The 144,179-nt window shown below is 40.3% G+C and overlaps 7 protein-coding genes across 8 annotated transcripts in view; 4 read left to right on the plus strand and 3 right to left on the minus strand.

Moving 5' to 3' along the window:
• Positions 1-2,691: 2,691 nt before the first annotated feature.
• Positions 2,692-15,788, plus strand: LOC110983134 (DNA-binding protein RFX6-like). The gene is made up of 17 exons (XM_022242128.2): positions 2,692-2,801; positions 3,455-3,578; positions 4,229-4,290; positions 4,779-4,856; positions 5,525-5,552; positions 5,909-6,013; positions 6,170-6,247; positions 6,505-6,618; positions 7,215-7,365; positions 7,876-7,934; positions 8,691-8,820; positions 9,352-9,446; positions 10,044-10,155; positions 11,213-11,335; positions 11,471-11,578; positions 11,981-12,691; positions 13,131-15,788. Exons 1-17 carry the CDS (start codon positions 2,701-2,703, stop codon positions 13,373-13,375), a joined length of 2,424 nt encoding a protein of 807 aa, XP_022097820.2. The 5' UTR covers positions 2,692-2,700; the 3' UTR covers positions 13,376-15,788.
• Positions 15,789-16,110: 322 nt separating this feature from the next.
• Positions 16,111-82,735, plus strand: LOC110983144 (uncharacterized). The gene is made up of 42 exons (XM_022242141.2): positions 16,111-16,253; positions 29,391-29,537; positions 40,289-40,405; positions 42,354-42,476; positions 42,587-42,691; positions 45,723-46,001; positions 47,677-47,709; positions 48,555-48,808; positions 51,326-51,470; positions 52,142-52,461; positions 52,932-53,076; positions 53,953-54,287; positions 54,781-54,928; positions 55,646-56,056; positions 56,640-56,753; positions 57,005-57,171; positions 57,353-57,503; positions 58,165-58,321; positions 59,246-59,487; positions 59,830-60,213; positions 61,020-61,457; positions 62,082-62,291; positions 62,667-62,751; positions 65,783-65,931; positions 66,079-66,144; positions 66,360-66,617; positions 67,261-67,377; positions 67,693-67,809; positions 68,818-68,955; positions 69,219-69,335; positions 70,602-70,718; positions 71,164-71,272; positions 72,495-72,587; positions 72,779-72,850; positions 74,535-74,606; positions 74,988-75,059; positions 75,574-75,645; positions 76,615-76,686; positions 77,097-77,168; positions 77,290-78,281; positions 79,292-79,500; positions 81,382-82,735. The coding sequence occupies exons 1-42, from the start codon at positions 16,175-16,177 to the stop codon at positions 81,568-81,570; spliced, it is 7,692 nt and encodes a 2,563-aa protein (XP_022097833.2). The 5' UTR covers positions 16,111-16,174; the 3' UTR covers positions 81,571-82,735.
• A 4,914-nt stretch (positions 82,736-87,649) lies between these two features.
• LOC110983135 (uncharacterized) lies at positions 87,650-91,828 on the minus strand. 2 transcript variants are annotated; one of them, XM_022242129.2, is made up of 5 exons: positions 91,565-91,828; positions 91,086-91,192; positions 90,560-90,672; positions 89,891-90,163; positions 87,650-89,085 (listed from the first exon to the last, which is right to left on the minus strand). In XM_022242129.2, the coding sequence occupies exons 1-5, from the start codon at positions 91,705-91,707 to the stop codon at positions 88,819-88,821; spliced, it is 903 nt and encodes a 300-aa protein (XP_022097821.2). In that variant the 5' UTR covers positions 91,708-91,828; the 3' UTR covers positions 87,650-88,818. The 2 variants fall into 2 exon arrangements, with proteins under 2 accessions (XP_022097821.2, XP_086987168.1); XM_087131042.1 differs by lacking the exon at positions 91,565-91,828 and having other exon boundaries at positions 91,086-91,445.
• A 10,108-nt stretch (positions 91,829-101,936) lies between these two features.
• On the plus strand, positions 101,937-111,280 carry LOC110983150 (uncharacterized). The gene is made up of 5 exons (XM_022242151.2): positions 101,937-102,096; positions 107,744-107,864; positions 108,586-108,711; positions 109,352-109,444; positions 109,892-111,280. The coding sequence occupies exons 1-5, from the start codon at positions 102,028-102,030 to the stop codon at positions 110,062-110,064; spliced, it is 582 nt and encodes a 193-aa protein (XP_022097843.2). The 5' UTR covers positions 101,937-102,027; the 3' UTR covers positions 110,065-111,280.
• A 3,496-nt stretch (positions 111,281-114,776) lies between these two features.
• On the minus strand, positions 114,777-127,473 carry LOC110983151 (uncharacterized). The gene is made up of 5 exons (XM_022242152.2): positions 127,275-127,473; positions 125,616-125,701; positions 125,134-125,187; positions 123,957-124,214; positions 114,777-123,075 (listed from the first exon to the last, which is right to left on the minus strand). The coding sequence occupies exons 2-5, from the start codon at positions 125,692-125,694 to the stop codon at positions 118,154-118,156; spliced, it is 5,313 nt and encodes a 1,770-aa protein (XP_022097844.2). The 5' UTR covers positions 125,695-125,701; positions 127,275-127,473; the 3' UTR covers positions 114,777-118,153.
• A 6,578-nt stretch (positions 127,474-134,051) lies between these two features.
• LOC110983164 (uncharacterized) lies at positions 134,052-140,712 on the minus strand. The gene is made up of 3 exons (XM_022242168.2): positions 140,479-140,712; positions 137,652-137,715; positions 134,052-137,217 (listed from the first exon to the last, which is right to left on the minus strand). The coding sequence occupies exons 2-3, from the start codon at positions 137,655-137,657 to the stop codon at positions 136,390-136,392; spliced, it is 834 nt and encodes a 277-aa protein (XP_022097860.2). The 5' UTR covers positions 137,658-137,715; positions 140,479-140,712; the 3' UTR covers positions 134,052-136,389.
• A 2,501-nt stretch (positions 140,713-143,213) lies between these two features.
• Positions 143,214-144,179, plus strand: part of LOC110983162 (alpha-N-acetylgalactosaminide alpha-2,6-sialyltransferase 1-like) — a 17,474-nt gene continuing 16,508 nt past the window's right edge. Inside the window, exon 1 of the mRNA XM_022242166.2 lies at positions 143,214-143,267. The gene's annotated coding sequence lies outside the window, so the exon portion shown is untranslated. The remainder of the gene's footprint in view (positions 143,268-144,179) is intronic.

Genomic DNA, 144,179 nt, shown 5'->3' on the forward strand with positions numbered 1-144,179 from the left:
GAAAAGTAACCAAAATAATTATTTATTCAGTATTTTCGTGGTGAGAGTTTCGGCAACTGCGTCAGTTTACAGTAATTAAATTGCTCATTTTGCTTTGCTGTTGTTGATAACGTAGGCCGACCACCGGCTGGCAACATTACGCTTGTGACGTAGCAAAAAGAATGAGAATGGTCTTTACACTCACGCGTGGAGCAAGACGTACTTAGGCTTATTGTGGGACTCATTCCCGCGCTCCACGAATACCCTTTCACACTGTGGGGCCCTTTTAATTACGTCACTGTACTTTTGATTGTAGCAGGCAAACAAAGAGCGGCTGAGATTTCCATCAAAGGCACCGCCGCCATTTCGCTTTGGAATCTCCAAGTTTGTTTGGTCAACAAATCGCGGTTTTATTCCGGCTGCTAATCCCTGCTAGCGTTGAAGCTTTGTTCCCTCATTCCATGTCTGTTTGAAAATTTGTAAGAGTTGGTAACCTTTTTTTTTCTCCTAGATTAATATCCTTTTAAAGGCTGCTATCTAACATTACATTCGAATTTTGGGGACGGTGATTGCGTAAAGGTCAGACGATCCATCTAGGTACACGGTGAAATACGTAAATGAAAGCGATGAAATAGGCAATTTCACACTTTTAAGAATCAAATGTGGCAATGACTTATAACTCGAACGCTGTTCTGGGGAAGGGTTTGAGGTTATTGTCCTGAACTGTATTTCAAACGAATTAGCAAATTTTTCAACAATCTTTTTTCCTGATAGAGGACTTTCTCTTACCTTGTGAGTTTTTAAAACTCGGAGAGTCGACGATTTGGAAATGCTGGAGTTTACAGAGGCCATTGTAATGACATGTTGTCCCTCTAGCCCACTGTTTTTCACTCGCTTTTGTAATGAATGTTTAATCGTGGAGGTAGAATCACACCTCCATGGTTTAATAAATACGTTCTCCGTTTGGCATCCAGTCCCTACTACACTCTAATAAAGTCTAAAAACACCTGGGTCAGACTGATCCGGGTGTTTTTAGAGTGTGTCTTTTCCGGAAATGTTGTCCCCAGAAGGTTCTCCACCCAGATTTACCGTTTTCGTAAACCTTATTTTCCCAGACAAGGTCCGCAAGAAATTTTACCTTCACTTGCTGAACCGCTTAATGCACAGGGGCCAACGCGAGTGAGGCCGTGACCAAAACAAACATAACAACAAACCCCTGTGTCAAATTTATTCACAATGAAAATTTTTACGTATTATCTTGGCTTATTAAGCTGCAAAAAGGGTAAGGCATAAAACTAGCGAGACCTTAAAGAGAATTATTGTTTTGATCACGCACTGCATACAGCCATGTGATTCTTTAATTATATTAAATTCATCAAGCAAAAGTTATGATGCTAGTCGTCGCCATTGTTGGAATTTCAGGCCATAAAGTATATTTGCACGTAAGATAGTTAAAATGAATGACGCGAAGGTTTGCATGGGGATGAATAAAGGAACATTCAATGTTCTTCTAGCGTGTAGGACCTTCCCTATTGCGAAACACGCATTTTTGTGGGATAATGTTAACGGTACCCCCCAAAAATACCAGCCGCAGGGCCAACATTAACCAATGCGTGTGCCGACATCTGGGCCGTGTAATGCGTCTAATCGGGACGCCCCAGGTTTGGTTCGTCAATATTTGAGTGTTGACTCGCGCATTAGTGCGAGGCGACTATCCTACGGGCGCGTATTTGCAGAAATCCACGGGGCGTTTAATCAGATTAGTCAGAGAAGAAAGTGTTACACACAGCGTTTAATACATGTTTGACGCAAACAACCACACGAACGTAATTCGCTCCAGAAAATTAACCAATCAGTATCCGTTCTGGGTCCCAGACGTCATTTGCAGATGCTGTGGTGGGACAGTGGTGCATCGGCAATGTTTACTGTGTACATATAAGTTTGTGGTCTGACCGCGTACATTTTATAATCATTAATTGGTACAGCTCTGCTCAGCAGTATGCACCTGTGTTTTCCCATTGGAATTTTATAAACTAATGCTGTGGATCCCCGAATCTAGCACATTTGTGGTAAAGACCATTCTGTTGATGGGAAGGTAGGTAATTAAATTTAATGATTACTGATTGTGTTTCATTAAAATTATTTTCATTTTTCCCCTGACTATTCCACTCAAATTTGACACACGCTCATAGCGTATGCCCATTACTAGTCACTGAGTCCCTGTTGTTAATTGTATCAACGTCTTTAGTTTCATTTCTTCACGAAAAATCCAATTGCAGAGTTGAACACATTGGAGCAAAATTATCCAAACAGGTGAACTTTCATTCCAAGCAAATGTTGATGTAATGAACGACCTGTTTTCAATCGCCTTGCACTGAGAAGGCTTGTGTGGAAACCACAGATTTAACCGTCGTTTGCAGGTCTGGTTCTAAATTTCATGAGATGAGGATTTTGTCCACAGACGTACACCTTTATTTTATTAAAAACGGGTTTCAGGAGAGGGAAGATGGATAATTGCGCACCTATTGGTACGCATTTACCTATGAATAAGAACAGCCGTATGCGCACGGCGCATGCATCTCTTACGTGCTTTTGTGAGAACATGCACATAAGTATCGCATTACATATAGTACAGGATTCTAAAATGAAACTCGCTAATCGCCAACAAGAGCTATAACTCAAGCAGAAAGTCACTTATTTGTTTTTAAGGGAAAGTTCAGGATGCCGTCTCAGCAAGAACGCGAATGCCAGTCCCCGGAGCGGTCGGATGAGACGGACACCAGCCTCGTCGGTCAGACCCAGCTCCATGAGACTTTGCTATGGTAGGTGGGGGAGTTGTTTGACGTAACTGTACACACTGTGGCCAGTGAACTCCTTTTTGGACAGAATATGGCGCCAAGTAATAACACAGTGCATGACATCCATCATGACTGGGTCCATCATTGAAACGGTGACTTTTGGGCAAGTTTTAAGCGCGAACTGAAATGAGACCATCGGTAAATCTCTTCCATTTGCCGCGCGTTGCAGTTCCATTAAAAGAATGTTTTGAGAAATTTTATCTTTACTTACATTTTGACGTTAATTAGTTGCGTATCTCGCTACTTTTGTGTCTTTGCCTCCCGAACATTGCTTTTTACTTCAGTGGTTTCCTCTTTACTAATGACGAAAACGGATATTGATAACATTTAGACCTATTCAACTGTGCCCCAGGCTCGGTTTCAAATTGACTCGACTTGAATATCCCAAAGATTGCATGAAGTTGGTCGGACCATGGGTAACTTTGAAGCCCCATTTAACTCGCCCTTAATTCAACACGGAATCTTGTAAACAAGGCGTTTTGCGACTTGTCAGACCTGTTTCCTGTGCAGTACTAGGCAAATTGAGAGGGTTATTCAAAGTGCAAATCATCCCTGATCAATAAAGCACGTGCACATGTATATCAGGATCAAGACTTGTTAAATCTTCCCTCATGCAGGTTGAACGAGAACTATGAGAGAGCAGAGGGCGTGTGCTTGCCTCGATGTGTGTTGTACACGCATTATTTGGACCTCTGCAAGAAGAGAATTTTCACTCCGGCGGGGGCTGCCACCTTCGGCAAGGTTTGTACAGGCCGATCTTTTGTTCACAAACTTTGACCTCCATTTTATATCGACAGCGAAAGCTAACTTACCCACCCTTGCTTACAACAGTAATAACCTGTCTCTCTAAAAGCATTTGTCGTTGAAGGCGCAACATATTTCTGATTAGGTCTATACTTAAAATGATTGTGTAAGTGTAATGTTTAATACAAGTCCGCAGGCTTTGTTTTCGGTCTTTACATTCATTGACAACCAAAGCACATCACAAAGGGAAAGCCAGATTATTTTTTGCACGATGATCTCTATCATATTATCGGGCTATAATCATAAAGACCAGTGGTATATGCTATCAGCCTCGATCTGGACCAAGAGAGGGCGCAGTTTTCGTAGCAACGCAGACTCCTTCAGTCGGAACGGAATTTCGCTTGTTCAAGAACGACAATGAAATCCACGTGTTACGATCGAATCGCCACCTAGTAACGAACACCCCCAACCAATATGGTTCTTTTCAACCGATGAAGGGGTGTGTCAGATCCAGGCAGATAGGTACAGAGCTTTTCATTGAGCAGTCTGGGGACGTTACACTCGTCACGAAATCCCTTTGTTGTCTAATAGAACCAAATTTATCCTCAAAGTAAAAAAAAAAGCTGATCAGTGATCTCTTTCCTCAGATTATTCGGCAGATGTTTCCAAAGCTCACCACAAGAAGGCTCGGCACAAGAGGACAATCAAAGTAATTTTTTAAAAGAAATCCTTGTACTTTCAAAACTGTGGTTAAGTCTAAATTCTGTGGCGAATTCAGTGGGAGATGGCAGTGAAGGAACGTGTTGCTTTTTAGGAACGAAAGACGTCAAGACGTTAGAAACAGTAACCCTCCGGACAAGAGGTGACAAATCTTTTATGAATGAATGAAATAAATAAAAATTGCTCGGCTGTCATAAAAACTGGCCATATTTCCCCGGGACTCAAAACCTGTATATAGACCTAATCCGATTTGTTAACAGGATTTTAAGATACCTTTATCCAATCAATACACCTCACTGTAAGTGTTAGGCTTGACTTCAGCACTTAACATTTAGACAGAAAAAAACTGTTTAACGAGATTAACAGTTGTCTACAAATCGTTTCGCCAAAATGGCGATTGAAATTTTCTGGACATTGTTTAAATCTAGTCAGCACAACAGAAGTTTGCTTCTTTTGTAACACGTTCCCCGACTTCAGGTACCACTACTATGGTATTGGCATTAAGAAGTCATCCATCTACTACCACTCCGTTTACTCCGGCAAGGGACTGAGCCGGTAAGTTTGTCCACTGTATGGGTGGCGGGGATAGGCTGCTTCATAAGCCGGATTTTTCAATGCTAGTCTTCTAATTTGGTAAAACTTTTGTTCATTGTACGAGTCTCCAGCTCGACCAAGAGAGGGCGTTATTGCTAGAAACGGACGCTCCTTTGGTCGGAACTGAGCTTCCCTAGTTTACCATCTTAATGCACGTCTCGGTCGCATCGCTATACAAACAAACTGAACACTCACGACCAGCCCTGCTCTTTTCAACCGATGAGGGGGTGCTGCTGTTCAAGGCTGAAATCTGCTTCGGGTTTATCTAACAGTTGTGTGTGTATGATTTTTTTTTTTACCTGAAGTGGACAAAATGTAACATTCAAACCAATACAAGGCGACTAGTGCCCCAAGCCTTACAACTCCATAGAGACCTGCCTTGTGAAAGTTATCAGGAGCAAGTAAATTAATCTTAATCATAAAGCATCACAGCAGTAGCATCACCGAAAATCGATTTTCAGACTTTCTTCTGCCACAAGTATCGTCATTTCCATTCATTCTGTGACTTTTTCACAAAATTATAATAGACATGAACGTCTTTAGGTCATGTGACTGTACCTAGTCCTGGTTCTGTTTTGCCTACGTGCCTACTAACCCAAATTTTATTTGCAAAATCACTTTTTTAACAGATTTTCGGAATCTAAAGTAAAAACAGAGGTGAGAAGTTTTTCGTAAGGTTTGTTTTCTTTTTTGAAGGGCCACGAATCGATGAAATTCCTTTACATTTGCATTTCCTAGAAGCAAAACTGGTAACGATGTTCCTTGGAATTATTTTCCTATTACGAGACATGAACCAAAACACAATTTTTTAACCAGTCTGGTGATTGTACTCTGATAAAATAAAAAGTAGAATTATTGGAGGCTGACCAGATTGAAAACATTATTGTGACAGGGTGAAACCGTAATGTCTGTTTATGTTAAGAGTGTCCGACTATTGCCAGTATATTAGGAAGTATGAGTTTTTGTGATTATGGCAAAGGCATCAATTCACATTCATTTCCAATTTTCGACAGGGATCTGCGCGGAAATTTTCTCTGAGCTCAAAGTCTGGGACCCTTCTCCCAGATTTCCCAACAGCAGGCAACCTGGTCATTCCTGATGACATCAGTTCGGAAAAGGTACCAATCGACTATATACTTTACTCCAGATTTCTTTAGCTTGCACCTTTGTGTCTCTTTGTTTGAACTCGTTGTAGTCTAGATTTTGCCAAAGAGTTTGAAGGTTAACTTTGGATCAATTGTTACAAGTTTGACTGGTCTCCTGTATAAACACAGGTAGAGACATTCTTACTGATGTACCAGACTCACTGCCAGCGTATTTTGGACACCATTGTGTCTTCAAACTTTGAGGAGGTAAGAATCGAAAATAGGATCGTAACCACAACGGCTAGTCTAAGTTTAAGGGTAAATGGTTGGCATGAGTGCATTGGGTCCTGTGGCCAGGTATACATTTTCTGTTTTTGTTTGATTTGTTCTGTTATATTTTTGTTTCTTTGTTTTTTTGATTTGAAGGTAACGATAGCGACGACCTAATTAGAAAGATTGAGTTAGCCCTATGAATTTTAATCCTTGAGTAGCGGGATAATGTTGTTTGTGTGTTTATTTTGCAGGTACAGAACTTCTTGCTCCACTTCTGGCAAGGCATGCCAAAACACATGCAGTCGCTTCTCTCCTCTGACGTCATCATTGATGTCATTGCTCTGTGTGACTCGGTTTTGTACAAGGTAAACGAGCCAGAGGTCATTACCTTTTGCCAGACACAAATGATAGGCGCCCAGGCAGTCTGACACTGGCATACGTCCACGGTACAATGGCACTTTTATAACTTGTGGACTTTTGTTGAATAGCCCTCATACTATCCTTAAGCCTATCCCCCGAGCGAGACCAAGAGAGGGCGCAATTTCCTAGCTCCTTTTGTAGAGACCCCACTTCGCTGGTTCACAATCGACTATGGAATGTGCGTGTTACGGTCAGGCTGCTACCAACAAAAAGAACATCCTCACCGTACCAGCATGACACCTTTCCACTGATGAAGGGGTGCTTCTGCCCATTCAAGGCGGATACCCAACGTTAAACTAACCCTAAAACCCCCGAACCCTGCCAAAACGACATTAAAAGCGGTTCCAAGAGTACCCTACACACTCAAGGTTACACGCAACCCGAAATTACCAAGAGCAGCAAATTCCGATAGCAGGATATCACATTTCAGAAGAGTGTTAGGTACAGCAACATTAAGTTTGGAAAAAAATGTAATCACAACATAAATACTCCACTGTGATCTTGTACATTTCTCAGCATTATTTGTGTGAATAATTGACAGGTCCTGACAGATGTCTTGATACCGTGCACGATTCAAGACATACCGGAGGGATTGAGCTTTGACATCCGCACATTTGCCAAGAAGATACCGGTTTGGCTTGACAGTTCGCTGGACCAAATGTGTGAGAAATTGCGAGCGCGGAAAATGAAAGGTAACCACATCCTAGAATTGAGAATAGCAAACCTTTTCCAACTGATGATTTATAGAGTTCCACACTTCATTTGGAAAAGTAGGTTTACTGGAATAATAAGACAGAAATTCCGTATCTTTCTCTTGGACGACCTGCATTGTCAAGATTATGGGCTGAACCTTGCCTTTTTGGAAGTCAGTACGTTTACTGTTTAGATATCGTTAAAGGAATCAGCCTGACGTGCCCTTGTAGACATAAAAATAGAAACAGTACAGGAAGAAGTTATCACTAACGTCTCTGAGTGAGTACATTCAACACCAATTGCAAATTAGCGAATAGCTTATGACAAATAACTTTCACAATCCTGTGCGATATTAAATGGGTGCCAACTTGGCTGAAGTGCACCCAGCTGCATTCCAGGCCCGGGAAGGGCGACCAGTGGGCACCGGCAGAGGTACCGCCGGGCGGGCACGAATAATCTTATTCAACAGATTGAGATGGGACTGACTCATTCAACTGATTTGATTGCAGTGTTGTCTTCATTCGTGAGAAGTCTGCGGCGACAAATGTCGTTCGTGCAGTTAGCACAGGTAAAAGTCGTGTTTAATTTCTTTTTCGCAGAAAACATTTAATGTTAATTCCCATTAAATATTGTCACGAGCAATTGCTGTTACCTTTGGGAACCTTCTGCTGTGGTGTTTCAAATGTGCCGTACGCGTCTGGTCGGATTTTTCAGCCGGAGTCGCATTTTTCAGCCGGCGTTGCATTTTTTCAACCAGTATTCTGAAAAATCCTACCAGACGGCACATATGGAAAACCATACTTTTGCCTTGTTACACGTTTATTATTTGCCCATTTCCTGCAAAATGTCTACTCCACGTTGTACATCAAGAAACCCTGATGGAGTTGCTATGGCACATCCAGAATTTATCTCTAGAAATATCTCTTGGTGCTTAACCCAACCCCAAACTCAGTTGTGCCAGAGGGGACTAGGATGTACGACTATTTAGGTTTAGCTGTAGGTGTCCATTGTGTCTTTGTATTTCAAAAAATGAAACGAGAACTGGGGCAGGGGAAACCTCCATTCCTCCTTGAATTAAAAACCATGTCAAAAAGGTACTATGAAATGAGCAATGGGCAGCACTGTGTTGCCATGTCAACGGTGTTGGGGGGTGAGAAATTCACGCTGGGAAATATTTGACCCCGGAACAACAAACATGAAGTCTCCATTTTCATTGTTTTTGTGTTCTGCGTCCAACCAGGTTGTTGTTGATTTTGGGTGGCATGATCAAAGTTTAATCGGCAAAGGGTAACCTTCCTCTGCATGCTGTTAACCATGTTTACAGACGGCAAGAAGTGTGTTACTAAGCCAAGAAACAGTGAGCCAAATGACCCGAGATCTCGCGGAACTAAATATCAGCGGGAACATGACGCACGCAGATGTCAGCCAATCAGCATTTAGCGCTGCCAAAACAGGTAAGCCTGTGAAGTCTGGCGGTCTTCGAATTACCTGACTACAGCTCGAAAACAAAACAAAACAAAACAAAAAACACGCGTGTCTTAAAAAAATCTGTCAGTTGGCGCCTTCTTTAGGCAGGACTAAGTTATTTTGAGCCGTCAGTTCGGACGCAATTTGGACTGAGAGATTTTAAACTTCCTATTAAACGATGACAATTGTCAACCCCTAAGTCGACAAAGAACTGGGGTGATTTCAACTTGTTCAAGCCAGACCAGTTGCACTGCAGCAGATATTGGTGATATTGGCTCGGCAGTGTGAATATTCTGCTGGCCCACTGGATCCTTCAAGTGCAGCAAAAACAGTATAGGCTGGTCACCGTCAGACTTCTGACCGTACGAGACATCAAGACATGGTTATAAACCCGTATCAGATTTCACGCTTTATGCACTTTTGTTCTTTGCACATTTCTGGGGAATATTATTTACGGTTTTCATACTTAAAACGCGTTTTTTTATCGCCCTTTAAACCTTTGACCTTTGAATTCGTAGTGTTGCAGGAGTTCAAAGGTTTGCTGGCCAAGCAAGCCCCTCTGGAGGCGTATGTGGAATGGACCGATAGCCTCATCGACCGATTTGTTCTCCAGGTATAGTGTAATTCGACCACCAGAATTAGAAACCATCACTGCGGTGGTGCAAAGCTCGTGGACAGGTGGTACGCGCGCGTTACATGCCCCTTCGACCAATAGGATGTCGTGATTTGCCAAATGCACGCGCGCGTTAAGCTGAAGAATGTGCATGTGAGTGCTGTGCCACCACAGTTATGGCGTCTAATCTGATTAGTCTATAGGACGTCAGTTTCGACTCGTCCATTAAGGTTTGTGTAGTGCAAAATATCCAGCCAAAAGGAACAAGATCCCGCAGCAGTCTAAGGTGATTTGGAGCGCTTTCTATTAAACTACAAAAAGGGAAAAATCACTTGTCACCTTGAATATTCACAGTACCCCATGTTTACAACGTACATTTACATTTCTGATATTACGCAAACCCACTCATTGATATTTGTTTCAATTAATTAATTAATAAAAAATGGTCGGTCTCATATGAGAAAATAATCAGGTAAACGTAAATGCAATGGAATACGTGAACACTTTCATAAAGTGTAAACTGGTTAATCGGCGGAAAAGATATATTCAAATTTAAAACAAAATAATTCACCGTACCTGTCAATATCCCCAATACAGAAGATCTCAGGGAGCGATTGTGCGGACCTTTCTTCATCCTTCATGCTACAGTGGTCGTTTTTTACTTCCAAAATACTGAGAGACCTCACCCTGCAACGTGCATCTAGCTTTGGTAAGTATGCACCCTCCTTTTTTTTGCACACATTAACTGCCATTTTTATTGGGCAGGCTAAATAACAATAAATTATACGCATTTTGATGAAATTATTGAATTTTGATTTTTGTGTGTGAGGTTTTTGATAGACCATTGTACCGACAGCGCCACACTAGTGCTTACAAATGTCCGTTCCACGGTCCACTGAACACCACAGAGAAGCACACACGTCAACAAAAAGTGTGCTTCATTGGCTGCGTGAGATTTTTATATACTTTGCGAACAGACCACTATCTGATAATGTCAAAGCTATGTTTTATATATGTGTGTTTATGGTGCCCAGTGGACCGCGAAGCCCCACCATAGGAAAGCGCATAATATGCAAACGATCTCAGACGTCATCAATGCATAATTATGTTTATTAATCTTTTGTTTCTGTGCCAGCGGCAGGTCTCAGTTTGCCAACCCTAACCAGTGGTTGGCAACAATTACGACTTTGACGCAGCAAAGTTCAAGTATATGGGGTATAATAAGTTCCATTGGTGCCGCAGCCAGAAAGCGCTTGCCTTGAAACGTCAATTTCATAAATGCACCAACATCTTCTGTATAATTGTTGTATTTACACATACACAGTGATTATCTGTTTATTCTTTCACCGTTCTTAGCACGAGTGCATGAAATTAGACGTATTTGGAATCCTGGTTAAAGTTAAATCACTCATAGTTATTCAAGTACGGAAACTGCAACTGAAGTAACATACCTGAAGACGATAAAACTGACACCTGCTTATTCCAATAAATACCTTTTAGTGTCCGATGTTGGCATCTGTATTTCCCATGATGCAATGACAAAAGGAGTCTTCGGTCGAAGTAGCCTCTTGGTTGTAAACTGCATTGCTAACTGCTGTTTTCCTCTGTTCAAAAAATTAATATTAGGCCTAACTGAATAAAATTTTTCACCCTTTCAATTACAGTCACCATGTGTAAAATCCATCATGTTACCTGTCTGCTGCCGCTCCTGTTAAGTTTGTCCGTCTAATGAAATTCTTGATGATCTCCTTCACGTGTCCTTGTAGGATCTTTGCATCTCATCCACATGATGTTGACGGAATACGCATTCCTAGTGGTGGAGAGCCAACAGGATCAACACCATCACGCAGAAATGGTTGACCATGTGCAGAAGAACATGAAACAAACTGGTAAGTGACAGCGCCCCCACCGTCTTTATTTTTTAACACCGTTGTCTATCTAAGGACAGTTTTCTCTTTGATTGCATTGATGTCATAAAGAAAATTAATGAATTTTTGTTTGTACCATTCATTTATTCTAAAAAGAGGAGATCTGCACTAAAGCTACGGTCAGGTCCTCGGGTCAAAGGTCGTCACCAGGATCAACAGCTACCGTGAAACTGAAGCGAAGGAAGTGTTCAACAAGTCAAGCAGGTGCAGCGTAGTTGATATCACGAATAACTTCTTGTGTTAACAGAAAAGTTACCTCTGCACTTATTTCTTTTTAAATATGTCACAGAAGAACAGTTACGCTTTTCTGTGCTCTAGTAGTGTTTGTAGCTTACAAAGTAGGAATATATTACCTTACAAAATGAACCAGGTCTCTAAAAGTATTTTAATAAACTTGCCTGGAATAGTCACTCAGTTGCAGTTCTGTCCCAAACTGAGATGGTCACACAATAATGTTGAAGTTACAGCACATGGCAGGAACATGTCGAAAAAACCTTTAGATCATTTGAATATGACTTGACCCGGTGTTGGGTGACTACGAATGACTCGTGTTGACTCTGAATGTGTCTGAAACAAATTTTCAAGATTCCCTTTGATTCCGTTTAGACGAAAATTCTCCGAAGGACGGTCCTGATCCTCAGGATTCCCCAGACGGCAACCAGCGAAGGGACGAAGAGTACCAGGACTGTGGCGCCGGGTCATCTCAGCAGATAACCTGCGATGTACGCGAAGGCGAGGGCTCCCTCCACGCCAGTATCGAATTCACGGAGACGTGTCCAGGGCCGGTGTCTGCCCCCGCGGTGTTATCTTCGAGTTACGCTTTTCGCCCCTTTAGCTCGGAGAGGGAGCCTCAGCCCCCCGTAACGATCCATCACACATTTACCGAGGACCAGTCCCAGAATGGTTGTTTCTCTTCTGCTTATGCGAATTCATACTGTGACTTTTACCCTGTGCGTGCTTCCACCCATGCGCACTCGTCCTACGACCCCCTGCATTATACTCATCGTCACCTCCCGCTGACGTATGGGAACTATGGCATACCTCCGGAGGATTCCATATATGGCGGCTATACTTCGGGATATGAGGTTACTGCCGCACCTTCTGTCCAACATTCCGGGTATGGCCCATCTGCCCATTCGCAAATGGACCTCCCTGAAGCCTACGGTTGCTACGTTAGAGCAAACGAAGCGCTAGCAGAAGCTCACAGACACAGTCACCTCCGGTTTAACCAAGGCTTCGAGAATGTTGTTGGTCACCAACCTCCCCAATCTGATGCAAGTGCCTGGTTTAACCCGCCAATCTCTGCCTGTGTGACAGGTAGGCTAAATGGAAAGAAAAGTCGCCCCATTATGACGACATATTGTCGACAAGATTGTTGACATTCTGGGACGATTTGTCACGGAACAGAATGTCCTGAAAGTATAAGTGATACATTATCTGAGAACTGCGACATCATAGTCGCGCTATGTTGTCATCCTTGGAGAAAAATCGGCGGATGGTCATCGTCCTGTGATAAATTCTCTCAGGAGGGTACCAAGATGTCATTATCATACCTTCAGGATGTCGTTACTCGTGATACTTTACCCAATGTTGTTATCCTTTGATGAATTTTCTCAGGATATTGACCCGTTATTTATCATAAAATGTCATTGTCCACAGATGGAATGTACAAGGGTCAAATTTAAAAGTTGGATGACACTTCCAGGGCTTATCAGTACCATACAGGAATAAGGTCCTTTGTCGGTTCTCTTTGTAGACACGTCGGCGTCCAGGCAGCTGACATACCCAACTGCCGACGAGCTGGTGGTACCCAGCACCTCTGATGGCTTTCGGAGTGTTGGTGGCGGGTCACGGTTCATGGAGATAGTTCACGGCACGGCACCAGCGAGGGATCAGTCCACTGTGTTCGAGGAGACTGTGGGTTACCACTTACATGTAAGCAGGATACATGCGCCCACGCACCTAACAAGACCTAATCCATATCTGGACTCCAATCTGTAACATAGCTCCACTGACAGAATAAACTGGTGTTCTGTGTTATAACTGCCGTGACTCTGGTTTTGAATGGAGTTAACAGCAATGTGCATAATGCTAAAAGTTTCAGTATTTTCCAAGATGAATACAAAAGTACCAATTTAAGTCATTTTATTTTGCAGTAAATATCAGAGAAAGAAACACGGGCCGAATAGAGAATACCCTGATATAGCCAGGAAGTCTTTCTTATACTCACAGCCGCGCACACAATTCAACAGTACCCATATCTTAAATTAACAGTTAAACCTGTATTCATGGCATATTGCTAAAACAGCCACAAATTACCGTTCTGGCTGAGTACCTCGAAGACTCAAAATCGACAACCTACCTGTCAGATGACGAGGGTTTATTCAGGTGTTACATAAATGTGAACCTCCATCCCAAAACAGGAGTGGATTTGTTAAGACACACCCCAGCCAATTATAAAATATCCAGGGAAATGTATATACAAACAGCTACCATTAGCCTACCTTCTTTATTTGGCCATTAAAGTTTACTCAATCCAAAGGTTTCGAGAACGGCATTCAGCCTCAATCCAATAGTGGTTATGATAGTCAGCAAATTTAATGCTGCTGTATTTCAAAAGAAACTAGCAACCCCTACGAAGGTATTCAAAATGGATACGACTGTGTGGTTTTTCACAAGATTTGTGCCATAGTAAACCCAGATAGAGGATAGGGAGTTTGTCTAGGAATTGATAATGTTGCACTTTTCTGTCAATCTTAAGAACCACTTCCTCAAGTGAAATTATCAAGTTGCGGACCTGTAATCAAATTATCTTATTGTACAAATTCAATATCAACATTTAATTAACATTAACTGATTTGATTGTTTCAGCTTAGCTGCTTTGCATGAAAAAGACCGATGTAAGTCACGGAACAGTTGCTTGTTTGAGGCAGGCTGTACATATGAGAAAATATCTGACGATTGTTGTGGTCATCTGCTGAAACGGAAAGCAGAGGAGGAGATAATACTCTTTTTAGTTGCTATACTGTACCTTAAATGACTTATGAAAATCATACATTCCATACTAAGAAGAATAAGTGGGATTTACAGACTCAAATTATTCCCATTTCAGTTCAATACAGTTTGAGTATTTAACCTTTAACCCCAAAACTCAAATTAAATTATGCATGTACATTATGAAACATTAAAGTAGGCTTTCACAAACATTGGAGATGGGTGTTGTGTCACTGTTGAGAACTTCAGATGTTCAATTTGAAAGTACTTCTTCTCAATGGACACAACTATGTGAAAATGGCACAGGAATAGCAGTGAAATATTTGTTTACACGTCTAGCCAGTCTTATAGAGGGTTTTGTCGTCTTTCTGTCATGCGTATGTCCAGTGTAGAATTGGGTTTGTATTAGTCTCTGTGTAAATTAAGAACACGTGGCCAACAGGCCTGTTAGCGATATTTGTGGCCGGGTAGTTAAGTACCTGTTGACTCTACTTACACATTCTCCACCTACCGCGGGAAAATGTGTTGATCGTTATGATTTGATCACTGCCAACCACGAGGTTTTCGACGCCTGTAGTGACACCATTGATTCACAGACTACCTATTTGCCAATTTGCTAAATGGGCCAAAGGCGCCACAATAATGCTGGCCTGCTGAGAAAACAATGGAAACCAATTAAACGAAAAACAATCTTGTTTAGGTTCTTTTTATTTAGATTGAAAAGGGGTAGATTTCCTCTCGATGCACGATGGATTTTTGTCACATTTTGTTCATACTTTGAGGTATCTTTGAAGGAGTTTATCCATATTTTTAAAGTCGCGTTTATAGTTTGAAATTTTAGAAATTAAACAATACTTAAAGGTCAAAAGTCTTTGCCCATTTATGCTACCCACAAACCAGAGAACAAACAGCCAGTGGAAAGAAATCAGCTGAGTCCAGGAAACTCCTTTATTACTTTGGAGAGTTTTGTATTTTAATTTAACTTTTGCGTCCCCCCCTCTTTTTGTTTCAGCGAACATAGTCGAATGTCTTCAACCAGAGTCAGTTTCTTTGTTATTATTATTAGGGGGTCTGCTACAATTGTGACGTGCGTTGACCGTGTCAACGCGTGTCTCGCTGCCAATTCGTCATCTGCCTTGGACGTCCACAGCAAATGGCGGTTGATTAATCCCAGATGCAGCTGCAGACCTGGATGCGAGTTTAATCCCAACCTCCCCAATCGAATTTTTTTCAATCTACTTATTTATTTGTAGAGGCTTACGTCCAAAGGACCACGTACAGGTCTTATTTTGCAAGTGTTTGATTAATGAAAAAGCAGAGATTGAATGACCGCACCAAAGCCGACACCTGTATTAACCCACGCCTGCTTGTAGTACACCAACAAAACAATAACAATTTACTGCTGCCGCAGCCCCTCCCCCAGGAAGGAAAAAAAAGGAAGAAAGAAAACAACCCCCTCCCAAATTATAGGTTACATTTATGTATCTACAGCTGCATGTATTGATAAGCACACCGATCTAGTGTTGCACAATCTCCAAGATCGCCACCCATAGCGGAAATGTGTTCTGCTGCACACCGGTTGCGCGTTATCAACAATCATGCTCTCGTTGTCCATGGTAATTAGCCCGTTGGGCGACGGTGGAGCGATTGAGTGAATTTGTTCCAGTTTTCTTCGTCGTTTATCAATGCACTATCACGCGTGCGTATTCCGGCTGTGGTCGTGATAATAGGCTCTCACAGCAACCGTTGGCGAATGAAATCGCACTACGTCTGTCCTCAGCGCTGGATACGGACGTGGACTTGACCATGGCGAGCTACAGGGATCTCCATGTCTCTACTGTACTACTTCTGGCGATATTATACCATTCGGCCCTTGCTTTGGGAGGTAAGTCAATCCTTCAGATAGTATTTTTAAGGTTTTGCGAGGAACACATGTTCAAAAGGAGTGGGACGTATCCTTGCTGACCACCTGAAAATCGCACCAAATCGGGTGCATGAGTTTGCAATAAGCATTATGAGTTGTGGATAACACTTGGCTTCTACACAATATAATTATGGCGATGCCTGGGAATGTTTTGTCAACTATTTACTCCTGTATGCATGTTGGACAACGATGTAGTGTTAAAGTGGAGACCACAAGATAGGCTACACGGAAAACAAGTAACTGGGTCAACAATAACAAAGCAATGTTTTATTGAAGCTAATTTGAGAAGCTCGTGACTTGAATTCATGCAGACTGGAGGTCTTGTGTTGGTCTTTTGATGGTCTTGTATAGCGTCATTTGGTGCTCTCTAAGAGGTCTTTACCACAATGATGGACAAATGAACATAGGCGTAGGCCTACATCATACAACCTTCCGTGTTGATATCGGCACATTGTGGTATTTGTTTTCAATAGTTTGATAATTGGCTTCATTATAGGCGTTGTTTTAGACAAGGATTGTGCGCAATGTATTAACCCTAACTGTGCTGAACCCAACAAGGTTATGCAGGATTTCAATGGTCCCTCCGGGGTTTGGGTTAAGGAAAATACCGAAGATGTGCTGTAATTATTATTCTTATTTTTTTGTTCTGTTCAAAACAGTTTGTTTTATATTTCCATTCAAAGTACTGTTCTTTTTTTATCCGAATAAATTACTCAACCCTCTGAAGTGGTAGCTCGTTTTGGAAATTCTTATTTCCTCTCCTAACACAACGCAAACATGTCGGGGGAAGGGCTGCTAGCCCCCTACGATACACCTCTTGAAGAAATCTTCTGCGTCTTAAAATCGGTGAGAGTTTTTGGAACTGTAAACAATAATAATTTCATGATAGCTTCCACTTCCCTAGAACACTGATTTGCAGAGATAAAGAATGGAGTTAAGTGTGTTTCCACTTCAAATTGGTTTCCCTTGAAAACAGATTTGTTCTGTAGTGGTTAAACAGTGCTCCATTTCTTTGAAATAATGTGTTTCACACATACAAAAATGAAAGCAAAATTAAACCTTAGAATTTAAATGGCAGCATTCATTTTTGATATTTTATCCCCGTCAACTTGTACCAAAAAATGTCTTGTTTTGGCAGAATGCCACACATATTGCCGGTCAGATCAATGTATTCAATGAGTTGCACAAGCTTCCTTGATTTTGAGCGTTACAATACAGCCGTTTCATAATAGTGCGCCACCAAGAGTTTGCAACGCGTTGGCCAATCACAGTGCGCAAAATTTGTCGACCGAATGCGCATTTGGAAGGGTCGACAAATTTCGCGGGTTATGATTGGCCAACGTGTTGCAAACTCTTGGTGGCGCACAATTGTGAATCGCCTGTATTGCTTTGTACTTCTTCTTTTTGCAGGACTGAGGAATAAACAGTAATTAACTTCTTTTAAATTCGGTTACCAAAATCTTTATAAAGTAATTGTTGTGATACATGAATTGGCAATAGGGGTGGTAGTACTGAAAATGTTTAAAACCTTTATATTTTATTTTACATGCGTTTAGTACGTACTTCAACGGCACAGTGTAAATTATAAGGAATAATTTCTTCGGAGAAACAGTGAGCATTTTTCACTGTCTCGGTTTTCACAACTCGTAATTCGTAAACGTAATTCTTCCCGTCGGGCCTGTTTTACTTTTTGGTTGCAACAGTCATATTTGTCAATCGTGTACAGATTTGTGTGTAGGCTACGGAAAAAAAAACAATATTAGGAACGATCCACAGGAAGTTCTCACCAAGAAGGAAGGGAACGAGCACATCTTTTTCATCCTGTGTGAAATTTCTCAAAACTATGATAAAATTGCATATCCTGCGGCCTCGGCCAGGATTTCCCATTAATCACAGCGAGTAGCTGAATGTGACGTACATCAAACATGTCTGATAGAGGAGGCTCTTAGGAAGTCAATACTGTCAGCGCGAACTCTGTAAAATCCAAGGGAACGAAGCAAATCAAACGAGACACAAACCGAATGGACATTTTCATACTATGCTGACATACAACCCTTTGGAGGACAGGTTTGAATGTGTACCTTGCGTTTGGGAGAGGTAAATTTCAAGTGCAGGTTTGCTCCGACAGCCGACGTACATTAATCAACACGGTATGCTCAGTGTCTCTCTGAGAGCTTTTGAAAAAACACAATTCAGTAAACTTTTCAAAAGCTCTCAGACAGACCCTGAAATACAGTGTTGATTATTATACGTCAGTGTAAAGGCAAACCTCGCTATTAAAAGGACAGGTTTACTTAGTAATGTTCCCAAACAATTATTTGAAAAAAAATGGCACACCCCTTTTTTCAGAAACACTCAGCGATGCCACGCAAACAGGACTTGTGATAACATTGACCTTGTGATTAAAAGTGCGGGTAAACTGATGTCCAGAAGCCAAACGACGCCTGCAGTTAACTTGGGCAGTGAATTAATCGAGAAAGTTAATTTAATGTGATCTTAACCCTTACAGCACTGAAGGACCCTGTGAGTTCAGTCAGGCGCAATATAACCCTCCAATTAATTCCAGTATTTTCATGCTAGCTCTTTTGAAGTTGCTCCTTTGTTTGCTCCTGCCGGTATATTTTCTCGAGGGTTTTGATTTACATCTGGTAACTGTCCAACATCTTTGGCACATGTTATGCTTTATTCAAGGATTCCTTTCCAGATGTTTGCCTTTAATTTGTTTTTCATTGCTTTATTAGTTTGGTCAAAAAGCTCCAAAAGAACTACAATGCCATGTGCTACCATTATTTCAAGATTAAATTAAAGTGATGAAAATGGCCAGAGGTGATTATATCGCTTATTTCTTACTGCCTCTGGTGAAAAGCACGATAGCTTATTTATAATCGCTACTTTTTCCCCCGAGAAAAGACGAAGAATTCAAGTTAAAGAGAAGGGAAACATGCTGCCCCTAGGTGTTCACAGGAATTGAACCATAATCACTATCATTTTACCAACCGCTGATAAGAAGGTACAATCTTGGACAACATTATAGGGGCACATGTCAATGACCAGACCCTTTTCGGGTCCCCCACTCCCTAGGGCAATTTGCCCCCCCAGAGTTGCATCGTAGCGGGCACTGAAACCTAATCTTGAGGGGAGGGGGGCATGCACGTTTGGAGGGCACAACGTGATCTGGCTAGAATTGCAGGCTATTAAAGCCCAAAAAACAAAAAAACAAAAACAAAACCTAGAAAGCTTGCTGGTAATATAGGGTTTTCGGGTCAAATATCAACAGTAATAAGCGGAATGTCAAATTAAGTATGCCAAATGTCAATAGCCAACCAAATCTCCCTACAATAGGATGAAGCCTGAGCAAATTCCACCTTGCCACCCAATATCAAAATAGATAATTCAAATGTGAAAAAGGGAGTCATATATCCACATAAAGAAAATTGTTACGTAACCAAGTGACCATTGGTGCATAACGTCATGACAGGTACGTCAAATGCGGCATTGGTCATTCAAATATCCTAAGCAAGATGTTAGGTAGCTATCGTGTTGAAGACTTTAGAACTTAAGTACAATATGCCAGAAGATTCCCGACGCTGGCAAGCAGTGACTTTACGATACCTATGTAAAATTTCATTTTGTTGAAATGGACAGTAATTTTACCTCACCTGGAAATCATTTCAAAGACCAATGCAATGAAAAGAAATAAGCCTTAGTAACAATTGGTTTTTAAAATATCTACCAAATTTTTCGGGTGAATGTTTCATCTCAAATCATTAAAAACATCCACTCATTGAAATCACCGTGTAACGTTTAATTTGACCCACCCATTGGGGATTTGATTTACCTTCTGTATATTGTACCTTGTGGCAACCTAAAAGACCTATTTGGACTCACCGTAGTATCCGTGATATATTGTTTATTTTGATTATTACTATACAAGTGTGGATATTTGAGCTGAAAAACCTATAAGAATGGCATTATATTAGGCATTTGGCCAGCACCAGCACTATGTAAAGTCTTGCGCACAAGGGTTACCAAAGGAACAGTGTGGGTAGATATCTGTGGTTCAAATCCTGGTTCATCCCCGGGTTATTTTCTGAGGATGTCGTTAAGAAAAAAATAATGATTAAGTAATCCTGTCCAATTTGTAGCATCAAGTTATATTCAAGAAAAAAAAAGTTCAACACATTATCGATGTTTAGCTTAGCTTATTTGCGTGAAACATCGTGAAGCCATGCTTAAAGCGGTTTATACTTAAAACGGTTGGTAGTCAGATCATTTTTATCTTGACAGCCAGAGGCAAGACCATGTACAGATTTTTGAATTAAAGATTCCTGTTTTCAACATTATAAGGATTATTTCAAAGTGCCTGTCTTGTTTGTTGTGGTTTATGATGCAATTCAAGGTGTGGCCTCCATTTTTGGGGATTCTAATCTACAGTCAGAGTAAACAACAACTCGAAAAGGGAGATGCCGCACTAATAGGTATTGCGTCATGCTCAACATGGGATCAATTGATTGATTAGTGCGATTCGATCTCCCTTCGTTTTGATCCGTCTTTAAGTCTTCGTCTGGACGATTGGTTTTGCCCAATAGTGGCAGACCATTGTGTAAACCAATACACTGGTATAGTGGAATATAATAATCTGTAAAACACACTTATTGTGGTGTGGATTGGAAGCAGGGTGAAAACAACGACTTTATTCATATCTAAATAGAAAAATCCTCCTCTAATGCCTAGCGTATCACATTTTGGGTTAATGATTTTGCTAACTGACAGTTGAAATCTGTTCAAGAGAACGACACTCAAGATTTGTGAACGCAGCAAAGGCTATAAGATTAGGTGTACAGCGTAAAACAAAATTTGATGAAGATTTTCCAACAACTTAACACACTCAAAAAACTGTAAAGAAATTGCTGTTAGATTTACGGTGGCCTTACGTACTCTGCATTTCCACTGAGACTTGGGTCGGCATTATACCGTTATTGGATATGACAGTAGATCACAATGGAATTTACTGTAGGCCTATGCACGCATCAATTAAATGTTTTTTATACTGCTTTGTAGAAATCACATCTAAAGCACTTGGGAAACGGGAAGATTAAAAAAAAACCAGCATTTCCTTCTCTAGACTTGCAGGACTAACTATCAATTCTAAATGTTCGATCCATCAGTGATCCCTTCAGTAATTTTGCATTGAAATCATCTGACCGGTGTAGAGGCACCCTGCTTGGTCCAAGAGCATATTACATTTGTGGAACGAGAAAGGACATCCCATGTGGTTCCGGTGTTTAGCGTATATCTGTGTGGATATCGAATTGGAAATGGTTAGCAAATATTTGCGAAATTCGTGCGTGAAACACACCCGACGTCAAATTGTCTGTTCGAGACGTGCACCAACTGGTCCCCGCCAGAGTGGCAATATTGCGGACCAAATCCTCGATAAGTTACACTGGTTACCGCGTTTGTTTTACTAGATCCAACGAAACGAGTCTTACGGCCGTGTTGCTCATTAAATGTTAGGTTTGCAGAACTGGGGTCTTCGTTCTGATGTACCACTCAGTTTGGTGTTCTGCTAGAAATGAATTACACTGCATGGAAGGGGATGAAAACATTTCGGGGGCTCTCCTGAAGTTTCCAGATTAAGGCCCTTGTAAAGGCCTTTGAAACAAAAGTGGTTCCGATGACTTGTGCCTCCTTTTGTACGGTTGGATCACGGATATGCTTGAACATACATAGTACTGGTGTGGTACTTTCGTCAGAGTCATGAGTCTTAATGGGGTTTGAGTGCATATTTGCCCAACTACAGTCCACTAAGAGAAGTGCCTTGCACAGAGATGGAGGAGGTACGTACGGGAATACTAAAACAAATGTATTGTTGTAATGGGTTTTCTAGAAAGAAGTGGATCCTAAGAGTCTTGGATTTGCTTTCCCCTTGGCGCAGCGGATATAGGAGCACACGAGAATCCATGCCTCGGGTGCGCATTCCCCATCATACATATTGAAATGGGTTTGTTTGCTTGCAGTACCCCATTGCAAATGTAAGTATCCCCACTTACCCTTAAATTTACACAGAAACGGGTAGATTTGACAGGAGGCTGAAATAATGCGCCTACGCTTCTGATAAGTCGAGCTATCATGATTTGTACTTGAAGGATTTCAGTTAATTGACCTGTCTTGAATTATCTCCCATTTGCTTCGTCTGAACCCAGTGTTCTGAAACGTGGCTCTACATTTTACTTCTGCGTCAAAATGTAAAATGTAGACTGGCACTGTATTAAACTCACTGATGAGCCAGCTTGTGCGCCTAGCAGAAATTTACCCACAGTGCTCTGCGCGTCGTTAGCTGTTACCCCGTGTGACTTATTTCCTTCATTAAAATTTCTGCAAGGCTATCGGCCCTTCCCAGCGTTCTGCTCGGCCGCAGGGCGACGAGCGAAGGTGCACACGTGACATGCTGCTTCCTTACCCCGACATATTAAAGCTCTCAATCCACCATCTGCGCGGCTGGCTATTGATACCTTCAGCCCTAACCCCCTTGGGTGTATGTAAAATCATATTGAAATAGGGGAATCTGGGAGAGGGATAGTCATCCTTGAAGAACTCTTGACAATACACTGCGGCAAGATATCTGAGGTGTCTGCACATATATCTCATGTAACATGTAAACATTTGTCACTTTGGTGACACACTTCCTACATGTTGTTTTAATGCAGAGTCGATTCCCTTTCCTCCAGTAAGAAAGGGCGTTTCAAGCAAAGTTGTAGAGGCGACAGATAAGATTCCCTCGGCTTTAATTGTGACATGGTAAAAAGCTAACTGCTTGATTTAACTCTTACCAGATGTTGCATTCTATATCCTGGAAGTCTAGTAACTAGGAAGAGCTAGGTTGCCTGAAAAACATCTGAATGAAGTTACCCGGCGAATGAAAGACAGCATGACCTATAATTCTACTGCTTGTTCAAAAGCAAACGATATGAATTTCAATGCGGCAACAGAACGTGCCACACTTTAAAGGCACCAATTTCTTTTGTAACTGTGAACGCAGATACATTCCAAAGCAATTTCAGCTCCCCTTGCATTACACAGCATTAAATTCTAACAGTGTACGACTGAACTATATCAAGCAATTCTGGGTGTGAAAAGTAATTACGCCTCCGGAAATCTAGACCCATTTTAAGAAGCCTACCATTGGAAGAGATTCGCTGCGCGACTTGCATTCAGCGAGGACGGTGTGAAATGTAAAGGGACGGTACTGTATTGAATACCTCTGGAGCTCCGGCAGCACCATTCGACTTTTGACACTTTCTCCTCAGGATGGCGACAAATTACAAGCACGATCACGCCATTCTGTAGTCTATAGCATTTATTTATTTATTTGTTAACCGTTTCCAACAGCAAGAAAATTGCCACTTACAGGAAAGGTACAAAAACTAGAAATTGAAAATGTATATGAACATCAAAAAATTAGGGAATATAGCCTAAAAGGAGGAGATTCAAATGAAACACCGATAAAAGATATATTATTTAAAGTACACGTATCAACACTATATGCGACATATGCGATAGGGTAGTTAAATATTAAATGCAGTGAATATCAGTTCCGGTATGTATGAGTTACTTAGTCTGAGAGCTTGGTAGATTTCGCTACGGAAGCAAGCAAGACTAGCCGCCCCAAACACATCACACCTCCCATGGAGCCCACTGTATCTTGTAGAGATTCTAGAGACGAAGCCTCTCTTAACAACATCAGTGCGACTCCTTGGGATGTGCAGAATGTGTTTGTCAGCAAATCATGCAGCAAATGGCCAACATTCCGAAAGTAAACAGACAGCGTCCTAAGTTAATATGTCACAGGATGAAGACAGACAACCTCAGAATGTCGACACCTTACCTTCGTCACCATCCTGAAAAATTATCTCCGGATGTCATCATCCCGTGCTAAATTAATTCATGATTTAGACATCTTGCCTGAAGTGTGTCTTTTCGGAGAATATGTTTGGACCTATATGTATACAAGTCGAATCATACTTCCACAGCTCCATACGAATCACGTGCGTTTACGAAAGACTTTTTTCCCTGCAAAATTAATCGCCATGGCAGATAAAATACACCGCCAATAGTTTCTTAGCTGCTTTTGTTTAGAATACATTGGAGAACCTTATTCAGAGTCCCGTCGGCATTCTTAGCAATTCTGAGCCACACGCGTACGCTTTTGTCACCTCTGACAAGCCTCCGACAGGTGACGATCGAGTTACATCAACTGTTATACGATATGGGTTGAAGTTGGAGGAAAGAAAATCCAATCCACATTGAAGTCCTAAAGACAAGAACTTTTTATTTATGGGCATGTCGAGCCCCTGGGTCTTTGTAGCTCTATCTCTTATCTCTTTTCGGTCATGGGAAACCCGTAAATCCTCCGTGATTCAAGCCTCTAGGCGATGAACTGATCGCATTACATAGTTGCACAAGGTGTGAATTTAGAATAACGTAAGAAACGTCCCGTGGCGAAAGGCCGTTGTCGGCACTGCAGGCTTCGTGGGGTGGGTGGAAAGAGCGCTTGTCCTGGGAAATAATTGAAACATATAAAAGAATTACATCCGGAAGAAACGAAAAGAAGAGGAGATTTTGGAAAATCCCTCAAATTGCTTGAGATTCTTCAGAATTAATCCCTGTTCAGCGTTAACGGTTCTTCAATTTGCTTCAGATTTGTTTTACCCCCCTCAAAAAAAAAAGAAAAAAAAAAGAGAGAGACTAGTAACGCCCAAGGTTGGTACTCCAAGACGCTGACTAACCTGCACTTCCAGCGGCATTGACACTGTAATAATAGGGCTTGGAAGTAAAGGGTCACGCAGCAAGCTTCTGAAACCTTCGTGCCGTTCGCCTAATAGCATGAGAATTTTACATATGGCCGTCGTATCACGTTCGATAATTTGGGAAGTATGATTTCTAAATGAGACTAACCTGAGAAAGTGTCATATTGGAATGTTTCACCTTTGTCCCCCTCATATAAAAATTCGGAAAAGTCATCTGGAGACTGGTAAAAAAAATATTCCATTCACGACCTTTCACTTCTGGCAATATTGTTCCCAGGACTTCCTGTTCGTGCACATTCGTTTTCATCCCTCGTGATTACGTGAAAACGAGATTTTACAACGTTGCTAAGATTTACCTTCCCACAGTGGATGGGTTCTAAATTCGGTCGAGTCGACCGGACACAGCTCTTGTCAGCAAAGGTTAGCTTAAACATTACAATCTTTCGTACATGAAGAATATTTGTTTAGGTTTATTTCCTTATAAACTACAGATTTCTAAAATATTTTTGTCTCTTTTTATTATGGCTATATTACCAAAAGACCATCATTAAGTATAATTCTGCAACTGTTCATTTGTGTACGAGACCACTGCCCTTTTACAAGTTGAGATTTTAAGAAGGAATTGAACGAAAAGTTATTACTAATTCTAAAATTTTTACACGTTTTTCCTATCCATCAGGCGTCAACTTTCCGGCTCTATTAACAAGGTACTGCTGGCGCAACCTGACAAAATAAAAGAAAAAAATGTAAAGCTGTCCGTTTTTACTCATATCATTCTTTTAATGATTAGTATTGAAGGAGAGAAGATTGATAAAAGCAATATTTTGTGTAACAAAATCACATGTTGAACGCAGATTGAATTCAGTGGTGTAAACTTTTCAGTGTGATTTCTTTGTTTTAAGTGAACTTTCATTTCCACAATTTTAAGTAAAACAAAATAAATAAGTTAATAAACCATCTCCATCCCCCATTGGATTACGTGACACGACATGATACAAATGGACCCCGCAGAGCCATCACCTAGATCGTGCCGTACACAAAAAGCTAACTTTAAAGAAGTAAGGTCGTGGCCGTTTGCTCAGCACGTACCTAACCTGTGGGCGGTAAATTCGTGCTAGGATTTTGTATCTCACAAGGTTGCGAGACAAAATTTAAAATCTGGATGAGGAGTTTTTTGCCCACTTAAACCTTGGACCGAGCCCCCCTATTAACAAGCCAATGAAAGCACATCAATTCAAACATGTGGTACCAGCGACGTTGGTCACTATGTTTTACAGGAAATGCCGGCTAATTTTGCGCCGGGTTATTCTTGTTTCATCTTTGCCTCACACCTGCATTTAGTTTATTGCAAAAGAAAAACGGTACACGAACGACAGTAGCCAATGGTATCGTTCCTAGTTCCTTGTTCGTGCACGTTTGTTTTCGTTCCCTGTGCTTACGTGGAAACGAGATTGTACAACGTTGCTAAGATTTACGTACCGGCTGTCGATGGGTTCCAGATTCCGTTGAGTTGACGTGACACAGTTCTTCTCAGCAAAGGTTAGCTTATACATCAGAATCTTTCGTAAAAGCATGTTATTGATTTAAGTTTATTTCCTCATAAATTTAAAAATCCTTACGATATTTTTTCTATGTTTTTGTTGTTGCTTTTACCGAAAGACTACCATAAAGCCTAATTCCGTAATTGTTCATCTGCGTACAACACCACCGAATTGCTCTGTTCTTCATGTATTTTGGATTTTAGGAAGAGATAGGTCACTTTTTTGCCGGATATTACTCTTTCAGGTCAGGTTATTCTGAAGTTTCCAATATTGATATGCTAGCAAATATTTTACAATAGGCCTTTTTACCAGTAGAGTTTTAAATGCAGCGTATAAAATCTGCAGGTATTGCAAATTGTCAAAATTTGCCAATTTTGTGGTTTGTGATTTAGTTTCTGTATCACTTCAAGGACCCGCGTCACTTTAAGAGTTCACTGCTCTGAGAAAAATTGAGAAAAACGCTGTTCGTTTATAACACTCGAAGCCCAGGTCGTATAATTTGTCTCGCAAAACTCCATGGGCCATAGGACGTTCCTGAGTATCACGATAGAGCACAGAAGAAATTGATATGGAGACCAATTGCAGACCCCAAAATGTATTTTTTCCATCGCATTGAGTGGTGATAGTGGTTTACAAATTTACCTTCAAGTTTGTGTTTCCTCTTCGGCAACGCTGAAAGTTTTGGCGCATAAACTCCATGTCATCGTACGGGGAGTTGACTGCAGTCACCGCAGTCACTGCACGACCAAAGGGTTTATTCTACCAAATCTTTGTGTTCCTGCGCGCAAATGCATTAATATTTTGTGATCCCACGGTTTTTTTTTTACAAGACAGGCCATAATCCTAGAAATATTTCTATAAATCCCTCCAGTTCGGGGTATTTCTTTCACAAAAGCCCCATTGCGGGCCTGTTTTGGATAGAGGCGGGCAGCTACATTCAGAAATGAGCGCTTAGTTTTACTGCTATTTTTAAGATCGTCCGGAGGGATGTTCTTTGGAAAAAAAATGAAATTTCTCTTTTTTCGAAACTGACAGCATTCCTGGCGGCACGATTTCACACATTGTCTGAAAATATTATATACTTTACACGGACAAATTTTTAGATAATTCGACAGTCCCGCTTTTTAGATCTTGCAAATCCTATAAACAGCAACTGAACAGAAAAATATTAATATTCTAAAATTTCTGCACTTAATTTTTCATATCCAAGGGTTCCGGAAGCGCGCCATCAGGGGTCAACTTTCAGGCTCTATTGTAAAAGAACTATCTGCTTCTCAAAACGACTCACAAAAGTACCAGACTGATCTGACGAGTACCACTGCCTAAAAACAAAATTTTAGAATTGTACAATTCAATTTTGCTGGAGAAGAGAAAAACGTGATTTTCGTCCCCACCTTGTGAACTACTCCATATGGTGACTTGTGCTTATTTTGTTACGGGTCATGGCGATGTTTGCCCTATAGGTCCATCAGTGAATACATCCAGCGCTGTCGAAAACTGTTTTATCTAACTAATCTGCTTCTACCTGAGTTACATAAACGTGTGCGTTTGTGTAGCGTGGGCCTCATCGTGTTAGCGTCGTTTTTTTCCCCTGACGTTCACCTTTTTGTCAGATAATGTTTTTATTGAACTTTATATGAACTTTCGCTCGAGATGAATGGGACAAAAAGTAAACATTGGAGCAGTCTTTGTTTATAGAATAGGGGAAAATTACCTCGGTCCACAGGATTTGTAAACGGGCTAACAGATTTCAACCGTTTTTTTTTAATTGAGCAAGCATTTTAATGACATGCATTTGTAAGGGTGTATCAGAGAAACTGATCAATATATGTGGTTTTGCAGAATGAAGATTGATAAAGAGGGATTTTAGGAATTGAGACTATTGATACTGATGTGTTCAATGGAAAGAATATTTCACTTGGTGGTAGATGGAATCCACCCAGTAAAACATTTCATCCCTTACCAAGGGTATTTTTCTCATACTTCAAATATAAAGCAATTATTTTTTTCATGCTTGTTAAAAAAAATCTTTGTTTCAGTTGCAGATTCAAATGTGTGCTGCCTTTTAAGAAGGTAACAGCCGATTCGCCAACACCAATGATAAAACCTAGACAACTGCCTAATAACCAGAAAATAAAATGGTCATGTCGATAGGCTACATTTTTAAGACGCGTTTTGTGCTCAACATAATACCCTTCTTTGATGTACAAAACCTGTTTGAAGTCCTTTTGGCGTTAGGTGTAACGAACAATCCACTTATAGTTGAAAATCATTGTCCCTGGCCTGCTTTCCAAGACAAAGGAGGGCGCAGTTGCACTGATTTTATCTAGGGTCAAAACAGTTTTGAAAGCAGATTACTTTTTGGCTTCTTTCTGGTCACTTACACATCAATGAATCATCGAAGAAAACCAAATTTACAAGATCAAAGTTTACAAAATTCCAGCAAGTCTGGTAGTGAAAAGACATCAGGGGTGAATTTGCATTTAATAGAAATTCGAATAAGAGTACAAACCCGAAAATCACCCAAATGCGTTTTTCACTATAGCAAGTAAAAATGCAAAATAAATTCAATCGAAAAAGAAGGGTGCATTTTAGAGGATTTGGGTAGAAACAGGATGCGTGCCATTGATCCTTTAAATGAACGGTCTACAGAGCGAGGCAATAAAGAAATGCGTTATCGGTAATAAATTAGTCCCAAAAGGAGTGTTTTTACCTTTTCTTTTTTTTTCGCTTTACTTTTCACTCAGGATTTCTAGACTGCTTCCATCCTGAAACCCTAGAGTACCATGGCACTCACTCCGAGGCTTGTCCCAGGATTGGAAGCTGTGGGACGTGCATACCCTGGGCTAATGTCACCGTGCCAGGCTTCGACCCAGCTTACTACCCTCAGGCAGGTAGGGGCATGACTTTCTAGAAAAAGTTTAGAAATTTCTTTTAGATTTCATTTCCCAAGACATTTCAAACTACACAGCCTACACGCGTGGTCTTGCATTCATCATCATGATCAACAAAGCTATTGTTACCAACATTCCTCAATTATTTATCCTCATGTTAATGCAATGCAGCTCTGCCACAGGACTTTTGTCCTGCTTGAGTAAAGCCATGGTGGCGTCATGTTGTTTCGTGAACATTTCCAAATGTGGAGTTGCTTGATGCTGGACCGTTTGTCTTGCTGATGCGGAATATCGATGATGTGCTTTTCCTTAGATTTGTTTTGGTTTTTGTTTGGTTTGGCAGTAATGTGAAGTAGACACACCTTTCACATTAACGTACTGTTTCATATCAATTATGTGATGAACATCTTGCAGCACCCCGTTGACAAGAAACTCTTCCCTAATTTTTGCAAAGCTGTCCATCAAGGACATAGGTTTGTAGAGTCGCTGTCTTGTTTGGTTTGCTTTCCCCTCAGCCACCCATTTTTCTGGTTATTGACTTGCTAATAGCCTTCAACAGAAATTTCTTGCTTTCGAAGGGCAAAAACATGACCAATGTTCCATATTCAATCTCAAATGTTCATTTTAAGATCAGTAATGCTTCTTCATCCGAAATCTCAGGAACAATTTGCAGGAATAGCATGATAAATCAGAATGGTTGAATTTTGTTTCGTATCTCCTGCGTACTTCTTGTCTACATTGGAAATTTTAAACAATAACATATTCATTGTAGCACATTGTAGTCCTGAAACAGTTGCCTTAATTCTTCAAGGAATGACCCTAAAAACTTTACTCAAAAGTGTGCGAATTCTAGCAGAAAAATGTAAAATGCACAGGAATGTCTGACTAGCAAAACTAAAAAACAATGATACATGGGATTTTAGGTGATGAATTCTCCTCTTGGTGCCAAAAACAGCACTTTAATTCGCTTTACAGTATTTCGATAGTGGTCAGCTTTTCCTTAGAAAATAGTGTCATGTTAGTTCTAAGGAGAAAATGGGCAAAATGAGCCACACTATGCGAGGACAAGGGTGTACACCTGCCTACACCCACCCTGCCAACACTTTTCATCGGTGTTGAATTTTTGCGGTGTTATCTTAACACTGTTGGTGTTATTTTCAACACCTCCCAGTTCCCACAAGTGTGTATTTGTAGGTGTATAAATGTTACATCATTTATTTTAAATTAACAGATTTCGGTGTGATCATATGATAACACCAATAAGTGTTTTAAACACCAAGAGTTTTTGCAGTGCCCTCAGGCAGTCTGAGGGGCAGTCGGCTAATTTGAATACGACACAATTCTCCCATCTATCTGCATACAGCCTTTGCCTTAAGGCCTCTTTCTATTTATGCAATTAAAATGCAAAAGCATTAAGTCAAGTTTTGCTGACTTTTTTCCGTAGGCTGCAGAGTTTTCAGTGAAATTGTACATGAATGAAATGCCAAAAAAGGAACGGAACGTACCAAGATGTTCATAGGGCTATGGACAAAATGCATCGTTTACATCGATATAGAAGCTAACCTTAATTTCAATAAAGGTCAGTACGCAGAAATGCTGAAAAGCAGTCATGCATCTGGGTCTGAGTAACGTTTATGATTTTGTTGGCAAACACTTTCGAAAATACCATACACTCTACGTAGGCGTTATGATATCCATCTGCTTGGCACATAATGGCCTGCGACGAGTTGAATTGTCTTCTGCCGTTTTCAGCCTCCACCCACAGGCGAAATTGATGTCGGTCTGAGACGCCACCTCATTGCGTTTCTCGTAGCTCATTAAAACGCTAACCCGATACCACAAGGACGCAGAGTGAAAGACACATCGTAATATTGGCCGTTTTGTCCACGCTTAGTTTCATCACACAGCTCAGATCGTCTTAAAGTCGAAAGAATTGTACGGGCTCCAGCGCGCCAGTTTGTCGCATTTAATCAGTGCCCCATGGGTACAAAATTCGGGTGTGATATTTCTTTAAGTGGATGGCGCGTGTAACAAGGTTATATAATCCGATGACTCTTTGATAAACCGTGGTGGATCCCAAGGTGACGTGTTTCGGAAAGGCACTTGCTTGTGTATTTCATCTCGTTTCCTTGCAATTACGCATAAAAACCTTCGAACTGTAGCCATGAAATAAACACGATGAATTCCACATTTTGTGACCCCTCAAACCTTTATGACTACTGCAACGTTGGTTCTAGACCAACCCTGTTGCTAGACATGCATGGTTCAAGCATAAGCGAAGGAGACAAACAGAGTAGCTTTTCTTGCCAAATGTGCTCAGCTTGTGTGATCATCTTTAACTCGGGAAAACCCTCCCTGCATATGGTCATATTTGTACCACGAAAGGCCATTTTTTCTTCATGTCCACAGCGTGAAGTCTGAGTCTGAACCATTCATTGGGAAACTCTAGCCTGACAAGTTTAATCTTTTTCATCGACCCTATTCTGTAAATGGCCCACTTATATATTCCAACCTTCACAAGTGGATCGCTTTTAGCCTTGCAAAAATCGCCTTATGTTCCCCTTCGGAATGGCCACGACCGGACTAATTAGGTTAAAACCTGCTAGTCACAAAAGAGATGAAATAAGGTTACGGTGTGCCAGCATGGAAAAATACATTTGAGAGAGGTTGTCCTTGAGTGCCTCCATTTTTAACGAATGCATTGGAACAAACTGTAGCATCACATTGCTAACACGCATTTACAGGAGCATGTGAAGCCGGCTAAAACATTAACATAAAAAAAGTGTGTGTCATGCAATTACCAATCGCAAAGAAGTTCTCGTTGCATCTGATTGGGGAAGCGCTCACCATGGTAGTGTCTGCACAGAACGTTTTGCCCGCCTCTGGCAATTTTCAGGTGCAAAAAATTGCAAATAAACCAATAAAACATAACCTTGTCAAAGCCTCTTTTGGATACTTGTTTTGTTTTGGTTTTTTTTTTAAACTGCTCAGTAAACATATTTTGTACCTGTCTTTGAAATTGCTTTTTGAGCAGCGGGGAAAAAAGAGACATAGTGCCACTGGGCACCAGCTCCCAAGAGTATATTGGGTTGCACTTTGCAATTTGTCGTGGCTGATGAGACATACGGCGTGGAATTGGCTTTCATTTGACACTGAAAGCTAATGAGTTGATACTATACCCTGGAAAGAAAAAGATATTAGTCATTCACGGTGAAAAAAAGCTCAGATTCTGATCTAAAGGAACCCCAAATTAACTGGCAAATAAAAGCAATGGTTGCACGAAAATCAGAATCTTAATGAAGGTTTCTTGAGTACATGAATATTCAGGTAAACTGTTCCAGACCAAAACGTTAGTGTGACTATGAAGTAGTGTTTCACGAAAGATTTACACATCTGAGGCCAACGTCCACTCCAATTTGTTATAAACAGCTGCATGTGCAATACATGTACTCAACAGAAATTCTACACTTAGTCTAAATGTTTTTCAGTAATTTGCAGGGATAGACTCGATATCGACATCTCCCATAATCATGCTGTACAGATTCTGAAGAGCGCACAAAATGCAGACAGCAGGAGACCTTCGACACATGCTGAAGTTAATAGAAATCGTGGATCAATATAGGCAAGCGCATTCAAGCAGTGCTTAGTGAACGTTTTGGTACTAAACTGATAATGTTACGCCAGGCTGCAAAAAGCGTACGACGTCCACTGACGATGTACGCAATGGACATTTAGCCGTAATGGATAGGTGTATATGCATGTATATCCTCCACTTTATATAGTCAAACCCTTTGAGGTGGGGCTGGACTATTGGGCTATCCCCCACTTTTTGTGGGGAGCAAAATATTAAAGCGGATTTTGAAGAATTTTTCAGACCTCCAAAGGCTAAAACGCTTCCAATATCACTCAAAAAAGGGAAAACAATTTAAAAAGGTATAAATATGCCACCCTGAATACATTCTCATGGATGCACATCAATGTCGGCCTTTATAGTCACTTAACGAAATCATTTTACTACACAAATGTTTTTTGTTGCACATACGGTAATGCGATGCGGTCACACTCGAGCGGTTGCTTCATGGGCGCTGGACTCCATTAGGTAGCGTAGTCAGATGTATCCGGAATTTAATTTCCTTAATAGCTAGGCCTAATAGCTTTCAGAGGCTGATGATGGCTAATCAGTTCCACTTGGCAATCGTATGAAATAATTTTATACAAGATGAAAGTGCTCATCTGTAGCCGACTGCAGTTCATTGCTGTAAAACAGAATCATGACAGGAGCAGAATGATCCAGAATTGTTTTGCTTGAGGTGGATGGGTCAGTTTTACTGGGGGGGGTGTCGCTGTTGTGTTTTGCCCAACGGATAAAAGGACAATTCCATACCTTAAAATGACTATTTCCCCGACAGAAGTACATCGCTGGAGTTACATGGTTTATGCTTTTTATGCGGTCTTCCTGCCAAATGGGGGAGGGGAGTTGCCCCCTCCCCCAGGCTGGATACGCCACATGGACGCATGTAGTTACCACCTTTAAGTCCACCTGCTCTTAGATTATAACGGTACCTGCGAAAAAGATAGGTCTTTCTTCTACCCGGGAAAATAATTTTGTAACTGGCCTTTGATAATTAGTGGCAGTAGATAGCTTTTTAATTTTGAGAAAGAGAGGCAACAAGTTGCCAAAAGGTCGCCCAAGACAGTCATCAGCTTCCTCAAAATATAGGAAAGTTCCATAAGTGGACCATGTCCATGTTGGGTGGCACAGAAATTTGTTACAAAATAGAGTCACGCATGCAAGGAAGCATGTAAGCTAAACTATCGTCCCGCTCCATTCCCTTCTCCCGCATCTCCGTTCTTTCATTTTCAGAATGGAGGTTCGATTTACAACCTTAATGGACAATTTCATTTGTTTCAAACTATTCACATATTGATCCATAAATGAGAATTTAAAACTTGTAAGATATGGTAGAGCTTCCTACAGGAAGAAGTCGCACAAACGTGCCTTAGCACACATTATGATTCTCTTTTCTTGATCCAGGAGCAGGAAATAGATGTCAGTATCAAGTCGTCTCAAAGGTCTAATGGGAAGCAGGCAATAGGCAATAAATTAGCGTCACTTCCATGCATCAGGTGCAACTAAAAATACAACGGGGAAAATGTCCAGAGTGTTGCGCTGTACTTACAGCTTTCGTCAGCATTACTATGTAGCCGTCAACTCTTTTGCTGGTTTCAACCAATTGCGCATTTGTGGATACACTCTGCCCTACGAAAAGTGCTCGCAGGATTTAATTTAGAAATCCCACAATAACCCACACGTGTTGCAGTAACTCATCGAGCGTATATTGCATCAGAGTCACATTATAAATTTTGTTCCCACAGCCATAACTTTGCCTAGCCGCTGTGAAATTAATCATAGGTGTGGCAAGAGCACTTTTGTCCACAAAACAATGAGGTCATTCATTAAAGATGTGTAGGGGTATGTGGAATTTTCCCTTTAATTTATATAATTCACCAACGTAACTGTAAAGAGTGCGGGTACCTTTGTATGGTGTACTATTTACGACACATATTTCTCTCCCTCTCTAGCCTTCCTGCAGGCGATGCAACTACACGACGCGACGGCACGACAGCTCCCTTGCGTCGTGCCGTCGGGTCGTACCATCGCCTTCCTGCCATTATGTTTGTACACACACGACGTGTCGCGTCGTGCCGTCACCCGTCGCGTCATGCTGTCTCAGGTATTTCCCATGTTGCTTATTTTGCCGCCTAAACGTCGCCCCTTCCGTTGCCCGTCGCATCGCAAAGTACATGCTATTTACTCCTTGATGTTGATTTGTTCTTGTTTTTATCTCATCCATTCCTCGTTTAGGATCAATTCTGTCATATTTTATTAAGAAAAAAGAAAAAAAAGAGCAAAAGGAAAACCGGCATATCTAGGAACTGCTCTCTCATAATAAGTGGCAGCCCAGAATTCGCCACTCTTTAAACTCAGCCAATGATTTCTTATTACCGTCGATGAAGTTCCCATTTGTGGTAGATTTGTAATCTTATAGATACCGGTATTTCTCCGTGGTCCATCCCGGTTATTTCTAAGTAGTACCCCTATTCCCCAGACAATTTGTCTACAATTGTTTGACTGCAAGTTTGACCATGGGTTTAGGAAGTTACCACCGAGCCTACTCTATAATTCTTTCAGAATATTCCGTCGTAGTCTTCCTTCAGGCCAGTCGTCCTCGTTACCTTCATCAGCACCGCACTTTCAATGATATTAGTCCATGTTTCTGAATAAAACATTATACAGACGCTATTATCATTGTGGCCGTGTCTTTTTTCAACTCTGTTCGGCCACACACATGCATAATTTCTCCTCTGATCCGCATCTTACATTAGCAAGCACGTTATAATGATTGATGTATTGTATCTTAGAATAGATTTAGAAATTTTGTAGCGGACATAATATGAGAATCATGACACCTGCTTACATTATTTCTTTGTTCACTAGTTTACGCCTTTTATTATCAGCTAACCAGTGAGAATTAATTCGTTTCCGGCTAATATAGTAAAAGGTTTTCGCACGGTTTACGAAAATACCAATACCCTCACGTTAGAGAAAGCATCTTTTTAATAATGAGAAAAAACAGGGATTCTATGTAACAGAAAACATTATGAATTAGCAATGAAAAGAAATAAAGGGCCTAGCTTGAAGACGATCTATTGCTGAAGTTGGGGACGACTTGGTTTGCCTTGACCTGGCAAGTAGCTGTAGAGTTTGCAATAGAAAGGCTTGCAGCAAAAAGAAATTGAATGGATGGCGAAGATGTGTTGGGCTATATGATGTTTAGGGTTCAAGTGCACAGTCTTTCCTTCCCCTCGACTAAATCAGGTTTCAGAACGTAATTCATGTGGCTCTGGTCAAGGCCAACGCCTGTCCAGCAACGTATGCATCTGTGGTTCAATAGGCTTACACTGGTAATGTTTTTGCCTAGAGCAGGACAGGGACGAATTTGTAAATATGGCAGGTTCGATGGAAGGAGAAATCACAGAGAGACAACAGAACAGTCTCTGTTCAGTCCAGTAGTCAGGTGAAGTGTGGAAGGTCACCAGCTAGGGAAGGTATCAGCTCCTTCTGAAGGACTCTTGTGGCGGTTTGCAAGTTCTGTTACCAACTGCCCACACACTGCCAAGCAACCCACACAAATTGTATGACCTAATTCTGGGGGAGTTAGGATTTCAACAAGTAGGGGAACAAAATTAATTCTATTACATAATTATAAGGAAGATCAAAATTAGAGTAGGAAAAGTTAAAACAACGTTGTGGCTCATTTTTTATTTCCCGGAGACAAACAAACAAACGAACAAATGAAGGAACGAACGAACGAACGAACGAACGAACAAACAGACAAACAAACAAACCTTCTCTTTCTGAGACAGCACGACGCGACGCATGACCGCACGGCGCGACGCACAACGCAACGCGTCGTGTGTGTACAAAAGTAATGGTAAGAAGGCGACGGTGCCACCCGACTGCACGACGCAAGGGTTGCGTCGCCTGGATGGAGGCAAGAGAGAGAAAAATGTTTGTCGTAAATAGTACACCATACCTTTAAGATGTTTGCTACCAATATGAAACCATGGTGACCGAACGGGCGTACATGTACACGTGAGTCTATAACTTATAATTCTTGGGGAGTTCACGTGCACTTTTTATTTCCAAAGTTAATTTAGTTTGGAGTGGTATAAACAGTACTAATGTGCAGCATTTTTTTCCATAATATTAGCGCTTTAATAATCGTTTGTATTATTTTATGAAACTTGAACTTATGGCGTACATATTTTTATGGGCAGTTGCGCATGCACACTCGCGCTCTCTCTCTCCACGTTTTTTCCGAGACAACTGTTACAAAGTTTGACGTGAACTTCTTGAGGACAATTTTATGCGGTTGAGCCTCATTGGAGGTCTACCTGGAGACGGTGACCTGTCCACAATTCATTTGAGGTCAATCGGGGTAAGGTACCAGAATTTTAGCATTTTTGGTTAGAGAGATTTTGACGACGTTTTTGGTGCGGTCAGTCGTGTAGTGAATTTCCGGTGCATTGTTTAGACATGTATGCGGTACGTTATCTACTCATGTGATTTTATTGCACGTAGCCTGTAACCGGGTACTGGCTGGCTGAATGAAAAACGAGTGAGAGAGGGCGGCGCGTGCGTCCGCATGGTTCTTATCCGGTCTGGGTGAGTTGTAAACACTTGGCAAACATAAGAATTCAGACCGTCCAGTGATACATCACATGTACTGAGATTGTATTTTCTGAATTCATAACAATTTTAATACACATGTACTTTTCTTTGTTTTGAATTTAGGGAATAGGGGAATTTAACACTACAGCAAGATAACAGGGGGCTGAATGCGCGTGTCGTAAAGGTAGACAGCGACAGCGAACAACTCCCAAAAATCATGCAGCCCGTATGGCATTTCACAAAATGGACTCAGATAAATCGGCTTTTACACAGCCTGTAGGTGGTTTTCATCAGTTTGCAACGGAAAACCGATGTTACATGAGGTCAATAAGATCATAAACGATTAACAATGTATTTTTCCTTTGGGTGGGGACATATGGTCATGTCAAAGGGCAAATTTTCTTCCTCTTAACAGCATTTAATCAATGACTTGCCAGTGTAATTGCGAGTCCCTATAGCGCCTTGTAAGGACAAAATTATTATTGGGCACGCGTTTTATAATTAATTATCATTGCAACAATAACAGACGCCAGCACTTAGTGTGCGCTCGGCTTTGATCCCTTTTTAACGGAAATCGTAAACAAACGTCAATTACGACAACCATTGTAGAAGACTTTTCACTGTTGGTTCACCGCTTGGTGGAAAATGACCCCATGGTGTGACAATGATATTGGTGAAATAATGAAGAGCCTACTGTGAATTACAGCCACATACAACTGCATTTTCTCAATTTTCCAAAGTTATGCAATCATAAATACAATCAATACCAAAGATCATGAGGGTATAGAAGTGATCTATTTCTCTACGGCACATGGATACATGGACAAGGCTGTGTGGAGTACATCACCATGGCAACCCCCATTAATTAAAGGAACTAACTGTGTGATCAAATTAAAATGTGTCCTGAGCATCACCAGAACCGCAGATAAGCGTCCCATTCTTGCGTTGCACCGCTTTTCCTTTGCTCACTTTGCTACAATGCCTACTCACCCTCAAGGTCTTTCATAACATAAAAAGAGAGAAAGGAAACAAACTATCCAAGAAATTACACGGTAACTTCTGTCTGTCTACTGTCGCATATCTCTTACACTCAGTTCCCCTCTTTGGCTCTGGCTTTATAAACTTGGATATCCCTTGATGTGCAGCTTTCCACGTATTGGTTGCCGGCACCGCATTCAGAGTTAGATCCAATACTCGATAAATCATTATGTCACCGTGACCTTCAAACTTACTGTACTCTCCAATACGCACACTTTCATATTAATAATAAATCAAAGGGGGGGTACTGTTGAAATTACACAATTCCCCGACGTGCATGTAATAAACATTATGCAGCTAATGTGAGTGATTTGTCTCACACTTGTCTGTGGGCGTAGAGCAACGTCAATGTCAGCTACACTCAACCCCTCGAGAATCGCAAGTAGGCCCGTAGCAACGAGTTCACGGAAGGTTGCGATGGCTCAGAGAGCAAATGTTGGTTCATGTGATTGATCGTCCTGAAAAGGGTACCCCAATTCATTTCCCTGAACAAACCGAGTTAAATTCTTCACAAAGGAAAACGATGACTTTGATTAAGTACAATTATTGCTGGCTGTGACACATACCCTTTCGCATCCTCAAAATATCATCAATTAAGGTGGTATTTCAAGCTCATTTCCACAGAAATATATGAAATCACTGCATTAGACTCGACGTAGATTCTCTTGTGCAAGAATTGCATGCATAGCTTGTCATGACTACCGTCACGAATGAGAATCCTTCGTGGGCACTACCCATGCAAAGTAACAGTAACATCTGGTTGACATTTAGATCCATACATTTCCTATCAAACACGAGGTCTGACTGCACAATTTACTTTCATTATGGAAAAACAGTAACTGCTGACGCATGGCATAAGCTTCAGTATGGTCTGGTTTCCTGTAATCCTTCTGTTACACCTATGCTTTCAACCTTTTTACTCTATGTCCCGTGATAAGGACTCAAGCTATCTCTTTGCAAGAAATGGTGTCCTTCTGTGATACTCATCAAATGTACATAACCTTTGAGCAACAAGCTTATTTGGAAGTTATATTTAATACATTTGTGCAGAATGGCGAGCTAATTTTTTAACGTTTAACGGGAAAATATCGTGTCTTGGTAAACTGTATAAGTTCTGCCATTATGAATTAACGGGCCTAGTGCACGGACGTGTATAATAAAATCTGGACTCACAATGCCCTTAATCAGCTTATATAGATCATTGAATCCACTCGCAGCCATTTTACCGAGCCGAATACAAAGCTTTCCTGGCAATACCCGCTTTGTTCTTCCTGACGTCAAAAGAAGGGAGCCAACCCACGCATTTGTATTCGGCTCAGTAAATGGCCGCTGCTTGGCTTCTTTTTCATACAAAGGCGTTGCAAGTCTGGGTTTTTTTTATACACGTCCGTGGTCTAGTGACCAACGATAGACTGTTTGTTGGAGTGGTCATAAAAGCACCCATGTCATATCTTTTTGTTGTTTTGTATTTTGCCAGACCTGATGGAAAACTACTGCAGATCATTCGGCAACACAACAAGAGGTCCACAGTGTTATTACAGAACCAACGATGGCTCGGTGAAACTCGAGTATTGCCGCATACCACCTTGTAATGGTGAGTTTTACAAGGAAAACAAAATCAGATGACAAACCTGGTTTGGATTTAAAAGGGTGAAACAGTTCTTGTCTCCATAAAATACAATGGCGCCCCATAGCAAGAATCCAAAGGAACGCTTAAAAGTGCACCCCCAATCGGCGGAAGAAAGACAGGTGGATACAAGCGGGCTCTTGCACGCGTTCTACGTTTATTCAAAGACCACATTATATGCCGGAATAAATTAATTACACTTACTCACGTATGCTCGGTCCTCATAGACTGTGCGTGCATTTTGCTTGAGTATTCGCGCATGCGCAATAGTGACATAATGGTCGCCGGCTTGGAAAATTATTTCAGAAGACGACGCAAATCGGTGAGGGATTTGTCCTGCCATTTCCCTTGAAGACTTCGTGTGAGAAAAAAAATTGCCAATAATCTATCACATGGCGATATTTAAAAGCTTCCGATAAGGAAGATATCCAGAAAGTAATCGAAGAAGTGGAAAATGTCCATTTTACGGCAGAGGATAATTATGAGAAATTGTCCCTTTTTATCTAACTTTGCGTCTAATTTTCACCATTTTCCCGGGTTTACCTTCAAATAACTTTGATGCAACATGAAAGACTAGTAATTCGTAAGATAAAAAAGTTATTACTTTTAGGAAGGAAATCTTTTTTTGAACCTCACTTTGTTTTTCATTGGGACCCATTCTCGTCATTCTCCGTGTTTTCCACCTTACGTAAGTGTCCAATTTTCACACTCTTGTCGAATTGTTCTCAGATCATCGGTGATACTGTCTGGAAGACTGATGAATCGTTTGTATCCATCAGGTCATTTCTTCAAGATCGAGAGCCATTTGTCTGAAATGCGGCTCGTTTTTCATGTGGATTCAACTTCCTGAGCTTGATGTTGATCGATTACTTTTGGGGTCCACCCCGGCCGCGTCAAGAGCCATTTTACAAGCTTCTGGTTGTACTTGGATTCACTACGCATGCGCACAAACTAAGTGAAGGGCATGAACATACGTGACTCAGCATGCTTCGCGTTAAACGCGCATGTACTTGCGCGCCTCATGGCGGTGAGTACCAAAAAACAAAATACGCCCTTCCTTGTTCCACTCGGACGGATACAAAACCCTCATTTCCAAACACACGTTTTAGAGTGGCAATCACTCCGAATTTCGATCAAAGAAGTTTTAAAGAGAACCCTGTCCAGTGGAAACCCAAGTGAAGGCTTGTCCTTTTGGATCAAATTGAGAAAATTCACTCCAAGTCGTCTATTCCCCCAGTTCTAACAGAGGGAATAATTTTTCACTCCCACGCAGTGAAACGTTTTATTCAGGGGAGCCCAGACTAGCCAGAATGTGTAGTGTATTTCATCGTGATATATTTGAAAAAGTATATATATATTTTTTGTTATTGCGCAATTTTCCCCTCTTAGTGTAAACAGTCTCATAATAAATGAAACCATGGACTTGGATAATTATTTTGTCTCGTTGAGTATCATTTATCGGCTGCTGTGTAAATGAGCCCTTACACTTCATGTTTACATAGGACTCAGAAGAGCTAGAATTGGTGTACACGTATCATCCACGTTTTGATGCCTTATTAAATCTGCTCAAAAGCCACTCTTTCTTTTGGTTCCCCTGCGTGAAAAAGAAAACGTAGGGGGTGTCATTTCCTTTTTGGCGACAATCCATGCATTGCATATAGTTTATACCCACTGGTGTTGGGAAATAAGCGGAGTATTCATTAGACAATCTTTTTGTAGCTGTTCTAGGAAAAACAGTGTCCAAAAAGTTCAAAGTGCTCAGACAAGTGACAACTGAGCAATATTTGGCCGTAAAATGGCATCAGAAAAAAATATAAAATGCCAAAGTGTTTCAAAGAGTAATTTAGTTTACTATTGCGGTTTAGTTGGTAGGAATCTGTGCCACTCGCTGGAATATTTTTTTTTTTATATTTAGCTCATGCCGGCTGTATGAATGGGACGGGCACCAGTTACAAAGACAGCGCCATGTTTACAGCTTCTGGATATTCCTGCTTGAATTGGACTGAGGTGGAACATAACTATGCTTTCTCTAACTTTGGTAAGAAAGCGTTTACACAGTATTTTTAAAGATTGTTACATGTGAAAAAAATGGCACTGTCATCGTCATTCTCTCCGACTCTTAATTTTTTTTTGCCTATCGATGTTTAGACAGAAACTTCTGCCGAAATCCCGACAACAGTTCAAGTCCTTGGTGCTTTTATTCTGATCCACAAACCAACACGACACAGCGAGATTTCTGCATCGTTGGTCAATGTAAGTCTGAACAGGTGTTACTTGTCGCGATAAACAGGCATTAACCTGTTTCTTCAGTGTTCAGCCCTGTTCGGGGCATTGCACACGGCTTGGCAGTGGTGGACAATATGAAACGAAAGCACAATCCCAAATCAGACTGTTCACATGGATACCAAGCAATATTTATATGACGTAAAGGGGTACCACCCTCCTACATTAGCTATATACCGTATGTTATGTACCAGCAACATCCCCCGATAAGATACTGAGATAAGGTATTGTCGGAACCCCAAGCAGAAGCAGCAGCGTGAATAACGTGTGTTGCAGTTCTTTGAATACAGCCTTCACTCGAACTGAGGCCACATGCCCTAAAGCGCAACGTCTACCGACAAATTTAAAGAGTATGTATTGTGTATATAACACAATAAAACAAGGAAACAGTTTTAGCATGTATTTATTTCAGAAATCACGCATGACTATATTAGAAATACTGTCTGTCAGTTAAAAAAAAAATTAACACACATCTCAGTCTAAAATGAAGAAAAGTAAGGAAGTTTTACTGTAAATCATACTTAAAAGCTCACATATTCAGGTTCAATATGTTTGAATTTTGGTTTGTATGGTTTGGTCTGAAGTGATGTGTTTTAGCATGGTTTATTGCATGCTTAGTCTGCTTAAACCGGTTGGTTTCGTTTAGTTTTTGCTGTGTGTCTCGGTCTTATGTGCTTGGGTTTGGTTTAGCATGGTCCTATTTGTCTCTCTGCAACAGTTTGTCTATATGACATGCCCGCGAGCTCTGTTTTTTTAAAAAATGAAGCATCAGGATTTCAAATTTCCTGACAAGGAAGTGAATGGAATATAAACAGAATTCTCAGTGGCATACTGTTTTTTTTTCGTCCTCTCCAATCTAACCCTTTATTGTGGCCCTTCCAGCCCATCCATCAACCTTCAAACTGCACTCTATAGTGACGTGGGGGGCCATTATCCCAAATGTCTTGTCACATTGCGAGGCATCCCGGTATTCAACCATATTCCTCACTCTTGGTAAAAATAACGATCCACGCGCGTGATGTCTACAAAAGAATTTCACAGGGACCTCACTCAAAGCTCAATTGGCTTGCATGCCGGTCATTCCTGATGGTAATCAGTGTGCCAGGCAATGCTGTTGAGTGAGATAGGTTCCAGGGAGACGACCACTTCATTGTCATGCGCTAAATTAATTTTGGGTGGGAAATCGGGGTCTTCTTGCTCAAAGCCGTTAAAAATGCTTTCAGCTCATTCGCCGACGTACGGAATTCAGGTGATTTTGTTGCTTATTCTTTGAATCTTTTTATTTCTATAAAGAATGAGAGGTGTTTTGAGAAATGTTGATAAATGTTTTAAATGCAACGTTGCGTCGTTTAATAAACGGATAAATGCAGTGGATTTTTCTTGAAATCACTTTTTGTGCCTATTAAATCTGTTCGTCGGTGTATAAAAACCGTTCAACATTTTTTAATTAAAGTGAACTGTAACGTGTAGGCTTTTTGAAAATCAGAAAAACGTAAATTCGCCCTTTAAAAACATCTCCGAGAAAAGGCTGCTTGCTGTGATCTTATTACCATATACGTATTCAACAATAAATAGTCAAAGGAAATGGAAATCACTGGTAACAAAGTATAAACGTTTAGTGATCTTTTTTTTGTGTACAAGCCTGAATATACAACTTCATATACGCATAAAAACCGAAAAAAGCCCTAAAATACCCCCAGCGTTTTGGTTTAGGTCGGGGAATTTAAAAGCGAAAGCGGCTTTTTGCTCATTCAACAAGATGATTTGTCGGGATATCAACAGCCGTGGTTGCGGTCCCCACATCCTTGCTAAATTTCAAGGTGTTGTTTTCTTGGGGTTTGGTGCTAATATCCGATAAATAAATATACGATTACTTTCTTTCCTATGACGTATTTATTGTTAAAAAATATGGGGGGGGGCAAGTTGTTTCCTGCCTTTCTCCCAGCTGGATAGGCCTCTCCTATAATTGTACATACATAAGTTATGCATGCCTGTCACCGCATATTCCCTTAAAATATGACCATCGGTTTTCCTCCCTAATTGGAACTTCATAGCACGCCCACAGAAAATCTTAGAACGTGTCGTATCACGGTTTGCTTTTTCATACGCAAAAAAGTTTCCCATCACGTAAATTATACTTCCATTAACGTATTATCATCAAATTACTACTTAATACTGTACAAGGGGTTATTGCAGGATACAGTTCTGTTAATAAAGCTAGCCAGTTGTCAAAGATCTTTGAGCTTACTTGCGCAGAAAGCACAAAGGCCAACCAGATATTTAGAAATTGAACCACAAATTCGCATGTAACACAGATACAACGTACGTTACCTCCGCCAATAAGAATATTCATATAAATTAAGAATCTAAACATTAACACAATATTCCCTTTTTTCTTTCAGGTTTCTTTGATCCTTAATATGCACATCACGCAGTGGTTTACTTTAATTCCAGTGAGCATTAAACCCGTTAGCCTACAGCGGGGGCGCATAATACTGCTGTGCTAGCCAAATCGTGTTCTCAAACTGCATTTGGATTTTTTATTCGAACCAGGAAACCTGTACTCTCCGTCCAGATTTGCAAATCCGTCCTTCAAATTACGAGTTCATAACTTGAAGCTCAGTGGTATAGTTACCACGCTCATGGGAAGGAACATGACTAAGAATAGAGGTTTGTGACCCCTGGGCGCCCCTTCCCGAAGCATTTGAAATGATTGAATGTACACAGTCCATACAGACACGCCAAATTTATTTTGTTTTCAGTGCTTCGTAGAAAATAAAAGTGCTTGCCTCTCCGCCAGCTCCTTCAAAATATACCACCCTAGTTACGATACTAGGTTTGTTCCGGGTGATTGCCATTATTAAGTTCATCTCTCTCTGTTGGATTTCAATATCTCATCCTTGACAACCCTTAGATATGTTTTTCACAAAGGATCCAGGAATTACCCTTCAAATGTGTAGATGAAAACTGACTTTCTCTTTGTCTGATGAACTTCTTCCAGGTGTGACGAACGCCCTTTCGATGTTTACACGCAGAGTTGGCGTTTACATTTTGGGCTTTAACCGGAAATACGTAATAGGGTTCGACGTTACGGCTGAACAGTGCGCCCGCTCATGTCTGGAGGAGACTAGTTTTGTCTGCCGCACGTTCGAGTACCGGGAAATGTGGCTGTTCACCGATAGGAAGTGCATTCTGACCAATGTGAGCCTGTACACACTGGATACAACCGATAACACGCGCTATGGAATCGCCATAGACCTCTTCACCAGGATTGACAAAGGTAGTTAGATTGAAGTGGCATTGTTGCAAGTGTACAAAGACTGTGGGAAGATAACATGCGGGTAAGCCCTACTACTAGAGGCGGAGACATTTAGTCTTGTTTGTAGCACAAATATTAAAAGACAAGAAACGCAAAAAGTTCAAATCAACGGGGAAGGGCCAAGATGATTAATAATAGACAATCCCACTGAACTATAGGTGTTGTCAGTAAAGAATCAGTCCATGTGTATAAGTAGGTTTCTTCATTTCTCATATCTGGTTTCCAATCGCCAAGTGGTTTATTGTAAAACATTTTTTTGGGATTAAAGAACAGCGCTCGAAGCTTTATTCAACTGCAAAAGAAAACACTCTAAAAAGTGCTAGTGGTGCTTCTGGTTAACCTATACATTAGAACCATAGCTCCAAAAAATCTTGCATCCATGAAAAATGTAAAAGCCTTCTTTTCCTGATTTGTATCTAAATAGCTGTTCTTCAAACGCGGTAGTTTATTATATGACAATTGAAGTTTTATCTCATTATTTGTGTTCTTGTATATAATCCAATATTATAGTGCGCTAAAGTTATCAAAGTTTTCAATATAGCTACTATCATTGAACTGCCTGAAACCTTACTCCTGCTCTCTAGTGCAGACGTCTTAACCACTTGACCATTCGATGAATTTCATTTTCTAATGATAACACTCATTTCAAGAATCGCGTGTTATATTGTGTAGGCCAGTTTGCATTATCTAATTGGATTTTACGTGTACTATAACCAGTCCAATGCAACATGCAAACCATGGGCTAATGGCGTACACAATGAAACAACGGCAGACTCCGTACAAAGGAAGGGCACCATTAGTGCCTAATGACTGTACATAATTAATTGATATCTGATTTTGTCTCTGAGACTAGATTGCCCCTAAGACAAAATGCTGCGACCTTTCTAAATGCTGTAAGAGCAGAATTTACAAGGAAGGTGAAAAAGCAATGCTTATGTAACATCAACTTCTGTTAAAGAGGACTTCGTCAATGCCAGCTATTAATGAACTGTGGATGAAGTGAAATTTGTGAATAACTTTAATTATTGTTAATTGGTATTAAATGACTAAGTTTGGCAATTTTCTACTGCAGATGGATTGACGTATTTTAAAAGTTTTTCACCTGAAGGAAAAGAATGGGGGGGGGTTTCCCAACGATCGTTGGACAAACAGCCTGTTTTGAAACCTACATCTGTTTATGTTTCCCATCTTTCGTATCAATAAACATGCAACAGCCTAGCCAAATTTAATATAAAATCATGTACACAATACCAATGCAGTAGGGTTCAGGACAACGGAGACTCGAGCGGTTTGGAGTGAATTTTCCTTTTAGCAATACATGAATGGTGATTCTCTTTGTTAATACAAGAGCTTGGCAGCATGCATCTGCGTACCTTACGTCTGTCAGCCCATTTGCATTGCACATCAATGGAAAACCTTTTTGGCTGGACTTTCCTTGGCTAATGGGCCTTTCGTAAAAAAAAATATAAAAAAATCAAACCAATAGTGAGACCAACGGGAAATAAAATCCTAAAGGCTGTGCTCAAAAACAGAAAAAAATGCATTGATTTTAACAATACTGGAGAAATATCAGGGAACTCTTCGGGCTTCATGATTAAACTATTAACCAGATTAAATTCGTATGTTTTGCCCGCAGTGTGTGACGCGTATCGCACAAAAATGTTTCCAGGTAAGACCGACACGTACTTCACTTAAGAATACGTAGAAAATGTAATGTTGCCGAGAGAGGGGAAAACAGGAGCGCTGGGCGGGGGAACTCTTGCTCCCCACTTGCTCCCTCCTCTTGCCCAGCGCCCCCCTGGGAGGAACCTGGCTATTTATAGTCAAGAGGCAAGACGGGCAGTGCTATACGTACAAAGTTATCATTGATGTAGGAGAAGTGGCATAGTTCACATTTCTCCTACAAACCCACAATTGCATCACCGGACACCCTTTTCAACTAACTTGAGCAGCCAGAACTTCTGGCTTTGCCTACTACACCCCTCCAATGTTACAGGAATAACAACAACAAGCAGCAGCAGCAACTTACTTGAGTTGTAAGTGAGTCGCATTATTTGGGTTGTGTGCTCACTTCAGAAGGAAGAAACTGTCAAATTACAGTGTGCCACATACGGATGGCAACAAAACGGTTGCATACGGCAAAATGGTGGCTGGTTGTATTTTAATGGTTATTGACATTATTCGATGGTCCGCCATATTAAACCGAAATCGACGTTATTTTTCATTTTTGGAACTGGCGATGAAAATAAAAGCCTTAACAAACAGTTTCACCGATTAATTTCATTGAAGATGATGGATAATTCAATATGAGTGATTTTTTTATGCCTGAAATATTTTTCAGCAACTTGAAAGTGAGGCGCGGAACAAAGGTGGTGTGGTTCCACCGTATCTGACATATCACACTGAGACAGACAGACTCCAGGAACATGGTTAGAATGACGCCCTTTTTAATGGGGTCTAATGATCAGACGATATAGTCACAATCTTTGTACTACCCTTTCGACTCTTACACAGAATTCTGCCCTTTCCCAATATCGGGGGATCTCAATGTGACGGCGTCAAGCATCTACAATGAATCACACAGCCCGGCCGATGCCTTGCTGCACTCCGAAACTTGGTGGCGCCCTGCTACGGACAGCAACACGGAGTGGCTGCAGTTCACCTTCCGGACCCGGATGTTCATCACAGCCCTGTCGGTGCAAGGCGCTGGAGCAGCGCCTTTTTGGGTCAAGCGCTTCAATATTACGTACACTTCAGAAGATTCTGAGGTAAGGGACAGTGTTCATAGCCCTTTTTAATAAACGTCTGTGCTTGAACGTGTGCGAAGTACAAAAATGCAACTGCATCAGAGCATGGAGGTTTAACGTTAACAGTGACGCAGCTTTGCTTGTCCTGCCGTCTCTCTAAATTGCTGTTGTTAACACTTCCACAAGTGATCACCGGACCCTCAAACATCTCTTAGAAATCACCTCAGCTGCCAAGTGATTATATATCTGATGCTGTCATCTGGGGCACAAGCAACTGAGCGAACAGAGAAACTGTCTCCGCCATATACCTACCCATTTATATTAATTCCTGGTGGCGCGCATCCGGAACCCTCTGAAAGGAATACAAATTAGAATTTATATTTGTTTTTTGCTTTCGCTTACTTATTCAAAAATCACCACCAAAAACGGCCTCTTTAATAATATTTGCTAGCATGTTAATTTATAGAAACTGAAATGCCCCAAACCTGAGGAGAAATATGTGTAACGAAACAGGGTAGGCATGAATGCCAGTCTAAGCCATGAATTATTAAGCATTGCGTTGACCAATCAGCGTCGCGTAGAGCACTAGGTCTGGGCGCTGCGGCGTGCTTAGAGCGCGCACAATCAGTTGGTGAGTTTTCGCTGCTGGGTCGCAGAGTGGCAGGATCGTGGAGGACGCTTTCTACCGTTCTGTGCTGTGACTGTGCGAGGTATAGTGTGGACGCTGCACCTGGGGCGCTGCGTGTAGTGACTATAACTGGTAGGTGTAGTAGCGAACCGTATTGGGTCTAGATTACTTTAGTGATAGAGCTGAGTGTCGTGAACCTAGGCTGGGAGCTAGTGGTCTTTGCTGTTGGATTGCTTGTCGTCTGTAAGCACTGATAGTGGGGTGACGGCTGGAAGGCAATCTTGTCATTGTGCTAGCTAGCCTTGAGGTTTACTTGATGTACTCAGATCGCTGTGAGGGTAATTTCCCTTTCGTTAGATCGACCCTGTTTCGCATGACACTCTGTGTTATTTGTGTGAGGGCTATCACTATTTAGAGAGGTAACCCTTGGGTTGTAGGCTAGCTGTGTTAAGTTAGTCGGGTGGTTAGTTAACCACGTGAGGCATATTGTATTGCCTTGTGAGGTATATTGTGTACATAAACCTTGGGTGATTTATATACCTTATTGATTTTTATTGCAATAAATCAAATACTTGATTATTGTCCTTGGAAATCCTGTGTCACTGTGAGGTTTATTTAGGTTTCCCTGTGTTTCATTACTGTATAACCAGATAAATCTAGTCTTTCCTAATTGGTGGTAAACTTCCACCCAACGAACTGCCCCTAGGCTTAGTCCACCGTTCGTTTACTGATATCCCCCCTTGTGTCAGGGTAGCCGCTCATCCTTGCTCAAGGTTAATAAATATATTTGTGGGGTTGGGCCAGGTCAATTCCATCCCTGATCCGGCCGGTTACTGGGTCCACCACAAGAGGTGTCAGTTGCATTCGCCACATATGCTACCAAAATGTGACCTCGCACTTCCGAAAATCTAAAGTACATGAAGACAAGTAAAATTGATCACGCATGTAGATAAAAAGTAGCAAAATTATGGTACGTGCGTTAAAAATGCTGGAATGAAAACAGGCAAGATATTTTAAATCTTCCAATTTATAAAGAAATAAACTTCAAGTAGTAATGCGCATTTACGAAAGATTATCTTATCTAACCGTTGATTATGAAACGTTGATGATGATAAAACAAACGTGCATGAATAAGGAGGCCTAGGAACGATATTGGCGGATGTGAAATTCCCAGATGACATTTTCGAAATATTTCTTGAGCAGCGCACGAGTAAAACTCAAACTTTAATGTTTTTAAAGGGTGGTTTTAGTTAGGAATCATTCTTCAAATAATTGTCGAGCGTGATAGGACGACCCCATAGAAAATCCTTGTTGTTTCAGTCTGTATTCCTGGTTGGAGGACTTGGTGCGACTTAGTGGAGTAACAACATAATACGTACCGGTTGGGCTCAAATTCCGGCGCATACAGTCAGGACATGTACGCAATTACCCTGATATTTTACTAGCCTCGTCGGTGTTGACGAAAATAGACCTTGGACAAAAACTGACGCCCGTGCAAAAAAACAACGAGCTGAGATTGGGTTCTTCTGTAGAAGTCTTAACCCTGAATCTGTCCCGTCGACATTTTTTACCGATATAGCTGCAGTGCATTTTTTCAGGAGCCTAGCTTTGAGGCCTGTTAGAGGAACTATTTGCAGTTATTTGGACACCAATGTTGTGAAACGTGAAGCTAAACGGATCAGCTGAAACGTATGCTTTTCCACTTCGGTGTTTACAAGATGTATTTTTGCGTTGGGGAGATGTTAATTATATATAGCGGGTTTGCCCTTAACCAACGTATATTAATAAGCACTGTATGCTCAGTGCTTGTCCGAGAGCTTGCGAAAAAACCTCACAAGCTTACTCGGGTGGGACTCCTTGTAGTTGTTAAAAAAATAACAGGGTAAACCGATGTGATGTTTTTCTCTCAGGAATATCGAGGCAACAGCGAAGCCAGCTGCGCAAGGACTGTGCTCCTTACTCCACCAATCAGAGCCAAGGCAGTCAGGATAATACCGACTGAGTGGAACAGTCACATTGCCATGCGTGTGGCTGCGTTTGGCTGCATTGACAATGGTATGAACCATCTTTAATTTGGACAAATATGCGAAATTCGAAGCAACGGGACAAAAATAGTATAAAAATAGCATTAACACTTCATAACGTTGCTTTTCTGGCCATAGAAACTCAATATCAAAGTATGCAAAATGTGTCTAAGTTAAATTTGATCCATTTGAACTCTCAATATTTACCACCTCCCTTTATGACGAGACAACCCCTGCTTTTACCGTATTATGCTTCACATAAGTTTATTTTCATACAACACCTGGGTAAATCCTGTCATGTGATCTGATTGCATGATGTAAACGACAGATTATTCCTCATTTGCCCATTGGAATGCAGAATTTCAATTAGTAGCAATATATAAGCAGTAGCTCGGCCGGTTTCCATGTTTAATGCCCCATGGTTTAAGTGAAACAAACATCTCTAGCGATTGAACAAAAATGTATCCAAATCAAAATTTTGCATCACCCGTTATCCAACACTTCTAAAGTCAAATACAGAACCCAAATACAGAGGGACAAAGTTAAGTTAAAATGTGTGCTAACGTATTGGCAAGGTTGATGCATAGTATCATTGATGACACTAATGAATAGGATTAAATTAAGCATTAATGTGCGTTAAAGTCATGGTTACTGTGCAGTGATTATTGTCAAAATTAATACCTCAATTTTCCCACTATGTAGACTGTGATATGTCTGCTGGGATGGTAGATGGATCACTGCATGACAGTCGGATCACCGCATCGTCGTGTTATGACGCCGACCACCAACCTCACGAGGCGCGGCCCAACCCCTTTGATAGAAATGATCAGTCCGGCTGGATGCCCCTTACTTCAGATCTAGACCAGTGGTTGAGGGTGGATTTTCAACAGGAACGCGTGGTCCATACCATTGTTACGCAGGGATGTGGAGATGGAAAAGGTTGGGTAACTTCGTACACCGTGGAATATGCGACCGACGAAGAGACACCAGTCAAATACTTAGATAACAACGGTGATATAAGGGTACACATATTATGTGTCTGCTTTTGATATTGGCTTTTTAATACAGAAATTGGCAGTACAAGCATGGCATACATAGTGTGGACTTCTCCCCAAAGGAAGTCCACATGATGTAGGGTAGGATTACGTTGTGTGGACTTGCACACGTCAGCAGAATGTTTTGCTCTCTCTGAGAGACAGTTCCAGAGGCATGTAGGGGCCAGGGTTAACGTGGCAAAATGAAGAAGAGCAATCCTGGCAATCATCATCAAAAATCCAGCTCGAAGGAAATTTCCTAGGTTGAGAAAGAGGAGCATTTTCCTCAAGTTTCCTCAACTACAGGAGAACAAAGGAATGTCCACACTTTGTATGTAAAACAGGTAGTTGCACATTACGTTGTGTATATCAAGGTCCAAATTTTGACCAAAATTGAAGTAACTAAAACTAGTCAATTGAGTTTCTTTATCAGTTCCAAATTATTATCATCATTACAGACGTTTCAAGCGAATCGCGACGGAGATAATCTTGTGCAAAACTGCCTTGAACAGAGTCTAGTCATGCAGGCTGTGTATATCTACCCAACAGCATGGAATGGACGCATCTGTCTACGTGCAGACTTCCTTGGATGCATTCGCAACAGTTAGTATTTTGCATTTCGTAACCAAATAATACCAAGGATCAGCACTCATTGTCGACCATTTAGACTTTTATCATGGGGCCGGCCATACTTCATTGTTGAATGTTGAGAGGAGAAATGAAGCAAGAAAATGAAATTTCACGACAAATTTGCAACTGTCTACTCAGATGAGAAATTTCAAACTCATGATTTAACACAAATATATACCTCGGTGTTTTAAACCAGATTTAGAAAATCTTGAAAGGGAGGCTTGGGACGCACTGAAGCATGAGACAATCTGGTGCCATCCTAATCGACAGTTTGCACTATATAAACAAGATAAAAAATGGCATTCACGTGAATAAGGTCGATATGCTCACAGTATTATATTTGCTGTGCGATGCAAAGAAAGGAGACATTTACCGGTACTCTCCTTTCAAAACAGTTGGACACTTCATAATTCCCGGTTGGTTGGTTGGTTTGTCACAAAATTCCGGTCAAAGCTAGTTTCAATTTGCAGAGGAATGAGGAAGTAGAGCCCCCTGCTTCCATACATCACTCAGTTTAACATCTTGATGACTAAAGAAGTTGTGTTTGGGAGAAACAGACACTAAATGTGGGAAAAAAAGACTTGATTTCTTTTTTCAATTGATTTCAATCGCTTTGAAGGGGAGCACCCTCTCATCGGTTAGAACGATTTTGATGGGCAATCAGCTAGGTGCAGTTCCCACCAAGGAAACCTTTGTTGCTGTAGAATTTACGCCTTCTCTTGGACTCACTCAAGGCGGAATATGCAGGCTTCTTGGCCTGAAACCAAAAAGCGGCCCAGGCAACTATTGCTTTTATTAATAAGTTGAGTGACGTTTGATAATTCCTGATAGATTTTCTTGTTTTCATAGTTTGTAATAAACGTCTTGGCATGGAGTCTGGTCAGATCGCTGATGGCCAGCTGTCGTCCTCTTCCTTTTATCTGCACTACATGCCTCAGTTGGCACGTCTACATTTGTCTAGCGACGAGATCCAGACACCCATTTGCTGGCGACCCACACTTGAGCAGGCCGAAGAATGGTTACAAGTTGACCTTCTGACCATTCACACTTTGACCGGAGTCATCAGCCAGGGCACTGGCCCTAAAGTTAAAAAGTTGTGGGTGACTTCCTACTTGATCAAATATGAATCACTGAAATCATGCGACTCATGGCGGTACTACAAGAACTTGGACGGAGCAAACGCGGTAGGTCTATAATTTCAATTCGGTTGATCATGATCTGCATCTGGCAATATGCGACGTCCTCTTGCCAAATGTTGCAAAATGACCTCTCTCGTCCAATGCCTTCACCCAAGAAGCAGTAATACTTTTGACCAATTTTATTTTTTTTTTATCTTTGTCAGTTTGATTATTTCTTTGAGTTTCGACAATTCTTTCACAGCCGTTCTCTGGGAAAAAACTCGGTTTTGTAGTCCAGTATCCTTCAAAGTGAAAAAGGGGCTTAGTGTCAACATTTCAATCCATACTGCCTTCATTTGAATATTAACGTCAATCATAGAGATATATCAGGGTGCAGCTTGACAACTGCAAAATGCATATAAAAAATCTGCCAGTGAAAAGGATTTCTTCAGGAGGATCTGATGTTGTATGTGGCAAAGGCTCTCCTTGGCATATACTCTAGAAAAAACTGAATCAAAATTGTTCTTTTTCCTTGTCTACGTTCCTGTTTTATTTGCAGATATTAACGGGAAATGTAGACAGCAACACCGAGAGTCGGACAGTCTTTCAGCGACCATTTAAAACCAGAAAGGTTCGCTTTATACCAAATTCCTGGAACGGTGCCATTCCCTGTTTGCGTGTCGAAGTACTTGGCTGTCCTCTCGAAGGTAATAGACTGTTTCCTGTTTGATTAAATTTGACCTGGTTTTGTTCGTTTACATGTATCCAATTACGAGGTTCTAGTGGTATGGTGGCACCTGATCGGACTACCTACCGCTACTTATAAGTCGGGCCTTTGCCGCAAAATAACCTGCAAGAAGTGTGATGCTAATATATTATCGTATGATGCAATATGGTGCCACAATGATATAAGTGAAGCTAGTCAGTGTCAAGACAATTTGCAAGCAGAAGGCTCGAACGAGCCTCAGTTATAAGCTTGCTTAATGCATGTATTGCATCATACGATAATATATTAGCATCACAGTTAGAGCATGGCTATTTTGCTGCACAGGCCTCACTTATAAGTAGAGGTGGGTAGTCAGATCTGGTGCGGTATTAGTCTGAAGATCTTAACTTTAGTAATTTATACTGTTGATACAGAAATTAATATTGAATATTGCCATTTCATTAGTATTACTGGAAATAAAGAAAGTTTATTAAGTAAATGTTCGCCACTGACTCTCATAGTTGAAAATAGTTTCGAAGGTGCATAAACCTTCTATGTCCAGTTATCACTTTATGAAAATATCTCTTTGAGCATCATGTTCTAAATCATGTTAAACATTTTCTAGTTGCTACATCTCCAACAAAACGAGGCTTTAGTGTTCTATGTCTATGTTGTAGTATTTTTCTATGCTGCTCCACCCTTTTCAAATCATGGTCAGAGGTGGGTGAGATTTGCGGTGAGGGGGCAGTGCAACACGACGGGTTTTGCCTGGGATCCGTCAAAAGCAGGCAACCTGACGCGTGCGATGCCATCTTTGCGCAAGGTGCTGAACTTCTCAAGATCACCTCCAATACGACACAGAATTTTGTTGAGAACAATTTCAAGTCACTCCGCATCCAACATGCATCGGAGTACCTCATTGGCCTGCGGGCAAGGACGAACAACGACTCGGCCAATCTGCTGTTCTGTTGGTTGGACGGCACCCCTATGACATATGAAAACTTCTTCAGTTCGGATAACGTCTTTGGCGATGTGGAAGAACTCTGTGTCGCGCTCGACGATATCAGTAGGTTGAAATGGCGAACAGTTGAGTGTGAGGACGACCGGCATGCTGCAGTATGTCAGAGAGGTAATAGAAGTGGATTTATGGGTGAATTATTTCCAATAAAAGCTGCTTATTAGTTCAAGTACTCTTGCAAAAATAGTCAACTTTTACGCGACGTCAGACATTACCATTCGATTTTGCCTCCCCCGACACAAAAAGCAGATGTGTCCTCCAAATTGAACGCAGGTCATTAAGCAGGGCTCAGATTTATGCCGTTCCTAATCGTGGGGTGTTTTTACCGTTTATAACGAGAAGAGTCCTCATTTTTATACATGTCCAAATCGTCAAAACACGTCAACAAGTTGTAGCACTCATCGTTTTCCCGAAACCTGCTGCGAATTTAACACATTGTATAATGAATCACTGCTCTTATCGATAGTGGTTGGCCGGACTGGATGTACAAAGAGACTTTGGCGCTCAGCCGCCTACTGAAAGTGAAGATATACTTTGAGTACATAAGTATGCCTTGGATTCTGGGTGAAAAGCATACATAAGGAATGTGAAGACAAGTCTCGTGAAGCTCAAGAAATTAGTGCTTGAATTTCACTTCACTGTCTGTAGTGTTCTCAAGAAGAATCCTCACACGTGTTGTATTTTACATCATCAGATATCAATGAATGTTTCCGTCATGGGATTTGCCCGTTTAATTGCGAGAATATACCAGGGGGCTACCACTGCGCATGCCCTGCAGGATACTTCAACCAAGATGAAGACTGCCATGGTAACATTATCAGTGCCTTTGTCTTTACTATAAAATCAGCAAGCTTAGTTCAGTGGAGTCCACATGCCTGGCTTCGAATCTCAATGTGCTGGCAGATAGAGTCTCAAAGGTCACCAATGGTCTAGTTTTTATGTAGAATTTTTAGTATCTGAAATTCGTATAAAGTAGTTTAATTTAGCAACATAAATAGCAGAGCTAGATCGATTTTCATGGTTCAACATGACTTTGAATTCAATTTTAATTTCGTCTAGAAATTTGTGGCCAGCTCAACTCAAGCCTAGAGGCGACAGTAGTGGCAGGGAACCAGTCTGAGTGTTTTATTTTTCCAAACCAAATCGCAAGCTGGACGGAGGCAGAGTCTACGTGCAACTTGTATGTCGGCAGGGTGGCTGAAATCCAAGAAATGTCACGATTAAAGGTTATTAAATAGTTGCTGTTTTGGAATACTGATAGTACCGAAAGTTGGTTGAGAGGTTGGTTCAAAAAGTCCGTGTAAAAATGCTGTCTTTTGTCTTTTGTGGACACAGAATACACCATCTCGGAATATTTACCTCTGAGGATAACCTACCTTTCTTGCATTTGTATTGTTTCGTCGTTAGTTGTCATACAAGGCATGGACAAAAGTTGGAAACGGGACATATTCTGGTGATGAAACCGACGACTGTTTTGTGGCCAGATTTGATAACAACTCGATCTTTGAAACTCTCCAGGAGAAGTGCAACGAGTCATTTCCGTTTGTTTGCGTAAGAGGTACTAGCTATTGTTTCAATGTAATGATATCCTTCCTGTTTACAGGTAACTTGTATGCATTTAATGACTCGATGATATATTGTTAGATATTTTTTGAAAAATATATTAGTTGTTTGGATAACACGTTTAAATTTAAGATATGTCTTTTTTTATTTGTGTGCCTATAATTAAAAATCTATTGAATTTCTTGCTTTAGTATGGTCCAACCTGCAGCATAATGAGTGCTCTTAAAAATAACTAGACTGGTTTTCCAGTGTATATAGATAAATCAAAAAGAGTCATTGACTGCTTAACTCTTGTTATTGCTAATTGAATAGCCTCGAGCAATGTAACTACTTGGCTAAGACGTGTAATGTAATATCTTATTATTATTATCGTAAAAAATCTATAGCTGAGCAATGATTAGTCGCCTGAGTTGTTGTCGACTCTGTCACAAGTCTTTTAGCGACAGTTTTCACAACTGCACTCATTGCAAACGGTAAGCGACAATTTAAGTGGTGAACAATGAAAAACGAATGCTTTTTGTCAGTTTTTTTCAAAGGCTCGTTACTGGCTTGAGACTCAGCTATTCGTGCAACATTGAATAATAGCATGTTATGGCCATTTTCCCGATATGCGGTGTTTGAACATATTGTTTCCTATTGGTATGTTTCTTTTGTAGCCTATACAGACATCCGCTGCGGAGAGATGTTATGGAACAGCACCTTGGAAACGAATACTTCATTTGGCGTCATTCATTGCCTGAGTTTCCCACCCTGGTATAACTCTGGTTCTAGCTTTGAGGTTCACATCCAAGGGCCAAGTCATCTGGTTGTTAGGTAAAATGACGATCTGTCATCAGACCATACCAAACGCCTCCTTTGTTTAATCAAATTTCTGTTCCAAAACCTTCACATGTGAATTAGCAAACTTTGGGACAGAGAGAACACCCCCTCCTTTGTGTTGGTCATTTTTATACTGGTATCTCAGGTATTCTTTTCAGACATCTAGGGGATGTGTTAAGTGACGGTAGGCTGGAGTGTGGATAGGGATTGAACTTGTTGGGGGGTACACCTCTATCCCATTTCGTGCCTGGTATACAAGAAGATATTAGCCCATCTAGCGAGAATCCTGTGATTTTATCACCTGTTGTAACCATCCAATTTTGCATTTCAAACCCATTCGCTGTCATGATCTGAGTTCCATATCAGGGTACCGAATTTGTCCTTGGATTCTCTAGCCAGTTGCAATCCTCCCTAGTCATAGGCGTGGCTGGGGTGACTTCCAGTGGCTAATCAAAAGCCTCAGCAAAATTATAACCCGTTTTTGTTTGAATCGGTGTTTTTTATTCCCTTATTTCCCTTTTTGGTTTTCTCACCCAGCCCCCTTTCCAGTTTCTTTATCTGATCTACGGAGCCAATTCCCACGCGGCGCCCATGTAGCTCAGTAGCCAACTTGACAATGATACACATCCTAATGACATACCGCTAACACTCGAAATGATTCAAGCTAATTCCATAGCTATTTCTTTCCCGAGTTGCCAGATTCTCAACTTTGAACGCAGAACTCTGTTCCTAAACTTAATACTGGCTTCGGTAAAGTATCCCAGATGACGTTTTCCATGAGGTTGTGCTACATATTATGTATGCATAAAACGCTGAAACAAAGGGTAAGAATAATGAATACGGGCATCAGCCTCTAGGCCTAGTAATGATTTAGAGAACAAACGTGGAAAATGCGGATTTCCAATTTTTTGCTTTCAGGTTCACCTTTGTCAATATGACTTTGCGTAATGGTGAAGAGGCGGAGGAGTGCCTTGACTCCCTGATAATTAGGGATGTTGTCCCCAAGTATGGCCAAGTAGTCAGGGGCCGGTACTGCGGCACTCGGGAAGACCTGGAGATCATCACAAGGTCAAATGATGTCCTTGTTGAACTTGAAATAGGCGAACTAACCGCTGGAATGGCACTGAAATTGGGAATTGTTGCATTCTATGAAATGATAGGTACGTTTGCTAGGACACTACTAGTATACATTTGTCTTCTTTAATCCATGCCTGACGGGTTGTTGTTAAGCCTCTATTAACTTAAAAATGACATGGCAAATTGTGTCTTCTAAGAGCCACAAATTGTATCCATTTTTACCATATTTCTGTAATTGTTGCTATTTCTCAATCATTTTGGTCAGGCCTTTTTTCACCTTCAGTGACAATAGCCGATTTTCCAATCATTTAAAAAATCATCACGGAAAATGGAAACCATAGGTCGAGACAACAGAAGTGTTGAAATAAAATCGGGACTTCTCATCCGAGCCTCGTGGTTTGTTTTGTTATCTTTCATCCCCTAAGACTGCAGTGTGCGATCCTGTGATTTAGGATGTGTTGGAAAGACCAGCCCCAATGGCACCAGTGGGAATTTGACCACGCCCAACTTCCCCAACCAACTGCCGCCCTTCAGCATTTGCAGGTGGGATCTCCACGTGACCCCCGGAAAGTACGTCCGGCTCTCCTTCCCGGAATTCGAGGTGAAGGGACTCAAAGACGTCAAGGGCAAATGCCTGGACGCAGTCCACATCTTCAATGACCAGGAGTATGATCCCACGATGCTGTTGCCCGGGATCTGTGGAGAGTCACCGCCGCTGTTTGTGACTGATAGTTCAGATATATCCGTGTTGTACCGGACCGGACTCCAGTCGGCTTCCCGTGGTTTTCGCGCTGAGTTCACGATGACAGGTGAGCATACAACGGCGTATTCAGCTTTAGGTACGGGGGTACATTCAAAAGCAAATGCGGCTTCGTTGTTATTCAACATGATGTTGGGGGAGAAAATAATATCAGAAGCCTCACTCACAGTTACAATATGCCTGCTGTTATTTCGTGGTGTGTTTTAGGGTTTTGGTGTAATATTTGATAAATTTAATATTTTGGATCAATATCTGATTAGAAAAAACGTAACGGGGCACATTACCCCTTTCCCCATCTGCTGGTTGCGCCACTGGTGGGTAACGATGCATGGAAAGTCTAACTGTGGGATGTGTATTGTAGTAGAAACCATCACATGACCAGACTCGGTGTCACTCAAGAGTACTTAATTGATCGATGGAATAAATGCGTCCACACTGCAGTTCATTTGACGGCTTTCTTTTTAAATATGAAGCGATGGTTGTGTAGACCTTGGGGGGTTTTGTTGTCATGTTGGTCTCCAATACAACACTGGCGCGTGAAAAAATAACATACATTATGGTAAACTCCTCGAGTTTCTTCCAAGCCCAAGAAATACTCTGACAAGCTGGGTTTCTAAATTTATTTGTGACCTGGAGTTTTGAATGTGCAAAAGACTTATTAAGCACTTATTTTCTTTATTGAAACCATGCAAGAGTACATGTACTAAGATGCGAAAATCAAACATGATACAGCAGTAAGTTGTGGATTGACTAAAACTCGTGTCTTAAAAGATGAGTACATGTACCACTATTATTGGTAGAAAAACTCGCAGGTGTAAAAACTCACTGAAGCTCTCTTTTAAATCATCATTGCAGATCTTCCTGGATGTAGCGTGGGATCTCACAACGACTCAGAACAGATTCGGTGCAACTTTGACTCGGCTGTTATTGCAAGCCCCGGCTATCCGAGCTACTCTCTCCCAAATACCCGCTACACGTGGCAGATCACCACCTCGCCAGCCACATACATCGAGCTTGTCTTCCACAATTTCAGCGTGCCGTCGAAGCATGGCTGCGAGTTCAACTACCTGGCCGTTTTCGACGGTCCGGCCGCTGAAGCTAATGGTACTGAGCTCGGCAGGTTTTGTAACAATGCCGTCCCTCGAGAAAGGATCTATTCCAGCAGGAACAGCATCGCCTTGAGCTTCAGATTGGACAGGACGGTGGAATGTCCGACACGGGGAAATGCTAGATTCTACGCTGTGTACCAAACCTTACGTTTCACTTCCCTCTTGTTGGGTAATTCTTCTCGAGGTACATTTCCTCTGTTACTACCCCAAAGGCCAAAGTTGAACTCCACGTTGAATTTTTCTGAGCATTTTAGATTAGGATCACGTGCCCTTAAACAGTTTTTAAATGTCGGAATATATTAATGGAGTGCAGTGGCCAATTCACAACAGTGCGCCACCAAGACTTTGCAACGCGTTGGCCAATCACAATGCGCGAAATCTGTCGATCCAATGCGCGTTAGGAAAGGTTCGACAACGCGTTAGAGACTCTTTGGGCGCAGTATTGTGAATCGCTCGTGTACAATACCCAGATTTTACTCAGACAAAATAAGTGATAAATCACGGCAAAAAATCAATCAAGTTCTTACTTTTAAAAGTCCACTGTCTCCGATTCCGTGGGATTTGTTGGCCAAATGTTAGCTCTTGTTTGTTTTTCCAAGCCTTTTCTCAGCTCTTTTTTTGTACGACTTGATGCAAACATCTGTCTGTGTTTAAGCCCAAATCATTATTTATTAGCCCACGTGATCATTATTCAACGTGCTTGACGCCCCCAAAATGTGTAAGGATGACGCAGTTCTAATGCTTTGACCTTTTTCGGTAGATTGAACTCAGTATTTTGACTTTTTGTTTTTATTATTTAACACATCAGGTTACCTGTGTTCAGAAGAATGGGATTTGTACGACGCCAATTGTTATAAGTTTTTTAATCTGACGGAGAATCTTAGATGGACTGACGCACAGATCACGTGTCAAGAGGCGCAGGCTAACTTAGTAAGCATCAGAGATATCAACGAAGTCAATTTCATCCACGGTATGCTGACGTCCAAGTGGTTTTCGCCCCAATTCAATACTTACATTGGTAAGTTGTGTAAGGAAGTCTCTTTCTAGTAAATTACAGTAAACACTCAATGCAAAAGTCTGATGTTAGGTAGAGAGAATGAACCGTTTTTTCAGTTTTCTTGAAGAATTTGTTTATTTGAACAGGTTTGTTTCCTGTGACTATTTACTTTTCAAATGAGCAAATAGTATAGCAGCTACTTTTGAGGTTATTTACCACTTACGTTATACATGCAAAAGTCTTTGGTGCCATTGTTGTTTTTACATCTAGTTGCCCCCCAAGACCAAACGTACATAATTTCAGCCATAGAAATTAGCACAAGGATTGTCGTGGGATCGAACAAATGTACCCTGAGGTCCAGATTTCTTTCTCTATCCCTACTGTTGCATTTTTCAGGGTTGACTGAGGTATTTCACCGGGGCGTATTCCGGTGGAAGGATGGCTATCCCTTGAGCTATGCAGATTGGTACATTCCAAATGGGTGAGTCACACTTCTAACCAGTTAAATCTTGTTTTGAGAGATAAGTTACACGTATTTGGACTTAAAGCAACGTGCAGACGTGTGCCAACGATCCCATAGTTTACCTACAACTTATGGCCCGTGTATGCGGGACGCATGAGCTATACGCTGGCATGAGTCGAATTTTTATGCATGCAGAAAATTTTTAAAAGACCTCGCCGTACTACGACGTACACCAGCGTGCTTCAGCATGCTCGTAATTTGTACAAAACATACCAATAACTTATTCGACGTACGCAAGCGTACTCACAAAATTGTTCATTCGTCAGCGTACGCTGGCTAAATCGTCAAGGTGTGACAGGGCCTTTGCTTAATGAATATCGAGAGTGTGCTCCATCGATTCCAAAATGACCAAAACTGACGACTATGCTGTTTTTCAAGAGCATTTTAAAAATTTTAGACGAGTAGATTTAAGTGAAAAAGTATCCCAACCCAACAAATTCTAACAAAAGGTTTTTCAACAGATTTCAGCTCTACTTGATGTGATGAGTGACAGGCAGAAAGTCTATCAAATTCTGACCACTGGAAGTGAGTTTTTTGGGAGGGCCATTTCAAGATGGCCGCCCCGATACTGGAAAATCACTAAAATGGTCATTACTTTCTTAATATGCAATGTGTGAATTTAGTTTCAGTGTCTACTATAGGGTTTTCAGGGTCCAAAATTCACTGGTGATGATGAAATAAAATACTGACCTATACAAACAACCATAAGTTTCATTTGGGTCAATTTCAAAATGACTGCCTCTGTAGGCCTATTAGAAAGTCATTTTAATGGTCACAATTAACTCTCTTAATATTCAACGTACACCTCTACTTTCAATGTCTACCCCAGGATTTTTCAGGCTCAACAAATTCTCTGGTGATGATAAAATTACAAATTGACTTTTACAAAGAACCATAAGTTTCATTTGGGTCAATTTCCAAATGGCTGCCCTGTTACTGGAAAATCACTAAAACTGTTGTTTCATCGTAATATGCAATATACACATGTACTTTCAACAACTACTATAGGGTTTACAGAGTCCAGAAATTCACTGGTGATGATGAAATAAAATACTGACCTATACAAACAACCATAAGTTTCATTTGGGTCAATTTCAAAATGACTGCCTCTGTAGGCCTATTAGAAAGTCATTTTAATGGTCACAATTAACTCTCTTAATATTCAACGTACACCTCTACTTTCAATGTCTACCCCAGGATTTTTCAGGCTCAACAAATTCTCTGGTGATGATAAAATTACATATTGACTTTTACAAAGAACCATAAGTTTCATTTGGGTCAATTTCCAAATGGCTGCCCTGTTACTGGAAAATCACTAAAACTGTTGTTTCATCGTAATATGCAATATACACATGTACTTTCAACAACTACTATAGGGTTTACAGAGTCCAGAAATTCACTGGTGATGATAAAATTGAAGAGTGATGACCTGTAAGAACAACAAGAAGTTTAATTGCGGTCAATAACAAGATGGCCGCCCCTGTACTAGCAAGTCACTTTAATAGTTATAAATTTCTTAATGTAAAATGACCCATTGTTTGCTTTCCATCTGCATTAGATCTAATGGTTTTTTCTTCCTATATCTGAACTGTGATTGCCAAGTATCCAATCCTGGCCCTCCAGTATTTTCAAATTGACTCAAACACTGTGACGAATTCAAGGGCTGTTCAATCACGCTAAGAGCTTCAAGTTACTATCCGTAGACTTTGAACTAGTCTAACTTTACCACACCACAGATATTCAGGTAAGATGAGCAAGTGTGTTCTCAAAAACTTGTAGTCATTCGTTGAGATAAGGTTTTAAAAGGTAAGGAAGAATTTTCTTCAACCCTAGCCCCCTAGCATGTATGTAAAATCATTGACATTGGAGGATTGGAGACTGGTAGGGCTATTGTTGTCCTAAACAAGGATTTTAGTTGTCCATGTTAACCAAGCTCTTCAGCATAGTACACCAAGTTCAAGTCGGGTGCACAATAGCTGCACACGGTAATTATTGCCCACATTGAGACAATGCCAGCTGGTTTCTTTGTACGATTCTTGGATCTTGCGGGTGACTGGCAACCGCAGACCCCATGGCTGTTTGGCTTTGGGCAGAGTTGACCTGTTGAATCTTGTTACACCAGGAAGGCAAGCCACTTTGCCTAATAATACAGTCTAATGTGTCTGGAATGATGCATGCAAGAATTGCTACGAATTGGATTTGTCACTAGGCAGGCAAGCCACTTTGCCTAATAACACAGAGTGGAATGATGCATGCAAGATTGATAAGAAATGGATTTGTCTTGACTGGTTGTCTTATTTGTTCCTACTTATCCCCGAAGCCCCAACAGTGCGTACATTGGCATGTGTCCCTTTGGGCTTGGACTTCCGAGTAAGTTTCCATGCATGGTGCTCACGGCATTCTTTTAGGTGTCATGAAGGTCAGCGTTTCGCCGATGTCTCATTTACTTGTTAGTTTTTCAGTTTTAATATCCAATAAACTAGTAGTGAAGCAACATACCTACTGCTTCAAACAACAATGCACTATACGCCTGTCTGATTCCATGCAAGGCACTGTTATTAATTAGCCTGGTATGTTATTGATGTTGGGTTTATAATTGCTTTACTTTTTTGCATTTCCATTATGATCGTGAAGAAAGCAATGTTGTAACTGTTCATGTGCACAAATACGAGTCTGATGGAATAAAAATTGTTGAAAAATGGAGATTCTGTAATTTTATCATCACCAGTAAAATTTGTAGACCTTGAAAATCCTATAGTAGATACTGATACTAAATTTATACATTGTACATTAAGAAAGTTATGACCATTTCAGTAATTTTCCTTTACCGGGGCGGCCATCTTGAAGTGGCCCCCCAAAAAATCCACTTCCGGTGGTCGGAATTTGATAGACTTTCTGCCTGTCACTCATCACCCTCGATAGAACTATATTAGGCTGAAAAACCTTTTGTCTATTTTAATACCACCTTCTTGAACGTGCTTTCTCGAAGCAATCGGCCGCAGCCGGACGGGGATGTTCTGGAAGACTGCACAATGATCGCCTTACACAGCATGCACTCTACGGCAAACTGGCACGACGTCCCATGCGCCTCAAAGGATGCACGGCAGTTCATATGCAAGAGGCCAGCTGAGTCTCTAGGTATGTTCATCAGGGTCACTTCATCTTCTTCAGTTGCAAAATTTCCTGATCAGTCTCATGGTTACAAGGAGCCCAATATTTTCACAAGTCATCTTTGAAGAAGCAAACACCAAACTTCATTATTGACTTTCTATCCATTGTCTTTAGAATCGACATCGCCAATGCGCTCTCCCCCTTTGAGAGAAGATGGCGTCATGGGTATAACTCATGAAGGTAATACAAAGACTTACATTACGGAAATAGTGAAGGTCAATGCCAAGAATAATAAATTATTATTTTCATAATTTCTGTTAGATATTACCACGGGGAAAAATAAGAAGTCACCCATATAAGGTGGGTCAAATCCAGTGCAGTAAATTTAGGTATTACTTAAATAAAAAATTAAGCAAACTGTCATTTGCGTACTTCATCCCATTCCACTCTATCAGACACACAGAGCAAGTGTAAGGAAACCCTGAAACGCTGTGACAACGGGGAATGCGTACAACTGCAGCACGGATGTCAAAGTCTCTCAGGTGACCAATCAATTGGCCACACTCCGTATTCACATGACCGAATCAATCAGGTGGAAGAAGATGTGTCTGGTGATGTCTTTGTGTGTTCAACCACTGGCGAACGCATCTCTCTGTCTTTCTACTGCGACTATGCCATCCACTGCGCCGACGGTTCTGACGAGGTGGACTGTGGTAAGAAAATTCTGTACGTGAACTTCGCCCTACCTGCTCCCTGCAGGAACCCAAAAATGATGTATATTTACACATGGACGATGCTCTATTGCGTTCGTAAAACACCAACCTGTGCGCACAGATTAATGCGTGAGTTGGTTCCGCATAAGTGACAGCTTTTGTAGAAATTGATGGTCTTCAGTGTGTGCCGCATTCCAGTTTGGCGGTTGGCTGTCACCTCTTTGCCGGCGAGGGGTTGCTTCTCTTCAACATGGACAGGCGATGGAATAAATTGGTGCATGTGTTGTATTCTTTTTCACAGTATAATGCCACAAAGCTGTTTTGAAACACCTGTTTCCAGTACCCATTAAGACCTTATGCTTCTACAGTGTGGTAGGTCGATCTGCCATGGGTAAAACCTGTTTGCACAAAGTTATAGTCCAAACATTGCCGAGACGTAACTAACGTCAAGTTTACGCTGTACATGCAACCCTTCCTTTAGAAGCTTACACTTAATTATGGACATTTGTTGTAATTTTCTAAGGCTGCTCCTGGTATGTGAACGTGAGAATTGACCATGTAACCATCTCTTTTCTGTTGAAGGGCCGAAGTAGAAAGTCGGAGGATCAAGAGATGTTATGGTGACCCGTTTACTTATTTTCAGAATATCCAGCATGCCGAGAGGAAGAATACAAGTGCGATAACGGCCAGTGCATCAACAACAGCAAGCGATGTGATCTGATTTACGACTGTAAAGATAAATCGGATGAATCACGCTGCGGTGAGATGTTTATTGGATATGACGAACATTTAAGCCGCTGGGTGGCAAGGACAAGCACAACCTTGTTTAACCATCTAATCTGCTTGCCGAGCTGTCTTCGCTGATGACAGTCATAATTTTATCATTTCAGCAAAGAACGTATTTAAACGGTGCATTCAATCCCTGATGTGATCTGGAACTCAACCAGTGGGGTAATTTATTCTTGGTCATGGGCGCGAATCTCGATTTAGGCTATTTTTCTTCACCATCTACTTAGGTTATTTTGTGAAATAAAAAAAAATTGTTCTGTATTGAATACTTTCCCTATTGTTCTAGATATATGCAACGCTGGTTTTCAGTGCTACGATGGTACGTGCTTGTCCACGAGTATAGTATGTGACGGCTTCAAGGACTGTCCTGGTACCCGGTGGGAAGATGAGCCAGCAGAATGCTGTGAGTTACCATGGTCAATGTTTATGCCTGCTGTGTTGAAACGGGTGGATATTTAGTTACTACATGCGGGATAACCAAATACTTATTAAAAAGGTTCTTTTAGTATTTATGTTGGCAAACGTCGAAGGACAGTAATCTAGAAGATAATGAGATAAAAAATAGTGGCTATCATTAGTACAAAACCACAAACCAATACAGAAGTGTTTGAAGGGTCCGTGTAATGCATGGTTTTCCTACCGCGTAACCTCCAAATTCATTAGTAAAATTGTGATGTCTATGCCAAGTGAACGCCTCCGTGTTGCATTGATGTTGTGCACACAAAACACCAGACCTTGCAGTACCAAATTTCCTCAAGGATTATCAATTGCGCTTACAATTTGGCATACAATTTGAATGTAATTGACTTTCAATGCGACCATTGTCTTCCCTAATTGGCACCTTGGCAAGAAAATGGCCTGTTAAGCTTTGCTTCCGTGACAAGCTTGCACTTCGTTGCAAGACAAATTTGCTGGGAGATACCAAGTACGGACACGCTGAGATCTGCTATTGAGAGATGCGACAGGGAATCACTGATGCTAGACCGGAGAAATGGCAGGCAGAGTAGACATAAGCACACCAGCAAATTTTGGATGACTCCACCCTCCTCTGAGATCATGGAATAAACACCAAGCACCAGTTGACGTTCCTTAACTGTCACCTGGCTACCAAACATGGAGCGCGGCTAGTATTCAACTGAGCTCGGGGCACTTGTGTGTCTTACCCTAGCTCTAAAAACTTCAGACCAATAAAGGCTTCAAACAGGAACGGATGTTGAAGAGAAAATACTGTACTACCATAATAGACATGGAAATTTTCTCTCACGATTTAGCGAAGGAAATTTGGAACCCAAATTATCATCTGGTTGAACATTATGAGAGTAGAGTGTTATTTTACAAAACATGATAAACTCACCTTTGTACTATTTCAAATTAGTTTTTAAGCCATAAAATGTTTCTTTAATTTGCTCAGCATATCAATGTGACAGTGACTACCAACTCGAGTGTACCAACGGCGCATGCGCAAACAAGTCAACAATTTGCCTGTATGACTTTGACGAGTATGATCTACAGATCGGATGCCGTGACGTCACCCACCTGCGCTTTTGTGGTGAATTTATTTTTCGCTGATATTAATATAAATTGGGTATCAGTTTAGAATTGAATACATTCAATTTTGGAGTGGAAAATGATTTCGTTACAATTACATTTTTTGTACAGTTGAAGATGATTCGATTAACCTATACTTGTTTCATATCATCAGTAAAACAACTTCAAGGTATAGACATGGAAAACGGCAGTCACATACACTCACCGTACATCCAATTGAGCTGTTTTTTTTCACTATTTCGTAAATTTTGTAAATTTTAATAGAGTCGTACGTGTGTCCTGCATGGACTTTGAAATGTCCATCATCGTATTGCATCCCACTGCGCATGCGTTGTAATGGTAAATTGGACTGTCCGAAGGGAGAAGATGAACTGCGTTGTGGTAAGCCGACTTAGGGATCATTGATTGCAATGACAGTTTGGTTTTAGTGATAATTAAGGATTATTGATGTTCTTGCACTGTTTAACATGCAAATTAGGAGTAGGCAAACTGATAAGTGAGGCTAGTCGTCAGCGTCATGAAAGTTTGCATGCAGAAGACTCGAAGAAGCTTCACTTATCAGTTTGCCTACTGTATTGCATCGTACGATAATATTTTAGCATCACAGTGAAAGCATGGCTATTTTGCTGCGCACCAAAATCCATCCACGGAGATCCACATTGTGTGTCAGTTTGCTGAATTTATTCCCCGAGAAATATAATCCGGTTTCAGATTTCATTTTGTGATGAGCTTTTTGTCAATCATTAGCGACATTTCGGTGAAAATGGGGTGTAAGATATCTGTGTGTTACATTTCCGAACGTTAAAAGGGTTCTTTAAAATCAAAATTTTGAACTTTTTTTCCTATTTTCCCACACATGCTTCATATTTTGGTAAAAGAAAGAGTGTTTGAAAAAGGACACCATGTAAATTGTGTTTGACGCTTCAGACCATATCCTTCTTCCCAGGGGTTTAAATTAAATTAAGTAAATTAAGCTATGGCAAATTGTGTCTCATTAGTTTTATCAATTTCAACTTTGGCTGTCTGTCATGGTCGGCCATGATTTATGTGTGCACACGTGCACGTTCATGTACTTGTACTCCAGCAATGCTAATGTACATCGTCATGCATTACTATCGGACAAACGATTCGGATGCATAATATTCAATTTGCAATAACTTGAAAATTCCACCGATGTTTTTTATCGGGTCTTAATACACACAGCACTTTGTTTCGTCTGTTTGGATAAGCTGCAGAAGTGGTCTGCAAATGGGAAAGACCGCCGGCATATTTTTTTCCAATCTGATTACGTTTATTTTTAATCACTTTTTCAGAATCTGTTTCAAACTCTGTGCAACTGTGTTCGTGTAATAGGATGGTCTAATGTTGTCCAATATTTTCGGTTATCGGGTAATCTCCGTGAACTTTATTTATTTGTAATTCTTGAAAAATAAATTATGGTCTCCATCCGCCGAGGTAAGTGTCGGAACACTGTCCTAGCTGCCTCGATATCCACAGTCAAGTGATCAAGTGCGCATACGATCTTAACTAAGTGGTGCAGGAAGGCATGTGAGTGAACATACGTGCCCTGCTCAGTGAATAATTTGTAGTTTCTAATTGGATTGCTTCGTAATCTCACATTCAGTAGAAGGTTATTGTTAATTTCAGATGAATTTCAGTGTCCAGGAGCTTACCGTTGCCATGGTGCCCGTTATTGTGTTTCGCCAGATGAGCTTTGTGACGATATTCCTCAGTGTCCAAACGGCGATGACGAATTCTACTGTGGTACGTCAGTGTCACTTTAGTTTTCACGTAGCATTGCAATTTGAAGAAGGAAACAACAAAGGGGAACATGGTGATCTGTACTTTATAGAAAATACAGGTAGTTGGTCCCAAGTGACACTGTCAGTTTTGCTGCAAAATGCTTGAAAGTAGGGTCACATCCTTGCTCTGTTACTATAAAAATTTATTCATCTACAAGTACTGCAAGATAATCTAAAATAAGTTGAAGGAAAATATCTGCAGTAAATGATGAAACAAATAACGTTAAGGCCTGAAGATCTTTACAAGTTTTTTCCTGATATATTTTTTGGTTTTGTTTGTTGCTTTTTGATCTTTAGAAGGTTGGAAGACTTTAAAATTATTGGACTTAACCTGTATCATATTAAAAACCAAATCCAAGTTACTGTAAGTAAGCAGGCCAAAGCATAATCTCTTTTTGTCTACGCAGATATGACCTGCCCAGACGGTTGCAAATGTCGGGGATATTCATTGAAATGTGATGGTGTAAGTTGGTCTAAATCAGTTGCTGCTTTGTTGCCGACCCAAGCCAGACTCATGTAAGCATATACCAGGCAAGATGTGGGACGGTGGGGTACCCCCCTCACCTGCCCAATCCCTATACACACTGTAGACTGATTCCGATCAAACAATGACAAACACAGAGGCGGTGGGGTTCTCGCCGTCCCATATCTTGCTTCAAATGTGTAGGCATGTGCCAAACTTGTGTGATTGACTTTATTCGTCACTCGGCCGTATTGAGCCCACATTTGCCACACTTATGCCTCTGAATATCCTTAAATACATAGTCATTTGGAAAGGCCTGCAGAATGACGACATTGAAACTGAACAGCATTCTTTTACTACAACTTCTTTTACATTTCATCAACAAAAAGGATCCTGAAATGGGTCAAAATGTAAAAAAAAAAATAAGATCAGCCCCTCGCTACAGATTGCAGGTGAGTTCTGCACCTGCCTTTCATCCGAATTCAGATAAACATGTTAGGTGTGAAAAATTTCATTCGAATCTTCAAAATATGTTAGGTCTGGAAAATTTACTCGAATCTTAAAAACGTATTAGGTCCAAAAAGGTTTATTCGTATCTTAAAAACATGTCATAACTAAAAGATTTCATCCAAAAACGTTATATTAGGTACGAAAGATTTCATTCGGTTTTGGAAAATGAAATCAAAAATTCAAAGTACGGTCTGTTTTAAAAACATTAAAGATTTTTTTAAAAATTCGATTTTTAAAAAAACATTACATTTCTCAGAAAACATGTTCTGATCTTTTTGACTCTAATTCTGCTTCGTAGTTGTTCAACTTGTAAAGACATCATGATTTTGTCATGTTGACAAATTTTGATGAATCATGATACTTCAAAATAGTACACCAGCAGGCCTGGTACAAAATGGCAGTTCGGAGGAAAGTTGCAAAGTGTTTTAGCAAGCTTTGCTTGTGAATAGCCGATTTCGTATGATATTAAAAGAGTGAGAAACGTGCAGGTCAATGTACGCCCAGCTGGTAAACTGGAGAATGAAAGGACTGGAAGTTTCCGTTCAATGCTTGACGAACTGTCGAATTGGTTTCACCTCTTATAATGTTGTATCATCCTCAACAATTCGCTTTTTTGCAAATCTCAATGCACTTAACATCACAATAATTGTACAATTACAAGTGATGCCTCATTAGGCCTAATGTAATTGTTATAAACAAGGTAGTGAATGCATGTAGTAGTAGCGTTATACATGTATAAGCTTGATTGTAATTGCACTTTTCCAGCAAATTGACATCGCTCCGACATCATGAAGAGTTAGGAGCACCAGACACAGTGCTGCACTTTGCTCCAGGAGATTTCCCTTATTTGGCGTTACTGTAAGTTAGTTTTTGACATAATCAGTTAATCCAAACACTCATCTTCGCCATTGAATTACCTACTATGCACATGTCACCAACTAAGCACATATCGAAATGAAATTGACATGGGCTTTTCACCTTCACACCCCTCCGATTCGTGGACATTAATACCACGAAAAATCACAATCTGTCGAAACATTTTCTTCCAGATACCTTCCATGTAATGGCATAAAAGAAATACCGGGCGGCCTTTTCAACAAGTCATCGAATTTGTTGAAATTGTAAGTATCCTAGGGTACCATTTGCGGTAACGCAATTCCTTGCGATAACAACAAGCACAGGAGCTTCCTGTGGAAATATTACAAGTTTGGCAAGTTTGGAAAAATGTGGCACAGTTTGTAGTAAAAAGTTTTTTCTTTTCAGTATTGTTAAATATGTAAAATGTACGATTCTCATTAAAAGTAGAGCACCATTAATCTGATTGGGCAGTAGTTCACCTACACCATTATTATACAGTAATACATAAATCCCCGTCAACCGATAGGTGGATCGCTGATTACATGACATTGAATTTTTTGTACCATCACACCCACGACGCTTGTGCGACTTGCACCCAGAGAGCAGAAACATTTATAAATTGTGCGTCAGAAACAAATAACGACCACCTCTGGATAAATCGCACAGCAGGTTCTAGTGGTGCAAGCTTCTTTGTGGCAAAATGACGAGTAATCAAGCTCCGCCGTTCACAATTTCACGAAATATTTTTGTAAGTAATGCTAATGCCGCTAACATAATGAAACATAAAATGCTGCCAAACGATTTAAAAGAGTTCAGAATATCGTATCGAAAGAAATAAATGATTCACAACTGGACCACTTGCAGTTTGGATCAGTTAATCAATCCAGCTGCACTCAGAAAATCAGATGACGAGGATTTTTATAGGTGTTATATAAAATAAATAATGAATATTTCCGCATTCGTGAAAGGGTAAAACTGATTACATTCGGTGACAGATGAAACGGTCTATTCCACTCGGCGTCGCGTCGTGGAACATGCAGACCATTTCATCTGTCACCCCATGCAATTACTCTCACTGTGGCACTCATTAATATTCATCATTTGCATATCAAGCGATGAAAATCGGGAAGTAGGGACGTCGAACGGGGTAGGGGAAGTTTTAGTAGCGCGTCTCGAGTTTGATGTAACGCCAGGATTATTACCACTGTAAGTGTATGTCGCCTGCGGTCCTTTGTTTATCAACAACATCTTTTGAGATTTGTCACTCTGTATATGTTACCCAGGCCACACTTGGCCAGGGAGGCATATACAGGTACGAAAATCAACATTGTCTAAAGCTCAACACTACAAAAGCTTTGGTCGATATAGGCGTCAATAAGGTGCCTACAAACGAATGTTCGCCAACCTTGCCATCGTTGTGCGTGCAGATTGAGTAAATCTCGGGTGCAGTACATAAAGCCAAGTCCAGACTAGGTTTCGCTCTCCGCGGAAGGAGGTTTAGAGGCATTTCGAAGTTAGGGTTGTTCGTAGAAAAAGCACGACGTGGATTTAAATAAACCGTCACCAAAATCAAGTTTTAAGTCAAAATAGTAAATGCAGCTCAAGAAATGTGAACAATTTCACTGAATTTATAGCCAATCGCGAAAAAGGAAATGTCCACATAGCTGTAGAACGTAAAGACGTGTGTGTGTGGGGGGGGCAATCGTGCATAGAAACAGAAAGCTTATTATCAGCCCCGAGCATAAGCGCACCCTCAACGGTTGAAAAGAAGAGAGCAATAAAAGAGCCACACTGGTTGGGATTTTTCCTTTTGTTCCTTTCTCTTGGTCCAGGTCGAGGCTTTATAAAATAACTCCTCCTTTGTAAATTTAAGTATATCTCTCAGTTAATCATCACGACGCCAATACGTCACATTTGATGTAATTGGTGATATCTCTTAATCGGTAGATCACTGGCATTCAATCAGATCACACATTTGAGGCGACTAACTTTTCACGGCCTAAGGCGTCTTGTATTCTTGTAAGTATAACCATCCTGTCTCTCATACATGATGTGTCTAAAGGCAGTACATGATAACTTTGTAAACAGGTGTCATTACGTCAAGAGTGACAACAACGCTTGAAATGAATTTGCAATCTGGTTCAATATGATAAAAGTTCGCCTCTTCAGAATAATTTATTTCTTGCACGTTTGGGCAAAACCCTGAAGGAATCGGCCAACAGTGCAACATAATGGCGGAATAGGCTTTTCAAGCACCTTGTATTTTCCCTAGCTAATTTTCTAATGGGCGACGTTTTCAGTTCTGCCACCCTGGCATAGAATGAAGGGTTACAAATTAATCACTTATTGAATGGAACTTAATTTAAAATGTTACATCTATGAATATCCTTTCCTTTACAGAAACCTAACTGGAAATCCTGTATCGCTTATTGACCCAGGGGCCTTCATTGGCCTCAGTGTACTTTCTCATCTGTAAGTAATCATGACTTTTTTCATTGACCAAGCAAAATAATTTTCTACTTTGTCGCCCCTCTGTGACCTGAAGTGCTATCTGATTCGTAACACTTGTAGTTTCCATGGTATAGGGTAAGGTTAACCCCAGCAGTGACGTAATCCCAGGAGCTATTCCCTAGAGTGAAGGTTCGTGACCCCGAGTACCCCACCCCAAAGGTGCACAACTGCACGTATGCATAAGCCGTAGTTCATCGGCGTTCAATGTCCCCCTTTTAAAGATGATATGCACCCATCGGTGGCCCTTGAAACTTCACCTGTTTGCGAAACTAAACATAGGTCATGCAGACAAATTCGGACGGATTCACTTTTTCACGTTACTGCAGCACAAAATCCTTGATGTTTGGTTCCAGGAGCGGTACTGGTATGTCGTATACATTAGTGGTATCAAGTTAAAACTTGTGATGATGACTATGTAGCTACATTCTTGTCAATTTGGATTAACACACTACCTTCAATGTCCATTTGCTTCAAGCAATTTGACCGGCCTTCCCTTAAACACGCTCACTGAGGGATTATTTGAAGGCCTTGAGTCACTCAAACATCTGTAAGTATTTGCTGAATTAAACCTGCGAAGTTTTATTTGTTAAAGGAAACATATGAGAAATGCTTTTATTTCTTCATTTGACAAAGTTTGAAAATTTGACTGACATTTAAATTTGACAGACATTGTATGAGAATCATAACACGCGTACATGATTTTTTTGTGATTTGCTTTTGTCAAACAAGCCAAAATGTATGATTTTCAGCTAAATGAATGAAATGTTTTCATTGGGTGTATGGAAAAAGAATTTATCTAGAGAAGATCGTTAGACCTGTTAGGGATGAGTTGGCTAGGCTTGACTGGGCCTGAATTGGCCATACAACTACTAGCTCTTGGGCTTGTTATTTGGCCCGAAAAACTCATGAGGGAACTCAAAGAGATGAAGTAAGCTAGGAGGAATAGGCCTAAATAATTTGGAGGACTCGATGGAATGGATGACCTTTCCTCCTGGACGATGAAATTCATATGGATACTTGCAAGCCTCTCATCCAAGCCACTCATCCAGTAGTACATATAAGAGACGAAGTTCGACTCTTTTGTCTGTGCCTAGAGATGGACAGAGATGAACATATTGATATTGCAGATTCAGCAAAAGGAGAGGAGCATCAACCTCCAAAGTATTGTCTCTGCTCAGTTCAGTTGTCAGGTGTGAAGTGGAAGGTCTCTGGCTACCGGATTTATCAGCTCCCTCTCGAGGACATTTGTGGTTGATCGCAAAGTTATGCCACCCTACTGCTTGCACGCGCTGCAAAACAACCCACACCTCTCCAAGAAACAATGTGACCCGCTTCTGGGGAGTTGGATCCCCCCCCAAAAAAAAAATGGGGCCACAGCTTCATGCTAGTTATCGCAGACAAATTTATTGCCTTTTTCTTAATTCATATTTTAACGAGACATAATGTGATGTCCTACCTTCAGAATCCCTTTTTCTGAGGCACTACCCAGCTATTACCTTTCTTTCCAATCACGCAGATATCTTCGTGGATTGTCACTGAATACTATCCAACCAAGTACATTTGTTGGTCTGAGCGACCTCAACACGTTGTAAGTGGTCTAATTTGGTGACTATTTTGAATTATCCCTGAATATACGTTTGTTTTGTATATTATTGCACGGACGTTAATTGAGTGATCAGTAACAGGTGCTAGGGTTAAAGTTAAAATTGTGCGACTACCTGAAAATGGTACATGAAGCTTGAATCTTACACACCAGAAGAGATGAAGACGTTCAGTTTGAGGCCGTGCATACATACAGTAATGTGAGAATACTGTACAGTTAAATTGTATCCTTGCAACCGTGCATTGAAAGCGTAGAAAACTGCTCATGTGATCATTGAACGTCCTTGAAAATCGATTGCTTGGAATGGTTTGAACACTACAACGAAACATTTATTGCTGTGTTGTGATCAGAAATTTTGTGAATACGTAATATTTATTTGTTTTGATATTGCACAGAGATATTCGCCATACCTCCATTGACAGTGTTTCTGAAAGTATGTTTGTTGGACTGGAAAATCTACGGACTTTGTAAGTAAACTATATGCAGTTCACATGTATAGCAAGATATAGAGTGACAATTACTGAAGGGCTGTCTTTTCCATTTTTTTCCCTTTATTGTCACGGCAATATGTGTTTTGTTCTTTTCCAGGTATTCTGATAGGTATATCTTCTGCTGCTTGATCGGTGATATTGCGGAATGTACACCACCACTCGATCAGTTCTCATCTTGCGAGGACCTCATGCGTAACGATGTACTGCGCACTTTCATCTGGATACTCGGCATCAGCTCGTTGCTTGGCAACGCCCTTGTTCTACTCTGCCGACTGAAAAGAGGCGGGGATGAAAAGAACAGAGTGCAGGCTTTCCTGATTCTCAATCTCGCCGTGTCGGACTTTATGATGGGTGGGTATATGCTGATCATCGCCAGCGCCGACCTGTCCTACCGGAACGTCTACATCCTCCACGCTGCCGAGTGGGAGTCGAGCGTCCTTTGCAAAGTAGCGGGCCTGATCTCAGTTTTGTCCAGCGAGGTGTCGGTCGTGATGTTGGTGGTCATTAGCCTGGATCGATTCTGGTGCGTGGTATTTCCCTTCAAGATGGCACGCCTTGGGATGAAGTCAGTCATGTTCATAGCGGCCACAGCGTGGTCGGTTATGCTAATGGTTAGCATCCTGCCGTTAGTTGGCTTACCGTACTTCTCTAGTTCCTTTTACGGACGCACAGGCGTTTGTCTTGCCCTACCTCTCACCCAGGACAAGTTCCCTGGCTGGGAGTTCTCCATCGCCTTCTTCCTCTTCTTCAACATGATCTGCTTCCTAGTCATCTTGATCAACTACACCGGCATCTACCTCGTCGCACGGCGCGCCTCCCGTAAGGTCCGCTCCAGTAAGAAATCCCAGGAGGTTCGAATGGCCGGAAGGATGTTCCTGATCCTCTGCACCGACTTCCTGTGTTGGATGCCGGTGATCATCATGGGAATCTTGTCGCTTGCAGGGGTGCTTGTTATCCCCAGCACAGTGTATGCATGGACTGCGGTCTTCATTCTTCCCCTAAACAGCGCCCTCAATCCTTATCTCTACACAGCATCGACAATGCAGCTTAGGAACAGAAAGGTTGGGGTCAAAAGGGTAAACACTACAGGTAAGTCAAATTATGAAATACTATAGACAAATGCTGTGTTAGACGAAATCAAGCACAGTTCGTGAAAATGACACATTTGCTGCACAATGGTCTGGTCGTTTAACACTGGCGACCACAGAGTTCGCCGGCAATCTTTTTCATTTATTCCTAATTTAGCATTGGCCTTTATTGAACCTGATGAGTTTCTAATGAATTTTTAATAGCCTCATATTAACTTTTCATAAATGATGAAGATTCGAAAAACCTACAAGAATTACTTTTTGGAAGAGAACAATCTTGCTTGTATAAAACAGAGCTTTACCTTTTTCAGGTAGCTAATTTATACATTTAATTTGCCTACGTTAAATCCCAGACAAGAATCAAAACAGGTACGGGTAGTAGTCGCAATTGAACCCTTAACATTTCAGAAGATAATTATCCTAAATGAGCGAGGCTAGAAGATGAGTTCTGCCCCTCTCGGTTGTACACCTTTACAGATTCTATTGAAACTTAACCTGAACAATAGACATTTTAATGAATGAATAGCCTTTTGAGCCCATACTCGAGCAATGTAAGTGTAAATTCTGTTGTCTGATATTAGACGCATGAAAGCCCTCTTAAGGTTTATCGTTTTTCTAACCTTATTTTGGCTACCGAAGTCTAAGTGCTATTTTCTGTTTAATGAAATTTTGACATTTGAGCGAACTCTACGATCATACAATCAACTCATACTATCAGAATCTACTGCTATAAAACTGCTGAAATCTATTCGGTAGTTACAGTGACCTGAAGCACAAATCTAAAATGTTGAAGGGTGCGACATTTCTATCCTATGAAAATCATTCTCAGATGCAAAAATAGAGAAGAAAAGTACCTAGGTCTACTAGATGACAGCATAGGCCAATTTTTTTCAGAATTTGTTGCAGTGATCTCGGGAAAATGATACCGAACCCTCCCCTTTTGGTTAATTGAAAAGGCACATGTGCAGAACAAAATATCGTACTTATAATGAAATCATTTACTTTGTGCAGTCGCTGGAGATGCCTTGAGGAATATTAGTCGTTCGTCGACCTGCCACTGCCTCTTACTTTCTGATGTTCTAAGAGGGCATGAGCCGCTCAAACTCGAAGGGGACCAATTGAACCAGCTTGCGGCAGAGCTGCATGACACTGTGCAAGGCTTACACGATAAAGGAATTGCTGTTGGGGACATCTCGGAGAGCAAGATTATGTTACGTCAGGTATGGATGTAGCTCGAAAAGGGCACAGAGAAAAGCATGTTAGTAAAGATGAGCAATTAACCTGCCTGTGGTATCCTGATCTTCATCTACGACACAGTGTTGCAGTCATGTCTCTGAGACACCTACTTGATTCAAATATGTCGTTGCATGTTCGTAAATCCTGGGGGAATGGGGGTACATATCCTTCCATTTTTTAAAGAATGGGGGATTGGCTATTTTGTGGTAAAAACGTTCAGCGGATTTTGAAGGATTTTTCAGAGTTTTCAACCACTAAAATGCGTTCAATATCATTCGGAAAAAAGTAAAAGGAAAGCCATAAATGAACCATTCTGATGCAAGACTCCGCATGAATGTAATACATATCATGGGGGTGCATATCTTTGCATATTTTTAAAATCGGTGGATTGGCTATTGAATCATCCCCACCCCACGTTTGTTGATCAAAGCGTTCAGCTGATTGTAAAGAATTTTTCAGAGTTTTCAACGACTAAAATGCGTTCAGTAACACTCGAAAAAAGAAACAAAGTAGAAAAAGAAGCGCCATAAATAAGCCATTCTGATGCAAGACTCTACATGAATGTAATACATATTACAGAAGTACACCAATGGGTGCGTTCGATTAGCTTCCCTGAATACACCAGTGTTACACGAAGGGAAACCTCGAAATAAGGGTAATCGAACGCGGCAGTGTACTTGCCAAGGCATTCTGGGAAAAGGGTCTAGCCCCCGCCACGTTCCATCATGTACGTCCATGCACGAAACAGTCCATCCGTGACGTCATTACACTCGGGCAGCCTCCAGAGACCCGCTCGCCAGCCGGGGTAGTAGTGGCTGACACCAGGGCAGGCACGAGGATCACGTGATGGTTAAACGAACGCTCTCGTGTCAGTTTGACTTACACGTGTAAGCTAATCGAACGCATCCATTATCACGAACATCGAAGTCGTCGGAGTCATATGATGTCACCCCTTCGCATTTCAAAATCTCATAGCACGGCAAGTTATCCTCTCACCTTTCTCCAATCCCCAGCCCCCAAATTTCCAGCATGGATTCAAACCACTGTGTGTTACTAAATATAAAAAGAATAGAAGAATATAATGCACGAAGGTACTCTAGACTCAAGACCATGCCTGATTCCTTTTTCTAAATTAGCCTATCGGCATCTTTTGAACTATATCCTGTTCCTGTATTCAAACGGCCAATGGAGCGGTCAGAAAACTCGGCTTCATAGGCTAAACTTCAGAAATAGATCGTCAGACTCGATAAGTACTGGGCTAAAAGGCTGACCTATTTGGTCCCATTTCAAAACCAGTCAGATTTTAGGTTGGATGGTAAATTTTTACTAATGTCAGATATGTATTTCCTTTCAGTCTGTATTATGTCGATGGATATGCCACCTTCTAAGACTGCGAGGAGAAAACTCTCCAATCCTGGCATTATAAAGCAAAAGTAATGCCAAACCAAACCAAACCAAACAAAACCAACACCACCAAAACCAAACCAAAACCGAACACCCAAACACATAGTACTGATACTTATTCTTTATTTAACCAGGGTAATTTCTTAAGCCATACCAGTTTAAAAATTGTCCCTCCAAAGGACATGGGTGAATAAAAAATTAAATGTTCAATTTAGAGTTGGGAGGAAGATTTTGTTATAACTATCCCAAGGGAAACTCATAAAATTGGGCAGGGCTGAGAACCTAGTCCATATATTAACTTCAGCGGAGTACCAAGAACCTGAGGTTGAAAGAGAGGAAAGAACCACTGCCACCAACTTGGCTGACCCAGGCATGATGCCATCGTAAATCAATAAAAAACATCTTTATTCTCTACTAGGGTGGGATTTTTTTTCTCATTTTTTCTCATCGTTTGAAATTAGGTTGAGAGTGCATCTGTGACCACGTGGTCTGCGGAGCTGCTCATGCCAAAAGCGGAGGCGCTGTATATTGTGAACAGAGAGGGCGCTAGCACTAGCGATGTCGCCTTTGAGGAGGACATGAAGAAATTGAATCGAACAGTCACCATGATGAGGAGAAAACTTGGCAGACTAAGCAGTTCATCGACTTGAAGAAATACTTCTGTAGATCCCAACAATTACTTTAGACTGCATAGTTTTGCAGGTGCAAGTTTTTCCAACGGGATAATGCTTGTTATTGGGATAACCTTGCTATTTGGTTGTACGGACAACTTTGAACAACGTACTTTTTGTAAGAAAAACAGAGGCACTTGGAAAGCTTGGAAATGGCCGGCTAGATTAGGAAATGGAGCATTAAAGGCAGACATCTGATATTAATTATTTACGTTGCTTTACCGATGCTTTAGCGTGAAAATTAAATGTTTAATGCCTAAAGTTCTCTCTACTGTTGTGAAGCAGATTTTACACCCGGTTTGAAATTTCAGCCGGTCGTGATTTTATAATCAGTACTTGACAGTTGGATATTTCGTTGTTGTTTTCACGAAACACAAAAAAAAACGGAAAATCGATTTTTTTCCGATCTGGAGATTTTCCTAAAATTATACTTCCTTTCATCCAAAGTATAAATAAGCAGAGTTTTAAAGCAAAACGTTCTTTACTATCCTAGTAACTTTAAACAAACAACTAACAAAAAGCTTAGTCTGTGTTTCTCTCTGTTTTCAAGAAGTGACAAAAAGTCACATCGTTTGCACGGCAAAAATAGAGACAATGCACACAACCCCTGCACGAGTCTGTGTGTGGACACATGCCTGCAAACGATGTTGCACCTAAACATCTGCGCGCGGGTTGAAATGTTTTCCAAAGTGTTTATCTCGGATTGTCCGTTTGGCTAGAATTTGAGTTTTTTGTCACTTTGTGAAAACATCAACGATTTTTAAACTGGTTACATGTGAAAATATTTTATAAATATGTTCTTGTTGTTTATTTACAACCTTGATTAAAATTCGATGTAATTTGATTGCATACATATTGAGTAATGGGTACTTGTGTAATTAATGGCCGTGGTCTCATGCACTATAAACATTTAGCAGTGGAAATAATCACATATCCTGCTCTTTGGCTTGAGAAGTGACTTTTGGGAGGTAACCAAGGTTAACGTCTACATACATTCTCCAAGCAAATTTTGCTCGCAATTTTGCACTTTATATAATGACCCAATAAAGCACAACCCCAGAGTGACATTTATCTACCTGACAAATTTTTAGGAATTAAATGCCTTCTGTATCGAATTAAAGCTTTTTATGCTATCTTTTCAAAACTGAAGAACCTCATTTAAATCTGTTGGGTGAATTGTAGAGAAATTTTCAATTACTCTACCCAATTTGGTTTTCGCTCTGTTCAAAGGCGTTTTTACAGTTCATAGTGCACAAACAAGCAGTCACCTACATTTTAATATATAGTATAATTAAGCCACCAGAATTAGAAGCCATAACTTGCAGACAGGTGGCACGTGCACGTTCCTTGCCTATTCGCCCTGTGCGGTGTCGTCATTTGCAAATTACACTCCCGTCAAAATGAAGAATGCGCATGTGAGTGCAGTGCCGCCACAAATTAGTCTATAGAGAGTGCTAGGGCTCGCTACTTCTTAACTTGCTATACGTGATCTTTATTACAAAGGGCAAATTTTTCATTTATTGTTCAGCTCTAGAGTTTAATGGGTGTGTGCCAGAGAAGTAAATTCCAGCTAAACCTTTGCAATTTGTAACAGGGTATTCATCAATTTTACTCCTGTAATATGATCTTCTTAGACTGTTTCAGGATCCCGTTGATTGGTGGGAAGTAAATTTTTTTTATTACATAAAAGAGCCCTTTTGATTTACTTTCCTCGTCTTTCAGGCATTTTCAATAATCTCAGGTGTTCAAGCATGTCAATGAGATTAGCAGTTGAAATCAGTGGGCCGTTGTTGTCCACCACCTGTTGATCTTCGTGCCTTAAAAAAACCCAAAAAATGAAATCTGGTAAAGGGGTGTGTCGCAAAGTAAAGAAAGTTTCGCCAAAAGTACAGAAAGTGATATTAGCTGCAGTCAGCGAATTTGACTAGACTGTATCTTACCGTCTATTAGTAGACTGCGTCTTCTTTACACGACTAAGGCTAATAAATCCCCACAAAATGTTCAAGTAAATTTGGTGGAATTATGAACCTGCAGAAATCTGGATTGCGACCGTTTCGCATTAGGATATTTCTCGCCCATATCACTGGTGTGAGAACGCTTGGTATGCCGATTTGTAAAAAAATAAATAAATAATAAAGTCACCAGCACAATGAGTTTCTTTGTGGGCTAGGAAATTGGCTGGAAAATGGGCTCTTACGAGATTTCCAGTGAATAGCTGATCTTGTGTAAAAGGCAACAGCGTCAAACATGTTATCGTACTCTACAAATAACTTCAATAGTTTCCTCGTTTGGATAACGCGGGAAAGGTTTTGCCAGGTACTAAGATGGAGGACATTTTGGTGGAGAAATGTAGAACAGTTGCATGCATAAGGTTGCTTGCGTCTCACGCCTTGGGTTATTGATCTAAGCAACGTTCTTGAATTAATCAATAGAGAGTTATTCTGTGCGCACGAAGATGACTTGTCCAGTTTTAATGCAATCTATTCATATTTTGGAGCTAGACAAACTTAACCTATATTCAGAACAGTCTTGTGTCCCTCTGTCTCTAATCTGGTTTTTGCAGGGAGATGGACCTCCCAGCTAGATCCACGAAACAGATAAGTTTTCACGTGCTGCCCTGAACCAAGACAGGACACACGTGCTCGGTCACTCGTATTCTGAATGGCCTTACTTTTACACCAGGTAAGATATGGGACGGAGGGGTACCCCCCTTACCTGTACAATCCCCATACACACTCTAGACTAAAGAGTAAATATCTAGTTTTAATACAAAGCATTCAAATAGTGACCTTACAACATAAAAACAATGACATAGATCTGTCAAAATTCATCTTAAATTTTCTTTTAAGATAACTATGAACACCAATAAATAGCAAAGGAAAGGGGTTATCACTACAGACGTAACGCACATTCAATAAAACAGCCCTTAGAAATTTTCGAGTTTTTCGTTTCGAGTGAATGGGTTGAAAACAATTTAGGTTAATCTTTCGAAACCACAATGCCATGTGAAGACGAAGAGCGTCCCCGAGAATGTTACAACGGTTGTCGGATACAGTTCCTACTTGATGTACAGGGAACAATTGTTCTGAATATCGACGTGAACTTCATCTGCCTCGGCGATACCTGCATGATTGAGCTGGCAGATCAGCTCTCCGTCACCTCGGTGTAAGAGATTGAAGGAATAGCATAAAGGCTCTACCCAACACATAAAGGCACACTCTTCAAACCCTCGAACGTGAGAGGATTTGTAGTCGTGGTTGAGCAGACATGTCTGTGGAACCCGAACGAAGTGAGCAAGGGAACGGCAATGCCCAGGGAAATTTGCCTTTCTTTCACAGACAACATGGAATAGCATGCCACAACTGTGATCGCCCCATTTACCGCCAAACATTTCAGCCATTCGTACGCATCTCTCAGATTCACTGTCTGGCTGGGACGGGCCCCAGTTCCGGTAAGTGTGAATGTCTGTTTCTCCCTGACACCTTAGCTGAGAAGTGTCTGTGTTTTTACAACCGATCCACACTTGCAGGTCGCTATCAGTTACGGCGCCGTATTGCTGCATCCAGATCTTCATTTTATGCCAAATGAAGTCATGCTCCTCCTTTGAATCGGGCACGATCATCGTAGTCCCAGGCTCATTGCAAACTCTGGAGGCGTTATTGAAATTCATCTTTCGAGGTAGCAAGATATAACAGGAGTCCTGCCATTTTAACCAGCCGGTAGGACAAGTCAGGAACTGCCGATAAAAAGCCTGGTCTTTCGTCGCATTGACAATCCAGGTTATTGTTGCATAAGCAATGAAAATTCTGATTCTAAACATGTTAAAGACATCAAAGATTGTGGAGATATCTGAAAGACACTGTTTGCTCTACACTTTGACACTGTCTGGAATTAACAATCTACCGTCAGGGTAAAATGCTTTAGGTGCGGCAGAATCCGAATTTGATGACGAAAATCGCCTTAATTGGTTACATGCCACAGCTTTAATAAACACTAGTAGAGACGGTATAATGACGTCAATAATTATGAGTAACTGGCAGCCGTTGAGTCCTTGACGATTTTAATCGTGTTCGATTTTCACCCCGTGCATTGTCTGTTAAGAAGTTCAGCTGTATTTTTGTCATGAGATTGGGTGCTTGGGGGCAACACAACGAGTCCGTATCATTGTGGACCGACTATTGATCTTCGTGTATTAAATTAATGGGCATGATTGGAAATCTGATGGAGACTGGTTGTAACGGTTTTTGATGCATACAAATTTAGCAGTAGGCTTCGTTTTGGTGGTACAATAATAATAATAATAACAATATGGCAGGATCGAGTGCCGAGAAACGGCAGATATCCATACCAACATAAGGAATACGTGTACATTAATTTAAAGAATCCACCGTACGTATGGATTTACGGGAGTCGATTCAAAATCAAAACTTTCTGTAGCTGCTCTCATCAACCATTAGAAGTTTATCGTTTAAATTTATTTATACAGGCAACCAGTGAAATCGGCACAGAAAAGTATCAACATTATAGAAACAAGCGAATCTTGAGGGTTTACCGAGCCTTAAATTTCATTTTCTCAGTGCTTAATTAAAGAGTGTGGGATAGACAGATTTGGCACACCGACTGGCTTCTGTACATAAAATGAAAAAGAGAGAACACCATTTGGATCCTGGGACGCGTACTGCAAAATCGCCAATTTGACTATTGAAAGTATGTATGTATGTATGTATCGAGATGGTTAGCATTTAGCAAGGGGATTACCTGGCAGTTCTTCATAAGACATTAATGTTCGGTTTCGAACAGGGTCTATGGACAATGTGCAGGTTAAGAAATGCACTGGTGTCTGAACAAAGACAGCTGTGATGATTTGGAGTTGAAAATATAGATGTTGAAGAGACGAGTTTGGTCACTAACGTTGAAAATATAATTAGAATCGAGTTGCATATTTCACTGAAGCCTGTTTGAAACTTTGAGTGCCACATTTGATATTGAGTTGAAGATTAGTTTAGCATTTTCAAGTTTTGTGGATCTAAAGAAACTGATATGGCTTATTGCTTTGACTTTTTGTATTGGAGTGTATATCAATTTTATTTTTTTCCCAAATATCTTGTGCCATCCATACAGTGTTAAGCTTTTCGGGTGAATTAGATATGCGTTTGATTTGCGTTTTCGGCGTGATTTAAAGTTTGGTCGAGTTTGTTTGTCTTAATTTGAACGTTATTTCTTTGATTACATACCTTGGAATTATATATGCTTGTAGGATGAAACAATGAGGCAGAACAGACGTTCAAAAGTTACATTGAATTAGGAAGTTTGTTGAATGTTTTCAAATCAGAAAAAAGAACGCACCACTTACAAATTAGTAGCTGTTTTGTGTAGTTGTTTTCAAGCTTCAAGATTAATTTTGGTTATATAGATCTCTTAATTAAAACATATCATGAATCATTACCGACGGTTGTGAGTATTAAATTTGAAAATCGGGAGTACAGTAAGTACACATGTTTCTGTTGGTGAATGATATGTTTGGCAAGTTTTTAGTAGATTGTCGTGTGAGGTAGTTTAATTGATTGTCTCATAATTGGTTGGGTCGGTCGGTTGGACTGTAGATTGGCTTTGCGGGCAGCATGAGACAGGCACTCACGAACTACTTGTTGTATTGAATCCCCTATTAGCCATTGATTTACTGGCTGATTGATTTCACATTTAGGTTGGTTGACTCACTCATTGTCTTATTGACTGATTGATTGAATCATTATTTTAGTGATTGCCTGCTTATTGATCCCCGTATCCTGTGTTGAAAGGTTGATAGAGAATCATTGAGTTTCATGAATTCGTTACTGGCTATCCTTGTTGGTTTACTTGTGACATCCATTTCTATTTCTGCTTCCAACCATGCAGTCATAATTCTCAGGATTGTAGCAATTGCACTCCCTAAATAAATAACACATATCCACAAGTTTGTAATAACTTTCAGAGGAATCACACTCTTTCCCCCATCCCCCATGGTCTAACCTACTTCAGCCACGTTTTCGAAGTAGGAAGTATCGACGACAAAATTACCTCAACTGAGAACTGTGTAAGTTTTTTATTACTGTATTGTAGGTGCAACTCACAGCAGGAGTTTTTTAGATCCAAGGGCGCTGCTCAAAAGGACAGTTGATACCTAACGAGAGTAACCGCTGTTTATTGCCATCCCCGTGTGTCCTTGAATAATAACAATTAAAAACTCAAGCAGAAAAAACAAAACAAAAAAGTCTGCCTCGTCGTCGATATGTTGCAGGCAGGACTGACCTGGTTTTCTTATCCCGTCTGGTTTTTTACTTTGGAAATATACTCTATAAATAGGCCATTTCAGCAGAAGTTTGTTTGCAGAGTTCTGCAGGAAGTTGAAAGGTGAAAAATCATGAAATGGAGGCGCTTAGGAGACTTAGTAATAATATATTTACTACGATGTAGAATTTAATATTTTATTTCCTGGTTCCCTCAGACTCTATTAGTCGTTTTGTTGTATGGAAATCCACCGCTTCAATTGAAGTTATTAACTTCCCCCAAAAAACAAATGGTCTTACAATGGAAAACCGTGCACAAATATCATTGTCTCCCAAATTTATTCCAAAGCGAGATTAATGCTACACATATTTAATGGCGGTTGCAATTTTAAAAAATGGGAAAAGTAATTGAGACGGTGGTTGCAGTATGAGTTATTTTATCAAAGTAATGCCGTGAAAATTTGTTGGCACTAAACGTTTAGTACAAAATCCGTCTGAGGTACCATGAATCGATGGCCTTTATCAAAATAAGCGTATAAGGCCTACAAATGGGTGTCAGACTTAAATGGGTCTAAAGTCAAGGCGATGTTCAAAACAAAGTCGATAAACTGCTATTTTTCTGTCATACATTTCTCTATATACTGCATAAGAAAATAACTATAAAGCTTCCATTTCCGTTGAAGCAAAATGACAAAACAGACGCTGCTACCAAAGCTTTTTCTCTGTGTATTGTGGTTGTATACAACTTTCTGTCAGCACTCGAGTACAAATGTTTGTGGTCGAATGAGTCCGATCTCAACACCCAGGAACAATCCCCGATCATAGAGCAGAATCGTTGTCACAGTCACTGAAATGTACAAAGTTATGTTGCTTTTGTTGCCAGGACAATGGCTGCCGCGACGATGCCACCTTCTCTCGAGGTCATTTCCCAAATGTTGTGTTACGCTCCGGCGCGCACCCCTTACATCACCAAATACTGGACCAGTGCCATCAGTGGAATAGAGGCTACCTGAAGGGTCGTGGTTACTCCTTTGCTCGGTGTGGCTGGGACAGGTGTTGTGCGTCGCAGATCAGAGACATTTCCTCCGTTGCACAGATTCTCACTGCAGCATGATGCACAGCCATCGAAGGGCGGTGGATAACAACCCGGAAAACACTGCAGTTGGCCCGTAGGGGGTGAACACGCACGGCCCACTTGAGTGACTCCGTTGTCGTTACGGTCCACTAACTGTAAGAGATGGCAGAAATCAAAACTAGTCCTTTACAGACCATTCAACTGTCAGAGTTAGGCCCTATACTCTGATTCAGAAGAGTAAATTCTACATACATTGGGCGTTTTGAGCCTACGCTTTTAATAAGGGCATTGATATTGACGAAAGGAGCCAGCACCAGTGTTAATGGCAAATCATAAGCCAATGATGAGAACACTGTGACAAAAATGATGACCGAACAAATGGCAACGAAAAACGGCATAAGCTTCCCACGACATTTTCGCATACATTCACTTGGCTAATAAAAAAAAAATCACTTTGCATGTTATAACGCTGCTGACATTTCATGTTTACTGCAGCCCCCACAGGAAGAAAGAGCAAGCGATTTAGCATGCGAGCCAGTCCTTGCTGTAACATCTCATGCGGCTTTCCACTGACATACAAAATATTAGGCAGTATCTGAAATAAAATCAATCGGATTCCAAAATACAACTGTTCATCGCCTTATTGCGTGGATGCTTTCCGCCACGTTTTATATCCTTCACCATTTCTGAGTAGATTGACTGTGGAGACTCCTGTCAGCTGCCTGTACGACTTTGTTAGAAAACGTCCAACAACAACAATCTTGATGTGCCTCGAAATACAGTTTTCCTAGCGTTTGTGGCGAACCACTTTCCTAAATGTTTACTTCCACTGTAAATACATCAAGCTTCGACGTGTTTGTCCTGTACATTACTACTCTGGCTCAGTGCTGTACAAGTGCCTGCAAACCCCTACTGTAAGTAAACAAACCTTTTGACATCCAATTTTTGAAATACTTACAGCACAGCTTGTATTGCAGGGAACCACCTGCACGTCCTCGCTGCTGGGATCGAGAGGATCCTTGCACGCCGTGCCTCTGCCGGTGTCTGAACGGTACTGGCATTGGTAACAGTTGAAAGTCCCGAGAGCTGGTACACTGGGTGTGGGCAACGGTGCGCTATTGCACAGATCCTGATCACAACAAGACCCACAGATACTTTGGGTGCAGCTGGCAAGTGCGCAGATCTCGGGGGGAGCACAGGTTCGATTATAAATCAATCCGATCCTAAAGGTCTGCGGAACAAAGAAATCGAAAACGTCTAAACAAGTTCCAGGATTCGATAATTCCCCTGAACCTCTTAACAGTATCAGGAAATTCAAATTTGCGTTTTTAGTGATTGGGTACCCCCTAAAAAATGTTGGAGAAAAAGAAAGTGAAGGTGTAAGGGCAAAATCGTCGGCTTTCCTGTACTTGGTCTCCCCCTTAAAAGTCCAAATACAGGGCTTTGAAGGTAACTCACTAAATGAGCCAGTCCCTGAAGTCATTCCCCACCAAAACAAACTCATAAAAAGGCAAGGGTTTTCTCTTGCTGCGAGTGCAGAGTTGTCACAAGTAATGAATGGAAATGCACATGAGTTATTCCGGAAGATTTAGGTATTTGGGGGCCACTTGGTATTTCTTCTACTTACTGCACATTGGAGGTTAGGCGCCGGACATGTTATACTCTGTGCACTGGTCGTGTCTAATGGATCTGCGCAGTCGGTCCCACTGCACACGTAACAGTTAAGAGCCTTACACAAACCTAAATGTGGATAATAGGGACAAGTTTGTTTTTAAAACAGGGCCGTTTTCCTCGTCCCACTCTTTCTCTTAAAGCGGGTGACATTCACAATAAAGACAGAGTTTCATGAAAGGTGGCTCTAAAACCTAGGGCGTTGTATTCTTACTTCTCCCAGCTCTTGCTGGGCATTCAGCCTCTTAAAGTCTTCCTGGAAGAGCGTAGATTCATCAGGTGGTTGCAAATTTATTTTATGTTTCATTATTACTTCATGATACCTAAGGAAAGCACATACTGATTCAATTAAAAGTACCAGCCTCACAGTCTACCGAATCGTACGCTGGTACGGTGTATCCTCCTGTCAAAAATCCTGAGGAAGCAGTCAAAAAGACTTTTTCTAGTAGTTTGCAGTTAAGTCGAGAAAGGTTTTTACTTACCAAGTGCAGACAAAGCAGCCGCCAAAACAAAGATAGTACATGTACCCTTCATGTTTTCCTCATGTAGGTCGTGTACCGATTCAGACAAGGAATTGTTCCTCTTGTTACTGGAATGTAAGTATATCGATTAGTGACGATTACGAGTGAGCCTCCAGAAAAATAGATGCAGTGTTTTTAATATTCTAAATTTCCGGGTTAGATTTCACGATTTAGAGTTAAAAATTTCTGGACCAGAAACATTATCCTGGAACCTGGTATGTGGGTGTAGTTATTTTTAAACTGACGTCACACAAATTGATCGGCTAGACAGAAATAGACAACACACTGCCTATATCTACGCGAAAAGGAGGGTCTAAAGTTAGTTTATCTGAGGTTTGCGCTGGCTCCATTTTCTGTTATCTGTTTTTGTTAAAACCCAGATTGAAAACTTCTTATTGCCTGGCAAACCACCAGTAAAGTTACAATTATAGACTGCTTACCCGTATTGAAATGGAACAATCCAATTTGCTCCCCGCATTTCATTGGAGAATTCCATCATCAACATGCTTTGGTTCAGCTGCAAAACCTTGACATGATGTCTGCTGATGTGATGATTTATGAATAAATCCCAACTTCGATGCATGGCAACTTTTAGGTTAAATAACAAAGTGGCTGCTGGGGGAAGATCAGAGTGATTCTCCTATTCTGTCGTATGGCATCTTTTGTCAGATCACTTTCAAACGCACCATGACCCGTTTTTGTGATTCTGTAACCTCGATCAACGAAAATGAAAATATCGAGGTATCAGTATTTAAAAGTTGCCGTTTCAATACTACATTATTTAAAAACACATGAGTAAATATAACTGTGGATGGTTTAGTTGTGTGCCTATGATTTTAGTTGATGCCAGTATGGTATACTAAAAACCTTTTCTTGGAGAAAAAACTGGCAGAATACTGTGGTATCACTTGTCGGTGTTATACATGCTGGCATTGTTTTCATTATTTTCCTTCTTATTTGTTTCTCATCATCAGGGATGTATCGAAGCGCCACCGTCGCCATTTTTACAGACACCCGAATGCATGCATTTCATTTTTGACTCAGCCATTTACATAAAAAATACCGCAACAACGCTTTTTATTGTCATACGGCATGAGCTGACCCCGATGTTTATCCCGCTTTTTGGTATTTCCTCATTCACACTGGCTTTGAAAAGATGTAAACTGGGTCTCAAAAGCATCGTATTACTTCCGCATGGATCTACTTACACGTAGGATAGCTAACGTTTCACGTCCTTTAGCGTCAAACTGCATTACATGTATTACATTACAGCCGAATGATATTGGCCGTTTGGAGATAGCTGTGCGTTGCTTCTCTGTGCGTCTCTGGTATTATGATATGCAATACTTGCTGACAAAAAAATATTTAAAGCCAAACGTAAGCGACCCCTAACAATCCGTTGCCAAACATGGCCGTGTTTAGAGCCTTCTGACAATGAAGATATATATTTTAACCTAAAGGAACAGGATGTTAAGAACAAATGAAAAAAAAAAGCCGTGTCAAGAGCCTTCTCAAGAAAGTAGTTAACCAAAAGACACAAAGTATTAAGAACAGAACCTCACAAAAAATGAAATATAGTTGTTAAAACTGAAAAAAAAAATGAAACCAGCCCTTTAGCCCCTGAAACGCTGAAAGAAAGTTATATCTTGTCCCATTACGCTAACCATCTAAGCCCATGCCCAAAAGATCCATATTAAGGATCTTATTTTCTCTTTACTGTTGTCCATTATTGTCATTGCAGTCGGAATGTTGTTAAGCTGCCTGATGGCGCGCTTCCGGAACCCTTGGATAGGAAAAATAACGTGCACAGATTTCAGAATTTTTAATACTTTTTTCGTTCAGTTTCTTTTTAAAAAAGTAAATATATTTGCTAGTATATCTGAAACTAACTATGTAATTCAAAAATTACCTGATCTAAAAGAGAAATATACTCCCAAAAATGACCCATAAGTTCCAAAAATCTAAAATACACGAAGAACTGTGCACTGGCAGTCTTGTACGCTCTTGTACGCACATGAACATTTACGGTTTGAAATTTAATGGTAGTCTGTCGGTAAAAGCGAAATAAAAATAGATCAAAATATTTCACAGAGTTTTGTTATTTATAAGGTAATTAATATAAAGCAACATTCTACTTATACGAAAAATTCTGATATTTTATTTAACCTTTGTTGACAACAACCACCTTATGTCAACTCAACGGAATCCGGAACCTATCGACTGGAGGTAAGTCACTCTTTGCAAGGTTGTACAATCTCGTTTTCAAGAAACCACGGCGAGTGAAAACAAACGGGGACGTAAAAGGTCGTTAAAATGAAAGTCGTTAAAAAAAGTTTTTCGCCCCTCCCCAGGTGTTTTTTCCAAAATATTACTTGAGGAAGACAAAGGTAAAATTCCAACATGAGTGTTTCGTGAGGTGGTTTCAGTAATTAGTTATTCTTCCGAAAATCGTCAAACATGATAGGACGGCACAATGTAAAATCACCATAGGCGGACCATGCATGGGTTCCGGAAGCTCGCTACGTGACCTTTTACTCTTAGCTTCTATTGCATACAAATCCTTCACACGTTGCGAACCAGAGTCAACGGTCAAGTTCATTTAAACATCGGAGGTCAATATTCTATTCGATAGAACAAACTTAATTGCTCTTACTTAACGCTTCACATGTTATTATGGTTGATGTCTAAAATATGTGACCTAGGTGCTTGAGAAGTCCATGGAATAAGGTCATTCGATCCAACCCATGTGTGTTAAACGCGTGCTGCCGTCGCACGAGGGCGTGCTTAAGACTTAAGCGGTTTGCAATTGGCCTCGCTAAACAAAGTCCTTAGCTGGATTACAATTTTCTCGAGGCTCAGGTTTTGGTAATTTTTTGAAGGTTGATTGAAAAGCTTACCAAAAACAAAGTCATAATTTATGAATATGCAGCTTGAGTGGAGGCTACGGGTAATCAAATCAGCAGAAAAGCTGGACGCGTCTCACAACCTTATGATTTTAACGGAAAAGTATGTAGAGATGTAATGATACTTTTATTGGTGGAAGCTGTGATTTTATATCTTTGTTTGAGTTGATAAAACCGCTTGATGAATGGTGTCATTGTTGTTTGTCTGTTCCGAAAGGGTCATTTAGAAAGCTTAGGCTAAAAGAGGATTTGAAATTAATCTAACGCCCCCCCCCGCTTAGCAGATGGCGCTGTTCAAAACTGGGAAAGGGAACTTAATTCTTTTTTCGCTATTGAAGCTACCAGGTAAGGTGATACATGTGCTCGCTATTACAAGATACATCTGGCTTTGATTTTGGAATGGTCCAATAAATTCCTGTTAGAATTTCACACCAAGCCAAAACCGAGAGTGTTCATTGGTCTGTACGAGTTTATAAAGCAATAACACTAGTAACCATTTTTTTATTGCTCAATTGTTAATTTTTTCCCAATAATTAGGTTATTGAAAAACATGCAAACATGTAAAAATCACTTAAGCACTGTTTAAAATACAACTGTATTGCAAACACGTGCATATCTGTAAGCCCCTTTAACGCCGAAAGAATTATGAAACGGCTTCACCGGACAATTTCACAAAGGACATGTTTGGCACGCGGTGCTGTTTAAGTGACATGCTTCGTAGTGAATTCCTTCATTTAGTTTCTTTGGCTCAAGAATGCGGCCAGGTGGTTGTAAGTAAAAAGCAGGGGTGGAACATTAGCCTATTCTCCGTAACCCTTGGAGCGTAGCACGCCCATAAAAGGCCTAGCGTGGACAACACACACACACGCATCGTATTCAAAACTATAGGAGTATTGAGTGATCTGCGCGGTGACCTACTAAAATAAAATCCATGGGCAAATTCAACCCCTCGGAATAGGGAATTTACGCACAGTTGAAGAATTCCAACCTTAACACTGTATGAAGCCATTTTTTTTTTTTTTTTGGATTTTAAGAAACTCCTCTATTTACTGCAGGGATCCTCATTTTGCGTATTAATTACTCTCGATGTTGAGCCTGAGAGGGCGCTCTTACAAACTTGCCTCCTCTCCTTTCCACTGGGAGTGAACGCATGGTGGCCGGAACAGTTCGGTAATTTAATCTTTCTTTAACTCTTTCCAAATAGCATTACTGAAATAAGTGGTAAATTATCAGCGTGTTGAATGGTTAGAGAGTCAGCAGGGATAGATGATTACAATTGATTAAGTTGAATAGGTTTGAGGGTTTAATGGATAGAACTTTTCCGTTTCATTCACATTGCTTCTTGGGTTCAATTGTGCGACAACTTTCTACATAGCTTACGTGTTTATGAAGTGGCCTACACGTAGATTGTTGTGTGTACTACGCCCACGGACGTATATATAAAAAAAAAAAAACCTGGACTTGCAACGCCTTTGTATGAAAAAGAAGCCAACCAGCGGCCATTTTACCGAGCCGAATACAAAAGCGTGGGTTGGGTCCCTTCTATTGACGTCAGGAAGAACAAAGGCGGGCATTACTAGGAAAGCTTTGTATTCGGCTTGGTAAAATGGCCGCAAGTGGATTCAATGATCTCTATAGGCTGATTAAGGGCAATGCGAGTCCAGATTTTATTATACACGTCCGTGACTACGCCCGGTCTGTCACACGTGCGGTGAATGCGTGCGAGCTTGTGGAAAGTTTCTGTGACTATAAGGTCGCGTCCATGTGTGCGCATGGTGATTTTGGTATTGCACGCCACTTTAGTTGCAATTTCATTATCGCTTGCAAAGCATGATTGCAGGTTTTATATTGAAATGTGGTATGTTTTCCCAAGTTTATGTTATTGTGTATACAGGGTTACCATTTCAGCTCGCTGCGGTGGGCCACACCACATTTACATGTAACTGCAACCCCACGAGTGTTGGGAGAGTTGAAATACTATTTATGCAAATGCTAATGTGCATCTTCATGTACTCCATCATACATTAAATACACATGAGGACACACGTTCTCCACCCTGAAGGGGACTATACAGCCCCTTCCTCAAGGGACGCTGCTACCTGGCATTGCTCGCAAGCTTCAAAGCTTACATTATTTAATTAAACTCGACTATGTAGATTCAAAACTATGCGGTTGCAACACGTGACAAGTTGTGCGTTATGCGCATCGAAGGCACTGCCATCCACCATCTGGCCTGTTATTTTCTCATACTTTTGAAAATCGCGGTTATACGCGCAAGACTGGTGGTCTATGCGTTTATGATATGTCTGTGGTGATTCTACGTGATTGTTAGTCATCGTTGTGGCGCCCTCCCATACGTTCACAACAGCGCCTAGAAACCAATACGTTTCCAGTCTTCCAGGCAACAAATTGGCTACTATGGACGAGCGCTTCTTCCTGCCTTTAGCTCTTCCTGAGTTGTGCCTTCCGCCCCTTTGGGGAAAGTGAGCGGGCGTGCTTGAACACGGCAAAGATGAACCTTTTGGTCGGAAATTTTAGAAGAACACCCAGCCGTCATTTTGAAATTAACCGCAGCAAATTTCCCAAGACAGGTGTGCCAGAAATTTGTACTTTTCACTGCGTGGCTCAATACGCACAGGCTGGTACGCATGTACCCTTGAACTTCAAAGAACCGTTAACAACAAAACCACCTGTCTGTCTCAATTCAAACTCCATACTTGGAATGATGAGTATCGCTTTACGTGTATTCTAAGTGTCGAAAAAAGTGGCACAAAGTCAGTTCTGCCGAGTGGTGGAATCAACCCTTCAATGTCAGATGGGGGAGCTGCTCTTTGAGGGTTACAGCTTGGTTACATTACTGGAGACCGTTGAGGTTAGGTGAGAATTTCCCTTGCAGATGCTTCAACTTAAATCTGCAAAAATCCCAGGAGGAGCAAAAAACGTCTCAATCCTTTTAAGGATAGTATTCATAGATGAAGACTATCTTTTATTTTCGTTTCTGAAGTAAGATTTTGCCTCATTTTCTTGGGAATTCTCTAAGACACTGAAAAACCATTGTATTTTCATGTCATGCGAAGAATTCTTTTGTGAAGGACAGAGTTACGTCTTCTTCATCTTTTGAAGACCATGCTAAAATATATACAACAGCTGTATAAAAAAGGCCTCAGTAATCAAGTGCTCTATCTGATTTGATTCCAATTATTAAAAATGTCTGGACAGGGGATCTTGTCCAGTTCATGACAGGTTTCCAAGAGTATTCGCTAATTTTGTTTACTCTGTTTGCCCCGGATACCAACATTTGAATTCCTCAAGAAGTTAGTGACACCAACAGGAACGAAAGGGATGCCAAAATCAGCTGATTCAACATGACATGATATTTTGGCTGTTTGCTGCTTTTTCAGGTTTCACGTATTCAGCTACAGCTGCTCCTCAGAAATTTCAGTTTGGTATATTCGGTAGTAAGAACCGATTGTGTCGTATCTGTTGCTAGTGGTGGTCACTCTTACGCCATATACTATTCTGAATAAAGTTTTACCTCTTCCTTCGCTCTTGTCTAGTTTCGCAATATTTTCTTTCAAGCTTACGTTTTCGGCGAGCTTCTTCCACAAGTATCTGGGCTTCACTTCAAACTAACCGCTCTTGGTGCAACATTTATTGACTAACAACTCTCTCGAACCATCTAAAGCTGAAGATAATTGCTAGTACTTCCGAGAAGGGCGACCGCTCCTGCACTTTTATTAGCCAGCAATTTTCCGAGCTGTGACTTGTGAGCAAGGCCTGGTGTATTTTTTCCTACGTGCTGCCCTTTGCACGTCGATTCTCCTCATATAGTGTGCGTTATGTAAACGCATAATCGGCAAACACTATGGACTACATAAATAAATCATTATTTAGACAATCAATGACAATGTGACCAGCTGTTGTTGAGCTTGGTGCATAATATCCATATGGTGGTGATGTTTAAACATCGTAGATATATCGATATTGTCGATCTGAGTTTAATATCAATATCACTTATGTTATTTATTTGGTAATATCTATGTACCGAAATATATCGACAGTATTGGGTTTTGGAGAAATATCGAAACCTCGAAAACATTGATATTGAAAAATATGTCGAAAACATCGCCACTAACGAACGAACTTTATTTTAAAAAATGACAAAATATCTTCACATTACTGTAAGTTTCGGTAAGTCACGGCTTACGTTGGTTCTCTCGCTGAGTGAAAAATGTCCCTGTAGCTTATACTCTGGGCGGCTTATATGACGACATTTGAAGAATAAATTTCAGTCTGGCACTCAATAGTTTTTGTACACTTTGCCTCGAAAATATCACAAAATTAAACCTCCGAAGAGAATTATTTGCAACCAAACGGACGTAGACTAGCACCACGTGCTGATGATATTGCTACGCACGTAGGCAACGTGCGCAATACAGACGCGAGAACATGTCGCCAAAGTGAATTGAATCACACCATTACGGTATAGGGGTGCACCAATATAATAACAATATCAAAAGCAGTACGCACCTGTTGTAATACCTTGCAGGGAATTATTTTCATCAAGAAATCTACATAGCAAATCTGCTTTACAAAATAATTTTTGCATAGCACCTGGAAAAACATGCATGCACTTTTTTATGTAATCGCTGTGCAAATTTACAGCACACAATTACAACATAAACGTATAATAGTGGGTGAATCACCTAGGTCGTCATTGCGAAAGTCAAGACTGGTTACCAGCTAAAGGCCCATTCAGTATTCTTCCCTGCACAAACTGTGCTATGGAGAAACACGATTTTTTATATATTTGTTTATTAACCGTTTCCAACAGCAAGAAAATTGCCACTTACAGGAAAGGTAAAAAAACTAGAAATTGCAATACAACACAATAAATATATATATATGTACATTTAAAAATTCAGGGAATATAGCCCAAAAGGAGAAGATTCAAATGAAACACCGATAAATGATATATTATTTAAATTACCTGTATCAACACTATATGGGACATATGCGACGGGGTAGTTAAATATTAAATGCAGTGAATTTCAGTTCCGGTATTTATGAGTTACTTAGTATGAGAGTTTGGTAGATTTTGCTACGCCAGCAAGCAAGACTGGAAATTATTTCCCTTGAATTTTTTCTCTCGTCTTTTCATGTTTGATACCACTTGGAGAATTAATCAGTAAGTTGGTCTAAGCTGAGTTTCACTAAGCACCTGGCAGAGTGCCACACTCTCTGGGGGACATTGTGCGGACAGTACGTTCCGTCTTTTGACCAATCACGCCACAATACGACATGAATATGCATCACCCCTACGTGTTCGTACAAGTTCGGGAAACGGCTTTTTCTTAACCTCTCGACGATTTTACGTGGTATCTTACAATGCAAAAACCACACACACGTACGAGGTAGAATTAGCTCATATTGAAGTCACGAAACAGTCATCGAGCTGCGCTTTAGGGCCGTCAAATGTACACATTTGCCCTTGAGTGGAAGGGTGCCCTGCTAAATTTACGGCGTGCTTTATACACGCGACTTTGTAAAAAAAAGTTGTACGGTACTCTACGTGTTCGTAACAATGCCAAAAAAAATCATTGTACGCCACGTACGTATACATGTAGCTGTTTACCTTTTAAGAGGAAAACAACAAATCAAGGGTAAAATTGCTTACTGCTATACCTAGCCACGAAAACGGACACTTTTATTTTAATGTTTCTGGCTGTGTCGCAGCAACTGCGATTCAAAAAACGTGTATAGCAACGTGGCTGAAAGTACATCGCAAATTGCGATGCAATACCGACAATATTGTTCCCTGCCGTGAAAATGAAATGAATAAGTATTAATATATCAATAATATTGATGTAAAAAACAGTATATTGGTATTGACCAAAACGGTGCCAAGTGGGGAATTATTAAAACAAGAACTTTAAACGGACAAAAACCACGCCTTTCAGTACAAGAGAGCCTGGCTTTTGACCGTGGACATGATTACTTGTGATTACCCCAGATCGTTGGAATAAACATAACGTGCAGTTGCTGTACTTCAATTCAGTTCAATTAGAGGTGTGCTGTTCACCAGCGGGAAAGTAAATCGAACCCACAAGGAACTTCGATGAAGAGAGGTTAGAGTAACATACCAACTATACAGTTTGACTGTCACCCTAACCTAGGATTTCAGTCAAGTATGTTGGGTTTCATGTGTTTATCCCCCCCCCATCATTTGGGCAGTAGTTGGTGCAGTCTCCGCTAACTCACTCTTCCGCTTTTGCCATTTTTTGTCTTAATCTTCAATTTTTTTATGTAGAAGCAAACGACTAAAACATCCAGGCTCCTTTTTATACCAACGACGCGCTAATTTGCTATTGGTCGCTCATGACCTGAGGTCACGAAACTTTCTCTCCCTGGTTACAGTGTACTATAATTAGTCCAACCATGCCCCTTCATTCCTAAAAGACTTTACACTATAAGCAAATTTGAAGAGCAGTGTAGTGTGTAGTTCTGCATTGAAGTTGTTCCCCTACACTGACATGTTTGCATTTTCACTAAAAAGGAACACATTAACCGTTTGGAATCAAACAACTTTGATGTCAACACCCAACATATTTGTTTCAAAACTTAAGACCATTACGTGTTCAGTCAACATCGCACGCGTCCAAAATGTTTCATCAAGAGGGTCTTTACAACGGCGTTAACAAAATTATACCTGTTTTGCAACGCAGTCCAAAATTCTCGCTGGGATTTCCTTCCACGTCGTTGCTCTCTGCTCTGCCTTGCTATAGTTTGTGACTGCTTCACCCTTTTGCATATGTAAAACCATTCATCGCCAGAAATCCACTGTTGACCCTACAGACACTCTACTTTGGGGCAAGTACCTCCCGAATACTTGTAACAAATGGTGCAGTGTCTCAACCCTATCTTCAAAAGCTGACCACATCCTAGTTCAATCAGTACAATGGTTCAGAACACACTGCTGGCTCCCAAAGGTAGGAAAAATAGTGCTGATTTCTAGCAGGTGTATAAAAATCCCAAGTGCAACGTCAAAGTGCTGTGTTTATTTGTATTGAAATAAATAAAGGTGTTTGTCGCTGTGCATGAAAGGTTTGCACAGGTTTCTACTCAATCAGACTGCATTGTACAAACGAAACGAATCTGCCCACATTTCTCACCCAAACTAATTATCCAACCACGTAATCTGCTCAATAAGCCATTAGACGGTGCTTCTTCTTTCCACTTTTGATTTCATTTCCTTTGTACCTTCTACCCATCAGATTTCTAAATAGATGTTCCTGTACAGTCTCCTATGTGTTTGCTTCGTTAAGGTACACTCTCAATGCCCCGTACCAGCAAGTTTCCCAACGATTTTGATTACAACCATATCTCAGTGTTTACTTTCGGTAGGGTTCGCAAAAATGTCATCTAAAACATAGACAATATGTACACTGCACTTCAGGAACAACATTCGAGAGCATCTGTCCCTGGGATTTTGTGAATAACATTACCAAATGCTAGCTTTGAAGATTGATGATTAATAAGGTAATTGTTGTGGTCCTTTTCGAGCCAGTTTCTGCTGGTATGGTATAACGACTGTGTTAACTATTACCCTGTCCCAACTTTTATAGCGTCGTCTGTCTGTCTTTTCAAGTGCTGTCCAAGGCCGAGCAATACAGAGTGCATCGGCTTTCCCCCGCATTCCAAACAAATCCTCTAACATCAATGAAAAAAAAAAACAAGTAAAACTTTTGTATGTTTTAGACCTGCAATTGAAACCAAAAGTGCTCTAACAAATCAAACAGAGTGTCAATGACAAAATTATGCGGGTATGACTTGCGTGGGCTTACAGTTTCACTGTAACAAAAGTCAGAAGGTTTCTCAGTTTTGTAAGGTATATAAAGTCACTCTGCAACGAGTTTTCCATTCATGGTGATTTTCTCTTTCGAGTACACCTGACCATTTTTCCATTTCCAGTCAGAGACTTGACTTCAAAGATTTTGAGAATGACTACCATGTGGAAGCTGATGGCTCTTGCAGCTGTGTTTGTGACGGTTTCATCTTCGATTCTAATGGTGAGTACCGACAAACAGGGTGTATTAAACCACTGCTACATCTTAAAATGGGTCGTGGTGGTGTGCTTATGTTTTGTTTCTAAGCATTGGTCCATTGTTAGTAATATTTCACATCAGGGTGTCAATCATCTCTCTTTTCTCCGACAATTTGGAAGATAAATACCCTCAATCCGGATTCACCTCTGCCATCGTTCATTTGTTTTCAATTGGAATCAACCTGTTCCGCTAAATATACAAGCAATTTCGAGCCAAAGTGTGTGTTTAAGGTATGGCAGGTCAAGCATAAGTATTCATATGAATAAAAACAAAAGTTAAATTCTCTGAAACAGTCAATTAAATTGATGTATGTTTGAATGTTCATGATGGTTGAGCTAAACTGATGTGTGAAGTCTTTTAAAGCGTTGGTGAGGTGACAAATGGAGAATGTACAGCTCAGTATACCATACTTGCCTTGTAAGACGGATCATTGATCGATAAAAAGAAAGAAGGAAAGAGAGAAAAAACCTTATTTTAAATGCAGACAGAATCTTAGACTGAGAGGCAAGACAACAGCTAGATCCATTTGCAACAACAACATGACTTCTATTTTCTAAAATCCAATAACACCACTTTGGTAGGTATTTTGGTAGATTTTCATTGAACAATTTAATTACCCCTACACTATCATATTGATTCGTGTGCAGGCCTATGACAACTGTTTAATCATGTCCTGCTGCATTCGTTATCAAAGTTGGGTCATGATTTGCGCTAAACCTACATACCTAGTGCGGACTTGTGAACAAATGATGTCCACAAGATGCAGGAAAGGAAGGCGTTCTGTGGACTTGCACACATCCACAGGACGTTTCCCCTTCTCTGAAAACGAAGTTCAGAGGCATTTCGGGGAAGGAAGACGATTACTCAAGGAAACCTTGCACAAAAGGCCAGCTGAAAATCGTGTCCCCAGTTCAAGAAAATTGAGTATTTTCACTGAGTTTTCTTAACTGCACGAAAAGAAAAGAATATCCGCAGTACGTATGTAGAATGAGTTACTGTGTGTAAGCCTGTGTATTTAACTTAAATTGAATGCTGGTTGTTCCACTTTGCATCACAGCAAATGAATAGGAATACAAAATACCGAAGGATAAACGGTAAAAGACAAAGTTTCACCTTGTAAGATTTCACATTTGTTACAATTGGCAATGAATACGTTAAACTGAAACCCAAATCAAGGTATTGTAATGCTTTAAATGATGAATGAAGTTGATGTGCGATGCAAAAGAAACTCGGGTGAGTGTTACTGCGAACAATAACGCCAGGTTATGCGTCGTTTTCAAATGAGCGTCGAATTCATTTTTTTGGGGGGGGCGCAAAGTCAAGAGCCCAATTTTTTTTTGAGAAAATGTTTATCGTTTTCTTCGCCTAGTCTGTGTCACTTCAATGAATGCTTGCTCAGTCAGCTACAAGTTTTTCTCCCCATACACGTTATTCCTTGTTTTCACTGTAAAGCGGGGTCAGAAGATTTATAAGCCAGACGAGGCAACAGTTGGAAGAATTGTTAGTGCTTTAAATATGTGCAGACAACTGCAATAAAACGGTACTAAGGAATTTTAACCATGCAAAATACCCCCCACTATGAGATTTCATGTTGGCAACGAAAGATATCCCAAATGTGTGAACTGCCTTCATGCAAAGAAATTAGTTGCAACTGTTAATGAAAACTGGCGTATTACGAAATTTGGTAATTGTACATAGACATAGGTAGGTTTATTACCAACATTAAGGGGGAAAACAGTGTGGTTTTAGGTCTCCCCATTACACCAACAGTAATTCAGACCAGACCAGAAACCTTAGGTAGAATGTATGGGGTTATACACTATGATACGCTGCAAGGAAAGGCAAAGGATATGCCATCAGTTGAAACCAGACCATTTAAAGCATTAAAGTAGCCTTACGTGATTACATGAAGTTTTAATATACAAACGGACGTGTTAGCTTTTGGTTTCTAAGTAATCAATTTAGGGTTGAGATACCTGCCATTTCCATACTAAGGTTGGTCCAAAAGGACACAAATCTTGAAATACAATCGTATGAAACAGGAATACGGTTATAATTAACGCTATAGTCTTCAAGGTCACTTCTAGTTGCATACAAATGTAACCAGGAGACGATTATAACACAGTCATCGAAATCGCGCAGTAAAAGACCATGTTTGTATACACATATAAATTTACCTAAGTTCAAATTTTAAAAATGTAGTTTATAATGAGTTTTCCTTACTCCACAAATAATGGAGTTGTGTGAGTTACGTAGTATAATATACTATTCGGACAACTTTCTTCTGCAAAGTAAACAGCTTGTTGCGTTGAGAGTTTGACCTACCTCAGGAAAGAATGGTATAATTTAGGTAGGACAGAATAAGTGTTGTTTATATAAAGGTAAAAGTAAAATTTTCAGCAGAATATTTTTGTTTACTCATAACGACAACGATTTCGGAGATTTTAGTTAACGACACGTTAATATGTTTACTCCAAGAGAGATTGTGATCCAATTAAACGCCCAGGATTTCCGACCTGGTTCTGAGGAGTACTACGCCAACTGAGAAAAAAATATGTTGAATTATTTTGTCTTGAGCTAAGAATCATGTAATTTATCTTGAGTAAATTAACTGAGAGGTCTTTCAGACAAAAGCTATTAATTTCCCTTACAAGTTCTGTATTTAGATCACTAATGGCTGTATCAACATTATGATGCTTATGTAACAGACTCGTAAAAAAGGCGATACGAAATTTTATTGAAAACGTATAATATATGTGATAAACAATAGAACACCAAATACAGAGTCCTGTGGAACACTCTAGGCAATAGTCCAATGTGTTGAAATAGCGGAGTTAACCGAAGCAAACTTCTTCCTGTTTGACAAATAACTCCTGAACCAGTCTCAGGCGATTCCACATATGCAATAGTGTTCCATTTGTGAATAAAAATAGCTTGATTTGCAGCATCAAACGCCTGATACAGGTACAGACATACGTCAAGGATAACTGTCTGTTATAATTTGTAAAATGAGACACTAATAATTGCTGACCCTGTAGAACCATTTTCTTGAAATCCAAAACGACATTCTGATAATAGACCTTGCTGGTTTTTATTTTTCAAATTTCGTCCAGAAAATAGAAAACATGGTTATGGGTCAGTAACTACTTATGTCATTTTTGATGATACTACCTACCGATAATAGTTAGTATTTTCCAATTTTAACCCTTGAAGAGAATTTAGTGACAAACGAAGGTTCATTTATGGCAGGTTAACCAGATTTCCCAATTACACGAGTACTTAAACCATCGTAACCTGAGCTACATCTGCTTTGGTAATAGGAACAAAAACTAAACGAAACGGACGTTGTGGTTGTCGGTAGACACATTGATAAAAAAAAAGAAAGTTGGAACGGACAGGAATCGAACAGCTCTTGGACCACTGCCCTCCTTGCTACAGTAGAGCGTGACAATAATACGCTCACATGTCTTCCCAGCCACGTATTTGGAATTTTGCCAGATCCTCCCAAATGGCGGGCCTCCGTCACACGCTTCACATGTACGTAACAAATGGCTCTTACCACTACGGCTCTTAGCCTATGGGTCGAGTTGCTGGCATTTTCAGCAGGTGTCAATTTTTCAACAGCCGCGCACAGCTTGTATGAACAATGCGACAAGCCAAACACTTTAGACTATGGATACAGATATTTACTTTATCTTTCGATGGACAACAGTAGACTTAAGCGTTTGGGATTGAATTTTTCGATGTTTAACGATTTAAAGGTTGTTGCGTTATAACTTCTGGCCCGATGACGTCATCGACCCTGAATTCTACACATGTCTTAATTTGATGAAGATCAGCATCCACATCAATTTTCAGGTGATTTGGACAAACCTCCCTACAGACATCTATTCAAAATTCATTTTTCACAATTTATAACCTTTCGCTAGAAGGCGCTTGCCAATTACGTGACATCATCGGCACATGATTTGAAGAATACTTTACTCCCCACCAACTAACAATTTTATAGCTATTACCACTTTTAAATAATAAGCCCACTTCTGGCTTCGACTGGAAGGGTCACGTGATTTGATCCACACGAGATGAACTGAAGACCAAATTTTACTTTGCAACTTGCCGCAAACAGAATGTTGAGGGAGGCCACGGTTAATTTTTATATGGAGGTGAGAAATATACGATAATATTTAAGTTTTAAAAATCTAATAAGAAATCACTTACTGAAGTCATCATGACGTAATTATTATAGTGTTACATTTGCTTCAAGACATTTGCTTCGTGTAACTTCAAGACATTTGAAAATTGCTGAAAAACCAACATGTTGCCTTGAAAACGTATGAAAAATTAAATGTTCAAAATTCTATAATAAATCAGGCGATGATGTCTTGATGACGTCATGATTTAGCATACATTTTTAGATAGTAGTCTAACAATGTGCTAGGTTTGAAGGAAATCAGCCCAAACCAAGGACCGACCCCGTGTTATATCAATAACAAGAATTTGAAAAAGTAGAAAAAAGAGAAATTTTTAAAGAAAAAGAAAATAACGAAAACAAACTGTTTTGGCCAGTGACCAAAGCAGCGAATTGCTGGACTTTTTTTACAAAGAAGGAGTTAAAATTAGTTGCTTCGATGGCTAAAATTAATAAATTAATCATTGAGGCGTCAGAAATATTTATGTCGGAATAAATTATAGCATCATTCTGCTTAAAATAGGAGGGAATTTGATTGACATTCGTTCACCAAGCAAAGAATTGAAAAGCGTCCTTTAACATATTTTACTTTATTTCCTTTGCCATGGTTATTACAGGTGGTAACTTGTCTTAAAGCTGTATATAGCCAGATTTATTATGAATTATTTTCTCCGATTGAATGATATCCCTTCCGATATTCATGGTGATATTGATATAACTCGACTTTGGAGCTCAGGAAAACCGTTAACATAAAGATAGAGCAGACAATTTAAGAAATTCTCATAGGCCTCATCAACCTTATCTGGCGCAAGTAATTCTTGCCAATACGTTGAGCTTAAAACTTTTGGGAGTTTTCCCATTTGTAATCGTACTTTGTCTATGGTTATAAGGACAGGTAAATGCTCACTTGTATCAGTCATATGGATACCATGAGGAAACACTTATCTTATCTGTCCAGTTAGAACTTTCACCTGTGGCACTGGTAAATTTGTCAATGACTGGATGAGAAAAGAGCGCTTACAGAGTGTTTGCAAAATATTGAAATGTTTTCTGTGCCTTAGTGTAGCGAATTTATCTTAAAATCACCCATAAAAAACACCGGTGTTTTCTTGTGCTGAAATAAAGTTTACAGCCGAATGTAAACATCTTTTGGGGGGAATTTTGAGAACCAAAATGCATTCAATTCCCCTCAAAACATTGAACAAAATGCCTTAAATGCCGTGTTGATGTAAACATCTGCAGGAGTTAAAGCTGTATATAGTGATGATCAGTTTTCAGTGGTTTGTGTCAGTACCTCACAAACGATTCAGATTTTCATTGCTGAGCAAGCCATCACCTCACAATCTCTCATCCCTAATCCTCCGTCCCCCCGTTCCCAGCTCAAATTTACGCCACTGACCATGTGCACTTTTTGTGAATCAGGAGTCCGATCTCGAGGTCCTGCCGTCTAAGGATGAACAGCTGTTGGAACTGTTGAGTGAGGAGTTGGCTGAGATGACCCCACAAGAAATCGCCCAGTTTCTCCTTATCGACTCTCAGTTTGGTGAAGTTATTTTAACCTACTTACCTTTCACCTCGTAAATGATTTGATACTCTACCATCTACAGAAGCTGGTTTCTGTCACTCCCCAAATACACAAAGTTCTGCGTACACTCGCTTGTCGCCCTGTACCCACTGCACTTTGAACTTTGCCAACTAAGTGTGATTTAAGTGCAGTCTCAACCAACAATAGTCGCCGGTAAACTTTTTTCCAGCTGAACCAACCTCTTTTTCAACCATCCCGATCGAACGAAAGACTTGTACCATTGTGTCTTACACTGTAAATTATAATACTTTTCACAAAGGATTGGCTGACTACTTATATAAACATCGTTATTAGAATTAATCTTGGTTAGGTTTGATTCAAAAAAATTCAAGAGTGCAGGTTCAGAAGCAGAAGTGTATAACCCTGGATAAGGGGTTGAACATTTCCATATTGATAAAGAAGACCTTTAACGTTTTTGCGTTTTTTCCTGAAATATTAAAGACAGAATATTCATGAGAGTTTCTACAGTTAACCTAAACTTGTGGTGCAATGCTCCTATTCATGCTGGGCAACCTATCGCCCTCTTGTGTTCATGACCTGGCCCTGCAAGGAAAATTGCATTGGGTTCGAACAGACGTATATTACAAACTCCCCGGCATTTTTTATCTTTAAGTTCCCATTCCCAAATTACATATTTGAAAGCAACTTTCACGAATATTCTCCTTTTTATGATTTCTAGTAAGTGTTTCAGAAGTCACGGGTGAAGGAGTTACAGGTAAATGCACGCTATCTAAAGCCGCACTCTCAGCTGAGTGCTGCGCCAAATTGTCTTTCAGCGCCCTGGGAAGCCACCACGCTCTCAGTGGTAAGGATTGCTTTGAATATTCTACTCAGTTTACCGAGGTAACTTCGAGAATATTGAGCTAACGATTTAAGAACATTTGAAAACCATTCTTTGCCGTACTACGTAAACCGTCTTAGACCTTAAAATCCCCTTGGATATTACATGGATATTGGTGCACTTTCCCCCTTTTGGTGAGCCAAATCTAATTTCTTACCATCAGTTCTAATGTCAATCGCGTCATTGGGACCATATTTCGTTTGTCGTGATACTTTATCTCGATTGGTCAAACGGTTGATGCGTATTTCTCGTTATATTGGTCATGCTTTAGCCCTGATTACCTGAAATACTATGGAAATTGATAACCTTAGCGGAAACGTCTGTATTGTAAAATCAGCTTACTGAAAGGGACATGTTTTTTTAATATTTGCTTCCTTTTGTGTTACAGATATTTTGTAACGGTTGTTAGTTTTATAAGAAAAGCCCATACGTTTACCTATTACATATAAGTAGTAAGAGCGTATTGCCTAGTAGCTATAGTCAAAGTGTAGTCTCTTTTATACCCTTTCCATTTTGAATAAAGCTTTCCCCCTTGGGTTTCTCATGTCCTGTTTTGCGGTTCACTTTGTGAAGAGGTTTTTTTTTATCTTCAATTTCATTCAAGCGTGCGCTGTCATCAAGGTTCTTAAAGAGGAATTAGGTATTCACCTCCACATAACCGCCGCTGGTATGACAGTTTACAACAAAAAGGTGTCAGGTAAGACTTTGATAAAGCTTGGATTGTGCATTGTGCTGGATTTGTTTCGATAAATCAAAGTTTACAATTAAATGTCAGGGATGTCATTACTCTAGCTTGTCCTGTCAACAAACACACAACCGGTTTAACCCGGGGTTACTGAAGGTAGAATTTTACCGTTTCAGGATTTTTATCTTTCTTAAATAAAATTTACAATACAATTTGTCTGGGAGGTGCAGTTTGTCATTCTTACAGTCATGGCAATCACTGCCAAAAATTCAAATATATATTTCCCGGGTGTAAAAAAAAAATGTATTTGGATTGTTTTTCAAACTTGCTTCGCTATTCTAATAGCTGATTTTTGGTACTGACATAAATAGCTAGAATTCGTCCAGTTCTTAAAACAAACGTGACGACCGTGCTCACCAATTTCTGGCTAAACTAGATTAATTTGTCTTTAAATTGCAGTCCGTGACAATACCTCCATTTGCGTAGGCGTCCCTAAAGTGAAAGTGGCTCAAATGTGCCTGGACCTTAATGACGTTCAATGGAAAAACGGCTTCCATGCATGCGTTAATCTCAAAGTTCGTATCCCTTTGAAGACTCTAGCAAATGTTCGTCTGGGATGCATTGACTTGTAAAGAAGTTGACCCAACTAACCAACTCTTAAAGAAAGCACTTCGATCGTAATTATTCCATCAAAATTAGATTACACTAACCTGCATGTTTTGCTTCTCAAGTCTATTAAAGTGTGACTAACACATCTTTGCTATAGTTCAAGTATTTCCACAATAATTGCACAAATCAAAATCTTTTGGAAGAATACGTTTGACTCAGGCTAGCGTTAAGCTGAGTATTTCGCACTTTTATTTCAAAAATTAAATGATTTTCTTCACAGTAAACAACATCTGGAGCACCCCGTAACATTTATGTCGATATAAATTCCAGCAAAACTTTCCCTGTGAGGTTACAAAAAAGGGGTGTTTAGTTTCTTTATAGAAAGTAGTCTTGCAGCGACTCTATGGAGAGTCGACTTATAAAATGAAAAGAAATTACGTATACATTAACTACCCTGTAACAAATGCACGTCAGTGGCTGTTATACAACGAAACTTTCAAGCTAAATCAACCTTGTTCAAAACAATGCCTCCCATTATGTATGAATTGTAAAAGTAATTAATATTTCACCTCTGGCAATTTTTTTTCCTAAAATGCATAGAGTGAAGAGTGAAAAGTTGGAAAAAATCACAGATTTCTAATAGGGGAGACGGGTGGTGGGCACAGGCATCCGCTTTGACACCTGCCCTGGTTGTTACGTCACTGACTGAGGTCAGTGGGTTAGACATTTTTATTTGAGGTTTAACAGCATTTATTATGCTTTGTTGACATATTACCATTGTTATCACTATTTATTTTGAAAAGACTGCCAGTCATAGTTTGTTCTGCTCACTGGTAAGCTGGTATCACAACTGCCAATGGCAGCCTCTAAGTTTACCCTAGTCTAACAGCCGTTAAAAGTTTAATGTCTTGCACTCCTGTCGCTGTCTCCTTTGCTACAATAGCATCAAAACAGGAATATAACACACATTTCAAACTCAAGTCGTGTATTTTCATCATAATATCCTCAGTCAGTTTGTTGTGGAAAATGAGCAACATTAGCCTGAAGTCAGTACGCTAGGAACAAAGTATAACTTTAAGTTATGCCTCCATGGCTGTTTAAGTTTACAAATATTTTTTTGGTCTGCCTGTTAACAGCAAGAGAGCAAGAAATTGTCAGGTGTAATTTAAAAGACACGTTGGATCTTTTGGAAAGTAGATAAAGAATATGAATAATGAAATAAATATAATGAGCTCCAAATGAGGTGTGCACTTTCTTTTGTTCAATATCGTTGCCATTTTGAGTTCATCCCAATCGCTTTGCTGCAACATATCATCGCCGTTTACCTATATGGGGTACAGGAGAAAGACACCGAAGTTGAAGGCTTCGATGACTATACCTAAAACCGTACATGGCCTAAACACTAAGTCCCTTCACTGGATAATTAGCACCACACTGCCAGATACCTGCCCAGAATGACCTAATATGTAAGTGCTACGAAGAGAGACAATCTTCTTGTTGTTTTTGTTGACTTGAACGTAGAGGCTGTTACTTGAAGTCTACTGGCGCGCTGAAAACATGAACTCGTCGGTGCCAGACATATTACCTGTGAACTCACCAGTTGTCGATCAAATCGAATTTGGTAGAAGGCAAGAGCGTCTCGGCCTGCTCGAATAGGTAACGGGTGTTGTGACTGATACGAATATCCAATATGCTCATCCGCGTCGCTGCGAATGCTACCAAAAGGCAGAGTAATGGTGACTCTTTCCTGACTCGCCCTTTTGACCTTTGATCCCCACTTCCCGGGTAGTACCAACCTAATATGTTGGTCCTCTTGGACCTGTATCATCCGGCATGCCCATTCCAAAGCCCTGTTTTGGCTCCAGGTTCCCAGGGGCTCCCTACTCACCCACAGCACCAAAAGGACCGATCTAACCTTTTTGACCCTTGAAACCAGCTTCGCCCTCTGAACGTGCAGGACCATAACCATTTGTCCAGGCTTCTAGCAGCCAGGTATTCCAGGCTTTGTAGGAGGTCCTTGACATTACATTGGACATATATGAGACCCAGAATCATCAACCTCCGGAGGGACTGGCCCAGTAATAGCCTCCTGGATCTCAAAGGATAGAGTTACGCAAAGGGTGACTACTGTGTTCGCCAATATAAAAAGGGCTGTAAAAATTTAAATTAATTTCAAACTAAATTAGTTTTAATAGCTCCAGAAAGTGGGAGGAGCCAAGGGGGGAGGCTGATGTATTCTGAAGATGTTACTTGCAACTTACTACAACAACTCCGTACAGCGGCAATAGACTCTCACTGAACCATGAGCAGACACTTGCAGAACAAGCACGTAGAAAATGAATTGGACATTGGCAAAAGAACAAAAATAAACGTATGTAGGTATAGGCAGAACCCTTGGCTTTTTCTACGTATGGACATTTGCTAAACATGGTCTTGGTTTAAGTGATGGAGTGAACTTACGCCTTTATTTGTGGTCTGAACGTAGAATCCTCCCTGCTTCATATAAAAAAGAAATGCCTTGTTCTCTATAATAACAGTTAAAAAATCAAATTGGTGTTACCCCTGCAAGACAGTACTGCAAAATACCTGTACCGGTAACGTCTCTAAATAAATGAATGATGACTCCTTTACCGATGGTGGAAAAAGTTAAACAAAAAGAAAAATCGACTTTCCACTGTGTGTTTCGCGGTTTCTTCTATAATCGATTAAAACAGGTTGATACAGTGACCTTTATGCAGACAAGTATGTAAGGATTGATGCTAAGGACGCTATTAAATTGAAAGTCTCAATTGAGAGACCTACAGTGTTTCCAAAACCGAAAAGAAAATCTATTTGAAGAGACACCATCTAAAAAGTCACCATCCTTCACAAAAAAGGGAAAAAAGTACGGCGTTGACCATGGCGTTTGGGATGTTATTATTATTGATTTGGCTGGCCCACCATTTAAAACCAAATACCCAACAGGGCTCTCTTGCCTTAAACATTCGCTACGTTTATTATACTACTGGTGCATCCAATCTGACTCCCCACCGCCAGTTATAAGTGAGGTCTGTGCAGCAAAATACCCTGCAAGAACTGTGATGCTATTATATTTTCATATGAAGCAATACAGCAGGCAAACGTATAAGTCAGGCTAGTCAGTGTTACGAAAATTTGCAAGCAGAAAGCTCGAAAAAGCCTCACTTATAACTCTGCCTACTACATTGCATTATACGATAATATATTAGCATCAGAGTTAGAGCATGGCTATTTTGCTTCACATGCCTTACTTATAATTAGTGGGGGGTAGTCGGATCGGGTTACTGGTCAGTGCAGAATACACAAGATCTTTGGTCCACCACCAAAACTTACAAAGTCATAGATAAGGGCAGATCATGGTTGAAATAGGTCTCCTGGTTACCAAAATTAAGTTTACCGACACCAAATTCCAAATCATCTATTGATTAACGACACAAAGTACTCAATTCCCCCTCTGACACTGAGTTCACGCGTGGTTTGTCGTTGAGGGTGCTATTCAATACCATCTTCAAATTCTTTCCACCCCATCCCAACCCGAAAGATAGGGAATTTTGCAAATTGTTTCGTCATCATTGTCAGGAGGACTATATTTACATTAAAAGCCTCTGGGGAAGGTGTATCCTCTTGTTGAACTTCGTATGTGTTTGGATAAAAAAAAATATTTGTTCTGCTTTCCTTCTGGGATGTAAAATTCATTATTGAACGCTCTCTTACAACCAGAGAAACAATAAAAATAAAAAACAGGAATTTCTATTAATTTCACTCCCGTGAGAATTTAGTCCAGAGCAAAAGTTAGCCGCTTAAACTGATTTGCGCGTGTACGGCAACAAATCCTATAATTAGACCTTTGTTAACAAATTAGGGTTTCATGTCATTTGTTGGTTTTGATGTGATTATGATCTCCCAAAAATGACAATTTCCGACGAGGCACCTACTTCAATATTTCACCCAATTCAAAACGTTGTGGCCAAAGAGGTTCAAATCTACTTGTAGTTAATGATCCTATACTTAAGTATTAAGGGCGGGACAGCCTTTGGTCACAAATCACGTTATCTGATTGTTTTTCCAAATGCTGCACATGACCCAACCAAGCCCCCGTGACTTCTCCTAAATCCTCGTGCTGCTACTTTTGGACGGGGGGCTCAATCTAGGTATCACCCAGGCAGTCACTGAAGCCAGCCTGAAACATCCCCCGTCCAATATCTAAGATTGTGTTTACATACACAATCCCCACCGCACATGCACATGGTTGTGAAGAAAATACCCTCTCCCTATTGTACCAGTAAATTTAGACCAGAGAGATACTGTTTGGGATCATCAGTGTGTCTGGAACTGTATTGCTGACGCCACAACAGAAAGTTTATTGCCATCTGACCTTGTTGTTATTGGGCCTGCCAGGCTTGGCAACACTAAGCTGAGAGCGGTGTCTGGCACAAGCTGGGTGAGGAAAAAAAACAGAATGACCAAACACGCATCCCGTGGTGCCGTTTGCCATCCGTTGGCTTGTGTTGTCGTAAAAGCGTAAAAATGTAATTTATGGTCCAAGGTGGAAAGTGCCCCCCACGCCAATACGGGCCACACCCCCAAAAGGACCTTTTCCCCCAAAGAAATGCAATTACAGCCCTTCCTGAGAGGGCTTCCATTGAATGTATTCAGGAAGAACTGGGAATATGTAATTTATTTTTTTGTCGGCGAAAAATATTTTTTAGCAAACAGATTTTATCCGTCATTTAAGTAACCACACTGGAAAGATCAATTTATTGTTGACTCATTAAGACTTTATAAGTTTTACAAAACACAGGTTACTGAACTTGGCCTTCTCAAAGTTAACCAAACCAAACTCAGTGTATCTGTTCGACTGTTTCCAACGCTGCTCAAAATAAAGTTTAAATATATGGGGATTTTCAAATTAGGCTTTTCCTCGGAAATAAGCAAACACACCTCTTTAAAGATACCCAAGGTTGTGATTCCAACAATGTATATATATATATATATTTTTTTTTCAAATCAAGGTTTTTAAAAATTATATACATTCTAAAACAAATTAACAGAGACACTAGCTAAGGCAAACATAGTCAGTGATAGATGAGGCTAATCAGTTTTATGGTAAATCAATGCATATTTTATACGAAATATCCCCAAAACGTGCAGTTATAGTGCAACCAAATACAAAGTTATTAAACAAACAATTGAATAAAAACAGTCCGAATACCTATCAATATTCAGCCCTTACAGTTTTACCCAAATATCAAGCCCATAGCAATGTGTAGTTTGAGTGTTGCGTACAAACAATGCAGCCGAGTTACGGTATAGTACACAGCACATCAGTAGTCAGAATACCTACTGCCAGCTTTATTTTGGTAAATGATACTTATTTAACACTTAGCTTTGGGTAGACAACGTAATTTGTTGTTTAATACCCGCTGTAGGTTACGAGACGTAGCGGGTGCAATAGATCTATAAGGAGCGACGAGGCGTGCTAGCATGCGAAAGATCGACACCTGAAGGCGCTTGAAACGACACCAGAGCGACTTCGTTTCAGGCGCTGCCGTTTTCATAGGCTGAACCAATGTGAATGCATGTATTAAGTTCGTCTGTTTGTCTGAAATATGTAATTGGGTTTACCCGAGTCAATCAAGGCACATATTTCTGTATCTTAAGTAATTGTCAACGTTACTCATTGCGGTATTGACCCTACAGAAAAAATGCAACAGATATGCAAAACCCCTTTCAGTGCCTGACATTCGACCGACAATGCAACGCCACGATTGGGTTAACCAAAGGTCTGCTGGAAGTCAGGCGCTTGTGCTTTATATTAACGACAACGCCGAGGAAGAGTGCGTGTTAAAAGTGGGCGGTTTTCATCCAACTGCCCTATTTACCTACTCTAGTAAAACTCTATATCTACCAGCTCTGCGTTCAATCTTATAATAAATTAATTCAAATCTTTGAGGATAACCCGCCATATTGAAGTACACCTTCCTGCGCTAGTTAAGATAACAAAACCTATGTTAACAAATTAAAGTGGTAAATTCTAATCTTTCATTCAACAAAAGCAGTTGTTCGTTTTGCATTTATCTTGAAGTGATATCTTATAAATGTTTACAAAATTTTGTGCAAGCATTTAATTTTTATGATATGGCATAGCTTGTAACTTATAATAGGTGTTGGTTGATCTTTTTGTCACATCCACAAGAGAAACGATGTATTATATAGTAAGACATTACTAGCACTCTTTTCATCTTGTTCGGGCCTATTGCCTTCAGTCAAAGCCCTTAACTTCAAAAGTCACACTGGATTGGAATTATCTATTTCCACACGTGAAATATCAACACATAATTATAAATGTCAGCCGATTCCTATAACCTTTCCGGACAAAATTATATTATGAGAGTTCTCAGAGACCTTTTTCATGATAAAAGACACAATGCAATAACTTACAATTACAGTCACTATAAATATACACATTTTTACATAAGCAGCAATACGAAGTATGAAATAATCCTCAGGAGGCAATAGTATATCATTACAGTAATTTAGATAATTCAATAGGGTTATAAAAACTCTGTTTTAAATAGTCATCTAAGTATCACAGCAGGATTTGGAACAGTGTTTTTAAAGGATACGTTTTAATTATATTTGCTTTCTGCCTTTGCGATCGACTCGGCACGTTGTAAATCATAATGTTGGATGCGGATGCAATTGTATTGCAATGCTAATTTCTCCTTCATTTATAGGTTTGTCAATCATCTGAGTCTGTATCCAATTCCTGACAATTCTTCACTAGCTATTACAGTATTATTGCCGAAGCTAATTTACTTCCCACAAAAATGCACCAAGCCATAAGCAAATCAAGAATCTCAGTGGAAACCAAGCCTCCGGAATCAAGATCCTATTCAAAAACAAATATGTGATAACAAGCGAACTGTTGGAAACTCTTCCCCCTAACATAATGCCAAACATGTGAATATCATTGTCTTTAAGCATCCTTGGCTGTTTGGTGAATGAAATCCGTATTGGCATAATTGGAAAGTAACTATACGAGTTAGCTCCATTAAAAAGCCAAAACTTTTAAGAATAATGGCATTCGAGCAATTTTTTAAGCACTTTCGTGTAAAACGTCTACCTTCTTTGGTTTTTTCGATATGTATTATTTGTTTTTCAAGATGTATTTTTTAATGTATACGTTGGGTAAGGGCAAAACCCGTTCTATAAATTCTTTGGTATTGTAAGGGAAAAATGTAACTGAGGCACACCTGTGACATTCAACATTTCACTAGACATGACTGAAAATATACAAATAAAGGTATTATGGATGCTTTAGCTAATCATAAATATTAAGTGTGCTTGCTGCAGTTATTTTTGTTTATGTTTTGTGAGAGGAAAATATTATAATGTGAGGATTAACAAACAGGTATAGCTAGATTCAAACGTAGATGTGTCATGCAACTGGCGGAAGTCTTTCCTTCTATAGGCTTGGTGCACGAGGAAAAGAAGCAATTAATTTAACCGCGCAAATTATCATCCTTTTGGACAGCATACCGCACACTGCACACTTCCTCCCGTCACAAAGTTGATTGAGAAGCACAAAATAGTGAATAAAATCAATTCACGTGAGACCTTGACGTGCGAACTTTTTTCCCCTTCTTTTTGATTTTGTGCACGATACGGAGCCGATGGGTACCCCACACAAGTCCCATCCCAATACACACTCCAGACCATAGTTACCTACAACATCCCCCCAGAAGTCTGTAAGGAATTCCTGAGATTTGGATCAAACAATGACCAACACAAAGGCAGGGGGGGTTCACTCCGCCCCATACCTTGTATCACTTTTTTTTTAGACCCGCCTCTCTACTTGACGCCGTTGACGGGGTTCTCATGTAAATTGATGATGAATTGGCTGATGACGCAATCACTCACTGTTTGTCAACAAGCGTTACAGGCGTGCGTTTCAAATAGAAGAGTTATGCATATTACTTACACACTAATCCTTTCAGCTTTGGTGGAATTGGTGTGCAAAAATTTCCCCGGAAACATTTTCTTACTGGTGTGTGGTTAACGCAATGTGCCTTCAAGCTATTACTGAGAAAGTTAAAACCCTAATTCCAAATTTAGACTCTTAGCTGCAGTAAGTCTCGCTCTGTCGTCATCCGTCAGAAGGCATCCTTTCAAAGAAAGCCTTTGAAGATTTTTGATCTCCAACAAGGAAAGCAATGATTCATTTGAGCCAGAAAGAGTCGTATTCCCTGACAGATCCAATTCAACGAGGTTGCTGATACTGTTCAGTGCCTCAGCCATTTGCCTGATGTCGTCCCCCGTTAATCTGCAGTTCTTCAATTTGAGTTGCTGGGTCAGTTTTATATTTGCCAGGTTAGACCAAAAACTTTCGGAGACGACAAGAGTTTCATTGGCAGATAAATCCAATTCAACAAGTTTTGGCATTTTGTTTAGTGCATTGGTAATATGTGGAATGTCTCCCCCCGTCAAGTTGCAGCTCCCCAAATTTAAGTTCTGCAGGTGCTCAATTTTGGCCAAGTGAAACCACGTATCGCCCGAGCCACCAAGAGTTTCGTTGCCTGACAGGTCCAATTCAACAAGTCTCTGCATTTTACCCAGTGTATCTGCAACCTGCGGAATGTCATTCCTTGTCAGATTGCAGCTCCCAAGATTAACTTTCTGAATGTGGCCAAGTTTCAACAAGTGTGACGATTTCTCGCCTATGCCACTGAGGGAGACATTGTACGAAAGGTCCAATTCTTCAAGTGCCGGGACATTCTTTAGTGCGTCGGCAATACGTGGAATGTCATCCCTCGTCAAGTTACATTTCTGCAAACATACTTTCTGTATACGGTTAATCTTCGCAAAGTAAGACCATCCTTCACTTGAGCTACTGAGCGCTGGGTTTCCAGATAAATCCAATGTAACAAGATCTGACAGATTACTTAGTGCATCTGCAATATGCGGCATGTCATCCCCCGTCAGGTTACACTCTCTCAAGTTCACCTTCTTGGTGTGTTTTACTATGGCCAGGTCGGACCATGCGCCACAAGAGCCACGAAGGCTCACATTACCGGACAGATCAAGTTCAGTGAGTTTTGGCATTTTACTTAGCGCACCTGCAATATGTGCAACGTCATCCCCCTTCAGGTTGCAGCTCCACAAATCTATTTTCTGGATTTGTTTGATTTTTGCCAAGTGAGACCATGACTCACCTGAGCTACCGAGGGTCTCGTTACCAGACAGATCCAGTTCACTTATTGTCGGGATATTACTCAGTGCGTCGGCAATGTGCAGAATGTCATCCTTAATCAAGCTACATTCCTCCAAACATATTTTGTCTATGTGTTTCAATTTTGCCAAGGAAGACCACGCACCACCTGAGCCAAGTAAAGTCCCATTGCCCGACATATTCAGTTCAACAAGTTCCTGCATATTACTCAGTGCGTCAGCAATATGGGGAATGTCACGTCCCGTCAAGTTGCAGCTCACTAAATTCAATCTCTGGATATGCTTGATCTTTGCCATGTGAGACCACGTCTCACCTGAGCCACCAAGGGTCTCGTTGCCAGAAAGATCCAGTTCTTCAAGTTTAGGCATATTACTCAGGGCATCTGCAATGTGTGGGATGTCATCCTCCATCAAGTTGCATTCCTCCAAACGTACTGTCCTGGTGTGTTTTATTTTTGCTAAGTGGCACCAAGCACTACCTGAGCCAACCAGGGTCTCATTTTTGGAAAGATCCAATTCACTTATCGTCGGTATTTTACTCAGAGCACCTGCAATATGCAGAATGGCATCCTCTGTCAAGCTGCATTCCCGTAGGAACACTTTTTGTGTGTGTTTTATTTTTGCCAGGTGGGACCAAGCCTCACTTGACCTAATGAGAGACCCATTAGTGGACAGATCCAATTCAGCGAGTTTTGGCATTTCACTCAGTGCGTCGGTTATATACAGAATGTCCTCTTCCGTAAAACCGCAGTTCCCCAAATCAACTCTATGGATATGTCTTATTTTTGCCAAGTGACACCATGCACTACCTGACCCACTTACAGTCCCGTTGCAAGACAGATCTAATTCTACAAGTTTTGGCATTTCCAGGAGTGCCTTAGCAATATGTGGAATGTCATTCGACGTCAAGTTGCAGTTCGATAGGTGCACTGTCTGGATACGCTTGATTTCTTCCAAGTGAGACCATGCAGCACCACAGCCACCAAGAATCTCATTGCCTGACAGATCCAGTTCAACAAGTTGTGGCAACTTCCTCAGTGCACTGGCAATATGCGGGATGTCATCCCCCGTCAGGTTGCAGCTCCTCACACTTAATCTCTGTATGTATTTGATTTCGGCCAAGGAGGACCATGCCTTTCCTGAACCAGCAAGGTTCCCATTGAATGACAGATCCAATTCGCAACATGTTGGCATGTCAGTCAGTGCGTTGGCAATATGTGGAATGTCATCCGCAGTCAAGTTGCAGCTCCCCAAATACACTTTCTGGATGTGTTTCATTTTTGCCAAGTGGTACCATGCAACACCTGAGCCACCTAGTATCCTATTGCCAGACAGATCCAATTCAACAAGATTTGTCATGTTTCCCAGAGCAACGGCAAAATGAGGAATGTCGCCCTCTGTCAAGTTGCAGCTTCCAGCATTTACTACCTGGACGTGATTAAGTTTAGCCAAGTTAGTCAATGCCTCTCCTGAGTGAAGGAGGGTGTTGTTGCCTGATATATCTAGGTGAACCAGGTTTGGCATATGACACAGTGCATCGGCAATGTGCGGAATATCATCCCCCGTCAATTTGCAGCATGCCAAGTTGACTTTCTGGACGGTCGTTATTTTCGCTAAGTGCGACCATGCCTCACCTGAACCACCTAGCAATCCACAGCCTGACAGATCCAAATCACGAAGTTTAGGCATTTTACTTAGTGCATCAGCAATGTGAGGAATGTCATTCCCTGCGAAGTCGCAGTATCCTAGGTGTACTCTCTGAAGGTGTTTGTTTTTTGCCAAGGAAGACCACAAAGTAACTGAGCCGCAAGACGTCGAGCTCAGATGCAGTTCATGGAGGTTAGGAACTCTACTCAGAGGTTCCATGATACTATCGAGCGATGTCATCTCCGAGTTATCAAAGTTTGTATCATCTTCAATATCGACGTCACTACCATTTTCGCTATCGAAGCCATAAACATCGTCGATATCAAAGGCACCATAATCTTCAGCTTCATCATGTCCTTTACCCCTTATGTTGACCTTAGCCAAAAACAGTTTGTTATCAAGACATTTCGCAACTTCTGTTTCACTGAAGGAACTTTGAGCAAAAGTAAATTCATGAAGACATCTCATTTCTTTCACGTAATGTGCAAACCCTTCTCCAAATTGCTGAACGTGACTGCCTGATGTATTCAGTTGAAGCACACGATGAAGAAAAGTTTTGCTCCCGCCTTTTGTCGGGTCAGTCACGCGGTCGAGGAAATACATGAAAGATGTCAGAACATCACTTCTTATATCTCTTAAAATGAGAGAATTAGATAAAATACATTGGATTAACCTGTTGGGGGGAAGTTTTTCACTTCTACTCTCAAAAAAACAATTCAGAGCTATGCATAATCTTTCATCCCCTAGATGTCCCTTCTCCACATATCTTTCTAACATCATGTGTAAAATTGACTGGGTGTTTGGCCCGCAATTGTCACCACAGCAAAAGCGCAATAGATACTCAAAACCCCGAAGATGAAGGTTTTGGTGAACGAATGTTTCACATTTCTTTGCAGCTTCTTCTGCATTCAAACTTTGATAGTATTTGCCAGCGCAGAACTCCTGAAATGTCTTATGGATAAAGTAAACATTTTTGAAAACATGGAGGCTTTTTTCCTTCTGGACCCGTTCGCTGGTGAGGATGCCAGCTTGAATAGCTTTTTCAAACACATTGGATTCAAAATCGTCGTCTTCAAAAGAAAGCTTTTGATTTGACGAAAAGAGACCATCAAACGCAACCTTACCAAGTGCAGCAATATGACTTGACATCTGTTTTGCAGACATATCTACTACCTTTCGCTTGAATATGTAATGGAAAGCCTCGTCATACAGGTGGGACATGGTGTCAGGGAGGTTGGAATTCACTCTCCACAGTAAACACATTAACAACAGCAACATTGGGCTCTTAGCCAAATCAGATAGTACATTCGATGACTCAATTCTCTCAAGAAGACCAATCGCCTTTGAAGGATCTTTGATATAAAATTTGTCCACGTATGTCCTGATATCGTTCCAGTCGAAGCCCAAAACATTCACGAGAGCGAAAGGCCTCTGAATCAAATATTTCTTGGTCAAATTGTCAAATCGCGAGGGACGGGTAGTTACAAATGCCCAACAGTCTTTGTACTCCCCCTTTCGATTAAGCATTTTGAGGAGCGAACCAAACTCCTTCTCGTCTAGTTCGCGTTCAGCCGTAGTGAATTCGTCAAAACCATCCAAGAGAAAAAGGATTTTGCTAGCTCGAGATGTAATGTAAGATGCCAAATCTGCCTTATTTATTTTCGTTTCATCTAATAGCTGATCAAATATTCCGTCAACCAGATCTGACTGCTGTTTCAGTGAGTGCATTTTCAATACAAAAACAAGCTTGTATTTCTTCAGAGCGTCATTTTGACCGAGCGCCCAATCGTATGCAACTTTGTCAAAAAGAGTGGTTTTTCCCATCCCCGGACCTCCTCTCAAAATTGCTCTTTTAACTGGATGCCCATCTCTTGTTTTGATGCGTAATATATCCTCGAACAATGTAACCTCTCCCATCAAATCATCATCGCTCTTTTCTAATTGTAACTTTGTGTAAATTTCCATAATGTGCTTTTGATCATCATCGACCCATGGGAGCATCTGTACATAGCTACCTGTTGTCGCGTATATATTCCTCAATACCTCCTCACACTTATCTGCAGCACGTTGAGCCGCATCACCGCGTCCAGTCTTGGGTCTTTTGCTGCTCCCTGCCTGTCCCGTCTGACTCAGTTTTTCTGAAAGAGCAGTGCAGCAGAATGAAATCAGAAACGAGGATAAAAAGGTTTCTGAAGACAACCATGTCTTAATCTTTTCAGAAAGTTGGAGGCAACTTGATTTGGCAAAACATACCAACGCAGAATTCCGCGTGAGGTTTAACCCTAAAAATACGACTTAGCTCCATATCCTTCAAGACAAAAAATATCACCTATTGTTGGCTGAATTAGGAAAAGGCAATTTTGGAGCGTTCGAATTTCAATCTGTTGTAGCCATTAATATACTGCAGCAATAGCATTTATAGTTTTCAGATTATCATCCTCACTTTCTCTGTTCATATATTGATAAACATACAATACACACGAGGTCAGGTTGTCTGGAACTTACTTGGTTACCTTCACAATTATTAATCTTCAAGATATATATAAAACTAAAATCCTTTCTCTGTTTCGCAATCACTAGAAGTTCATATTCACCAGGATAGTAAAACTTTCCTATCTATCTATCTGTCGTAAAGGGAACAAGTTTGAAAGGGAAACGGTTATATTCAAGTGGACTTTAGCAAGATACAGGGGACTTAGTAATTAAAAGAGAATTGGCAGGGGTTTAATAGGTGATAGGAAGTGTGATTTACATATATTGAACAAAACATTACACAATTGCAATTCCACTAAATATATTAAAAACAACCTTAGCCAAGTCTTTGACCGGATAAACTATTAATTTCTTAAATATACATAAATGAGTCCCTTTAACTCAAAACACGTCCTGCACAATTTCCTATCTGGATCATTTCGGTAAATTTTCAATTGAAAGTTCGAAATTCGACTTCACAACATAAAAATGAGCACAATAATAATTTATATTTTCCGCTGGCACTGAAACCTCGAGTAAATCTTACCCATAAATCGCACCACGTCCTGACGACCTACTTTGCTCAAAGCTTTCCTCAATTTCCGAGAAGCTAATTTGTAGTCAGTTTGCTTGTTACGCCAGGCTACCAACATTTTGAAGCCCTGTTGACATACATTATCTTTGTTGTCTGCCCGATATACCTCAGTATCACAGGCTTTGAAGCCAAGGTGCAAAGCTAGCTCCAACCAGCCGGTGGATATTTGTTTCGACAACTGCTGTAAGTTCAGATCAGTCAAGTGGTATCCTGGAAAAAAGTCCCAAACATCGTCTGAAATTATGCTGCATGGTTGCAGTTTATTAATATTAGTTTCCTTCAAAACAGCACTACTTCTAAAGATCAAAAGTGGTTCCAGGTAATGTTGAATTTCGCGAAATAAAAAGTACTCTGTTAGATGAAACGTTTGTCACAGCAATTCAACGATATGGTCGCTTGCAAAATCAGTTTCAAAAATAATACCAGTCTGAGGACTCATCAAATAATACGTTTGGCTTGATAAAATTTATAAAAATGAACGAGCATGGTTTTTGGTGTGTACTATCCACTGACAAAATGCCGACAGTTATCAATATTGTGATCATAATTGTTTAGACCTGTAAATACTGGATAACAATAAATGAATCTTCAGTACATATTAATGTTAGCATGGTTTTTGTTTGCACGAATAGAGCAAACTGTGTTCTTTGTTACAACGTCTCCCTAATTTTGGCATCCCGATAACGAGGATGATATGGGGTCCAAGTTGGTTAGGACCCCACTGACATAAACGCAGCACGCTCTTTTGCTCAAGAGTTGCTTTCATTTGGCTATTTGGCTGGGTCTCATCTAGCGAAAATCAGGAAGGCATAACATGGTGTAAAACTGATTTCGTATTTTAAAAAGAAGAAGTAGAATACTGCCAAAGATCTCAACGCTTCAGATAAAGGAAGTACAAGATTTTAGTATGGAATTATGGAATTTTCGTGCAATATTAATATCTCCAGCTACATCAGTGCTATTGCAACTAACAAATGCCTCTCCCGAAATATTCAGAATATTGTGACAAATATCTAAAATTATCTGATGTTGGCACCCTTTTGTCAATTTTATTCAAAGCGTATTAAATAGAACTTGACTTATATTAGATGTGGACATTCACTTCTTCTGGAAATTGGTATATTTTTACCTCCAGATTCCACGTCCCTGCATGCTGCTCTTGCACGCTTTAACATGAACACCCCTGCGTAAAAAAGTATTTTATTCAGATAACTGATCTGTAGAAATTGCCCTTTTCATTCCATGAGGAACAAATTGCAAAACTGTTAGTGTCAGGGTGTATGTTTTGTTTAATGCATGAATAGGACGGGACATCTATGGACAACATGTGGCGAATTTCCTAGTGCCTGCTCTTAACCGTGTATAGAATGAGTTGAGACGTGTTGGAAACAAACTGGTAGGAAACTCTCTCAGTGGACGAAGGGAGTTAGTACATAATAGTTGAACTCGCTAATGCACAGATAACGAACACACATTATTTCTAACAATCTGTATGTTTTTTTCCTGTTTAAGCTGGAAATAATTGCCACATTTCCTGGTATTGTAACAATGTCATGTCCCGTGACTTAAAGGAGTTGTATGAGGGAGGCATTTCAATCAACATTTACTTACAGACTATCAGGATAAGACAACACCCAGCAACGACTAAGACGACGTTACCAGCCAATGCTTCAGGACTCGCAGTAAGCATGATATTTCTGAAGAGTAATTTGACACGAAAGGTTTATGTACAAGACCACCGTTTTGTAATGTAGCTGTAAAGCTTCAATGAAGAAAGAAGCTGAAAAGTACATTTCATCGTTTGCTTTATCCACAGCTTCCCCCAACAACACTTCGCTGTTAACGTGGGGGAAACGTAAACGGTCAAATCATATCATACTATATCCATAACCTATTAAATAGTTCCGGGAAACTGGAACTATTTTCCACCTAACTGGAAATTAAATCATTTCACTAGGAGGGCAATATGAGTCTGGGATGGGGGATAACACCGCATGGCACTATACGGGGCCATGTTCATGGTTCACATGTTTTATTCTGTAATGCCAGAATTGCATTTTAATGTTAGTCGTTTGGACGTCTGGAAACGTCTTCCATATCCGCTTTGATCTTTTGCTCACCAAGAAAAAAGAAAGAACGATTCAACAGCCCATTCCCATGCAAATATTCACTCATTGTTATAACGATGCAATCATTTCCCATACAAACTAAATAAACTGATTTTTATGATAAAAAAATAAGGAAAGTGTTGCCTTTATCGGTCCTGTCTTGTACTTGTGTTGTCGATATGCATATGGATATGCACGATAATGTGGACACCATGGCAACAAGATTGCCTATTTGCTAATCATGTGCTATTCAGAAAGGCCAGGATTGGTCATCTAACTGTTCATGTATTTGCAAACTTCTTTTTCTTGATATGATTGGTTCAAGATAAACTTAAATATTCATTTATTACATAACTACGTATTGCAGACCCCCCTCCCAATCGTCCAAAACGGAATAAAAAAAAAAAAACATTGACATTAAACCCGGTAGGTACGGACCCGACGAGGCAGTCTTTCTACTCGACAGGCCCAGCATGATATGTACCCGCAAACGTATTTTTGTATAATGTGAATGCATTGTACAATATACAATGTGCTGTACGTTTAGATTTATTGTGTCTGTGTGCACACTTTGCTCAGAGGGTTCTACCCAACTAATGTGGCACGGACTCTCACTCCCAATCGATCCATCCTTAGCCACACATCCGTATGCGCAATTTCGTGTCGGCGTACTGAACATTTTCGGCGCACCCTCTTCTCATCGTGGGCGCAATTTCTTTTGCATACGAACATGATCCTTAACCTTTCCGTTTTCTAAAAACCATTATTGAATGATTTCGCTCACGTTATTCAGGTATTTACCAGTCTTTTTGCCTTTATCTATTCAATCTAATGGGCTCGCTCTCTCAGTCGCCATTTTTGAAATAAAATCGTTGAACAACACGTCACTTGACCCCTCATCGTCTCAGCGGCTGTTCCATGTCAAGACATCTAAACTGCTGCCAAAGTTTTGGAAGAGCCCATTGGAACAAGTAGTATCTTATCGCTCAGTCCGTTTATTACATATGTCTTGACATGGAACAGCCGCTGAGACGATGAGGGTCAAGTGACGTAATGTTCAACGATCTTATTTTAAAGATGGCGACTGAGAGATTGGGCCGTTTATATATTACACAGTTGGGCATATTCTACTGTACAAAAATTACAAGCTCAAATACTTTACCTTTATTGTCGTGTGCGCTTTAGCAGACTGTAATCCTTGATGTTGATACTAATTCAAGGTAACTCTGGGACTTTTTGATACCTCGGTTACTAACGGAAGTCGGTTGTGTACGATGTAGCTACCGTCATTACTTGCCCGTGGGTGCTTGAACACACATCCCTCCTCTGTAGACTGGTACTGAGTAGGTACACGGAGAAGAATGTAAACCAGACTTTGACCTTGTCCTTCTGTTACATGTAAATTGTGTACACGGATGGTGTACTATAAAGGCCACGTGACAGAGCGCGATGTTGCGCCTCGAAATCAGTATTGTTCAGGAGCACAGTGAGTGTTGGTAAGAGTGCCGCACACTGATACGCCCCTACAGAGAGGAGCGTAATATATTTGAGACACAGAGCCACCTGGCTACGCCCATGGAGATCATGGCCCATGGTTGGCCTCAGTATTATGGCCACTACCTTTTTTCAATTTTACAAGGGCTTTTAACTGAAAAAAAAAAACTGTTCTTGTGAGAGAAACTTTGAAAAGACTGTTCACGGATTTTGTAAAACCTTGCAATGCTGTTTCTATTCCCTTGATTTTTAATCTGTGTTGACGTAAAGACTACCGTAAATAGTAATGAGTATATGTCACAATAACTGCCACGTATTCCAAACTTCGGAAGTTAGATATCATTTTCTGACACAATATTTCTCTTTCGATCAGGCATTTTTAAAATTTTCATGAATTACTATGCTGGTAGATATTTGACAGTAAAGCCTTTTCTGAAAGGATTTTTTAAGGATGAAAATTGAGCCAAAATTCGGTTTCTTGTCAGCGCGTGCGTCGCCGTAGACCTGCTTGTTAGCAAAAAATTTCATTTAGTCGGGCACTCTTTTTGAAATAACGGCATTTCCATATTCCACGTTTAAATCTGGGAACCACACAAAGGACGCAGTCTTACGGCCTATTTACACATACGAACTGAAAGCGGTTTTAAACCGGTAACAGTGAGGGGGCCAGTCTTTTTTTAATGTTGTGTACATCAGTTCAGTGTACAACATTTCTACGAACAAAAACTTAGGGCATAACAAGTGAAAAAAGTCGTGTCACCGCACCATGTTTGGATCCAGCCCGTTACCAGAAACTGGAGACCTTTTTTAACTGAGAGAGAAATAATTACAAATTAAAATATTTGTACTTATTATTTTTCCCTGTCCAAGGGTTTCAGAACCAGTTAATACCCAGGCTATTTTTAAAGTGACCTTGCCAATTTCTTGTGATCATTCCCAAAAGGAGACAACAAAATGGAGCCTCCTACCTGATCACAGGGAACACGAGAGATACTTTCACCGAAAATAACTTTTCTTGCTCAAAAAAACGAGAAATAAAGAGAGGAACAGAGAACATTAAAAAAAAAGATTTTCATCATGCTGCCAAGAGACTATTGTGCGCGGTCAACCAACTCTCATCACGCCACTAAACAACTCTCATCGTGCTGGCAAAACTCTAACAGCCCTGTAAAAACACTGCTCTCGCACTGCGTAACGTGGCCTTCATTGAACACCATAACACCAAGGTCACCAAAGGCTACGCAAGTCAGTAGCTGTGATTGTTGTGTGATGTTTGCACGTAGACACCAAACGTTTCTATGTAAGCTAACAGCAGGGTATTTAAAAAAATGTTTCTTGTGCATTATAAATGTGGTTTCATTTATGATGTTTTTTTTTTTTTCAAATGACCGATTTCACTCCTTGGCAGATAAAAATTGCAACCAGAATTTGCCATATGGACGACTGACTCAAACACGATAAGGCTTGCAATCTGACCAGGATCGAAACTTCACCAATGGGCTTTTTTTTAAAATAATGAACAGTTTTCTCCTTTTGAAGCCAAACTTGGCTTGTTGTTTCGCTGGGCTCAGCCTCACATAACGTATACCCAGATTGGTCCAAAGTTCACCTCATAGCGACTCTACTAAATCATTTTGTGTAAATAAAAAGGGAGCTTCTTCTGTTCTCTCCGTTTTTTTTCCAGTTGGTGTTAGCATGATTTGATTGAATGCTGCCATGGTTTTGGCGAAGGGAGAGTTATGGCAATATTTCCTTTCCATTTGTTCGTTATACAACCGCTATGACTCCCTCCTAATATATGGGTATACCTGTCAGTTGGGGGAATTTGCTAGTGCAACCATTTTTCTTGCAAGTGATATATTTTTCAACGGTTAATTAAGCAAGCGATTCACCTGATAACCTCGAGTTGGGCAAAAGCATTTTTACCGTAAATACTTAGTGTGTTTGATTAGCTCTCCTCTAGTGGTCATTTTTTTCTTCTTTTATCAAATGAAGTACAACTTTAACAAAACCCATGGATGCCTTCAAACGATGGTGACGGCATATATCATATAGGCCTAATCGATCGTGAGAATTTTGTTACGTTTTATACCTTTGGACCATCAAAGCTAGTACTTAGAGTGATTAAGTTATGCAAAATAAGTCACACATGGGAATATAGGATGGCTTCCAAAACAAAGACCTGTCGATTTATTTGAAATACAAATACACCTAACTACAGTCATTGTGTCAACAATCTCTAATATCACGTGAAAAATAATACAAAACTTACAGAATTTTCTACCACTGAAAGGAGTTTGAAATTATCTTCAAGGAGAGAATGGTTTCTTTAGCGAAACCTTGTAGTAAACAACGTTTCCTCGTGGATAAATCAAATATTCTCTCGTTTCAGGCCTTGTTTTTAATAACTGGCACGTGACACTTCCCTAAAGGAAGTTAAAATAATTTTGAATTTCAAAATACAGCGCTGCGTGTTTACGTAAAAGATGCAGATAGATATTGGGGAATTTCCCTCTTTCAAATATCCAGAAAGACAGGACTTTTTCCTATTTGCCAATGATAACGATTAGTATTGGCATTATGCCAAGTTCTTTTCAAGGGGTTTTAAGAGACTTCACTTTTCTGAATTTTCTTGTCCTTTAAAGAAAAGAGGAGATTTATTTGAATCAGAAACCTCGGGTTCGGGTTTTGGCTTTAATAAAAAATCATAAGAAACTGTTGATGGTATTGTTTTTCAAGGTACCTGGATTTTGGTAACAGACTGTTGCTCGAAGACGATGCATTAGCCTTAGATGATGACTGACACGAAGAATTGAATTTGTCCTTACACGTATCTCCTAAACTGACGACGCGCACTGAATCCCTACCCTCATTTATTGTGTTTCTCTATGAAACTCTCACTACGTCAAGGTTCGTTAAACGTTCATAACTTATTACGTCAATCGTGTGTGCCATTAAGCAGTTATAACGCAGAATTCTGCTGATGCAGCCTAATGCGCAACCTTCTGTTATTGAAAACATTTGATGTTTTTCGGTCATTTAGCCTATAACCTCTGAAATCAGGTTTTGTCCCAGAAATGTAAACTCAAACAAAGCTAAACTTTTCAAAAATTACCACTGTCTTTGAAAATATGTATTTTTTATTCTGTTCAATATTGCAATGCGTGAAGGCATCGGTTCGGTTGGCTGAAATGTCCATAACCTCTGATCTTCATCTGTAAAACACATGTCAAGCAAGAGGTACAACAGAGATAATGACGTAACCTTCCACTGCTTCACACAAACGAGTCGCTATAATCTGTGCTGCTGTCGAGCTAACGTTGCTAAGCAACGGTCCAATACAAAAGGTGTTGCAACTAGAGCAACTACAGTCATATCGTTGTGGATGAAATGAATTGACTGAGCAATGCTTCACAGCCAAGGTAGGTTTGGAGACTCGGACTTAGAGTTTTCTGCAGCTATTCTGATAATCAATGTCACCTGTGAATCACTTCTTTTCTCCTGAACAAGATTGTATTATCGACGTTCTGAAGAAAGATGGCTTTTCCAGTTTTTGTAACATTAGCATTATTCGTGTCAATCGCAAAGGGCGAGGAGTTGGCTCAGAATCGAGCTGCCAAGTGTCCTCCTGGCTGGTTGGTCAGAAATGAGTCCTGCTACATCTTACTGCCAAGACTGATGAACTTTGAGGATGCAGTGAAAGTATGTGCTGCGCCTGGGATCACACTTGTGGTACCTGAGTCACAGGAGGAACATGAAATCATTTGGCGGGAAATGCACAGTTGGATGAAACGAGTCGGTACCGGAACTGCAAGCGATATGTGGATCGGCTGCTGGAAACTGAATGGAGAGCAGATAACGTGCCAGGGAGGAAAAAATATCAATGCATATGAATATTGGGCAACAGAGGAGCCGAGCAATAAAGGTGGGGAGGATTGTATCAGGATGAATAGAAGATTTGATGGGAAATTGGCTGATCGCATTTGCAGTAAATACTACTTCGTGGCCTGCCAAGGGATCGTTTCCATGCCTGGACACTGCAGGTCACCTACTCGGTTCATCCAAGTACCGAGGATGTGTCTGCTTAACCACGAGATCAGGAACATCCCAGTTGGAGGGTTTGAAGGATGCAGCGTGGCTTGTTTGGTGGAGACTTTATGCCACTCCTTCAATATCTTGCAGCAGACGGATGGAGTAACTAAATGCCAGCTCAACCATGCAACAATCAACCAGACTGACATTGTTGACTCAAAGACCCAGAAGAATCCTTGTTCATTGTATAAGAAGTATAATTGAGACTAGCATCTAAGAATAAATGCACTGACAGGCTATATAAAGATTGATTTGTTATGCCTTACTGTGAGAACAGACCTTTACCTGCTTGGAACTAAGGCATGTTTTACAAACCACTAATTTGTAATCTTGGCCCACAACTGTCACGGCAAAAGCGAACGCTCTGCGGCAAAAGCAAACACTAAAGCTTATTTCTGCGGCAAGAGCAAACACACAAGGTTAGTTCCGGAGAATGGATTTCGATGCCGTGGCGCTTTTGCTATGACAGTTGTGGAAGACCGTACTGTAGAGTACCGAAATACCTCTTTGTCTGTTTACTCCTTTTAGCTAAATCTTTCTGGTATCTTTAAGAACTCGTAAATAAGATATTGTATTCAATTGTATAGATGCTTAGACATAGCACATGGGCTAATTTCGTTTCTATAAAATAGAAGCAAACACTTACTTATACATCATGATTAATGTAACGACTTTGTACGTTATTGTTTGCCGTGTTTGACCAAGTTCTATACCAAATGGTATCATTATAGGCAGGTATTAAAAGTAGTAGTACTATTATGCTACCCAGAAGGAAGGAAAGGGAGGTGTAGTAAAGAGTCACTGAGATAACATAACATCTTATTTGTTACTTCATGATACCTTTTGCATATTCAAATGTATGTTTATTCCTAATACTCAACTAATCGATAATCATCTAAAAATCCAGCTGACCTAATTATTTTTTCAGCGTTTTCTTGATTAACTTGAAAGTTTGCCAAGACTTTAATAGTTTTCATCTAAATACATTCCTGGAAATTAATTTGAATGTGGAAATCATGCATTGGGATAACGTTGCTGGATCAAATGGGAAACAATGGATTGGAACCGCTCAAAAGTAGACGAAAACAAAAGTAAAATCTTTTGATCTTTTTTACAAATTAATCATTGAATAGTAATTCGGAAGTCTACAGGAAATCAGCAAATTTAAATTTAAGCTGACTAAGAACTTTACTTAAATTTTGAAGTGGTACTAGATACTCTGTAAAGCCATAAGAAGACAGAGAATGAAATGGCAGTCCTCCTTTTTTATGCAGATAATGCGTTTCTTTAAACTGTCAATAAAGAACCAAACAGTTTCAAGCTTTCCATACCGAGATTGGGAACAAAATCGATATTTATGACCGAAATGTTGATATAAATGGACTTATCCTTTGGCTCATAAATTGTCTAGGCCTATTCAGGAACGTAAGAAGTATACAGTGGTACCTAATGTCCAGCAGTTTGCACAGGCCTAATCAACAATGTGCAATGGCGTAAATTTACATGCAAAGCGCTACTTAGCGAGTGCATCGCATTTTATGTTGGTGCTGACTGGATTTACAAGCTTCAAACGAGCTATTCCTCTGTAAGCTCTAATGTTTTCCCGTAGGCCCTGCGAGCAAGAAGGCTATATTAATATTAATCATGTCCTTGGCCGAAACACGCTAACGTGAACCGGTTTAACAATATCTTGGTGGTAACAGCTCCTTAAAACGCTGACAGAAAAAGAAGAAGAGAATTTAGTAGAAAATATGGATACTATTAAATAAAAGTGTCTCGACAGTCGGTTTGACATATTTTGTCTTAATATCCTAATCAAGAGAAACGTTTTCCTCAATTTAGCGATTATCTCTTTTTAGGCTTTACCAAATGATGCTGACAAGAACGGAAAGAAGAAAATAACTACTTTGTACAGGTCTAACCACCTGCACGCATAACCACATCGATTGCCTTAGCAATAAGTGCCTTAATTTTCGTTAATTAGCATAGGCAATTTTTGCAAGAGGAATGATTTTTTTTTTATTATTCTCCACAAACGTAATAGACTCGTGGGACAAATTATTTTTTGGAATGAATATTCCCAGCATGTAGAAGAATAACAAAGACTGGTTACAAAAGGTCGAACAGGGCAATGGATTCAAAGTAAGCATAGTGTAATAATGTGATATTGTGTGCTGATTATCAATTCTATGGCGACGATCAAGAGTGTTTGTGTACCAGTGTGTGTGTTACCTAGCGGTGCAGCTGCGTTGTATTGAGGCAACATTGTTGGAAGAAGGCTTGCCTAACTGTAAAACAACAAATCCCTAAATCTTTCCCACAAACAGAATCTCAGTTTTTCAAGTCCAAATCTCACTTTATTTCTGCATACCACAAAATATTGGATATGTAGTGTTTAGCAGAAGGAAATATATAAATAATACAGATGTTGAGGGATCCCGTAGGATGCAAAGCTTGTGGAAAATAGGGGGGCAGAATCCACCCCCTGTTGATTTTTTGTTAGCATAATGGCATTTAAATTGATCAGTAGGTGACCTTCAGCCCTTGCAAAGAAACCAACGCAGAAAAAAAGGTCAGAGTAAAGCCAGATCACCCTTTTTCCAGTAAATGAAGGATCCCTCAACGGTCAAGTTACAGTCAACAACCAATCAACACCTCCACCGCCACAATGAAACAAACTAGACAGCTGTCTACATGTAGAAAGATCTGAAAGACCAAGCATTGATACGAGACGGGCCCTGGCTTGCCCATGAATAGTCTGTATAAATATTCCTTTAACACCACGTAACTTAGATATTTTTGTACAATCCTAAGGGATCTGGCCAGAGGCTGGCTTGGGTATAATTTTTCCCAGCCGAAGGAAAGTACCGACAATAAAGTTGATGAAACTAGTCCAGCATGAACAGAGATAGGATTAGATTTACAGTGATTGCAGTTAGCCGTATTTTGTTTAAATGAATCAATTAGCAAAATGGCCGCCAGAAGCTGACGTTTTAGCCTCTGCTCAAGGTATATCCCTCGAAACACGGTTCAAGAAATAGTAGCATTTCACTGCCGGGCTAGTAAGACCTTCATCCGTTGTTCCATTGTTCTCATAGCCAAAGTGTGTCAACATGTCATTAACATAACTAACCCAATATCAGAAGAGTCAGTGGTGTGTGTGAGTGACAGTGCACAGGAGCCAATCACAAACAGGGCCAAGTTCAGCAGTCACTGCTCAGGAAATGGTTGATCAGTTTTTAGGCATGGATGGCCGTGTCGCTCCTCAGAACGACCACTGCTAATCATCAGTTATCGATGATTGACTGAGAGTGAAGCCTTCGAGCAACATTAAAAATTACACTTTACTCGTTTGCGTTTACATACTTAAGTTTGGACCACCTCCCTTGTACGCACGGTGAAGTATATAACATCCTCATCACATTATGTTTCCCAGGACAAATGCTGACTTGATGAGTAGTGGTGTGAGGTTTTGGGGCCAAGGACTAAGCAACTTAAAACGATTGGCAGACAACATCACCATCCACTTTTGTTGGGAAACTCAAAGGAGCTTCGTAATGGGTTTCCTATCTACTTCAGTAAGCGCACAGTCATACTGACTGAACAATTTGGCCCCCAAAATATTCTACTTCCAGTTGCCTGGCTAACTTCATTTATGACGCTACCGTAAAATTTACATTGAGGAGTGAACATGAATAAAGAACAAAAAAATAGTAGCAGACACCCTGTTTTAATTTTTTGTTGCCCTAAAGGAAAAGTTTCTTCACAATTTTGACGGCTTAGACACTCGCATCTCTTATGTTCGCAAACTTATATTCGGAAGTTTATAGCCCAGGACTACAATTCCCTCGAATTCCCAAGCCGAAATCTACCCCTCAAAAAAGCACACAAACAGGGCAATTATAAAAAAAAACCTAAGACGTGCTGAAGGCTCCTTGCCTTTCATCATATGAATTGCTAATCATTGTTACAATGTTTTAATTATATAAAATGATAACAAAATGCCATAATTTGGACAACTCTCTCAATATGTCCTACATTCCTCTGCAACAAATGCATTTAATGTCGCAGTAAAAATACTTAATCTTGACTGCGTAAGCCAGAAACATTTATTTAAAATTGCTACAATTAATAAGCTAAATGTAGTATATAGGTATTTGTATAATCCGTTTTTGTTAATTAATAAATGACGAGGCTAACTTGTTCACAAACATTGGGAACTAATTATTAAGCCCCATTGCTATACACACGTGTACATCTGCTGTGGGATGCCAGCATGTTTACGTTATTCCAATAAAACAAAAGGTGGCTTTGTAAGACTGTGACATTGAGGGGGTCATAATTCAAAATATTTTAAACACAAATAGGTGATGGGGATGAGTAGAATGTAAAAAAGATTTATTTGTGGACAAAAGCCGAAAATTAAAATTGAGGGAATACTTGAATATAAAAACGAATTCGATGTGGCGAGGAACGGACACGCCGTGAAGGAAGATGCCTGCAACGACCGACGTTTATAACACCGCAGGTTCTAAACGCGTAGCAGGTGGTAACCTAATAAAATAATTGAATTAAACTTAGTTAACCGAGATATGTTTTTGGTAGAGCAAGCTTATTCCGAAATCAAAGACATTGGACAGGTTTTAGCACTATACATTGACCCTCATCGACTCTATGTTTTTTCTTCTATGTTATTCAGGGTAGAGGAGAAAACCACTAAATGAGGAGTAGTGATTAGTTGAATCAACCATCCTGCCACGCATGGTCAAATACATCAAATCTCCTCGCTGCAGAACCAGCACAGCACTCCCTGACACCTGCTCATAGTGATTTGAATCATTGCTGTGGCCACTAACGACAATCTTGCTGTTTTTCCTAAGAGAAACCCACAGGGTGCGGCTGGAGGAATGACTGAGCACTGAAAACGCGAACACGTAGGTGCCTGGCACATTACACGTGAATGTACCAGTCGCCAGATCGAAGTTTGTACCCGGCAAAAGCGTCTCTGTGTGATGGAAGGGCAAACGGGTGTCGTAACTCGTAGAGATATCCGAGTCGCTCGTCAGCGTCACGGTGAATGCCACCTGGTGAAGAGAGTCATCTGGTGCCTCTCCGGGTTCGCCCTTTTGACCTTTGACCCCCTCTTCCCCAGTACGGCCAACTTCACCAGGTGGACCTCTCGGGCCTATCTTACCAGGTAGGCCCATTCCGTCGTCCCCTTTAGGTCCAGGGTTCCCAGGAGCTCCCTGTTCACCCACACTGCTGATTGGACAAGTCTCTCCCTTTTCCCCCTTGACCCCGGCATCACCCTTTGCCCCTGGAGGTCCAAAATGACCCGGATTTCCTGGTAGACCTGGAATTCCGGGTGTTGCAGCAGGTCCTTGGCAGCACACTGTACACACCTGGGACCCAGAACCATCGCTGTCTGTGGGAGCTTGCCCAATGATGGCAGATTGGGGCTTGATAAGGTCACCCAAGAGGATGGCAAGTGAAAGGGTGATCGCAAAACAGTATTGCATCTGCAATGACAATTGAAGAACCATGTAGGAATGAAGTGCTAGTAAGGGAGCGATAAATGAACTCTGCCACCAAGCCCTTCCACAGTAAACTTTTGAGCGTTGTGTACGTACTGTTATACATTTTAATAAAGTTACAATAGTTTTTGCGTAATCCGCTTATTTTTTTTCCAAATTTACCCATTTTTCCAAAGTATTTTATGTCTTCTTTTTAAATGCCCTAGACACTGTTGACCAAAGTGCTTGAGTTTAAAAGATAAACAAGAGTGATGAATTTGACCTTAGAATAGACTTAAATTAAAAAAAAAAGTTTATTACGTATTCAAACCAATTATTGCATTTGGCGCGTTACAAAGTTGCCTTTTTGTTCTAAGCACCGCAAAAGACACGAACAAAAAACTGTGGAAAATAAATATTGAAATTACAAAATAACATACCGTCATATCTATGTTAATCTTTGAAGCAAGAAACTAGTTTTCGATACCTGGAGTGATGTCTGGGCTGCAAGTAATATAAAAGAAGTAATTACATTGTGTTTAATATGTGTTATTTATAAAACAAAAAAGTTGTACTTTATCAAAAAGGAATTCCCCAAAAGGTAATATCGGGATAAGAAAGTGTGAAAATCAATATATTAAATGGAAAACACGGTCATTAGCTCCTCATCTTAAATTACAAATTAGATTTGAGAAATGTAACACAACTCTACAACCACACATTCTGCTTTTACGAAAAGCTCTCCTTGTGGAAAGGAATATTTTCAAACTACAAATCAAGGCCTCTTTCGAGTGGCACAAGGTACACCCCTCAGAAGAAATGAATTCGCCCTGGAGCTAGGGAAATTTTGGATGTACCAACTTCGTTGATCTGTTCTTTCAGGGGAAAATGGAGTGATATATAAAAAAAAAAAGAAGGACGGGGAATAGGGAAAAGGCTAATGCACGAAACAGACGTTGTTTGTCGGCAAAAGGTCCAGTAACGTCCAGGGAAACTGTGGGCAATTAGGTGACGTTATTCAGGGGTTTCATTTAACAAGTAGTTTGCTAAATTAACTTTGACACTGCTATGTTATTTACAGAGAGCACTCACTCGCACAGGATCGCGAAAGGAGACATTCGAAGTCAACAGTACGCCCATATAGTCAAGTTTAAAACCAACCGTCAGATCGATATTTTTGCATTCCTAGTTGCTTCGTCCTACTCTTTTTGCTTATTTAATTGCTCATTGTAAAATTCATTGTAAAAAGCGGACCTTAAAGTTCAGTCTCGTCACCCACTTGTTAATACTTTTAACCCAAGGCATCTTTACAGAAATTCGTTTGGGAATTGTTAGATGCTAATTGTTAAATATTAAATACTTTTGTGTGGTACACGGTTAACTTTGTGAAATATTTGGTGGGGTAAAAAGGTGAAATAATGTTTAGAAATGGCTTTCAATCTTTATCTTTTTGTACAGTGTAGAAAGATAACAAAGCGGTATACTGATTTAATCGTTGCTTGCTAAATTATGTTACGGTTGAGAGACATCATTAAGATCCAGGCCTGCTTTTAGCGAGAGTATGTGACGTTTATGTCTTTAGTTAAAAGAGAAAAAAGAGTTTTGAAAGTGCCTACTGTATTTCCTGGCAATGTCGTGTCGTCTCAAAATTACAGATTCTTTGACTTCTGCATGGCTAACTAAAGTGCCCTCTGCTAAGGGCAAAACGTGAAAGCTTAAAACACATTCAAACACGCAGGTATTGTAGCCAAAGCTACATACTGGGTCATCGTCAAACTCAAAAGATTTTCACGTTAATATTGTATTTGTATTGCTAGATGTTTCCTTATTTCATTAATTGATTTCTTTGGAGTTGTCCATTCATAGCTTAATGTAACTCTTTAAAAGTGGGTCCAGTAAGTGTCGTATTATAGTTTATTTTATCATCACCCAATTTATACTTTAGCCCTCAGCGAGTCAGGCTTAGCCCCTCTCAAAGCCAGGTGGGTTTGGATTCCGCTCCTTAGAAACTCGGCTGTGCCGGGCTTGATATTAGCATTCACATGAAGACATTTATTATCATTGTAAGTAAGATTTTTCAAGTTTGAACTCCATCAGACCCGTGTTCTTGTTGTTACGGTCATTTTAAGCTTAAGGCTACATGTGTATCAGGCCGTGTGCATTGAGCAACGTTTAAAAATAGTTTTGGGCTGACCCGTGTCAGAAACAGATCTGTAAGTTCGACTTTCACTGAATTAGTGTAACAATTATTGCGAAAAGATACTCAACTGCCCAGATGTGCAGCCTCAAAGTTAATTTGAGGACAAAAGCTCCCGTTGATGCTTTGTTCACGTGTTGCGAACAAGGGTGGTTTTCTATTAAAAAAAAGTCCTTTCACACAGAGGTGGATAGTAGGATTGGATGAAGATTGGAGAAACCCAAACTCTAAAAGGTTTTACTGTTGTTGTGCGTGGTTATGAAGCAATCAATTTAGAAAATGAGTATCCAGTTGTTCAATTTATTACCAGACAGACATAGGTATTACATTTTGAAAAAAAAAGATAACACAGGTGAAAATGAATCTGCATGACAAGTGTTGTTATTTAAGCGATTCGATGGCTTAAATACCGTGGACACGTAAGGGTTCCCCCATAAAATGTCATAAAGGTGGTAGTTTCTTTTCAGGTACCGAAATTCTTGGCATGGGTCCAAGCACACTGCCTAGCATGACGCCTCAGAATTCGATAATCAGACCCAGAGTACATGAAAAATCGCTTGCATGCGTTCGTCTCTACAGAGACCCCCCTCATAAATGAGAAAACTATCAGAAATTCCAACGTTTTGTATTATCCTCTGTTATATCCACCTGTCTGTCTAGGTGGTTAAATAATAGTGCACAGCTTTGCTCAAACTTCAAATTGTTCAATCCAGAAAGGGGGAAATGGCATACAAAAATTTTCATAAATCTAGAGCAATGGAGTGCAGACGACTTTTGATATCATGGCGCATGATGTCAATTGATGACATGCTGTTTCAAAATGTTTTCCATTAAAGGTTGATGGTGCTTGATTAAAAACACAAAGAAAAATGAACACCCTCGAAAGTTGTTGTCCGTCACAAAACGACCAATTTTCAAATGCAGTCGCTGTTTTGAATTGTCATTAATATTCAACAGAATTTCGAACACCAACTCTTCACTAAACCTACCCAACAGATTACCTGCAGTTGCCCCTTAAAAGAAATAGCTCTGGTATTATTTTGAGCATACCTGTACTGATAAACACTCACCAGTTAATGTTGTTGGCAGTCTGTTCTCATTAGTCAATTGGGCCTGCTCTCTCCGTCTTCTAAATGTGGAGGACGAGTGGTGGTTGTTTTGAGGAGTAACACAGTAGCTCGTGCCTTTAAAGTGGAGAGTCATTTCCTGTGCAGTGACTGGTGAGCTTGGCCTATCGTGTGATTGGCCCCTGCATGCTGTCATTCATGCACAGCACCAACATCCCTCATATCAATTGAATCTGTTATCTGTATCTGCGCACGATTAACGCCACAGGCATAATAGATGCAGATTACCGTGACTTTAAAATGACTGATTTCTATTGGCCGATAACTTTGGCAATGTTAATGCAACAATATTTTTATCGCACACAAACCCTTCTGCTACATGCACAGAGCACTCAACCGTAATCAAAAGATGTATTCATTTATCCGTGTGCTCTTCAACTTTGAAAAAATAAATTGGATATTTGCATTGTTGGGGAAGTTATTTTAATATCAAATGAAAGAAATAACAAAGTTCTAATTCCAGTAAGATTGTAAACATTGTCGATATGTTTCGAAAGAAAGATTTAAATCTAGTCTTCCTCCCGCCTTTGTTATTGTTATGGCCTGGTGAACTTTGTTCTTCCTTGCCATGCACAGCCTGGCTCTCTAAATGTTTTTGTTAAAAATCTTTCGTTTATTTTGTCGATACAACTGGACTGGGCTCTGCACCCTTGGCTTCTCTGCCCCTCAAGACGACGCCAGGCAGAGGGGGTCGATTAAATTGATACTACTCAAAAAGGTTAAGGACTTTTTTCTTAACTTTTATTTTTTTCTATATGGTGTCCTCATTAGAATAAAGAAGCCATTAAAATGTGCAATGATGCATTGATGATACTGCATTCAGCAGCAAAATATTTCACAAAGTGGTCCTTAACTTTTTTGAGTAGTGTATGTTGAAATGGTTCCAGAATGTCTTGGATGTCTTGATTTTGGCCGTTGATTCTGTCTTGGTTGGTCGGGTGGCTACTGCCGTTTATGATGCGATGTCGTCTAAGCGTTATAGAGTCACCTTCTGCGGAGCTATTCCACCCAAAGTAGCTTTACTGACTTCTAGTGCAAAGGCACCACATATTTTAGATAGGCCAACCAGCTTCATGATCATGATTTAATCTAACTGGCTGTGTCCAAATCACTTGGCTACAGATCTCAATAACGCCTGCATCTTCAGCAATATCGTGCAGCTGTTGACAAGAAATCGGTCAGAGGGGTACCCCCAAAAAGTCTAATCCCCATCCACACACCAGCCTATCGTCACTTCATTAACACATCCCCGTTGATGTGTGAAAACAATTCCTGAGATACCAGTGTAACAATGACCAACAAAGAGGTGGGGGGCGTTCTCTCTATCCCATAGTTCCTTCATATGCGGTTTTATTTTTCAAGGAATAACCCAGGCGTATTTTGAAAATACGTCAATCCACGTCAGCAAATATCTATACCTCGATTACAGACATCCACAAAATCTAAGGGATGAGTCTTGTCTCACCCTACGGGTAGTATCTGATTTCTTGTGTATATTTTTTCTAGTGGTCTCAAGAATGGTGAAGAAATCTTGTCCCTGAAGAAAATCTTTGATCTCACTGCGTGTTCTTTTGAACTTGCCGCCTGCCCTTACGGCACGGTATAACTTATCGACACTGCTTAATCCACTTTCATGGCCAAGATTGCAATTTAATTTTTTAAAGTGTCGAGGTAATCCTCCCGTTTTCCATATCTACAACTTCTGATCATCTACTTTAAAATGATACTATTAGTTAGGCCTACAATTGTTGCAAAGGGTTTGATTATCAAACCTGTGTTCTTTTTTAACAAACCTAAGAGTGTTAACTAAGTTGAAAACCTTTCTGAAATCGAGCAACACTACAATACTTATGACAAAGGTCAGTTTCAGGAATGTATCTTTACATGCAACAAAAACCACAATTTATCCAAGTTCCTCGTGAAAGGAAGATTACACAGAGTCTGAATTTTTTTTAACAAAACATCAGCATGTAAGATACAACTTGATTTAAAAAGACATGTAATTATTTGCAAAGACGTTCGTCATCTAACCAACTATAAAACTCTATCTTGTTCTCTAGTGAGCGTACTGGCACTGTCCACTGTCACTCAAACAAATATCGAACAAAACATTTTGACCTTTTCGGGAACTGAAGTGGCAGGTTTCACATACATGTCCACGACTTATCAAAATGCGATTTGTGTCGAATATTGTTGGAAAATGTTCGACAATGTTCTTATTGCTTGAAGCTCGGATGTTCCAATACGTTCTGTACAATTTCTTTGTTTATAATTTGCTCAGAGTATCTTCAAAATATTTTCTCACTTTTTCCGTCATTGTATCCATAAGACACTCGTGAATTTTCTGCGTTACGTCTTCCTCTAATTACAACCGTAACATTGTCTCGCACAACTTCATCTACTTTGCTGATTATGCATAGAACAAATAGGCTCAGTAAAAGATTAAACGCCAGTTCCTCACTCCTTTGACGCTCGACATTAATAAAGGTCTTCTCTTGCTTGGTTGCATTAGGGGTAGACTTCTTGGGCGTTTCCTTGCCGCTCCCACCCCTCGCTCGGTTAGCTGCGTCAATAGTCTTGATTCAGTCGGGGTCTGTGTCCGGCACTACGTCTTCTGACAATCGACTTGCAATTGAACATTTAGTCGGACACGTCAGAGTACTGGCTTGCTTAAGAGATTAAAGTTCAACTTTTAAATCAAGAAAAACTACATTTTACGGAGAAATTGTGGGGTTAGTTATGAAATAAAATCCCTTTCCAGAGTCCCATTGTCACCCTCGTCAAGGCATTTTGAGGTTATAGATCTGTACAAGCTACATTAAAATTAAACGCCCACAGATAAAAGCCTTGCCGCTGCACGTAAGTCACTATTATTGATCAAGTTTACATCATTCCGACCGAGAAAAAAATTAGTAGGGTGTGGAATTTATACTATTGTGAATTACATTTCTTCCACAGACTTGCCTATGGGGACAATTTGGTATGAAATCTGGGAGCGAACCAAATATGAAAATTACACAGTATCTCATAATAGTCAGCCTTTTCTTTTCTTGTTATAAAATTTAATAACACCATGCAGTACGATTTGACTTGTATTACAGCGTGAGACGTAATCTTTTCAGTTGGGTGCTAGGACAACTAGATTGTTGAAAAAAATTGATGCAACAATACAACAGTTGTCTGATTCCGCATATGTTGGTTAAAAAGAAAACATCAGTTTTCCGTTTGCTGGTTTACGAATACCTGTCATTAATGTAGAATTATTGATTTTAAGTTCCAATCAGTCCTTTACAGAATGCTTTTGTGCGCACGTATTATTCTCCCCAATACTAATGCGCGTGTTACTGTTGCTAATACAAATGATTCACAATTGTGCGCCTCTAAGACTTTTCAACGTGTTGGCTGGTTACAGTGCGCGAAATCTGTCGACCTCATACGCGTTTGGAAAGGGTCGGCAGATTTTGTGCATTGTGATTGGACAACGCTTTGCAGACTCTTGGCGGTGTACTCTTGTGAACGCCCTGATGTATATGAAATTGGCAAGTAGAGGATATTCCATTCCCCCTTGGCGCCATGCAGATCACGACCGAAATGTTAACATGTTTATATTTCGCTTCTCCATTTAGTATTCACAATCAGATTTT

This window comes from Acanthaster planci, linkage group LG21, assembly GCF_054643075.1.
Source record: "Acanthaster planci isolate LZ-2023a linkage group LG21, COTS_SCS, whole genome shotgun sequence".
Classification (NCBI taxonomy): Eukaryota; Metazoa; Echinodermata; class Asteroidea; order Valvatida; family Acanthasteridae; genus Acanthaster; species Acanthaster planci.

Coding starts and splice junctions, on each gene's coding strand:
- LOC110983134 (XM_022242128.2), top strand. CDS start 2,701: ATGCCGTCTCAGCAAGAACGCGAATGCCAGTCCCCGGAGCGGTCGGAT. Junction 5,553..5,908: donor AATCTAAAGTAAAAACAGAG/GTGAGAAGTTTT, acceptor AATTTTCGACAG/GGATCTGCGCGGAAATTTTC. Junction 9,447..10,043: donor TCGACCGATTTGTTCTCCAG/GTATAGTGTAAT, acceptor TCCCCAATACAG/AAGATCTCAGGGAGCGATTG.
- LOC110983144 (XM_022242141.2), top strand. CDS start 16,175: ATGGCGAGCTACAGGGATCTCCATGTCTCTACTGTACTACTTCTGGCG. Junction 71,273..72,494: donor CCGACCCAAGCCAGACTCAT/GTAAGCATATAC, acceptor GCACTTTTCCAG/CAAATTGACATCGCTCCGAC. Junction 74,607..74,987: donor CTAAGGCGTCTTGTATTCTT/GTAAGTATAACC, acceptor TTTCCTTTACAG/AAACCTAACTGGAAATCCTG.
- LOC110983135 (XM_022242129.2), bottom strand. CDS start 91,707: ATGCATCGAAGTTGGGATTTATTCATAAATCATCACATCAGCAGACAT. Junction 90,673..91,085: donor GGCTGCTTTGTCTGCACTTG/GTAAGTAAAAAC, acceptor ATCCACATTTAG/GTTTGTGTAAGGCTCTTAAC. Junction 90,164..90,559: donor CGCCTAACCTCCAATGTGCA/GTAAGTAGAAGA, acceptor TTTGTTCCGCAG/ACCTTTAGGATCGGATTGAT.
- LOC110983150 (XM_022242151.2), top strand. CDS start 102,028: ATGACTACCATGTGGAAGCTGATGGCTCTTGCAGCTGTGTTTGTGACG. Junction 102,097..107,743: donor TTTCATCTTCGATTCTAATG/GTGAGTACCGAC, acceptor TTTGTGAATCAG/GAGTCCGATCTCGAGGTCCT. Junction 107,865..108,585: donor CCTTATCGACTCTCAGTTTG/GTGAAGTTATTT, acceptor TATGATTTCTAG/TAAGTGTTTCAGAAGTCACG.
- LOC110983151 (XM_022242152.2), bottom strand. CDS start 125,694: ATGCTTACTGCGAGTCCTGAAGCATTGGCTGGTAACGTCGTCTTAGTC. Junction 125,188..125,615: donor TTGTCTTATCCTGATAGTCT/GTAAGTAAATGT, acceptor TTTTTTACGCAG/GGGTGTTCATGTTAAAGCGT. Junction 123,076..123,956: donor GGACGTGGTGCGATTTATGG/GTAAGATTTACT, acceptor CTGCTCTTTCAG/AAAAACTGAGTCAGACGGGA.